Source organism: Platalea leucorodia (assembly GCF_965183815.1).
Source record: "Platalea leucorodia genome assembly, chromosome: 4".
Taxonomy (NCBI): domain Eukaryota; kingdom Metazoa; phylum Chordata; class Aves; order Pelecaniformes; family Threskiornithidae; genus Platalea; species Platalea leucorodia.
In genome coordinates, this window is record NC_138826.1 from 70,027,360 (window position 1) to 70,140,452 (window position 113,093).

The window sequence follows — 113,093 nt, forward strand, 5'->3', positions numbered from 1 at the left end:
AATCAGACTGTGGCTTGAATTTTAATCCCTTAACAGTGTGGGTTTAGTTTAAGCAGAATCCATGCTTTTAGCGCTACTATTTGGATGGAGACAGTTTTATAGAGGTCAGGCTTAGGAACAGCAATGTGTCTTTAAGACAACATTCACGATGTAAGCTAATGTTTTCTTTAATGACTGTTTGACTTTATGGCAATGAATTTTCCTTTCAGAAAACATTGCACAGAAGGAGAATGATGGTTTAAAGGACAGGTTTTGAGTACAGATCAACAGAAAAGAGAACAAGCAGCAAAGTTCAGCCTCTGTTAAGAGATGATTACATCTTATCTGCAGAAAAATTAGTTGCATTTCTTGGAAATTGTTTAAGCAAAATATAACGGTGAAAAGTACTTCCCTCTTCCTCTTAATTGTATGACATCTGGTCAGGAACCTAGCTGCTGGACCTATGCTGCAAACAGGAAGGTCTGAGAGAATAAATCAAACGTGCCTCTGCTGCTGAAGGCTATAACAGCACAACTGAAAGGGAAATAGAGCACAGGCTCATTTGAAGGGGTAGGGCTGTGGGTGTCCCACTGGCAGTTGCATTTGCACTGCCTCCACGTGAGTGATAAATGAGAAAGTCAAATACCACTTGCTGTGAAGCGCCTGCCTTGAAGACCACTCAACATTCAGGTAAGGCAAATGTGGTGTTACTGTGGGGAAGGAATTGGCAAGGAGCTCTCTCTCCTCAAACAAACAAGGACTTAAAAGCCCTGTGAATCAGGTCTTAAAGTGAAGAAATAGGAGGACTGGATCTCTTAATTCACCAGAAGTACATTTTTGTGAGTAGGAGTGGTAAGAGAGGCAAGGAAGTGTTTCTTTTTGGACAGGTTAATGATTCAATGGAACAGCAGGCTGTACTTTGTATGGATCAGATGGATGAATCAACACAGATAATTAATTCCTTCTCATAACTTAGGGGTTATTTCTTACTCCTAAGGTGAAGGAAGGAGGTGGAAAATCCTGTCAATACTTCCAAACAGCAAGTTTTGTCCTTGTCCTCTGGTGAAGAGGCAGAAAGTTTTCCCATTAATAAATTATCTCCATATGAAGCTACTCTGCAAGATCATGTCAGTGTTGATGGAAGAAGTGGTTTGGGGCCAACAGAAGACCCAAGACTCTCCCAGCTAACCACATGAATTTTGCTTTCAGCTACAACCGGTGACAAAGAAGGAAGAACAGTGGCTGTTGAGCATGCATTTGAGGAATAACAGCCAGTGATGCAAGGAGTTGTTGCCTGACATAAGATCATGCTTGTGTGCAAAGGTGTAAAGATGAGAGAGCTCATCAGTCTTTTTCTGGCTCCATGCTTGGTTTTGGGGGTTGGGACTATTAGAGGTAAGTTTAAGACTCTTTGCCTCTATTTTTTACTCCTTTCTTTTCTATTATTGTTCCTTTTCTTTTAGCCTGATATTTCTCCATCCTCCCTTTATTTTGTACTTTCATCTTGGTGACAGAAAGGAGACTCTGTGAGTGTACATGTATGTAGTCGCCAAGGCTATAGCAAACACTCCAGATGTATGTCAATGGGAGAGTTGTGAATGGTATTTAGGCAAGAGCCCAAACTTCATGGGCTAGACAATGTTCAAAGCCTGTTAGTATATTTACTTAAATTGACTAGTCATGAAGTTTCATGTCTGAGTAGGCCTGACTGTTACCAGTATGAGTTGCCTGTCCCATTGTTAGATATCGTTTTGGTTTATACCAAAAGAACAGTTTTTTTCCAGCCTGCCTTTTTTCCTCAACAACAGGTGTCTCTTCTTTATGTCTGTTGACTTGTCTTGCCTTACCTCCAAGTGGTACTCTCCTTTTCTTTCGAGTTAGAGCGAGGGCTGGCTGCTTCTTGAGAGACAGGGAACTGAGAGCTGGTTGATAACACAGCTGGCAGAGCAGAGGTACAGCACCTGTGCGAGTGAGGAACTGAGTCATTACTCATAAGTGTTGGAGGCTCTGAGGTATTGAATAAAAGGTATTGAAATGAAAGGTATTGAAAAATGTACCTGTTGCACATCTATCTTTCCAGAGATAGACACGTATCTCTGGTACTTGGGGGGGATTATGCTCCCTCGTCTAACATGTGATTCGCAGTACTGAATGCCATGGACTCTGTGGTCTCTCAAGCAATAACCCTACGATGACTGAAACAACCTTGTCTTTGCAGCATATTTCACTTTTTGGACCTGAAAGTGACTTGGTTTGGGCACAGGTGTTTCTTGCAAGATTAGGCATCAGCTGCCCTAGGCCTGCTAGGAATGGCAAAACCATTCCTCGCCATCTTTTGGCTGCTGTTTCTGAAAAAAGGACCTCTCAGCCAAGCTGACCCTTGGTAGTAGTAGTAGTTCCCATCATAGCAGAGACAACTCCAGCACCTGTTCTTGGAGTTTCAGTTCTCAGGGAAGGGCACATTCATTTTCCCAAGTTAACAGTGACCTTTCCTCAACAGACACAGCTTCTCCTTGCACAGAGCTTTTTCACAAAAGAAAAAGGAAAAGCAGGTTCTCTGCAAATCCACCTATGAGGTATGTTTGTTTACTCATAGAGTGACACAAATTTTTCAGCCACTAGATTTTTAAAATATGTTTTCCTTGTCAGGAAGCTTTCTCCTTTCTGTGACTTAAATGTCATTGTAGCTAACTGGAGTGGCTGTCTCTCACTTTTGCATATGACTTCCTAGAGGCATAACCCTTGCTAAGGCAAGTGGGCTTATTCGGTGGGCACGTGAATGTATTCACTACCGTGACAACAACCCACAAAGGCAAAGCTGAATGTCCTGCTTAATGAGGCATCTGTTTTTTTACCTTAAACAATAAATCGCTCACTCATATCTTGCACTTACTGCCTTCCTACTGAGACATTTCTTGACTGCTAGAAGAGCAGTGAACTGGTGAGACTATTTGTCTGGCTTTTTTAAAATCTACAATTATGTTCTTAGAAGTCATTTTTCTAAATGTCTCCCAGATTCTTTCTGTCATTAAGGGGTACAAAAGTTAACACTACACTGCCTAGGTTCTGGGGTTCCCCCCATTCAGCTTGGATCATTGTTTATTGCAAGGCTATGCAGAGATTTGCCAGGACTCAGATTTATGCTGATCCTAGGACACTGGTGCTGATGTGAGTGCTCAGCTAAATAAATCCCCATTCAGCATTGCCCAGCTGGTCTTGGTACTCTCATTTCCTCCTACTGGGAACATCAAAAGATCGTTTATAGGAGACAAAAGGCTTCTCATTGGGGAGAGCTGCTCTTTTAGGCTTTCTGTGTTATACTCACACTTGCTTGACCAGCTTTCCATTTGTGTAGGAGTTTCATGGAGCATCAGGCCTCTGCAGTTCAGGAAGAGAAACAGAGGTAAAATCTGAAGTCTTAGATCGTAGTTCACTGTATCAGAATGGCTGTGATTCCTGTCTGGGGGTGGGGAACAGAAAGGAGAAGATGTGTTTGAGCTTTTGGCCAGTATTATGAGGCCCTTTTGCTTCAAAGGCTTGAAGTTTAATGAGGCTTAAAAACACCAAGCTTAACCCTTTGGACTTATCTTTTGAATTAGAATATTTCTTGAAAATTAATTTTACCTATTACAAAACAATTCCAGCTTTTCTTCACAGGTTGTAGACCAGAATCTTGCTTTTCTTGCATGACCATTTTGATTTACAAGCAAGCAGAGTCAAAAAGTACAGGCTTTCTCAGTCCTAAGACTCATGATAAAATTCTGATAAATGGCAACATCATGACAGTCCAGCCTACTCTACGAGCAGCAGCTGCTTTCCTTCAGGCTTTTCCTTCTTTCCTTCTTTCCTTCTTTCCAGGCTTTTCCTTCTTTCCTTCAGGCTTTCCCATGAAGGGCCAAATTTTATTTGTGAAATCCATGCAGTATGAGCTGAACAACATAGGGGATATTCCCAGCAGATCTCATCACCCAGCTCCTCACTTCTCTGTCTCTGTCTTCTCCAGTACAGTAGCAGAACTTGTGTTCATTTTACCATTTCCCACTACCTTCTTTAGCCCCATTTGTCTTCTGATTGTTTCCTCTTTTCAGAGAGCATCCCAATGCAGACCCTACAGTGTTACAACGACTACTTATCTCTTACAACTTGCACGTGGATGGAGTGTTCAGAGGCTCATCAATTTCTGAATGTGACTCTGAACTTTAGCAACAGCAGTGAAAAGTAAGCACCTGGCTGGTGTTCTGTGAAGGATCTAAAGGGGCTTGGCTGTTGAACCTAAGAGACAGAGCTGGGCAAAAAGACAGTGGACTGGGCTTGCAGCTAGCATAGTATCCAGCTTGCAGACACCAGTGTTATGTTGAGGCTAGTGAGAAAGTTGGATCTGTACAGGGTGAGGAAGAACAGGAAGAAGAGCATGCTTATCAAGTAATTTCCATTATCTTTTCAATCACTCTCCCCTGTTTTTGCTGTGAGAGTGCATGCACAAAATATGGCAGGACATGTTAATTATTGAACCTGAGTGGAGAAGGATGCGTTACACTAGATGCAGTGGTGATAATAACTAATCAGAATGGCAAAGAAGGCTTCTTCTTCCTTATGCCAGTAAGAGCATAGCTATGTTGAAATAATTCCTGCGAAAGAAACTGTGAGAAACAGAAGTTGTACGTGTTTGTTTCACTCACTGGGTTTCCTCTCAGAGATACTAGGCTACATCTTGCACTATCTTTTTGCCACTTCTGCTTCCTTTCAAGAAAAAGACAGAACAGTCATACTGGAGAGTATGAGGGAGAGGAAGGGACAAAGAAGACGGCAGAGATAGGGGAAGGAGAAAAAAGAATAATAGTAGAAGCAGGAGATGGAGGCATAAACAGTAGAGAGATTGGAGGGTGGGAAGGAAACGTGAAATAAGAATAGGAAGAAGTTATCTCAGTTTTATTTTTGAGAAAGAGCTCTAGGATTCATTCATGAGTTGACCTGACAGCTGTTGAAGTCAACGGAGAAGGTGCTCCTTGCAGTCTCTACAGTATTGAATCACATTCCAGATGTTAGCAGTTTGCTGTGGACTGAAGCCTACAAACCACAGAAGTGTTCCTGTGGCACAAAGGACTCCACAGTCTGCATGGAAATAATTTTTTTTTTGTAGGAGGACTGCAGTTCCATAGTCCTCACAAAACTTCTGTCCCAACTGCTAGCTGCATTTCTTTGGCTTACCTTCTTTGACTTCTCTAGTGTAAGCATAGCATAACATACATATGTATACATGTAAACTGCCAACCCTACTGTTACAGAAGCAACAAGCTTTGCTTGCTAAGGGAAGGTGAGCTAGGAGCTGAGGGTGACAGCAAGGCATTGACAATGGCGTAATCCCACAGTAATAAGAAAAGCAGAACAGTGAGCGTGATGAGGATCAGCCATCAGTCCAGATCCCCGAGGAAGTCCTTATTCAGCAGCCAGGCTTAAGGTCAAGCTAGGAAGTCAATTCCATGGATTACAATCAGCAACATGTATCACCAGGGACAGATATGGCTGCATCATAGCTCAGGCAAGGACCAAAGGCAAGGGTCTGAAACTAAAAGCATCTTCTGAGTGAAGGTGAGGAGGCCCTCAGTCAGGCTGATTCCATCTTAGACAGCCTTGAGCATGGGTAGCCAAACGCCTTGCGGGGGGCTGGGCGTGAAAGAGGTTGTGTTCAGGGCCCAGACACCTACCAACCCAAGATGGTTATTGTGGTTCCTTTAAGGAAAGGAAGAGAGAATAACGCAGATGTGCTTGATATTAGAGAATTTATTCATGTCACTTAATGAACTACAGGAGTATGCCAACATAATGCAGTGATAAACATTGATTTAGAAACAGAATAAAATAGCATGTGGGAAAGGTTTCAGAAACCATGCTTTGGGCCATCTAGCAGCATCCTACTGAGACAGTCATGCTTTTTTCTGTGTAACCAGGAACAAAGAAATGACCTGCAGGTCCCACAAAGGTGAAAACCACACTGACTGCCAGAACTTCACAATGCACTGGGCGTGCGACATCCATGGATATGATGATGAAAACTACAACTTCAAATTTGACCTGACGCTACAGACAGAGCTAAATGTCTACTTGTTTCAGAATGGTAAAGATGAACCACTAAGTCTTGTCTCTATTCTAGAGTATTTAAAAGTTTCTTGAATTAATGATGTATTGAATATCTAATCCTAAAAAGATACTTAGGTCAGCCCTTAACCTGCAATGTAAGCAAGAGTGAAGTTAAATGGCTATAAGACCATACTAACACCTTCAAATTCAGTGCATTCGGGATAGACAAAAATGAGTCTTCAATGACTACAATGAAAAAAATGGGGGTAGATCTGCCAGCTAACCAGTGTCTTGATTGGGATTGGGGGAAGATATCAAAAAAGTCTTCTGTTTCAGCACCATGGTCCACATGCATTGCAGCATATTGTTTTGCTAAGTTGCTATACAGCCACAAAACAGCACTGCTCTCCCTACTTTCGTCTTCTGTTCATGAATATATTTCCCAGGTCTTGTAGAGTTTGCACTTTGTGGTGAAAAAGAATCCTGGATTATTTGTAGCAATCCAGGGAAATTGTTAAATATCCAGATTCTGTCATTCAGAGAATATCAGGTAGGCATTTTCTTCCCCTCTTCCCGTCCCTGTCCTCACTATCTCATCTCATGCATTGTGCCTTCACCTTCCAGTTCAGATCCTCCCACCTCAAAACCTCTCAGTCAGCTTGACGGAATCAGACTTCTCGCTGACCTGGGAAGCAGCTGATGGAAGCCAAGGGCTGGGCAATGCACTGGAGTATGAAGTCACTTACAAGCGGGACTGGGAGTCCTGGGAGGTAAGAGCGGAGCAGTCGGGCTGTTCTGGTTTGGGCTGCACCCTTTGGGGCAGTTGAGAGCCTGTGGTAAACGTTGTGCAAACGAATGGCCTTTCTGTTCTCAGGCACTATGAGGGTATGCAACAAATGTTGTTTCAGGTCAGGAGGAAGGGGCTTTCTTTCTGTTTGCAAGTGACTGGCACAGTGAAATACCATTTGTCCTGAACTGAATGCAAAGATCTGTTCTTCACTGAAAAAAAGCACTGCACTTGGGTTTTGACTTGGAATTGATTTTGCCATGAATGCCTCCCAAATGGAATTAAAGCACGTTCCAACAGGAGCCTGTGGGTTCATGTGGGAAAATGGCAAAATATATATGAAGCTGCTTCCCATTCCAGAAGGATGCACTTTTTTGTTTTTTTTAATTTTTTAAGCATGCATATTCCCCAACTCCCCAATTTCCTCCCTCCCCTCTCTCCCTCCTTTCCCCCAACAACAGAAAGCTGCCTCACTCTTGCTCTCCAGCACCACACAGTGCCGTCTCAGCCGCAAGGACCTTGTCCCAGAGAGCAGCTACGTTGCCCGTGTGCGAGCCAGACAGAGGCAGGCCAGTGGCTTCTCTGGGCAATACAGCGAGTGGAGCACAGAGGTGTCATGGGAGACCCCTAAAGGTAGCGTGGGACGGAGTGGGGCTGGGCAGGGGTGGAAGTGCTGGCTGAGAAGCCAGACCTTTCCTGTCACTTAGCTTGCTCTCATCTTCTCTGAAGGTGGCCTTCAGCCCAGGAACCTTCGCTGCCTCTTCAACGGTGCAGATCGTCTGACGTGCAGCTGGGAAGTGAAGAAAGCGATCACCACCTCTGTCCTCTTTGGCTTGTTCTTCAGGGCCACTCCGGCATCAGCGTACGTGCTCTGCCCACGGCAGCGTGCCTGTGCCTCTCCCATAGAGTTTCTGCTCGGTCCCATTCCCACTGATCTCAGCTCAACCTCTTTTTCTCCCCTCAGAGAAGAGGAGTGCTCTCCTGTAAACGAGAAGGCTTTGCCCCATATCCCATATGTGGTCCAGAGCTGTGAGATCCCTGTTAGCAACCCCAGCAGTCACAGCCAGTACCACGTGTCTGTCCGGCCCAAGACAGAGGAGAAACTGATTGAAGCGCACAAGAACAGTGAGTTGCTGCATTGTTTCCTGCTTCTCCTGGTTGTTTCTTGGAGAGATGCCTGTCTGGGCAAGTGGGGCTAAGGACAGCAGTGGTGAGGAAAAGCGTATGGGCAGAGGAAGAGACCGGGACTGATGAAGTAAGGAACTGGACGCTGGGTCAGGTCAGAGGTCTGGGAGAGGTGGCTTGTAGGTGTGGAGTTCCTCAGCGGCACTTGTTACGCTGAGGAAGGTGTCAGTGGTGGAAACTGCTGTGCAGAAATTCAGGCTGTGACCCAGAGCTTCGCCGTGAGTGATTGTCACCATGCTGAGTGCTCTGTGATTGACCTTCATGAGTGTCCCAGGTGACGGGAAGCTCTGGTGAGAGGTGTTTGTGAGCAATGTGTCACTATGTGATTTCTCAAGAAGCCACTGGCGCTCTTGTGGGTTTGTGCAGCGGCTCCTGGAGCACTGGATGAGGTAGGACTCCTCTGCTGAGTGAGGTGTGCCAGGTGGATCATCTCTGCCTGCATGTATCTGGAGGTACTGGTGCTGCTTTTCACAGACTAAAGCTGGGAGAGCTCCTGCAGTGGACAAAAGGATCAGGCAGTAGCTCCAACAGAGCTGAAAATCTCTGGAAATGTGGTGGACCAGCATGGGTGTTGCAAATATTGCTTTAGTGCTTTTCTGTACACAAGGAGTGCTGTCAATATTAATGGATAAGCATTTTCTGTTATTTAATGGTCGACTGGTTTACTGTATTTGACTAGGAAATGAAGATGCAGGGAACTAAGAAGTGTTAAAAAGCCGAGACTTCTTACATTGCATAAACCAACATTGTTTTCAGTCTCTGGAAACTGTTCACAGTGGTGAGAGGGAGTGCTGGACCAGTATGTTGATAAATACTCTGAGACATTCCGTGTGTTCCAGTTAAGGTGCAGCCGCCTGCAAATGTGTCGGTAACAGTGACAGAGAGCCAAGAGTATGAACTGGGGTGGATAAAACACACTTTGACATATGGCAACATAAAACAGAGATACCAAGTCAAGTACTGGAAAAACAACCAATACGAAAAGGTAAGTCTTAGAAGGTGCAGGAGTCCTGGATTTCTCTTTGCTGGGCAAATGCGAAAGACAGTTCCTCTCATCTTCATCGTTTGTGCTTCTTTCTTCTCCCCAGACTCTCCAGAAGTTAAATATCAGCAGTGATGAACCTCCCTTCATCTTCACCCCACAGATGCTGGCATCATCTACAGAATATAGGGGGAAAATGCGTGCAAGGGTGAATATGCGTGACTATTACGAGGGGCCTTGGAGTGAATGGAGTGAGGAGTTCACCTGGAAGACAGAGAATGGTACTTTTCATGCAGGCTACTTCTGTAAGATTTTGTGGATGGTTAATGGCTGAGATGCCTCTATAGAAGAATGCATTCTCTCAGCTGGGGTTGAAGTTTGGTCCAGCCATGAGCTAGCTGGGGTCGCGTAACAAGGCAGCTGTGCTGTCTGCATCCTTGCAGTAAAGCCGCAATGCTAAGGAAGGAGGTGAGCAGGGATGACCTTTTAAACTACTCTCCTACTTCCCTTCACAAGGTGAGTACAACCAACCATAAAGTTTTCCACATGGAGAATCAAGCAAAGATCCTGCCCAAAAGAAGTCCATTCTGCTACCAGTGACTGAAGAGCCCAGGACTGCAAGAAGACAGAATATAAGCCATCAGTCTTTTATATTTGCAGAGTGACTATAGGGTTGTGTAAGACCCACAGTAGAGTCCACTGGAGACAGAGAGGAACCTTTACACGTTCTTGTGGTTTCTGGACTTAGAGGCAGAATGTCTCCTGTCAGTACGGTCTTGTGGCCAAAGTAATACGATCGTATGTGATTTGTCCTGAGGAAACTTGTAGTGCAAAGACAGCTGGCAAATTCTGATGAGGGTACTCCGCAAGAAATTGGTATGTTGTTGACGATCAGTTACGGCCATTAGCAGAGGAAGCTCTTGCTTTGAAAATCTCTGAGACCCCATCTCTTCAGGACTGGTCAGAGTAAGGCAGACCTAAGGTGCCTGAAGACACGGCTATTGTTCATGGTGGAGTAAGGTACCTAACCATCTTTTTACTAGCATAAATTGTTTACTCTGATGTCAGTAAAAACCAAACAAGAATCAGTAGAGGAAACGACAAACTCCTTGGGTCAGCAAGCTGTTCGGCCCACGTTTGGTCTCTCCCACTTTGGAGGGCATCCCAACAGCGTGAAAGCCTCATGATCCTGTCCCTTGACCTGCCACCTACATTTCCCTGATCTGCTTGCATGAAGAGAGACCAGAGTGAAAAACCTGTTACGGGAAGCAGCCCCTCTGCAGGTGCATACCTGTTTCTCTTTTCTCTGTTTCAGTTCTCTCACCAGTGGTTCTCCCAGTGACGCTCCCAGCTCTCATCATCACTTTGCTAACAGTTGCTTATTGCAGCTATAAGTATTTCCTCAGGTAGGCTTGCGTTGTGACTAGGAGATTTAGCAGCGTGTGGGCCATGTGGGTGGCATAAAAACTGAGGCACTTCTTGTCCCCATGAGAGAGAGCTCTCTGTGGAGATGAGCCTCGGTGTGCAATGGGCAGTCTGGTGCATGTCTGTGCAAGGGTGAGAGTTGGGTCGGGGCATGCCAGGGCCCTGGTGGTGCCTCACTGTGCAAAGCAGCATGGTGTACGGGGTGCAGTCTTTTCTGGTTGCAGCCACGTTGAGAAGCAAAACTTGAAACCTCTGTGTTGTTGTTGCAGGAAGAAGCAAATGTGGGAGGAAAAGATTCCAAACCCCAGCAAGAGTCTTCTGATCCAGAGCTACCTGAGGGTAAGAGGGAACTGTACCTTGAAGGGTGCTCCTGGAGAAGTACAACTTGGAGTTATTCCAGGGTGAAAAGAAAGAAGGGTGGGGTGTGTTGGGATGTCTGGTTGAGGGGTAACTGCCAGCTCAGGGTCTGGACTGTCACTGAACAGACTGCTGTCCTGTCCAAGAGGATTATGGAGCCTGCTTGAGCTTCATGAAACCCTTCACTACAGATTTCGGTCTTCTGCCTATTTTCCTACCTTAGTATCCAGGACCTGAAAGTTGAAAAATAAAATCAACTCCCCCTTTTGATGCATCTGGTCAGTTTTGCCATCCCTTGTCTCCAAAATGCCTCCAAGACTCCTCATACATGAAAACTGCTGTCCCTAGATGGACTTGACTTTTCTCTGCTCCTGGTCAGGATGTTGCCTGACTCTCTTCAGTGCTACCTTCTGTAGTCTTTCCATGATTACCTCCCTGTATACTCCTCTGCAGTTGCTGGAGGTTGACTTCATACTGTGAGAGTTATATTTCCTCCTACATGCTATTCTTCCTGGACATGGACATTTTCCTCCACATAAGAAAGGAGAGGGCAAAGCAAAGGAAACGTGTAGTTTGCACAGTCATATCTTTGGAGGCATTTTTAAAAGTAAGTGGCTTTGTTTTTCTTTCATCTCTCTCCCTCACCCATTTCCTGATTTCATCTGCAAGGGCCATGCAAATCTTGTGTTCCAAAGAAATTATATCCCAGTAGGTGGATATCACCAAAAGAGGCACTGCATGGGGCATACTTGGAGCTTTATGAAAACAGTGGCTAGGTTCCTTCCTGGAGCTCTCTTGCGTGTTTCAGTTTCTCACTATCATAATTCCACAGCCTTATCTATCTGTGAGTCTACTCTGGAACCGTTGGTTTTGTATTTCATCTCACATCTCTAATGTCTGTATCTCCTTAAGGCAATGCTGCTAATCTCCATTCTACAGACAGAGAGCTCATGCTATTTTTGCCACTGTGTTTTATCTTCTGCTTAAGCTAAATGACTTCCACCTCATTTCTGGCTCCCTGCAGTGCAAGTCAGTGATGCACAACTCCAGGGAAGAGTGGTCTTTACAAAGATTAACAGTTACTTCTCCAATGGCAACACTTTTAGCTTTCCAGCCCTGTCTTCTCTATCAGCCTCACCCCCACTTTGCAAGCCCTTCTGTCCCATTTTATATTTTCACCTTACGTGGAACACCTGGTCTTAGCATTGCTCTTGAGCATGCTGCACATGGTGTGCTGTCATGGTCCTTAGCTAACTCTTCATTTGGCACCCAGTATTTCTCAGCCCCTTATTCAGTCAGCAAGCAATGTCTCTCAGCCCCTTATTCAGTCAGCAGTTGATATAGGGGAAGTGTAGTACACCAGACTGCTTCCCATGATGCATATCTGCATGTTTTGCAGGCTCTGATAAATCCCCCTTGCAGATCAGTCATTGTTTTAAAGTTCCTTTTGATTGATGAATGATGGTGACCAGGCCCAGTCAGCATGGGTTTATGAAAAGGAGGTTCTGCTTGACTAACCCGATCTCCTTCTATGACAAGGTGACCCGCTTAGTGGATGAGGGAAAGGCTGTGGATGTTGTCTGCCTAGACTTTAGTAAAGCCTTTGACACCATTTCCCACCGCATTCTCCTGGAGAAACTGGCTGCTCATGGCTTGGATGGGCATACTCTTCACTGGGTAAAAAATTGGCTGAATGGCTGGCCCCAAAGAGTTGTGGTGAATGGAGTTAAATTCACTTGGCAGCCGGTCACAAGTGGTGTTCCCCAGGGCTCAGTACTGGGGCCAGTTCTGTTCAATATCTTGATTAATGATCTGGATGAGGGGATTGACTGCACCCTCAGAAAGTTTGCAGATGACACCAAGTTGGGCGGGAGTGTTGATCTGCTTGAGGGTAGGAAGGCCCTACAGAGGGATCTGGACAGGCTGAATCAATGGGCCAAGGCCAATTGTATGAGATTCAACAAGGCTCAGTGCCAGGTCCTACACTTGGGTCACAACAACCCCATGCAACGCTACAGGCTTGGGGAGGAGTGGCTGGAGAGCTGCCGAGCGGAAAAGGGCCTGGGGGTGTTCGTTGACAGCCGGCTGAATATGAGCTGGCAGTGTGCTCATGTGGCCAAGAGGGCCAATGGCATCCTGGCTTGTATCAGAAATAGTGTGGCCAGCAGGACCAGGGAGGTGATAGTGCCCCTGTACTCAGCACTGGTGAGGCCACACCTCGAGTGCTGTGTTCACTTTTGGGCCCCTCACTACAAGAAGGACACGGAGGTGCTGGAGCATGTCCAGAGAAGGGCAACGAAGCTGGTGAAGGGTCTAGAGCACAAGTCTTATGAGGAGCGGCTGTTGGAACTGGGGTGGTTTAGCCTGGAGAAAAGGAGGCTGAGGGGAGACCTTATTGCTCTCTACAACTACCAGAAAGGAGGCTGTAGTGAGGTGGGGGTCGGTCTCTTCTCCCAAGTAACAAGTGATAGGACGAGAGGAAATGGCCTCAAGTTGCGTCAGGGGAGGTTTAGGTTGGATATTAGGAAAAATTTCTTCACCAAAAGGGTAGTCAGGCACTGGAACAGGCTGCCCAGGGAAGTGGTTGAGTCTCCATCCCTGGAGGTATTTAAAAGATGGGTAGATGTGGTGCTTAGGGACATGGTTTAGTGGTGGACTTGGCAGTGCTTGGTTAATGGTTGGACTTGATGGTCTTAAAGGTCTTTTCCAACCTAAATTATGCTATGATTCTATGATTCTAATTTGGCTGTCGACAAACTTCATCAACTTTTTTTTCTGTCCATGCACAATAATCAACACCAGTACAAGTCCATCCACCACTCTAAAAAGCATCACAGTAGCTTTCTTACCTATCTCATACTCAGCTCTCCATCCACAAGTGCTCTGTTAGTCTTGTGCTTTTGAGACTTTTCATCCCTATAGCAAATTCCCTTACCCTAAACTTTGTAAACATCCCAGCAGTTTTGTTTCTCTGGTCAGTCAGCACAGGACAGTCATTTTAGCTCTACAGGAACCTGCAGCTGCAACAGCCCCTGACTCCTACACTGCACAAAGATAGGTCAGGGATAGACGACGTGGAAGTGAAGGAATAGTCTTCTGGAGGACAGGACATACTTTGTAGCCACAGTGTTGGGATTGCTTCCACATTACCATCCATTGTGACTTGAAGATCGAAGAGAAATGGATCTCAGCGTGTTCTGGCTAGAGAATGAAGGTTGAAATGTGAAGAGGATCTGCAGATTGGAGCAAGGATGAAGGAGGGAAAGGCTAACAGAAGATGTCAGAACAAATCAAAGGGGTATGAAGGTGCCAGGAATACTTGCAGATTGGCAGTTTTTTAACCTGCATCAATCTATTAAAGATTGCCTGTAGCAACATTTCTACTGTGTTTAAGTGGGGAAACAGCATGGCCCTAAAAATAAGAACAGCGAGGTTGTTGGGAGAAAAGTTATTTAGAAAAGATTACTTCTAAAACACAGATTGATAAACTGGTAAAACTAATTATACAGTGTGAATGCCTGGAAGCTTGCTCTTGTCCTAAGTGTCCATCACAAATGTGCTACTAGCATTCTTGTGCCCATGGCTCCTGGCTCTTCCTGGCCTTAACGTGATCTCTCTTTCATCAGAAGTGTTACAATCTTCATTTTCTCTCTTCAGGAAGCTGTCAGCCAACAGCCGGCCAACCAGGTGGGCTTCAATGGGCAGAACACTTCTGAGGAGCCGGAGCAGATTAACTGCCTTAAAGTGCTGGATGGGTAAGTAAGCAGCCCACTCCCTGCTCCTTTCATGAAAGGTTCCTTACTAACCATGGATAAGAGCATGGGGTAAGAGCAGGCTGTGCATGGGTATCACCCATTGCGATGGGGAGGACAAAGGATTTTCACCTGTATGTCTGCTAAGTCTGTGTACACCTTCCAAACACTTATGAAAATTGTAATGAATTTCTGCAGCTGCAGACCTTGACTTCCCTGGCTGGAAGTCTGAGGTAGAAACCTGCTCCCTTTCTTCCTCTGCATTTCCTTTGAAAATAAGTTTGAATAAAAGTCATTGACCTAATACGGTGGAAATCTTCTTGGCTGAATTCCTCCAGCCTGCCTGAACACAACCTCCTTCTCATGAAAATACACGTATTTCCTTACCTCTTCATTCTCTAGAAATGACATACTTTCTGCTCTTTGAAGCAAAATCTGACTTTGAAAGTGGAATGTGAACAAAGAAGAGCTGCAGTGGTCCCAGCCACTGTGCGGCTGATCAGAAATAGCTCCAAATTGTCCATACAGCCTCAAATTTGTGTCAAGTCTTCAAAAACTGAGCGGGGAGGTGACCATAGTGCTCTGTTCAGGAAACTATCCTAGGTTGCAGAGCAGTTGGGGAGGCTGACACAAATTAAATTGACTCTTGGGTTTCATGACAGTTATCTGCCTCTTAAGAGAGAGGGTCAGCTCTTTTTAATATATACTTTTGTAAGTCATGTGAAGGAAAGATGGATTATGTTTGTTACTTCTTTGAAATCTTTGTCTTCTCCCTTTGTCTGGCTTCACATTCAGTGCTTGTAAGAGACAGGGGCCCTTTATTTTGAAGAAGTAGCTGCAAAGTATCACTGAAAGCTGGAGAGGTGCATAGATGCTGATACTAGCAGTCACATTGCCTCAGCCTACGCTGCTAAATAAATCAGGGCCAAGATGTAGTATCAAGCACTGCCTTGTAACTGCTTGCACTGCTTTGTTGTCAGCACTCTCCCTGCCATGGTTTGGCCTGTGCCAACTAGTGCTCTCCAAGATAACATCCTGGCATGGTTTGGGAGACAGCACAGGGTAGCAACCATTCCCAGTGGGCAACATGGACACAACTGTACCAGGCTAGGCTGTGTCCAGTGTCCTTCAACAGTATTCTAGAAGGCTTTGTACCCAGGCCATGCAAGACACATCCTGTTTCACACTATGAATACAGCTGTAATACAGCGGTCACATTATGTCGTGCACTTTGAACTGAAAAAACAGACACAAAACCTTAGCTGTGTTTTAGGCTGCAGAGACACTGTGGGAGACCCAGAAGACTACCATGGCTATACAGTGTGGACACAGTCAGTCTACGCCATTTTACCAGAGGGCCAAAGGATGGTCCCCGGTCCTGTTTTATTTACAGCAAAAACATAGCTTTTCTCAAAAGCTGATTTGTGCTTGCATATCTTGGCATTGAGAAAAGTTGGTGGTAGATGATCTCTTGCTGTGGCACAGAAAAGGCTGAGGCTTGCGTCTTCTAAGGAAGGTACAAGAGATGTGGCCAAAGGTTCCTCCTGGTTTCCTGGAAGACAGTGTACCCCCTTAGAGCATCTCCTGTTTGTATGCAGTTATCACCTTAGAGAGCTGTCAGTTAGAGAGCTGTCAATAGCAGCTAAAAGTCCTGTGTTTTTTCACTTGAACAGGATGAGTAAGAGTCCAGAAGAGTTCCATGGAGCTGAGGCAAAGACCGTGCAGCTTTCCCATGCTACACTGGCTCCACAAAACTCCTGTCAGACTTCTGGAGTGCCACATAAAACCTCACTTTCATTGTCCACACTTGTCTGCCCAATGAATCAGACTGCTGGTCCATCCTGCCTGTTTGCCAGGTTTCCAGGCAAGAGTGCTGCTCATGCAAGTACTGCTTCCCAGAATTGCTTTGCTTTCAATGGTCCGTACTTATACAGCCCAGTGATGTCCTCCCAGCCCAATATGCATCAGACCCTGGCAGTGGACACACTGGGAGTCTGTGAGAAATCAGTTTCCCTTCAGTATGTGACCCTCCCAAGCGAAGACTGTCCCCAGGCTCCACAGAGGCAAGAACAGCCAGGAGCAGGTCCTCCACAGACCTTCATGCTCCCAGATCAGAAGGAAACAATGCAGCACCTCGACAGTGAGAAAGAAGTCTCATCGGCCCCACCAGCCTGTGGGAAAGGCACGAACATGAGCACAGAAGAGCAGAAATCTCCAAAGGCTCTTAGCCGTATCACGTCTCCTCAGCAGTGCCCCTTGGAGTACATTCCCACAGAGAGCCTGTTACTGCCATCAGCCAGCGGCTCCACCCATCCGCCACTTGTCACAGCCCCGCAGCAGCCACGCTTGCCATGAGTTTTCTCCTGGTAAAACTGGTGTCATGGTCCCAGTTTCAGGTCAAGCACCAACCTCTTCTGAATTGCAACTGGATGTGTTTAGAGACCCTTCAGGTCTCCATGGACTTTCAGAACCCACAAAAATGTCCTTATGTATTTCTTGAAAAGGAGTATTATTTTTCCTGAAGAACCTGTGTTCGAGAACTACATAGTAATACTTAATCCTGGGAGCACCATAACAGTTTTCCTTCATTATAGGCAATTGCTATTCTGTCCCCAACCTAAAACCCAGAAAGAAGGTACAGATCCCTAAAAAAGATCCCTAAGTGTATTGGGTTTACATGGCAAGGGTTTGGTAACAGGGACACTACAGGGGTGGCTTCTGTGAGAAGATGCCAGAAGCTTCCCCCCGTGTCTGACAGAGCCAGTGCCAGCCGTCTCCAAGATGGACCCATTGCTGGCCAAAGCTGAGCCAATCAGTGACGTTGGTAGCACCTCTGTGATAAGACATTTAAGAACCAAGACAAAAATTTGCAAAATGACACCATTATAATCCCATTTTCTTTCCACAAATGCTACCTCTTCTCTCCAGCTTCTAGTCCAACATGGTGAAAGGTATCAAGCAACTCTACCCCATTCTTAGTTATATTAATGTATTTGGTAAAAGGGACAGGCCATAATTCCCATGTACCTGCATTTGGATAGTCTCACATTCCCCTGATAGGTGTGATTGGCAGGGGAAGAAGCCAGATTTAGCTAGGGCTCCTTTCTAAAAATAGGTAATCAATTTCAGTTCAAGGCTCTCAGGTTATAGGAAAAGAAAATGATTTTGCTTGGGCACATAATGAGCTTGGATAATCAGTTTTCCTGCTCAAGAGCAATGACTCCAAGGGTTTAAAAGAAAAGGAATTTTATTAAAAGGGGTAGACTGGCAACTCAGCATAAACAGTGGTAGGCCTGTTCACTAAAATCAGCAATACAACCTGAAAGCTTCTTGGTAATGTAACCCATTCCCCTGTTTTGCCCAGAGCTGAGAAAGCCCATTGTCCATCTGTAAGGAGATGTTGCTCTTAAACCTCTCTTACTGTTTCCAAGTGCGGTGATCCCACCTCTGATACTGGGTTGCTGCTCTTGGCAGCTTCAGCCCACGAAGCCTTGGTTCTGTCTGCAGTCCCACGCTGCCCCCTCAACGTTTCAGATCCTCAGAGAGCGGTCTGTGGCAAACAGAACCCAAAGAGAACGCCAAGGGAAATACCATTTGCGTTTTGGTTTTTTGCTTGTTTTACTTTCTTGCTCCATGGTTCCTTTGCTCTACCACTATCAAGGGGAACACCACAAGTAATTCCTAACCCTCAAAACACCATTGCCTCTTGAAGGATAATAGTGTTTTAAATACCTTCAAACTTAAGATGCAATTGTATTTCAACCCCAGTGCGCCAGAGTGAAATCCACTGAAGTCAATTCACTTGCTCCCTCTTTGTTGTGATCTCTAGCTGTTTCAAGCAGGGCTGGATTTCTCTTTTATCCCATTATAGGCAGGATCAGCAGTAAGTACTCCATTCTTTTAGGAATACTGGGCTTACCTCAGGATAGATGTAGCTCTGAATTTAAGTTTTATTTCAGTGCAAGATTTACAGCATAAAGGATTGCTTTTAATAGCAGGCTGAAGACTCTGATAAGAGTTTTTGCAGTGACTATCTCCTGTTCTTACAGTTGTTACCATTTCTTTAATAAGCCATTCAAAAATCATTTGCAGTGGAGATACCAAAGGTCGGAATCGTTCAGGGTAGCACAAGATAGGCAGAAGTCAGAGGGTTAAATGAAAAGAAAAAAAAGATTGGCTGAAGAACGGGAAATCTTTATTAAAAGTGATATCCTGCAGAATGATCTGTGCCTCAACTGCAGGGATGCATAAGCCTAAACTGGGAAATACCCATTTCTGCAAGAAATAGTAGAAGGTATGAGGAGAGTACTGCAGAAGCTCGGATGTAATTGGTCTCTTCTATTTCAAATTGCTGTAGTATGATTATCTATTTTTCAAGGGCATTGACTGTTTATAGATGACTGAAACTGTTTTTAAATAGCTATTTTGGTGAATGGTTTAGCTAAAGCAGAGAAGAACCCATTTTTTTCCAAGTTCAGCCCTGTCAGGTAAAAACATTGGCTCAGAGCTGCCACCCAATGATCAGACCTTGTAAAATCACTTAAATACAGGCTGCCCATGTTGCAAAGTGCTGAGTTCATTGAGACAACATAGCGGAGACCAACTAATTTCTCACTGCACAAAAAAAGCAGTGAAAGGCCATTTCCCTCTCCACTCCCTTTCCGCTCCTCTTCCCCAACATCTGCATACCCCATCACTCATTGCCTTGCCTGCAACAAGGTCCTTTGCTTAGAAAATTTAATTTGTTAACCGTTAACTTTGCTTTTTTCTTCTGTATTGATTTTCTGCTGGTTTATCAAGTTGAATCAGTTCAGAGTGTGGGCAGGGAAGTGTCAGCACCAGCACAAAAGAAGCAAGAATGAATGAACTGCTGAGAGCAGAGGAATGGGTAGAAGGGAGATTTCATCTGCAGTGAGCACTTATTTCAGCCCTGTTCTTGTCTAACTGCATCTGACATGCTATTTGGAGATTCCAAACCTGGCTTTAAATACGCATGTTTGGGTACCCAAAGCACTCTAGTCAACACAGAGTGCCACACAGGGTAAAGCTCCTTGCCAAGGTTCTGGCTAAATTAGCCTGTTCAGCACTCAGAGACTTCAGGTATTGATTGCTCCCAGTAGCTGCGCTGTCTCATTGAAAGCTATCTCAGTTACCTCTGCGGCTTTCTGTGTGTCATCCATCAGAAAGTGTTTGCTCCTGGCTGAGCCGTAACATTTGGCAAAGCAAAGAAGATGAAGGAGGATTGCCACATGTATGTTCCTTTGCGGTCAAACAACTGTCACCCCTTTGAGTGTGTTATACAATGCCAACTATTTTGTACTATTTAAGTGCTTATAAAAATATTTTAATTTGTAAAAAGTGTACAAAGTGACTTTACTCCACTGCAGGAGGCAAACAGCACGGTTTGTGGCAGAATGTAGTGGTGCACTAACAAGATCTTTCAGTCCGTTTCCCTTCTGATCTAGTCTCTTTGTGAGCCTTTCATGTGTAGCAAAGGGCATTTGCTCCAAGCTGTACCGTAATTCCGCAGTCTGCCTGCCCTTATGTCTATTTCTAATAGACATAAGAAATAGATCTGTAAATCTGTATGCTGATTCAGCCCACATGTTATGTTTTGTATGTGTAATAGCTAACTCTACCTGGAACTGCCTGCTTTTGGTATGCCAAACAGCGTCAGCAGATTTCTGTTCAGCTCCGTGTTTTCTGGATTAAGACTTGAACATGAGCCAGCGGTGTGCTCAGGTGGCCAAGAGGGCCAATGGCATCCTGGCTTGTATCAGAAATAGTGTGGCCAGCAGGACCAGGGAGGTGATAGTGCCCCTGTACTCGGCACTGGTGAGGCCGCACCTCGAGTGCTGTGTTCAGTTTTGGGCCCCTCACTGCAAGAAAGACATTGAGGTGCTGGAGCGTGTCCAGAGAAGGGCAACGAAGCTGGTGAAGGGTCTAGAGCACAAGTCTTATGAGGAGCGGCTGGGGGAGCTGGGGTTGTTTAGTTTGGAGAAGAGGCTGAGGGAAGACCTTATGGCTCTCTACAAGTGCCTGAAAGGAGGTTGTGGTGAGGTGGGGGTCGGTCTCTTCTCCCAAGTAACAAGCGATAGGACGAGAGGAAACGGCCTCAAGCTGCGCCAGGGGAGGTTTAGGTTGGATATTAGGAAAAACTTCTTCACCAAAAGGGTAGTCAGGCACTGGAACAGGCTGCCCAGGGAAGTGGTTGAGTCTCCATCCCTGGAGGTATTTAAAAGATGGGTAGACGTGGTGCTTAGGGACGTGGTTTAGTGGTGGACTTAGCAGTGATAGGTTAACGGTTGGACTCGATGATCTTAAGGGACTTCTCCAACCTTGACAATTCTATGATTCTGTGATTCTATGACTTGCTGCAGTCTCAGAAGACAGCATTTATTATGTACTTGGAGTCATGTTGGTCATCAGTGCTGGATGAAACACAGAGAACTGGGTGTTCCGACAGAGCTGCGCTGTTCAGCTGAAGCTGGAGTGGTGTGTGCTCAGACTGGAGCCACTTCGTATTGATGCACAAGGAAAACCCACAGAGAGGTTTCTACAAGCTGCCATTTGGCCAGGCTCCTTAATTTGAAAGACTTGGACATGTGCCTGGAAACATCTGAATTCCAAATGGTTAATTATTGCTGGTGGAAAATGATTATCACTTGATTATCATTAGTTACATTTTAAACTCCTTCACTACTTTTATGAAGTCAGCATATTGTTATCTAATCCCCAGCCGATGAAGAGCGAAGTAACAATCCTAATTCTGCCCCAAAACAGTTCATATCAGGGAGCAAAGCATCAGTCTTTTAAAATGGTGAAAGCTTGGGACCAGTCAGGAAAGATCAAGGCATTGCTATTCCCAGACATGTACTTTGTAATTGCTGCACCAAAGTGCTATGCTTTGGAGCTGGAAGGCAGGATCCTGCAATAAGGGCCATTAAATACTGAGAAAAACACACCAGGAAGCCCTAAAGACCCTGCATGTCCTGCATCATTCAAGCCCTTAGGTCATCCTTGGTCACTGTCCAGATACACTCTCTGAACTTCCGATTATGCAGACTGTATGGTGGATGTATGTGCTTCTCCCTGAGAGATGTTTACCTTTGAGTTAGAGAAAGGGCTGACAGGGGCAAGTATGGCTTATGAGAGCTTCAGTAAGGTTCCGTTCACACTGTGGGGTGATTTGCAGATTGGAGAAGTCCTGGGGCTTCTTGCAGCTTTCCTGTTCCCTTTAGATGGGATAAGCCAGGTTTTTTTGCATTGGCTTGGCCTGCAAATAGTGTGGGCTTTAGTGAATACCGATGCCTCCTCTTCTCAGGTGAGTTTCCATTTGTTTTTGTACATTGCTGCTCCCTGACAGGGTAAGATCTTTCCCTGAAATCCTCCACATGGAAGATATAACAGCAAAACTAGAGTGGTGGGCAGAGAACCCTCCTTTCCTACCCCAGGTAGGCATCTGGTGCCAATCATACGGAGTCATGCCCAGCTTATTCAGCGGACACTCTTTGGTGCCTTTCTGGCAAGAGAGCCTGAATACACCTCGGAAGCATCAATAGGGAGCTGGTTCTTTGCTTGGTGTGTGTAGCCGCTATGTACATACAGCTCTGAAGCTTCCCTGGGTGGGAGTTTCACAGCCTTCAGTGTAGGGAGAGGCAGGCAGCATTCAGGTCCTTGAGCAACCCTGGTTCATTCCCAGTGCATCCTCTGTACTTCTCTCTGGATTCCTGGGGCAGCTGTCAAAGCACCATGGATCTTCTGGCAAATATGAGTTTGCGCACACACACGCATGCACGCACGTGCATGCACCCCCCCTGACGTTGCCCTCTTACACCGCTCACAGGTCCTACTCCACCTCATGTGCCGAGCAGGTGAATTTCTATATGGCCTCCTCTCACCACCACATCTCTCTGCAAGGGTGTGCGCATCACAGGCTAATCAGGACCACCTTACCAGTTATCAACAAAAGTGATTTTTTTTGTATTCACATTCAGATTTATCTCACATTGCTCTCCCCAAAGAGACTCTAATTGAGAGGGGAAGAGAGCACCACCAACAAATCTGCTATTAACAACTAGCAAGCAATGGGTTCATGCTTATATAGAGGTTTATTAGATGGCTGAGGAAAAAGATCCCTCGCTGAATGTACTCCAATCCTCAACCTTCATCTTCTAAGGCTTGCCTTTTTTCTTCCCATATTTGTCCTCCAATGCTTTCTGCACGTTAAGATTTAGGGCATTTTTCTGATGCCATTTCCCTGTAAAGACGACAAATCATAGTTCAGTTACAGCCTCCCTTCTAATGCTATTATCCCTCAAGGATTTTTCTAGCTGTAGAGTTCCTTTCTTGTGAAAATGCCAATTTCTAGTCCCCCCTCACCTTTGCCCAAACCCACCTGTTGTCCTCAGCAGAAGCAGCACCCATCTCAGGAATTCAGCAATGTACTTTTCCTAGCAGAAGCCATACCTAGCTCATCAGTCCTCCTTCCGTGCCAATTCTTGGGATCCCTGATTGCTTTCTGAATTATATCAGGGGTGTAGGAATCTTTCATCAAGCTTCGGCTCTCCAGTGGGCCACCTGCAAGGAACAGCAAATAATAAACTGTATGCAGAAATCACCCTACTGCAGCCCTGGAGTTGAGCAGAGGAGCGACACCAGCAGTTCCAAGGGCTCAAGAAAAGGCATGTGTTGACTGCAATAGCTTTGCTCAGGTGTGCGTCTAGGTGCTGAATAATAGCTTCATCATCACCCAGGAGGGAGCTTGTGTTTGCCAATTTATCTGCTTTTCATCCTCAAGTATAAGACAGACTTAGAGGGTGCCACAAGGTATCATCTTTATTTGTAACCCAGTGCCCTTTCTTTAGTCAAGTGCCCACTTACCTCCTATTGAATCCCCTCATTCATGTCAGTAACTTCCTATTCAGCAGCACAGCTCCACAAAAGCACCATCTTACCACTCCAGGCCTTCTTGAGCTCCTTTTCTGCCATGATACTTAACAAATAGCTCCCAACTGTGACTTACCCTTTTATCCCCTCCTGAATTTTAGCCATTTGAGGGGGTTTTATTTTAATCTCTCATCCTTTCCTCTTCACCTTCCTTTTTATTGTACCCTTTCCTTGATAATAAGTATTTTGAGCTCCCTGGGGAAAGATGTCCTTCCTTTCTATGTGACTGCACAAACCCAGGACAATGCAGTCTTCAATATCCAGCAAAGTCTTGTCATGGAACATAGTGTATAAGAAAAAGGAATCTGTCTCATACTGGTACATGAGAATCTGGAGTCAGAGACAATTATTTCAGCGTTTCTTGGATATGATGGTAACAAGAATGGGATGAATGCTTAGTTCCCAATGTTTGTTTAGATGGAGGGATCCCTGGGGACCTTGGAAACAGAGGTTTGGGGAAGACATTTCAGAGCCCCACATCTCTAAAGGTCTTGAAGAGAAATAACTTTAGTATTGGAACTGCAGGTAACCTGGGACTGGAGATGACAGGGTACATGGAATTGCAAATGGTGTCCATTTGGACAGCTCTGAACACGGAGGACAGGGGTCATGATACACCTTCACTTTTCATACCTTGGGAAAAAAGGAGTGAAAGAAGAGAAAAGGATAGAATATATAGAAAGAGAGGCTCTAGCTTTCATTTCCTCAAGCACCACAGCCTGGAAAAGCAGTGACTGTGGATAGAAGGAATAACTAGGGAAAGTGAAGGTCACCTACAGTCAGATCTCTACCCAAAGCAGTGTGGCTGCCCCGAGCCCAGGCAAAGTGTAGACGGAACCAGCTTGAAGGTCAGGCATAGGTATCTGTGTCCCCTCACCTTGGAAAATATTTGACCTCAGGTTAAAACCCAGCTGGTTGCAATCAGCAAAAAATGTAGAGTTCAGGAAGTTTTGTAGCATTTCAGTACAGTTGTCGAGTCTTTTCTGTCCCATGATTAATGCTGCCTTGCACAGAGCTCGCCCTTCCTGAAAACAGGAACAAGAAGGAACGACTGTCAGTCCACATTCCCTAAGTGCAGCAGACTCCTGCCATTTCCACCCCTGCACAGGTCTTTGAGCTATGACTAATCCTTGGGACCTGGGTCTGTCCTTGAGTCTCCCTCAGCAGCTTCTGCAGGTATTGTAATTGCATAGGACAACTGAGACTGGTAAAAAAGGAAGAATTAGAAAGGGATGATGGTGTTGGGCCCTGGACTGGGTCCTGGTACCACATTGTTTTGCATTGCTGATTTGGGACTCCGCCTGGCTACAGGAACCTTATAAATGAAAGCGGGATGAAAAAACAAAATTAAAAGAGATGGGAAACGCTGTCTGTAGAATGTGTCACTGCCTCTTAGTGTGAAGCCCAAATCCATCCCTCTACATGTCTTCTAGAAACTGCTAATATCCCACCCACTCATCCCCCTGCTGCACCATAAAACCAGCCTTCAACCTGACACAAAGCAGATATGAAACGGCTTCCTCCAATACCTCTTCATCACTGGTAAGTTCATCTGCACTGGCAAATTTATATTTGCTGTTAGCATGGATCAAGCTGTTTCTCTTCTCCAGGAGCTTCCATTCTGCTTTCATATCTGGCCCTAATGATGCTAAGGACTCTTTGGCACTTAACCTGCAGCAGGCCTCCTTGGCTTCTTCATAGCTGGCTTTGATGGTCTTCTGGGAAGATCCAGGCCTTCTACACCCCAGTGTTTGGTGCTGGCCTGCTATTGGTTCTTTGGCACTTGAGACGGATTTGGTGCCCTCTGCCTCCCTCTGCCTGGATACTGCAGACAGGCGGTAAGTGCTGTTCCTCCCTCTTGGCTCATGCCCCACTGTTGGGTCTTTGGTGGCAGGAGTATCTTCTCTTTCCTCTTCAAGTCTTCTTGAATGGAGACCCTGCATAGAGGGAGTTTTGGCCTGGAGACTCTGTTTGCTCTGTCTTTTAGTCTGAACACACCTCAGAGAAGGAGATGCCTGGGATTTAATAGATGTGGCGTTCTTTGCTGTTCCGTGAGCCACTGGGCCCTTGGAGATCTCCCAGAAGGTTCCGCTGGAGCTCCTTCGGGATGTTCTCTGTCTGCTGGGACATAAGCCTTCTGGAAGACGCTCCTTTTTCCCTTCCTCAGGTTCCACTTAGAGACAAAAATAATCAGTCAATGAATTTGATACTGTTTTGATGACAGGTTGTACCGTAAATGGAGTTGGAAACAACTGGACATGTCACTGCATCATTGTCAGACAACAAAAGAAACAGTAAAGGTCTCAAAGAGGGAAAGAAAAGAGAAAAAGCCAACAACCTAGCAGTGTTATACCAATCTTCCTGCTGAACCAGGTGAAGGTTCCTGAGGAGTCTTTAACGCTCTTGAGAGATGAACATGCACAGAAGTGTGGGAGTAAAAATCTTGCGGTCAGACATGCACACAAAGGTCTGTGTTTTCTTACGTGTAGGGGCCCCTCCAACCCATGATCACTCTCACACTCGTCAACATGCACTTACAGTCCCTGTACCTCATTGGTATTTACTGACGAATTTACAGCACAGCAGTGGCTTATTGCGCTTGTGCAGGGAGGCAGTGAATCAAGTCCACCGGTGGACGAAGATATACTTGAGGAGGGGGAATTTTAACCCATCAGCCCATGGCACATGGGATCCCTGTCCGAGTAGTTTTCACTAACAGAGGTACATGCAAATCTGGACGGCAAGAAGGGAGGGAGGGAATGACACACAGCCTCACAAGCTGTACTGCAAACAAGCTCTGAAGGAGGGACATTTCTTCTAGGTGCTTCTCTGCCATCTTGCTTACCTGAAGTACCGTTGGCCAGCACAGAGTCACTTTCTACCACATCAGGTGTAGGGGAAGCTGGAACCTCTACCACACCCTTGGAAGAGAAACAAAGGCTGTGTCAGGCTCAGAGATGGGAAGGAAGGGGACAGTGGCCCTGCTCATCTTTAGATGACAGATTATTCTCACACAAATGCATTATATGCCTTCCCAGATCAAGACAGAGATGTCCCTGCCTGCCTGCGTGGTTGGTCCTACAACCCATGATCCTCTCAGATTAAAAAAGCACAGAAGTCCTGCAGGATTTCACAGTAACATCTCACATGGGACATCCTGCCAGGGACATGGCCAACCAGTGCCTCTGAGGAATAGTGAGCTGCAAGAGTTTTCACAGGCAGTGGTGCAGACACAAGCCAAAATGAAAAAAACCTCAGTGAAAATGTCTGCTTTTTTATTCTGAAGCACCTAGAGATGTCAGACCTGTCATGTGCTGTACAATTACAACATTTCCTTCCTTTGGTGCATTAAAGTAAGGCCAAAGAAATGGGGAGAGGAGGTGATAAACATAAAATGCCTGTGCAGTGCTGGCTATGCAAAGGAAGGGAGACAGGCTGGAGACAAGGCTTCTTCCCTGATTCTGGCACAGACTATCCTGTTTTGCTTTGCTAGTCCTGCTGATGTGATTGATCCAACACCCAGCCTTTGCAAACTGCCTCCTGCACTAGGAGGAAGCTCATCTCTCTAACCCTATAGGCTTAGCCCACGTGAAACCTGTGACAGGTTACAACTGAAGCCATGGCCCATGGTGGTGAATACGGTAATTGTGAGCCTGCTGGCACTAGCAGCAGTACAAACGGGATCTGGATCAGGTAGGGACATATGTTTACATTTGTCAAATTAGCTCATGACATGACATATAAGCTTACCTTCTGCTCTTGAGGCTAGTTATTGGAATGAAGACACGATTGCCAATGGGGCAGGAAGCCTACCACTTCAAAGTTAACTCACCAGGGCTGACTTGAACCAGCAGCTTGTGTTTTACACTGTGCCAGTACTTTGCAGCAGCATGTCTGATACAATATTGGGATCCTGAAGTTGAGTTACTGTATCAACCAGACTCCAGGAGTCAGTGCTGTGTGCTCTGCAAATGTAGAGACAGAACCTCTCCCACAAAAAGAAGATGGCCACAAGAGATGAAGAGAGGAAGACAGTGCTGGCTCACAGGGCAGGATCTGCTTCTTTTCTGTATTGCTTTTCATTCTTTTTAAAGAAGAGTCAAACACTTATACACGATCAAAGTGCAGTAATCTGTGTTGCTAAGTAAACTCCTGTGTTAACTCCCACCTCCTACTTAAAACAAAAACATGTCTGTTTGTTATTATTACTATATTCAGTGGAAAGAACTTTCCAGTCTGCTGATGTAGAAATTCCTCCTCTTCCATTTCTTCCAATGAAGCAGGATTTCGGTGTAATGAGGCAATGTGCTCATTTCCCAAATCCCGTTCATTGATTAACTTGCATTTCCCCAGCTCCTCCTGGACAAAATGACGCTGAAGCCTGCAACTGTTTCTACTTTCTAGTTTGTAACTGTATATGATGTTATTGTTATTGCTTATTGTTCATTTTACTTCTGAGCCTGAAGGTCCAAAGTCAAAGCTCCATCTGAGACTCCTACATCTTGATGCCAAGAAGGGCTATAAGGCCATTTGACCATCCTCCTGGATAACAGAAGCCACAGAACTATGTCTACTTATTCCTTTGCTAAGCCAATTCTGTGAGGGACAACAGACAACATACCAGAAAAGACATATGTTGATCAAAGAGCTAAAAGTGATTAAACTTGACCCTTCTTTCTGAATGAAAAAAAAAAAACAAAACAGAAAATGCATGTTTAGCACAGCCTAACACTCTTGACTTTCCCGACATGCAGCCATGGAGGGAGCTCTCTTTCCCAGGCAGAAAATTAACCTCCTCAGACAGGTGCAGGAATTGGTATGCCATTCTCACCAGCCACCAGATGTGGTCAAGAATGGTCTCATATGCCTTCTGCATCTGGCCGGACCTCCAAAATATGAGGAGATTTCAGTGACTTTCCAGACCTGAGAAGCCCCATGGGTGTCAAAATGACATTGGATCTTTTCTCTCTCTTTTTAAAAAAAAAATAAATAAAAAAAAAAATCCAGGATTTAACAAGGGGCAAAGCCTCTTCCATAACTACCTCTCTCACCTGGTCCATGATGTGATGCCACAGTGATCTGTACAAGCAGGCAGGTCCTGCTTAAGTCCAGGTATGGAGGTGGGATGAAGACTGAAGAGCAGGGACGGCTGCTAAGGAACAACCCTCCCTCTATCTATGAGCTGTGGTCTCCATGGGAACCAGAAGAAACATGGCAGAGATCAGGGTCATCCTTGCTGACTGAAAAAATGGACAAGGAGAAGAGGAAAAGGTTCACGTCTCATGAAACACCCATGCCCAGAAGTTCTCATGACATACAGAGGATTTCTTGGAGACTTCCGTAACAGAGTCACGATAATCAACAAGACTGCATTTCAGCAGAACTGGGTCTTCTAGCATCTCCAAATGCTTCACACGAGCTCACTGACCCCCCTCAGAGAGGAAGGGGAAGGTGTGCCCATTTTCCGCATTAGAAAAGGGGAGATGGTGGGCTCGCCAAAGGTCTTACATTGAGTCAATGACAGAACCACAGCTTGGCCCTCCTGTGTCCAGCACTCAGTGGTATATTTTAGCCCTAGGCTTTTCCTCCATTCTTCTGCCACCAGAATTTCTGCAAGTTGCCAGGGAAGAGTGCAACTCTCCTTCATGTGGCAAAGCCGCTTTTCCCACCCAGCACAAGCAGGTCACAGGCAACAGAGTAGAATTAGAAATATTCACAGATGCACCATCTTGGAAGTAGATTTTATTCATTGTGAGAAATCAAAAGATTGATAGAAATCTACTGATCGTTCTTTGAAAAAATGGCAAAATGTAAATCAGCATGGTTTTTTTTACTTCCACCTCCTCCCTTTCCCTGTACCCTGGGCTGGAGACAGCTGCTAGATCTCATTGCCCAAGAAACAACTCTCCCTCTAGGCCTTGTTGCGCTTCAGCTCAGAGACCTTGTAGCGAGGTGGGGCACGGTGGACCCACTCTGACCAGGAACCATCATAAACAGCCACATCACGCTTGCCACACAGGTAGGCTGCCAAGGCAATGTGACATGCCGTGACACCTTTGCGGCACGTGGCCGTCAGTGGCTTTGAGAGATCCACTTTCTTCTCACGGAATATTTGTTGGATCTCCTCAATACTCTTCTCATGGCCAGTTTCTGTTAGGAATGAGTGGAAGGGTATGTTCACAGCGCCAGGGATGTGACCAGATTCCAGCCCTGCAAGAGTGAACAAGAAAAGGAAACATGAGCAAGGAGACATCAACACAGGTGATGAAAGACACCTACAAAAGAGACATTAAAGAGACTCTGCAGATACCCTCACTCTCTTGAAGATACTAATTTGTTTCAGGTGATGCTGAAGATGCAAAGCAGTATGGGGCTAAAAAGAGAAGGACAAAGATCATTCAACTTTGCTGAAGTCAACACTTCCAGAATATTTAGCAAACTGTTTTCCCCTTGAAAGCAATGACGGGTAGGAATCTGAAGAAGCCCTAGATGTGACAAGAATCAAAGAACCAACACAGAAAAGATCCTAACAAAGGCATTAAGGGGACCAGCGTAAAGAGAAATGCAGCAGTGCATTTCTGACCTTCCCCAAGTATGCCAGCAGTGTGTAGTGACACAGCTTTCAGAAGCAGGAAGTGTGGCTTGTATGTGGAATTTGTGAAAGTAGTTACCTGTTCATAGTTTATTCCTGTGTCACCTTAAAATCATATTTCAGTAGAGTAAAGCAACCTTAAAGTCAGCCACGTTACTGCTGAGGCAGCTATCCCGGGGCACTGGGGTCAGAGAAGTGAGAATTTAGATTTTGTATCACTTTTTATCCACTCCATGGATGAAATCAGCATGGGTTCTGTTTTTCTACTGGTATAACTGACCACTTCAGGCAAGCTGAAAGTTGTATCTCAAGAGCAAGGTCTTTGGAGAGAAGCAGATATAAAAATATGATGGATAAGATTTTCATCACACCCTTGAAATTCAAAGTCTGTCACTACAGGCTTAATCAAAGTCCCTTACACTCAATGGAAGCTTTTCCACTGACTTTGAGAGGCTTTGGATCAAGCCTCATTGGAGCAGGAAACATATATATATTACGTTGAAAACGCATTTAAGGGAATGGTTCCTTGCTAGGTTTGAACTTCTAATGAGACAGCCCTGGGAAAGTCACATAAATAGCAATCTGTTTCACTGACAGCTTTCCACTTGCCTAAGTCATCAAGATAACTGATCTCAGGAGATGGGAGAGATTGGGGCAGGGAACCTTTGTCACAGTCAAATGACTAAAGTATACCTAGTCAGAGATTGACATCACACATCATAATGACACTGCAGTTTCATCGCTCATGCAGAGTGATGTCATGACACGATGAGATATGTCATAAGGGGAAAAAAGGTTTTGGCAGGGTATTGAGGATGGGATTTTTGGTCTGCTGGACAAAGAGTGAGAGCCTAAAAACAACCAAAGCTGCCCTGAGTCAGCTTCACAGGCTCTCTCCCTGTTCCAAATGGACCCTCTTTGTCTCTTGATTCATCTTCCCTGAGTGCCTTAGAAATCTGGCATTGTTGTCTACTAGTCCCCTCACACATCCTTCAGAAGTGCTTAGCATTACAGGGAGAAGTTGAGAGGAAAACTGCTGACTTCTGGAGGGACTAACATTTTTTTTTAAAATAAAAAAAGACAGTGTTTTGGACTGATGCTTTCACCACATTTTTTCCAGTTCCAGAAAACAACAGTTCATCACTTCAGTACAGAGAACTGCAAAACCCATGCTCATTAATATAGTGTCTGTATGACAGAGCAGAAATAAAAATAATATAAAAAATGAGTGTGAGAAAACCTCGTTTGTAGTTCTCAGACCGCAGAGCTTCTTACTGGAGAGAGTTACATGGCTGGGTTAGGCTACCACTTTCCCACAGAGTCAATGGTCCTGACCCTGTCCTTTGGCACGGGATTCCTGCAAGGCTCTGCTGAAGTACTAGGGATCATCCCAATACAGACAAGTCTGTGAGCTGCAGAACAGCAGTCTCACACCATCCTAGGGCACTGGGAAGTATACTGAGATCAAGAAGTCCTGAGGGCTGAACTAGAAGGGCCAGCTCTTGCTCAAAGAAGCTTGCTGGGCCATCGATTCAGTTCTTAGGTGTCCCAGGCCCCACGGTCATGATTGCTTTTCAAGACTGTTCACACATCTTAAAATAGGTAGGTTTGTATCCCTCTCTTATTGGAGACTGCCATGACATACACTCACCACCCCTAAACAAATCTTCAGTTAGGACCTGAGCAGATCTGAAAAGAACAGTCTCATTTTAGAGCATTATTTACTTTGATCTATAGGGAGACTTCCTTGCTCCAAAGATTCAAAAGTCTGTTGGAGTCAGGGACCAGTGCTTGCACTCTGCGAGTGAAAGATGGGGAATTCTGTAGAAACTGCATTTACTCATGTATGTGGGTGTTCAGCTGAAAGAGAAAGCTGACATCGCACAACCACAGTCCCTTGGACTGCCTAAGAAGCGCTCTTAAGTGGCTGAGGAAGTTTTATCAGCTCGCTCTCTGCTAGGATGAGAGCAGAGAAACACAGGACTGGAAGGCAAGGCTGGATGCAGCTGGGATCTGAACAGGGAGAGGATACATCTGCTCCTGCCTCATATGACACAGAGCACACTTCACGCCAGATTGATGCAGTCACCCTTAGAAACTCCAGGAAGGAACCCTAGGATTACAGAGCCTGGCTCCCAGCTACTACAGTGATCACTTTATAGGCTCCCTCTCATAAAAGCATCCATCTCAGAAACAGTTTGGATTCTGGCCATGAAACTTCCTGCTAAGGCACCTCCTTGCTCACGTGAGGATGAATATTAATTTCCAACACTCAATTCGTCACAGTCAGTCCATACACCATTTATCCTTGAGCTAACATTGCCCTGCATCTGAAATAGTTTTTCTCCCTTTCTGCTATTGCTCCAGCGTACTGATGGCAAGCACTCAGCACACGCAACAGCCTCATGTCTTTAGCCTAAACCCAGGAAGGGCTTGTTAGATACACTTTTCACTGCCTCGGCTACCCTAGAAACAGTTCTAGGGGACCACTAGGCTTCTGGATAAAGAAGTGACATTTCCTAACATCTCGATTGGTAGACAGGAAGTTAATAATTGCTGTTGTCAAGGCCAAATCGCACCTGAGGCTCTTGGACCCAACTAACACATCCAAGTCTTCTGCTCTTCTATTGCTTCCAAATGTGGGTCTTCCGCTTCTAAGAGAAACACAAGCAATTAAGTGTTTCGGGCTACTAAGCATCCAACCTTGCTCACTGTAGCATTATATTTCCTGTCACTTCTATCACTGCAGGTGGTACCTCACATAATACTCCCCATGTGATCATTTAAACCTTCCCAAGGCTGTGCCAGCAGCACATTTCAGTAGCAACTCCCTATTTTCAGCGCCTCAACAATTCATAAAAATATGAAATAAACAGAAGTATAATGATGGGACTGTGCTAGCAACTTCCAGCCCCACAGATCTACTTCTGCACAAGCTATTCTCTTCTCCCTTTCAGTCAGTTTCTTGGGCACCTAACAGTACCTGTGCTATTTGCCGTCTTCTCACATTGAACTACTAATTGCCCCTCTACTATTACGTCCAAAGTATTAATGAAGTCCAAATGGAACAAGTCTACCTCGTAGGTGCTTCCAATGGCTGGAAGAAAAGATCAGACATAACTTCCAGGTATGCATGTTGCCATTACCCTTATCTGGCAAACCAATTCTGTTGGCAAGGAAATACAGCCCTTAGCTGCAATGCAAGTTTACCAAGGTATTTTATTCAATTTTGCCTTCATTTCAAATAATTTTTCTTGAAGAGTTTTTTGAAAGCCTTCCAGTCTATCCATGTTATGATGATAGATCAACAGCTGCCTAGGTTGTGCTGTACCTCCTATCCTAAATACAAATACAAACTTTGCTAGTATTTCTGACCTACAGAACCATGCTCTGATTAAATTTATTAAATTCTTGCCTCATGGAGTTGCAATGCCACATGACTGATCTTTGACACATATCTGGGATGGAGATTGTCTGCCTCACAGATTTGAGCACATGGATATATCTTTTCGCTATACTCACTCTTTAGAAATGATCATTGCTGCTTCTTTCCCGTTCTTCCTACTACCCCCCCCCACCACTCTGCAGACTTATTCTCAGAAGGGAAAAAAAAAAAAAGGTAGCACAGACTCAGTATAATTGTGAGGCTGTACACAAATAATCTTTCATCTGGAACCCCTGCTAACTGCATAGCAACCCTATTTACTCTTTCTATCCTTGTTCTCTTTTTATTCACTTTGCTCCAGCAGTTTTTGTTATTCGTTTTAATTCCTTTTGCCAAGTCTCACTCAGCTTGGCTTCTGGCAATCCTCCCTCACAATTTGTAACCTGTAATATGTTATCTTCTTCACTGCTTAATCCCCCTTTCCACATCTGTTAAGATCCTCTGCTTAAATATATATTTTTTGTTGGATATTTATCTAGCTAAGACTACAGCCCCTTCTCTCTAGCCTTTCCCTTTGCGATGAAAGCTCCAGAAGGAATTTCTTAACGTCAAAAAGAAAAAAGATGTGCCTTGTCCACGTTTAACTCCCTGTGGTCTTGGGGTTGGCTGGCTGCAGATAGCTGTTCCTTTCCAAACGCCTCCTCTGTTGCCTCCTTTTTTCTCTCTCTCTTCCATTCAAACTGTATGCCTTGGAAGGGACCATTAGTGATCTCACCTAACCTACTGTGAAGTCATTAGAAGGAACACTTTAAGCTTGGTCCTAGCCAGCTCCCCGAGAGTCCTCACAGTCAGATCAATAGGCCTTTGCCACCAATGCCAAAATACTGTATGCATATACAGCCCAAAGAGTCAACTCTAAGAACCAGCAGAGCCATGGTGCTAACTCTGGCAGCTGATGTTTGTCAACCTCATCACATGAATGGACAGCTTTGGATTGTAGGTTCCTGTGGGTTGAAAGAGACTTCGATAAAGTCTCTCACTCTCCATGTTGTGCCTTGAGCATTACTGCGTGGTCAAAGTAGAGCCAGTCCACTCCCAGCTGCAGACACCACTTGGAGAAGACAGGTAAGAAGCAGCAACATCTCATTCCCACTCCCACTGAACGTTCAAGCTGAGCAAAAGCTTTTTGTTTGGGGCAGGAAGGACTGAGAGCTGGAGAAATGGGCAAAACCTTAAGAATTGTGTATGTGCAAGGGAGGCAAGGACTACCCAAGGGCTAAGAATGAGAAGAAAAATAGTCGGAAGCTCATGAAATGACTTTGGGTTTGCTTTCTTTTTTAGATGACGGATTTCTTGTCTGGCAACTTTCCCCTCTTTTCTCAGGTGTCTGCGAAAGAATTCAGAAATTCACAACTTTTCTGTATGCATTTGTTCAGCTATAATTCTTGTTCCTCAGTTTTCAGTGCCCAATACTCAGAGAGAGTCAGCACTGGTAACCATCATGTAATTATTTTTATCATGTGCCCCTGGATTGCCTGGGATTGTCTCAGTTCAGGCTGGTTCCATAGACCTGCACCCTACAGCACCTGAGGAAGCAGGCCCTTGCAGAACCTGGTTGGGCCATCGCTGAATCACAGCTAGTGAGCAGGCCTGAGTTGCTAATTCCTCCAGCAACACTGCGCTGTGCAGGGACACCTTTAATGACACAGTGCTTAGGTCAGGGCTGCACATCTGATGGGCTTATGCTGCACACCATGCATGAACATCCAAGCTTTTTCATCCAAAGCAATACCTGCATTTAAGACCTATGAGACCTGGCTTATAGAAATGCCATCCACTTTTCTCCACCCTGGCAACCTGGCTAAACCTCTCCCAGCAACTAAAAATTAGCCATGTTATCATGGCTTATCTTAAACACTACAGAGGTCTAAATCCCAGCAAGGTAGCTGCTGCATGAAAATAAAACAGGGACAACTAATTCTTACCACAAGGAACTGAAAAACTAAAGAGGCAAGAGAGTCAGCTGAAATTAGCCTCTTCTAGAGACGGAGTTCATGGAACTGGAGAGATTAATTGACTTAATTAGGAAGTCAAGAGCTGAGGCAATAATTAAACTGAAATCACCTGAGAACACAGCAAGTTCCTTAACCTCAAGACCATTCTTCTCCACTAAATTGCAGCCAATGTTTCTCCTCCCTGATTGGATGACCCCTGTAATTAATCAGCATTGATTTCAAATTGCTCTTTTAGGTGTAAGTGCTGCCTTTTACCCACTGCTGGCTGTAGTGCAGCTACTAGCTAGCCTGGTTCAGAAGGCTGTCAAGCTCCCGTGGAGTGAGCAGCTGCAGCTGGAGTGCTTATCCTGCTGGATCTGCTGTGGGAAGCAAAACTGGACCACCACAAATAAACTGTCCCATGCTGACTCGTTTAAAAGAAAAAATCTGTTTTCAAGATGATGTCAGGGGCTGCAGTATTCTCACCTGGTGACCACTCCCACTTTGGGAAAGAGAATGCAAAATCCACCAGCTCCCAGTGAGGAGCGTTTTATTCATGTCCTGAGGTTAAAATTCAACCTTTGCTTTGATGGGCTGCAATAGATGAAGAAACAGAACAAGAGATAAGCCTAACTCCCCCTCTCTCCTTGCAACGGTCTCCTCTGTCACTCCCACTACCTTTCTCACCTTCCGCATTGTCTTGCACAGGTTGAGTGTGTTTGGGGGGGCTCACTGTAGACACTTGTGCAAACCATGTGTACAAAGCTATTTACAGCCAAACGGCCCTGAGGTTCACACATGGGAATTTATTTCAGGACACAGTGTCACACCCAATGGCTGTTCAGCAGCACACGCATAAGAAAACAGCCAGAACAGAATGACGACTGACCTGCAAGGCAGCAGCACAGCACTGCCTCAGGACCACAGAAGCCTGCCACACACCCGCTCCTGCGGCATGGAGCTTGACTCAGACCCAACAACTGTTGCTGAGCTTTTCTGTGCTTTGTTTTTGAAACTCTGCATTTCTTTTTAAATTATTTCTGTGGTTCCCTTTTGGAGGAGAGGTTATTCTGGGATATACCAAGGCTTAAATTACACAGTAAGGGCCTCCTTTAACAACCAACTTGAATTTCATTCCAGGCACATCGCTGTATCAGCTGTCCGCACTGCACGGGACCTCTCCCACCCCTGCTGCTTCTCTGTCCAGTGTTTGACCGAGGTAACAAAATCAATTTTTTTTTCCTGTTACTTGGGGCATCCAAAAGAGAGAGGCTGACAGCCCATACATTTGGGAAGGGTTTGGGGGTTTTCTTACTTAAGCTCGTGATGTTTAATGGCAGAGAGAAGGACAAAGATCAGCTCAAGCAAGTTCTCTATTTGCTGGGAACCAGAACAAGAAATAAAATGTCCCTTGGGTTACTGTATTGCCTAAAACCCGGGCTTTTGCTGGCACATTCACTATGGTGAGAGATGCCTGTACGAACACTGATAGTTTGTGCGTGTCTGCTAGTGTTAGATAGGACCCTGAACAAACCCCTGGGAGCTCTCACCTCCTCCTGTGTTTGCATTCTGATTAACTTCTGCAGGGTGTGGGATGAGGGATCCTGGAGCCAACTGATTGCAGATCTTTTCTGCTATTTCCTCCTGCAGCTTTACAACCAACTACAAGAAAAGCATTTTGTGAGGGCACTGGGATCCGAATGCTCAACTGTGGATCCCTTAAGGTAAATCAACAAGTTAGGCTGAGGCATGCCCATGCATTAGGAAAATCTGTGTGCTGGCTTGGAGGAGTTGTTACGCCTGGACTAGTAACGACACTCATCCTGCTCTGGTGCAGGGGGCAGGTGCTGTTCCCACCTCCATTACCTTGGTCCAGCTCGGTTCCCCGGAACCGGCCCTCGGGGCGGGAATCCACCACCTGGAACCGCAGGGACCCCACGTTCTGCATCATCTCCTCAAAGGTCTTCAGCAGGACCGTGTTCAGCTTGGCCTTAAAGACAGCCGGGGTGGGCTGGCTGACCTCCGCCGTGACGGGGTGGCCCTCTTTCACCCAGTTCTTGAAGCCGCCATTCAGCACGGAGACCTCCTTGTGCCCGAAGGCCCGGAACATCCACCAGGCGCGGGGGGCATAGTAGGTGCCCAGCTCGTCCCCGTCGTACACCACCACATGGGTGTCATTGCTGACCCCCAGGCGCCCCACGTAGTCGGCGAAGTGGGCCTCGCTGGGCAGCATGAAGTCGTAGGGGGAGGACTGGTCCCGGCACTCCTCGATGTCGAAGAAGGACGCCCCGGGGATGTGCCTCTCCTTGAACTCCTGCCGAGCGTTTCGCTCCTGTGGCGGGTACCAGGAGGCATCCAGGACCCGCAGGCTCGTCCCCACCCGCCCGGCCCGCACGGCCTCGGAGAGCCATTTGGCGGTGACCAGCGCCCTGCCGAGCACCTTCTGCGCCATCTCGGAGAGCCGAGGCCGGGAGGGGGCGCCGCCGGCCGGGACACAGGCACACACACACACAAAATGGCGGCGGCGGGGGGACGCAGGCCGGGAGGCGCGGCCCGAGGGGGCGGTGCGGGGGCGGGCGGCACCGCCCGGGACCGGCCCGCTGGGAGGGCCCCGGCTTCTGCCCCCTGGCGGCGGCCATGGCTGGCGGGGACCGAGGGCGGGCGCTGCTCGGCTGAGGCCCAGCACGGAGGTACGGGGCGGCGCGGCGGGGTGGCCCCGCTCTTTCCCCCGCTGCTGCGCGAAGGGAACCGCGGCCCCGCCGCCGCCGGAGCTGGGGGTGCCCGGGGCGGGAGGCGTCGCAGCGGGAGGCGGCGGGCGTCCAGCCTGCGTGAGGGGCGCCAGGGCCCCGGTCAGGCCTCGGCTGGAGATGGGCTCCGGGGCGGCGAGAGCGGTGGGGCAGAGTCCTCCTCGTCGTGGGGCCGTGCCTCACCCCGGGCGCTCGGTCCCCTCGGAGGCTCAGGGTCCCTGGGGCTGCCCGGCTCCCCTCTTGCTGCCATCAGTGCTGGCTGGTGGTCGCTGGAGGTGGAGGGCCAGGTGGGCTACAGGGGGCTGGGCACAAGGCAGGACTGGGCCACGGCTGTCCTGGGCCACGGCTGTCCTGCTCGGGGCAGGGTTTGGGCTGAGCTCTGTGAAACTCTTTATTTTCAGGGCTGGAGCATTTCAGACCCCTCACTGTAGGCTTAGCCAGCACCTCAGTGCAGACACAGGTCTTTGGTCCCCAAATGCATCTTTTTCCAGTCGCTTTCTGTAAGGCTGGTCTCTCATTTGTGACTTTCTTCCTTTTGCAGTCAGGTGGATTCAGGCAGACCGCAGGAACCAGGTAATCTCAGCCAGGAGTCAGGCGCAATGTCGCAACAACTCCTCTACCGTGCTCTGGTGTCTGCAAAATGGCTTTCAGAAGCCATCAAGTCCCAGCAAGCTGGTCTGGCCTTGAGAATCGTGGATGCGTCCTGGTACTTGCCGAAGATGAAGCGTGACCCGAAGCGGGAATTTGAGGAGCGCCACATCCCTGGTGCAGTTTTCTTCGACATTGACCAGTGCAGCGATCGTACTTCACCTTACGATCACATGCTGCCCAAGGCTGATGACTTTGCTGAGTATGTGGGGAAGCTGGGTGTGGGGAATGATTCCCACGTTGTGGTGTATGATGGCAGCGACCAAGGTCTCTTCTCAGCACCCCGGGTGTGGTGGATGTTCCGGGCCTTCGGACATGAAGCTGTCTCCCTTCTGGATGGCGGCCTGAAGAACTGGCAGCGAGAGGGGAATGCGCTGAGCTCTGGGAAGAGCCAGGTAGCTCCCTCCGAGTTCCACGCCTCCTTGGACAAGTCCCTGGTGAAAACGTACGAGGATGTCTTAGATAACTTGGATTCCCACCGCTTCCAACTAGTGGATGCGCGCGCTGCAGGACGGTTCCGGGGAGTAGAGCCAGAGCCCCGAGATGGTAATGTGCCTCCTGAAACACTGGCATAATAAAAAGGGCTTCATTTAAGGTGCCCATCAGTTTGACTCCTGTAGAGGTGATGAAGGGAAATATGGTTGTCCTTTATGGGATGGGACTTGAGGTAGCGTATGCACCTGTCCTCTCCTTTTGACTAGCAAGTGCTGCTCTTTGAAAATTCAGGAGTGGGTAAGCCATGTATTTTTTTTCTCGTGAGGGGCTGGGGTGAGAAACATAGCTTTCATACACCTCAAAGATATTCACTGGTCTCTTCATGTACTGGTGCTACTCTTCCCCTCAGAAGGGCCTATGGAGGTGCTTCAGTCAGTGCCTCAGCGACCAGAGTGGGTCGCTCTGATGCAGGGAAGATGTGGAGGGAACTGGGAGGAAGGACAGAACTTGACAAGATTGTGTCCATGTGGTAACCTGAAGATTAGAGCCATCCTTCCTGAGTAATCAGTAATCTAGTAAAGCAAAGTTTAACAAAAATAAATGTATTTGTTTTAACAAAGTACACTGAACAATAAATATTCCTCCCAGTGAAACAAAGAATGGGTTTTGCAATGGATTTGTCCCAGACAGCAGAGGTTAATTCCTATCTGTATGACTTTTCCTCCAGGAATTGAGCCTGGTCATGTCCCTGGGTCGATGAACATCCCCTTCACCGATTTCCTCACAGAGTCTGGCTTAGAGAAGACCCCTGAGCAGATCCGCAGTCTGTTCCAGGAGAAGAAGGTGGACCTCTTAAAGCCGGTGGTAGCCACATGTGGCTCTGGGGTCACTGCCTGCCATGTGGCTCTGGGGGCATACCTCTGTGGGAAACCAGATGTTGCTGTGTACGATGGGGCCTGGGTGGAATGGTACATGCGGGCACAGCCTGAAAATATTATTTCTGAGGGAAAGGGGAAGACAGTGTAATAAGCTGCTTCGTCTCCCAGCTGTGCAGATAATTTGCCTTGAAACAGCATTTGGAAAAGATGGGTTTAGCATTCCTGATTAAGTGTCTTGAGGTGAAGGTGTTGGGTAACAAATACGGGCACATGGTGCTTTGGCACTTTCTCCTTACCGTACTGCTGCTGCTTAGGAACATAAAGATGACCTGGGCAGCCAGCTCTAGGTGACCTTGTATGAGCAGGTGGGATGAACCAGATGTCCTCCCAAGGTCACTTCCAACCTCATCTGTTCTGTGATTTTGTGACCTTTTTACTGTATCAGATGAAAGGGGGAGAGTGCTGGTGGCAGCATGGGGAAACACATGAGTCAAGCCAAGCTCATAATTCAGGACATTCCACCATGTTCACTCACAGGATGGTCATACTTCTATAACTGTGCCTCATGATACTGCTCTCTGCCTCTGCCCTAGAAGCTGTCCATGCACTTTATGGCCATTTTGAGTGCAAAACTAGGGAAAGACATAGCTGTTAAAGGAGCAAATATGGCTTCCAGGTTGGCACTTAGGTTAGAGACTTGGTTTTCTTGCACTTGGACTCTAACTGCAATGTGTACTTAGCCAGTTTTGTACCCCCTTGATCCAAAATCCCCCTTGGGAAAAAGAAAAAACTCTGGGATTAAAAAAGGGTAAATAAACATGTGTTTCAAGGGCTTTCTGCTGAATGGAACTTATGTGAGTGTTGCTTGGGTGGTTCCTTTTCAGAAACTATTTTTATGGGATCATTTTGTCTTGATGATTCAAATGAGATTATTTCCTTCTCTCCATAAGTAGAACTACATCTCTTACCCTCAACAACCTCTTTGGCCCAGGAAAAACAGTGGCATCCCTCTCTCTTGGGACTTTTCACCATCTTCCTTCCTTCAGTCCTTGTCCATTTGCTTTTTGGCCTAAAACTCCACATTAGTCAGTCACGGTTCTGTTCTGCAAAGATTGGATATCAGCTCACATGGTGAAAAGTGGACTGTGTGGGTGTTTCCGTTCTTTCCATGAGACTTACCATGTAACCTTAAAAATATCTAGGGGAAGTGAGACCTACAGAGGAATAGCCCACAATGGCACATATTTTTCCCCAAGACCATTGTCTTATATCTGAGAGTTGAAATCCCCCTGGATATCCCTGACATTGTTCAAGAATGTGTTCTCTCTAGGATTTTCTCTTCTTAGGGAAAAAAGAAAAAAAAAAAAAAAAAAAAAAGCCAGCACCAGTTCTGGCCTGCTGGTAACTTAGAAAGTTATTGAGACAGGTTCTGCTCTTGGGCTTGCAGGGGCAGGTACCTGTGGACATCTGAGGATGATGGGGTCGTCCTTTCTAGGGGATGCTATGCAGGTTTATGGTCACAAGAGTGTCTTCTGATACTCTCCCTCCTTTTAGCTGAGATCTGTTCTCACATTGCAGGCAAAGCACTGGGAACAGCCCTGAGGTAGGAAGAGGGTCACATTGACCTGTGGCTGACTTGAGACTGGAGCTTTTACAGCTCTGTATAAATTTGAGAAACTCAGGCCAGCAGGTAAACTCTTAATTGGTTTATTAGTATATTTTACTATCCATAATACTTTTGTCCTGAAGCAGTTTCGGACTCTGTGAACAAACAGTCTGGTCAATGGTTCTCCAACAGTAATCGCACAGTCCCTTGTTCCTCACATGTCTTCTTCATCCCCTGCCTTCCTCTTCCTTCCCTACTGCTGCCTAGCAGTCAGGTTGCTCTATTTCACACTTCATTTCCCAGCAAACCTTTTGTCCCCCTGCAAACTTTCCCCGATCAGCCCTTCGTCTGCCAGCGCTGTTGTTCCTTCCCACTAACAACCACTGCACGAGCAATGGTAATCGCCATTACCTGCAGGGGCTTTTCTTGTTCCTCCTGTCCCTCCTGGTCTCAGCTCACAACCAGGTGCTACATCACTGTTTTCTTTCCTCCTCCCAGCACTCTTCTAGCAGAGGCGCTAAGTGATACACACACATACACACACAGACTTTACACGCTATTTTGAATGCAGGTACATTGCTCACAGACCACACAAAGCACAAGAAGCTGGAGAAAGATTAGCTCACCTGTATGCCGTGGAACCTTTCTCTTCTGCCCGTGATATGCCTGGCTCACCTGGCAGTCAACTGCGCTCTGTTGGCTACAAGTGAACTGTCGTCTTCTCACCCTCAAGTCCAGTGTAGGGAGTTTTCTTTCCCCAGTTCACGGTTGGCTTAATGGCGAATGTTGGAGCATTCCTTGTCCTCCCCTCCCCGCTTCCTATAGAGAAGAGAGAGGAGGCGGTTTCTTCTCTGGTGCCTCATTCCCCAGTGTGTTCATTAACTAAACAATCACACAATTTTAATCCCAGACGTGTGTTCCTTGACTGCCAGAGTGGTGACACTGTCTGTCCCAGCACACGGTGATCCCTGCTCTCACTGACACTCCACACTGCAACAATTCCCTAGGAGCAGCTCTGCAATGTCAGTGATGCATCAAATGCCATGTACCCAGCTGACTCGTCAGGCTGCAATGTACGTACTGCAGCGTGTGTAGCTTTCTGCAGGTTTGCACTGCAGGCCTGCTGGCTGCTGAACCAAGAAACTCTCGGTTTACCCCCTGCTCTGTTTTCCTCAGCTCTTGCCATCACCCGTCTACCCCGTGGCTGTCCAGTTTTTCCTGCCCCCAGTCTATCTGTGCAGTTGTCCCTGTGATTAACTGGGTACTCAGCGGGGCTGTACGGCATTACACAATCATGCTGCCCTGCTTGCTGCTGTCTCTTTGTTTCTGTGTATGTGTTTTATGTATACTTATCATCAAAGAAGGAAGAACAGCCACTGGATTATTTAAATTTATTTCTCCTCTGTTCTATTGCTTAATTTTAATGGACCTTAACGTGGGCATGCTAGTTGCATCTCAGAACTATGTCTGGTGATGGTGTGCAAATCAGGTCTGTATTTAGCCCACACCACTGACTCATCATAGCATTTCAGTTGGTAACTCACCCCGGACTGACTTCTTCCTAAAGAGGATTTTCACGTACTATGGGGAATGCCCTGGCCTGGTGGGTTTCCAATAAATTTTATGCTGTATGTTGCAGAAAAGAAGGCTCTGGGGAGGGGAGTGGTGTAGCTTAGGACCTTTTTCCTTACTCATAGTATACCTCTTTCTTTAGATTTACCAACTAACCTTTCACACCATGGCCCTGGGGTGAGCAAGTGCTGGCCACAGTTGGAGGCTGGTGTTGGTGGAAGAAGGTGTGCTCTGAATACAGACCATCCCTGACCCATGAGCAGCATTGGCATGGGAGAGGCTGGGGAAGAAGGTGTCGAAAACAAGAGATTGGACCTAAAAAGGAGGAAGAGGCTGAGGGGCTGTGAGAGGAGGAAGGCGAGACAGGGTGAACCCTTGATAGAAGAAGGAAGAAAACTAAGGCAGGGCAGATTTCTTGGAGGGGGAGATAAGGGGGTATAGGCTGCCACCCAACTACTGCATTCATATCAGAGAGGCACAGTCCTCACCCTAATTCTTTGCTGGAGCGGCGGCCAGCACAGACAGGATCCTGCATCTCTTGTACACCAGGGTGTAGGGCAGAGCTCTCAGATTTGCCGTGGTTTAACTCAGAGCCAGAAGTAAGAGGGCAACAGTCCCACAGCCCAGAGCTGTGTTGCACTGCGTGATGCTTCAGCTCAGGTCAGTGTTAGTCCGAGCATCTTTGATGGCCACCACTGCTCAGTGGAGACTGGTCCAAGGGCTGGGCACTAATTTGGGACAAAGTCTGCTCCATACAGGTAGGCAAAAATAATTTTTCATCCTCTCCCTATTATTGGTCACTCTAGTGCTGGCCAGCTCCTGATATAAATTAAAGGAGATCCAGAGTCATTTGCATTTACAACCTGCAGCAGCTGAATTGTTCCTGTGCTTAAATTAGCTGGAGGTCAGCAATCTTGAAACCTTTTCCCTGTTATCCTTTCTTCCCCTCCTCCCCTTTGCACTCCTCCACAGAAGGAGCAAAGTACACACTTATAACGTCTTTGTGAAGGAAGTCCTGGGTGATTCGGGGGAAGGGTGATGCTGCCTTCATGCCCTGTAGTGCTAAAAGGGAGTGATTTCAAAGTAAAAGAAGAGGGAAGAACAAAAAGAAAAGCAATATAAGAGTAAAACATAATCTTTCTCTTTATCCACCCTCTTTCCCCAATAAACCCCAGCCTCAAAAGACACAAAGATCTAGGTGCAAGAACTATGAAGTGTGTGCAAGGCACCATGCTGTCTCTGCAGTGCTGCATTGCCCTGGCAAAGAAGAGCCAGAAACTTGCTTAGGGGAAGGCAGCAGGCTTTGGGCCACATTCGGGTGAAACATCAGCCTTGCCTTTCCATTCCTAATATGCTCAAGCTGCTGGCAGGCACGGCTGTTCTTAGGTAGGAGTGGGAAAAGCAGAGCTGCTGGAGACAGAGCTCATTCAGGTTGTGTCCGTGCCAAGGAGTGCATTTGAACAGAGTCCCATGGGGCATGAGTTGCTGAGCTCCAGGCTCGAGCGAGTGGCAGGAGCGAGTGTCAAGAGGCAGGGCTAGATTCGGTACGGCAGGATAGGCACATCGGCCTCAGTGGGTGATATGTGCCTGGGGCAGAGGTAAAACTCCACACAGAGCTAAGTTAAAATCTGAGCTCTCTGTTGCCCAGACACAAACAGGGATGGCAGGGGCACAGGGGACACAGAGGGTCTCTGTCTGACATGGTTTGTGCTGGTAGGACAGCACTGGGGGGGAGTTTGCTGAGTCAGGGACTCCTCCGAGCTGGCAGAGAAATTATTCCTGCCCCCCTGCCAGCACTTCATGCAGGTCCAGGGTACAGTTCCCAGAAGTGTCCCTACATATGTTAGCAAGAAGGCAACAATCTTCACATTTTGCAGCAAGAACAGCCTGGCAACTGATGCAGCACTGAGCTGTGAGCCTGGGGTAATGGATCTCCTGAGGGGAAAGCTGCGGAGCACAGCGCTGACGGGCTTAATCTGCTGACTGCCAGGGAGCAGGTTGTTTTTCCTGGCTCCGAGGCAGCTTTCAGGCAAGAACCAGGACTGGAAGCAGGCAGACTACTAGCCGCAGGGCTGGAGTCAGGTAGCATAGTGCAGCCCCCTTCATTACAGCATCCTCATTGCAGGGACAGCAGACAGGGAAAACTACAGTTCCCAGCACCCATTTGTGCATGTCCCTGGAAACTACAATTCCCAGAACCTTTTAATGAGCCAGAGAGGATGTCTATGGAAATAAATGCCGACGATTTTTGCATAACACCCTGCACCTCTGAAGTCCTGTCCGGCCCTTCCTTAGTGAAAGCGGGAACAGGGAGCATCAGTGCTGTGGAGCTGTGGTCTTGCCCACCCCTACCAGCCACAGCGATATCCTCCAGCACAGAGCATCCCTCCTCCCCTCGGGACTCCCTCGGCGGTCACAGGGAGGACCCTGGCCCCCAGAAAACACGGCTGCTGCGGAGAGAGAGGCAATAAACTACAGATCCCGGCATTCTCCGGCAGGCAGCACCTGCGGCAGTCCCTGCATGCCGGGCGGGGAGGGGGATGAGGATGAGGATGAGGATGGAGGGCGGGGAGGAGATGCAGGGCGCCGTGGGGCTACGCTGCACCTGGGACATCCCGCCACCAGCTGGCACCCAGGGCAAGTGGGTGAGGCTCAATGTGGGGGGCACCGTCTTCCTCACCACCAGGCAGACCCTGTGCCGGGAGCAGAAATCTTTCCTGTGTCGCTTGTGCCAGGGCGAGGAGCTGCAGTCGGACCGGGTAAGGCAGCTGGGTTGCCTCCCGCACCATGCCCCACCGAGCATGGGGAGGGCTGGAGGGATGCAGGGATGGAGCCAGACCCCGACAGCTGCAGGAGTAACTGAGTGAAAAATGCCTGCTCTTTTTCCCCCCCTCTCCCGGGAAGGATTTCCCCTTGCCAGATCCCACCTTGCTGTGTTGTAGCCTGGCACCTGTCTTCCTGAGCTGGGGAAAAGAGAGGCCATCTCCCCTCTGCCCCTGCTCTCCCGCCTCTCTGTCACCCCACATCCCCTGGGTCTACCTCCCAGCTGTATCTGCCTGACTCAGCCTTGTCCCCTGTAAGGAGGCTCTCTGCTCCCTCACACCAGGCCTGTATGCACAGTTGCAGAAGGAGACTGAGGCCTTTTTTTTTGGCTTTCTCAGCTGGGTTGGTCCATGCTGAGGTGGGCATGCTGAGCATACCAATACAGGAGTTAGTTAGTTAAAATCCAAGCTGGGCTGACTTGGCTAGGGACTCTCAGGGGCCCATGGTTTCCGAGGAGTCCTAGAAATAGTGGACATTTTTGCTTAGGTTTGTATTTTCTTATAGTCTGGAGCATTTGAGGGTTGGTTACAAGTTTCCCAGGGCGTTTTTCTCCTCGTGGTCTATCATCTCTGTTGCTAGGATGAGACTGGTGCATACCTAATAGACCGGGACCCCACTTACTTTGGACCCATCCTGAATTTCCTCCGTCACGGGAAGCTGGTCCTCAATAAAGATATGGCTGAAGAGGGTGAGTTTTGGAGCTCAGAAACTTCCCACTTAACAACGCTGCTGTAGCCAGGACACAGTAGGACTTGTCAACCTTGTTGTCTCTCATTCTTCTTCTGGAGGCTGATGTGGGGGGATTTGAGAGGGCTATCCCTGCAGTTCTTGGAAAGCAGATCGATGTTTTCTTTACTAAAGGGGTTCGGAGTAGGTGAGGAAGGCATCCCACAGATGTTGTGGCTTCATGACTGTTTGCTCAGCAGAGATGTCACCAAGATGGAAGTAGGCAAGATCTCTCAGCCTCAATAAACCATTTTTTACTTGTTCCTGATCCACTTTTCACCAGGCTCTGTGACTGAGTTTTCTGTTAATGACTGAGTGTTTCTAATTAGGAATGAAAACCCAAAAGACCAAACAAAACCAAGCTCATCTCTTCTACTGACTGTAATAAAGACCATCATTAATCAGCAATATGCAATATATGCTATTAGTGCTCTGATGGGTTGTGGACTGCAGCAATTCCAGTGGAGCAAGCCAGATGAACCAATCCCTCATTTGAGGTTGACAGGGGGTCCAACAGGATAACTCAGTAACATCACGGTGTTACCAGCCAGCAGTCCCCAATGCCTCGTTATTTTTTGGATGCTAGAGTCTAACAAGGAGCCAATTCCAGAGACAGGCTGTGCTGTCCAGCCCTTGCCAAGCACAGTTTCTGCATGTTCATTAGTCTTCTTGCCTCTCTCTCTTACATATTTTTACCTAATGCAAGGAAAGTTTTTTTCAGAATCATCTTATGAGTTATAATTCAAAAAATATATCTAAGCAATGGCACAGAATTGTAATAAACACAATTCTGAGGTGTTTCCTGCTTGACATTTCTTGTAATCCTGAGGTCAGAGTTCATCCACAGGTTTTAACATCAAATCTGAAGCATAAACAGGACTCCCGTTCATAGTTGCACACTGCCTTTTGTTCCTGCTGCAGACACTCAGGCTGGCATAAAACTGACCCGTTAGACAATTCACAACTGACTGAGGGACTCGGAAGAGGTCTGAGCGTGTCAGGTAGTGAAGGATCAATCTCCCCACCTGCATTGTCTGTGTACTGCCCTGGGGACATGCGAGTGTTGGCCCCTAGCAGCCTTTCCCTCACCGACCCTCTGGGAACCCACCTCCCTTTCCCCGAAGGCCTGTTAGCAGACAGGTGAGTCTCAGGAGAGGTGATGGCGGCAGACACTATAGAGAAAAAAAAAACAAAACACTTCTCTGTTTACCTGCTTTGAGGTGAAGCACAGGGGAGAGAGCCAAAGATCATCTGAAGTCATATGGGGCTGCAAGGTGTGTGCAACTCCAACTGGCCCAGGAGGAAAGTTGGGATTTTCTAGGGTCTTTTGGTGACAAGGTCAGAACAAGTTGTGGTTCTCTGCCTTAAGAAGAGGGCCTGCACATGGTGATAACTAGTGGTCATTGAGAGAGGCTGGAGCCTACATTTATGCTCCTTGGCCAGTTATCTGGGAAAGGTATTAGCAGTCCTCAGCACAAGCTTTCACTGGCAGTGCCTGTTTCTGTAGTAGCAAGCAGCGTACGGAAATTGGGGTGAGCATTAGAAACAACGCAGAGAGCCGGGGTTCAGTTCTCTGCAGTAAGAGTTTCAAGCAACAGAAACCTGTTAAAAAGTGAGGCTGCAGATTCATTTCTCCCTGTGGACCTTAGGAAGCTCAGAATTGGTCTTTTGCAAGCCAGAAAACAAAGACAGGCTGTTAACTTTCTGTCTTTATGGTCCTTCTGTCTTTCTTTCTCAGGCGTTCTAGAAGAAGCCGAGTTCTATAACATTGGTCCTTTAATCCGAATAATCAAGGATCGACTGGAGGAGAAGGACTACACAGTAACTCAGGTATGGAGAGAAATGGCAAGGAAAGGTAGAGTGGGATGGGCAAAGGAGGGAATGTGGAAAGGGAGAGGTGAGTCTAGAGGGAGAGCAGACTTGGGAGAAGCAGCAAGGAATGGAAAGAAACAACTAATTAGAGTTTATGTGCTAATGTCGACGTAGCAAAATCTTGCAGGGGACAGGCTACCACCATTTTAGTTACAGTAAACAAGTTACAGGCTTGTTTTGCATCCCCAGAAGTAGTGTGGAATGTAACCCCTGAAACCAAATCAGCTCTCTAGCTTTTGGAAGAAGGCAGCTGGTTGCTGTGGGATATGCAAGAATGTTTGTGAGGAGAGTGAAGGTGTTGTGGGGAGGAAGGCTCTGGTGTGGGGAGTCCTGGGAGTGTATTTGCAGTGAAGAGCATGGGGATACCTGTAGAGAAACCTGGAGGGAACAGGTGAAGAGATGTCTGTGGAAGAGTTAAACGCAGACAATGAGGCACAAGGAATCAATCCTGTGGCACGATCCCACCTTGTCTTGGCCAATAACCTTTTAAAATCTGTCTTCTGGGAGCGTTGTCTGATATCTCACTTTTCATCATGTCTGCCTCAGGTTGTAAGCCTCCAGCAACACAGTCACTTTGTGCTCGCAAAACCCCCTCAGCATTTGTGGTATTTGCATAAATGACTTTGTAACGACAAATGCAAACTCCCCATCGAAAGGGCCTAGTATCTTCTGGGGACAATGCAGGAAGCATTCAGCTCAGTCCCTCCTCTCCAGAAGAGATACCGTTGTTCTTGCTCCCCGTGACAGCATAGTAGAAAGTTCGGTTGTGGTTTCCACTCCCCTTTAACCTGGGACATGGGGAAGAGGACAGGTCTGTCAAGGAGGGGTACTACCACTTCATTCTGCAGGAGGGCAACAGCCTTTAGCATCTGACCGTTGTCAACATGCTCTGCAATTTTGCTGTCAGGTGCCTCCTAAGCATGTCTACCGCGTGCTACAGTGCCAGGAAGAGGAGCTCACTCAGATGGTTTCCACTATGTCGGATGGATGGCGCTTTGAGCAGGTATGGAGAAGATAGAGCAAGGTGGGAAGGAGTTGTGTTTTGGGGAAAAGATCATGGTTATCATACAGTCCCCAGGCAAGGCACCTTCCCTCTCTGAGAATATTGGGTCAGTCATTGATGATGCTATCACAGTGGCTCTTTCTTGCCCCTTCTCTAGAGGTTTAGAGGATACTGTGTGAGGTTAAGCTGTTTTGCATCCTGGCTGACTCCTCCTCTGGTTCTCTGTGCTGCCTCCTCAGCTGAGTTATGAGGCCTTTCTACTGGGGGTATGGATTGGACTCCATGCTGCATGGTGGGCTTTCCGCCTTGCTCCCCAGGTGGAATGGATGTTTGCAGTAACATGTGCTTGTGATTCTTGTTCTCGTCTTTTCTAGCTTGTGAACATTGGCTCATCCTATAACTACGGGAATGAGGATCAGACAGAGTTCCTGTGTGTGGTCTCCAAAGAGCTGTACAACTCCCCCAATGGCCTGAGCTCTGAGCCCAGCCACAAAGCCAAGGTGAGACCAACTTTGCTATGGCCCTGCGCCCATTGCCTATGAGATCCTCTGCTCTTGTTCGCTCCCTCTTTCTTTTCTCTCTCCACTGTGACTGGGGCACCTCAGTGGTGAAATACAGGGGCTTGTCCTGGTGTTCAGCACCGTGGCATTACACCCATTGCCCAAAAGGAGGAGTGCGTGTGTTGAGAGTGGTGGCGTCTGGCTGTGTGTGGCAAATGGCTTTAGCAAATGACCCTGGCACTTCTCATGCTACTCTAACATCGCTCTCATGCCTCTCAAGACCATGCTGTGTGTGTGTCACTCTGCCTCTAGGATGTGATTTCTCTGAAGGCTTTGCAGCGTTCTCTTTCCTTTTGCTGAGTCCCAGCCTAAGGGGCAGGAGATCACCTGCTCCTCTTTTGAGGGAACGACAGAAACGTGGCAGTGCATGACATCCTGTAGACACCTAGGATACAGGAAGGAGCACTAGTGACTGATGGCAGTTGTTGGGCAGTGGGATCACAGCACTTGTAAGTGGGTTAGATAGCCCTGATGGGATGCTCCAGAGGAAGACAAGTCTCTTTGCTCCGTGACCCAGAGCTGTCTTGGCCATGGGGAAAAGTGCCTTTTTATTCCAGTGTCATGACCATTGCTTTATTCCCTTGTGTGTCAGAAAGAACTGCCATGGCTCATCTTGCAAGTATCTCCACTCTTTCTTCCCTTTGTCCTGCATGCTGGGCCACAGAGCACAGAGGAGGACCTGGAGGAGGAAGAGCAGGAGATGGAGGAGGAGGCAGAGGCAGAAGCAGAAGCAGAGGAGAAAGGTGCAGCAAATCCTTGAGGAAAATGATAAAAATAACCCCCCAAGCATAGACCCGTCCACCTTTCTGGTGAGAGCTTACAGCTAGCAGCAGGGAAGGACTAGGGCAGGTGTGGGGTGTGGGGGCAGTCCTCTCCAGGAGCAGGAGTCTCTCTGGAGATAAAGCTGACAGGGGAGAGCTGTTACCGTGGCTGCTGCTTTGTATTTTAAACTGTTTGGTTTATTTATGGTCATATTTTGATTTGCAGACTGCCCATCTATTCGGGATTGCACTAAACTCTTCCTTCCTCCGGACCCTCCCTCCTGCTCCCCGCTGTGTCCATCCCAGCACTGTCGCCTACCTCCCACCCTGCCCCACTCCCCAGCCTCCAGCATCCTCCCCTCTGCTCTCTTTGCCCCCCCAGGGCTCAGAGCGGTCCCTGTCTGGGGCCCCTTCTCTCCGCTCCTCACTTTTCCTCCTCTGCAGGTACGTTACTGTCTGCACTCTCAGCTCCTGCCAGCCTGAGCTCTGCATGAGTGACTCACTTCCCTCTTGTGGGTATGGCCCTGGTTTGTAGAGCTTGGGGAGGGGAAGGAGGGAGGGGAGGTTGACTCATCCCTAAGGTGGCTTTTCCGATTCTCGCTCTGTGTGTGCCTTTACCTGCCCAGCAGGCCCTACAGCTCCGGACCAGAGGCTCTGGCAGCAGAAAGGAGACTGCAGCTAGGAGAAATGAAGAGGGGTGGAAAGGAATGCAAAGCAGGCAGGGGTGGCATGGGAAAGGGGGGGGAAGTCTGCCACGTGTCTGCCTGACACGCATGCCAGATCGCTTCTCCAGACTGCCGTCCGCAGCTCCTTTGCCTGCCAGCCCGAGAGCGGTTTGCAGAAGGCAGCCTGTGATTTTCCCCTCCCTGCTCTCGCTTCCCTGGGCTTTTCCCCCACCGCCTCTGCCAGGGTGAGAGCGCAGTGGGAGAGGGTGGCGAAGGCAGAGCGGAAGCGGCCAGTCCCCGCTCCAGATGTTCTCAGCTGTGTGCGAAACGAGCCTCTGTGCTCTGCCTCCTGCTCAGGGAGGCTGCCTGGCCGGGGTGTGTGGGGCTGAGTACAGAAGGCTTGAGAAGGAGGATTCCTCTCTCATACTGGGAAACTGGCCCTTGTTAAACCAGAAGTGCTCAGTGCTGCTCTCTGTCCTGGTGGAGGGCACTTGTTAGCTGCCTGACATTTCTCTCTCCCTCTGTTCCAGAGCCTCTTTGTCCATGGCTGTGGGACCTGTGTGTTATTCTCTTAAAAGTTGGTGTATGTTAATCACATGGACTTTTCCTTCCTTTTTCTCTGTTCTTCCACTCTCAGTCCTCATCTCTTTTCTTTTTCTTCTGTTCTCATTTCCTCTGTCATTTCCCTTTTCCTGTTTCTCACTCTCGCCTCCATGCTCAATCGCTTTTTTTCCCTGCCATTGATTTTGTTTCTCTCTCCTTTGCTAGCTGTTACAAGCCAGAGGTCTGAGGATGTGATCTCGACACTCCACTCCAGCCTTTTAATTTCTGGTTTATATCTTTATTTTTGTACTGCAGTCTACGGCAGCCCCTTGTCCCACAGTGACGCCCCCCAGCTCCCTTCACTCTTCACATGCAGCCAGTCTTTTTTACAAACTCACCTCGGAGGCGTGAGCCTCAGCCCTGGAGGAGGGCAGATGCTCCCAGGAGTCCCTGGGCTGCTGCAGGGACTGGAGCCCTCGTCCCCCTCCCATGCCTAGCAAGCTGGCTTTCCTTAATGTCACAGTGGCCCCTGCTGGGGACATCAGTGATCAGCCACTGCAGCCTGCGGTCCCTTCCTGAACACGCTGGATGCGACTGGGGCCCCGAGGTGGTGGCAGCTGCTGTGGGACCAGTCCTCGCCCTTTCACTGTTGCAGGCAGCTGTTCTGGGCTTGTGGCCGGACGGCAAATGCAGAGCCACTGCCCTTTTCTGGGCCACCTGCACTGCTCACAGGATGTCCCTGTGCTGGTATCACGCTCCTTGGTGCCTCGCTCCCTGTCCCCAAAGCAGCCCTTTGTTGACAGGCTGAGGGAGAGACAGGCCTGCTGCCCCGGTACCGGGAATGTGCTGGCACCTGATGTCGTGTCTGCTAGCACGGGGAGATCCCTGCCTCGGGGAGCGGGGTGTTTGCTTCACTGCTCTGTCTGAGGACACTAGGTTGTAACTCCTGAATAAAATTCACAGTCTGTTCCTCCTTGCCGCCTCTCATTTTAAGTGGCAGAAATTTGGCGCTGGTAGAAGGGGGTGGGAGCTGGAGAAGAGGAGTTTGGATTCACCACCTGGAGCCACTGCTTGTGCTGCGCTTGTCTTCTGGGGGCTGGAGGTACTTCCTACCGCATCTGTGCTGCATCCCCACTGCAGGCAGCTGGGCTACACAGCAGGTTTGCTTATTGGTATCTGCACCCCTAAATCACAACAATTAGCCAGGACCGCCTATCTAGCTGGCGTATTGACCCCACTGCACCTGGGACACAGTTGAGAGGAAGGGCAGGGGTGTGGAAACTTTTGCCAGTTGCCAGTGCCAGGATTGGAGTTTGGTCAAAAAGATACAAGCCCCAAGATAATTTTTAACAGAGTGAGGCAAGCTAGAGCCAAAAAACCCTCTCAAATTAATTTTATTTCTAATTCCAGAAAGCAGCCCATTGTATATATATATACACACACATATATATGTATATCTTTAGTAAAAAAACCAAATCCATAGCAGTCACTGTTTAAGCACTGTGCCCTTAAGCCTTCTCCTTCACCTCCTGGATTATCTGAGTTAGGAGATGGAAGCGGTTGAGACGCCCTCATATTAAAGGTATTTAGAAAGGCTGAGGGAAGGGCATGGGAGGCTGCTCCAATGTTTTTACTGAGGGCCCAGGGCCTTTGCTTGAGGGAGTCCAAGTGCAGCAGTGGAGGCTGGGTGCTGCTCCAGCAGGGAGGCAGGACGCGTGCTTGGGGTGTGATGCTGGACTCGTGCCTGGGAGCCAGTGAGACGTGAAGAGTTGCCTGGCTGAGCTGAACAGCACGCTGAGCAGCACACGCCAGCTAAGAAAAGAAGCAATTAGGGAGATGGAAGAGGAGGAGTGATGGGAGCGGAAGGGGGAAGAAGGATGAGCAGCAGGAAGGAAGAGGGAGGCAGATTGATTTCACAGTTACTGGAATCTCTAACTACATCAGTCACATTTTCTTTCAGCAAACGTTCCAGCATAAGATTGTGGCTGAATCACATGGTTCATGGAAAGTTCAACTCCCCTTATTCCTTTTCTCAGAAACCACCAACTTGGGGCCATTGCTGTGTGTCGTGTGTGTGTCCCCAGCCCCCCTGCCAACTCTTTTGGATGGATGGCCTAAAAACACCTTGGGATGCTCCCTGGGAAGCACTGAGGGGGAAGAGGGTCTGCCTACTTTTCTCTACAATCCCCAGCGCAGGCTTTTTTTACCCGGCTCAGAAGAGCATCCTGGGTCTGACAACATCCCACACAGAAACTCTCTCTGAGAAGCAAGCGAGCAAGATCAGGAATGAGTGCCATGTGAGTGTAGGTCTGATGGGGAGAAGGCAGAGATGCACTTTTCTCAGCTCATGGTTTGGTTCATCCAGCTCAGCACTTGAGTGATCCTGGTGTATACTCCATAGTGATTTGGACGTGCGCATCCCATTCCCCAGCTGACCAAACCAGCCAGAAACCACCTGCCACTGGGTTCCTTGCAGGCCAGTGGACCTCCAGAATCACCCTAGAGAAAGGGAAGGAAAAATGGGGTGATGGTGATCCACCAGCTTCTCCTGCTGGATGATTACACTAGCTTTGAGTCCCTCTGTATGCAGATTCCTGTATCCCCTCAACTCATGCCTGGGACATCTGCAAAATCCTTTGTACCTTAGGCAGATGTCAAAAACAGTCTCCAGTGCAGACATCCGACCCATTGTTGCATTCCTTCATCATGCAAATTCCTCCCCCTTAGCCAGCTCCTAAGAAGCTGACATCTCTATTGTTTCCTTCTGCTCCATGTGGCATTTCCAAATATATGGAGAGCAAGGAAACTGGTGGAAATTAACTGGATACCAGGAGGGATGGGAGACAGAGGAATTCCTTGAGATTGATAGTAATGAAGCAACAGACAGGTTACTGTGTGTGACAGATGCTAAGGAGGCTGAGCAGGGAAGAGACTGACGTAGACTTGGAAGTGGTAGATAAAGAGTGGAGAACGAGCTGAAATGAGAAAAGGAGAAGTTTAAGTGTATTTGGGTCCTGTCTAAGGCAAAGATGCTGGGAAGAAGTGGTCCTCAGAGCTGTTGTTGGCCACTTAGACCCAAGGAAGGTTTGGAGGAGTCGGGCATTTTATGGTCTTTTCACCCTTGTTTCAGGCTATGGAGTGCATTTGGGAGACTTGGGACACGCCCCACCTCTGGTAGTCAACCCTGATCCCACAACTTGTCATTCACCTGGCAGGCATCTTTCTTGCCCTTCTGGTACCCAGCACACAGCATCCTCGGAGAAATCATGTAGTGATAGGCCTCACTGCATATGTCCTGCTGGATGAGCTGCACGTCCACCTTCTGCAGAACATTGCTGATGTGCCCTGAGGGGTAGAGCACCAAAAACAGTGCAGGTGAGCAATGGTGGAGCTTTCCACCAGTTACCGTGATCCCCCAGCCCATGCCCATCTCACTGCATGCTGAAAGCTGTCGTCTGAATTACTGTTCTGCTCTCTGCTGGCATCGCAGTCTCTGACTTTCAGCAGAGCACTTCACTTGCATGGAAGGAGTAACATTCCCCTGCAGTCCCTTTCCCTACAGGGATATGTTGTGGGCACTTCAGCTTTTGGGACAAGGGGGATTCTGGTTTGGGGAAACCTCTGAGACCTTAGAGTTTTGGATTGGCTTCTCATTGAAATAGTTGTTAAGTTCTTCTGACTAAGTATGCAAATCAGAAGTGTCCACTTCTGGACAGACCTCTGAGTGTTTCCATTTAGGAAGCAACTGGAGCAAGCGTATGAGTGTGAGTGAAGGCACTAAGCTCACCTGGGTGATCACATCTATATTCATGTGCCATGCACTACTAGAGAACAGCCTGGACCTGTTTTTTGGCCCTATGGGGAGGGAACATTAGGGGTCATGCCCATACAGCTAAACTCTTTCTCACAAAACAGAATGGACTCATCCATACCACCCCATGGGAACAAGTCTTGGCCCATGTTGTTCCCCAGCAGTGTGTGGGCGTTATGTGGCCAAAATGGTACCAGGGCTCATGCTGACAATTACACAGTGTGATCCTCGGGGGACAGCACTCAGACCCTGCACTGCTCCCATTGAATTTACTAGTGCAGGTGTTTTTGGGGGGACCCAGGTCCTATGGTCTTTGGCATGAGGAAAATATTGCTGCAGGGGCCACAGACAGGTGTCCCCAGGAGACCTAGTCCTGGTTTGATGAAGAGCAGTTTTTCATCTCTACTCCCTCTGGTCAGGCTCTGTCCCTGGGAAATGACCCAACAGGAGCCCACATGTCTACGTAGGCATGGGGTTGGGCTTTGGGACTGGGGCTGCTCCATGCTGTGACCACGGCTGAATAGTCCCTGGTCAGACCCCTAATTCCTGAAGGGCTATTCTAGTCTTTGTATGAAGGAATACATGCTGTCCCCATATACCTTACCAGACTCTCATGCCTGCCTCTCTGAATGTGGTCTCAAGGCACTCATACAGGTAACTTTGATCAACCTGTGACCCAAAATCAAAGGGAGTGAAAGAGGCATAATGCTTTGAGGTGAACAGAAGTCTATTCTGCCTACCCCACATCTGAACCTATGTTTCCACCTTGGCTCTGCTACAGTAGGCCACCAGCAAAGACCTTGCACCTACCACCTTCCTTGAGGGCTCCCCAGCCAGTGATCCAGCAATGAAGGCCAGGCTCAAAGAGGTGAGAAGGAGCAGGCAAGCAGATGGGCTGGATTAAGGATGAGATTATCACAGGATGGTCCAGCTGGAGCAGGGCCACATCATAATCATGGCTGTCCTCCTCGTAATAAGGGTGAAGGAAGAGGCGGATCACCTTGAAGGACACCTCTGTGTGGCCGGTAGTGTTTTGGAAATATTTACCCAAGTAAACGGTCCAGATGGAGGCGGAGGCCAGTCTGTAGGATTCAGCAGAGAAGATAACTCATATCACATGAACAGAGAAGGATGGGCAGACCCCGGCTGCTTCTGTCGCAGTCTTTTGAGTAGTCTCTGATATAGATGATCATCTTCTTCAGAGGGGCCTCTTTTTGTTTTTTGGCTACTCATTTCAAGAAACTAGGTGGGACATCTCTTTGATGCCTTGACATGCCTGTACAGTGGGACCAGCTTTGGGCAGACACTCGTACACATAGCCCCAGTCCTACCAAGGCTGGTGATACCATACGAAGGATGACCAGCAGATCCTCCTCCTCCCCAATCTCACATGGCATCAGGAGGGAAGGGCAGCCAGGGAAGTCCAGAAGTAGTAGCTGGGGAGGTGGAGGATCCCCACTGGCTCACTGGTAGAGGAAGAGGGGAGTTTGGAGGAGGTGGAGACTGGGCCTGAGGGTGCACACTCCTTCCCCCACCCCGCCCTGTCACCCAGCACAGCTGTGGACCTTCGTACTCCTCACTTCTTCCCAGTTAGAAGGAACGAGTGACCCCCTCCCCGATCTGCATGTTACTGCTGCTGTTGTGGTACATACACTGGGTGGAAGGAACTGGGGGAGAGACCGTGCTTCCCCCTGAAAGGAAATGCCCTGGAGACGGGCATCATGGGACCCAAACAGCAGCCTCCACAGGTAATGCTATCCTGGCCCCATCCTAGCATGTGCTGATGACTCCATGGTTGTGACAGCATGGGGACAAGCCAGAGCCAAAGCAAAGGTGGAGCTGTGAAGTGTGTTCCACTACCATTGCCCTCTCGAAATTGCTCTGTGAATCCCAGCACTGCCCTTTTTTTCCCTGCATGCACACCCACATACTAGTGTGTGTATCCATACCCCTTTCTCCAGCTCCAAGCCACAGGGAAGCATGGCACAGGTGCCAGATGAACGGTGCAGCTGCTTTGCAACATCTTAATAAGCCAGATGATCCTCCCATCATGTGTGACATGGAAAGTGATGCAAATCCTTCTCCTTTCCAGCACCCTCCCCTCTCCATTTACCTCTCATCCTGGAAGCAGTGTGCGGCTGAGACCACCCAACGGTCAGCAATGAGTGTTCCCCCGCAAATGTGGCGTCCCCGAACTTGCAGGCTGGCCTGCCACGGCCATTCCCCTTCCACAGAATTTGCACCACCCACGATCCTGCTGAGAGGGGCTTGCAGCCCACAGTCTGAGGAGGAGGAGACACAGCAGGTACTTCAGAGGAGGAAGGGAACATGATATACTGTGCCTGCCCTTTCTTTCCTACTTAATTGACTGAAGAGTTTGACCTCTAATCCCTTGCCTTACCCAGCCAGCAGATGCTTTATGTACTGTCCAGGACAGGTCTAGCGAGCACTCCCTCCAAGTGCATGCCCCCACTGATGCCTGCACAGCCTTACCCCACCTCCAGCTGCAGCCTGGAGATGCCTTCGGGGTAGCATGCTGTCTGTGCTACCTGCTGTCCTGCTGGGGAATCCTTGCAGCCGTTCCCTTTTGTTGCCCACTGAGGCTCCAGAAACACCAAGCAGGGAAATCAAAACACGAGCTCTCTCCCTGCCAGTGACCATGCAGTCATGGGTGATTTCCCTGGCTGGAGCCTTGTAGGATGGTATTACTTCACATACATAAACCAGAACAGTGGTCCAACAGGGAGCCTGTGGGTAGGACCTGGCCTGTGAGATACGTCTATCTGGCCTGATGCCGCTGCCTGAAGGAGATGGGGAGCAGCTGTCCAAAGAGAAGACAACGCATCCTGGCAGCTCAGCACAGAGAGCTGGCTTGTTGCTGCTGCCACTGCAGGATGGAGCCGTGGCATTGCGGCCATAGGGTTGGGGTAGGGAAAAGGTGGTGGAACAAGGGAGGGTGGGTGCTTATGCTGGGGTGGCGGGGGGAAAAGGGGGCAACTTGCAGCTATGTGGCATCGTGGACCTGCCTGGCTGACATGCACCTGAGCATTTCCTCACCACAGCGCTTCTCGTCGGACAGGTCCTTGCAGTCTGCAGTGGTGTCACACAGGGGGTTGGGTTTCTTCACACAGGTCCCATCTTCACAGCGGTAGGTGAAAGGACCACAGGGGACCCCTGCGAAGAGGAAGGGGAGCCAGGGCTGAGGAAGGGTGGCAAGTTGCAACGCAGCCTGAAGTCCTTTGAGTGGGGGAAAAAAGGCAGCAGAGAGCTTGGGGGAACTCCATAAATGATGACAGGGAATTTCCTGAGCAAACTTGATCAGCTACAGAGCAAACGTTGTGAGCAGGTCAGGCATGTTAACTCCCAGGTGGTGCCCTTACCTCATAAGAGGGAAGTACGCTACCGACAGCCTTGGCTCAAGCACAGGGGAAGCATTTGTCAGCCCAGCACCATCCCCTTCCTACCTTCACTGCATTGCTCCTCATCGCTCCCATTGACACAGTCCAGCTGCTGATTGCAGACCCTGCTGAACTCGATGCAAGTGCTGTCCTCGCGGCACTGGAACTTTGCAGGGCACACTGCATGGGAAGGAAGTGCCCGGGAATGAGGCGTGCAAGACAAGGTGTCAGGTGTGAGATTAGGGCCCTAAGTGCACGAGTAGGCTCCGCAATCTCTTCCCCAACCTGATAAGGTTTTGGCAGCCTGTGCAACTGTAGTTGCACTATAGTGCAATCTTGAAACAGACTGCCATGAAGACCAGGAGCCTGGTCCCCTTTTGCTCAGGAGTTGCATTTAATCTGAGGTCCTTGCTATTGGTCTTTGCCTGATCTACGTTGTAGGCGTGCCTGCACCCTGTCTTATACCTTGCTGATGCTGACTTAACTTTCCTTGATTTCTTGGCTTGGCCTTGGACCTGCCTCATCACCACGGACTTGTCTTGCAGTCACTGGACTCTTGGTTGACCCCAGGTTACCATCACCAGACCTGGTCTGCTTCCCTTGTTCAGGTTCTGCAGGACCACATCCTGTCTGGTGAGGTCACTGTTCCTCCTGCCTTGCTGTCACCCTCAGCTCATGGGTCACCTTCCCCTACAGAGCAGCTGCTCCTCTTGCTCTCTGACAGGTAAGTCCTGAACGGTGATGGATTCCTTGATATCCATGAGCTCTGAGAGCTGCTCAGGATGGAGGTGGGCCTAAGGTGCCTACCCATCACAGAGTTTGACTTCTGATTATACATTTTCATAGCAGGAACTGTCCCCTTGTCCCGTGTGTGTGTGTATGGGACAGTACCTCCCGGGAATTTTCTTACTGCAATGACTACAATTTCTTCAGTAATTAGTGTGGGGCTTCCAGATGACTGGAGGTCTCAGGCAATGTGAACATTGATTTTAAAGACAGGGGTTTTTGCATACAGACATGGAGTGAATAAGCAAGGATGCAACAGTGGCAGGAGTGTAAAAGGAAGGAAATCACGATGTTTCTATTTTCTTTTTCAAATACAAAGAGGTGTTTGCAAACACTAAGAAACAAGTACTTTTTTTGTTCAGTCTTGGTCTGTGTTAACCTGTGGAACTGAATGATACAAGATATCCCTGGGTCCAAGAAGCTAACAGGATTCAAGAAAGGATTAGATATTCATAAGGATACATATGTATGCTTGTCTGCATGAGGGAAGCAAGCAAGCCCTGATGTCAGACAGCTGGATGACGGGAGAGAGGGCACTGTCAACAAGACTGCAGACAATACAAAACCCAACCTCGGTGATCCTGTGAGAATTCCCACACTTCCAGCACTGAATTAAAACTTCTTTGAGAAAAATTTCTTCTTCCTTTTACTTTAGACTTTTCTATACCCTCCTTTGAATCTTTCAGAACTGGCCACTGTCTCCAGTGGTTCAGGGATCTCTGTGAAAAAACAGCTGTAGGGGACAACTAATGGAAAATCAGTGCTAGCAGCAATGTAATGAGCCCCCCGCCTCACACCGGGGATGGAAGAGTAGATGAATTAGGTGTCATGCCTGAACCGGAATAGCTGTTCCTATGAGAATGGGGCTTTGCAGGACTCCTGGGATGCTGGGGACAGTGTCTGCATCAGCACTAATTGCTGTTGGCATGAAGAGCTGATGGCTGATTGAGGACTTAGATGCTTCCAAACTGGGGCACAATATATGGGTGAGGATCTGTACAGATCAAGTGTCATGAACAGCCTGGGGGGAGAGGGGAGAGAGCAGGGCAGCAGGTGGGCTTGGGGAGGTGTGGGCAAGGTGGGAGGGCGGGGAGGGGGATGCTGAGTGATATGACAGCAGAAGGGGCTGTAGGCCAGGGCTGAGCTTGATCATTGGGACTGGGTGGGGGGAAAGCAGGACACGGTAGGGGACAGCTTGGGCAGGGGCCTTCCTTCAGGCTGCCTAGAGCTCTTGGTGCATGGGTATCAGGGGTTTCTCCCGGGAAGACTGTGTGATCCACAGGAGTAAGAAGTGTTGTTGCTCCTTCCCAAGCAGGCTGAAGCCACCTGGCAGTGGGATGAGGCTTTTCTGGATGCAGAGATTTAAGGTCCTGGAGGGGAGGTACAAGGCTGCACCCAGGCCAGCTGAATCCTCCCCATCTCTCCCTACCTTTGGAGGAGCAAGGGGCTGTGTCCTGCTGAGACCAGGGACCAACGCAGAGAAGATATCACTCACCACAATTTCTCTCATCTAGCCCATTGGGGCAATCTTTGATCCCATCACAGGCTGGGACGCACAAGCCATTCACCGAACACAGGAACTCCCCGGGACAGGCTGTGAAACCACCAGAGAGTAGTTAGTCCCCAGTGACTGGAAACCTCCTTGCAGCAGAACACCGTGGCTTGAAAGTGGAGTGTGGAGCTGCACACTTTCCTGACCACACGTGTGCTGCAGCAGCATGCCGGCGGCACTCGCTGCACTCCCCCAAACCTGCCATGTCATCCGCTCTGAACAAGGGCAAATGGAGACAGGTTATGCACCAGGGGAAGGAGGTCTCTTTCCCTGCTTCCCATTGTATCAATGAGCAAGAGCCAAGACAGCCACCTGCCTGGTGTGCTATGCCTCTGGTTTAGTACTGTTTCATGACTCCTGAATGCTGTGGAAAAGCTGCAATGGGTTCTTTGGAGTCGTTATTAAAACTTAGTCAGGGCCTTGAAGGGGTTGGTGTTACACACGTGTTGGCAGGTGCACGTATTGGGGACTGGTATACGTTACAGGCACTCTTTAGGAGGGAGATGGAGAAACCTTGGAAAGACAACTGTGGGCGTGCATTTGCATATGTGTGTATGCATATTTGTGTGCGGTTTTATTTGTCTCGCACTTGCACAGATTCCAAGGTGAGCAGGAAACAGCTCTCTCTAAGAGCCCTTATAATTGAAATAAAAGTCGCTTCAAGTCAGAGATGGTCTCTCATTGAATTCCCAAGGCCAGTCCATGATGTGGGCACAGGGGTGAGCCTGCAGGCAACTCTCTGAAGCTGGGCTGCAGCGCATGGATGCTCTGACAACATGAGGCAGGGCCACATGTGCAGAAGCAGCTTTGCATGTAAATGCCTCTTCTTTTTGGCAGATCAAGGGTTTGTGCATCACCACATTTGTGAACATGTGCCTGAAGGGCAAACGGCACTTAAGGCTCACGGGATGTGTCTTGTGTTTTTCCTAACAGAAGCCAAGAGCACAAGGGCTGCTGGTAGCCAGCTGGGACCCCACCACCCCAACAAGGAGCAAGAAGTAGCCTGAACTTACGGTCAGATAGGTTGTACAGGCTGTAAGCTGCCTGTACACCAGGGCCTGTTAAGGAGATCTGTGAGGTGAAGGCGATGGTGATGTCAGCCGAGGATGTGACTGGGATCCGCTCGGCGTAGGCTTGCAGGGTCCGCAGGCCACACAACCTGAGGGGCAGACACAGGCGCGATGTCCCGGGCAGGGAGGGAGGATAATACAGCAAATGGGGCAAGGAGGTTCAGTGGGGCTGGGGTGAGAAGGGGCCACACAGAGTGGGTGTGTGTGGGAAGCCAGGAAGGCAAAATGCCTTCAATATGTCACGAGATTATGAAGGATCAATGGGAAAAGGCTGTGATTTAAACTCATACCCTGCCAACACACGGGAGAGTTGACACTGGATCTTGCTTTGCCTGGTCACATCTTGGTGACTGAGCAAGGCCAGGATGAGGAGGGAGTAACCTTGGTGAATCAAGGGGTCCTCTCTGTGTGCAAGGCAGCATAACTAACCTAGGGACTCCCCCAAAATGGCTGAAGAAGTGAGGTGAGGAAGCCCCAGAGATAAATAGGGATGAAAACACCACCACACATGAATGCTGTGGTGGGAACTGATGCAGAGAGAGAGGAAACAACTGGAATGGCCTTGATATTCAGCACTGAATAACTAGAGGGAACAGGGCAAAATTAGGCCCGACAAACAGGACGAAAAGAGTCTGTGCATGTAGTGACCCAGTTCTGCCTTTAGGCCACGTGCAAGTCCAGACTGACCCTACTATGTTTGGACATTTCCCACTTTCTGGACAGGTGCTGAATTCAGGCCACACAAAGCAATTCAGTTGTTACGTTTATCTTCCTGAAGAAGCCATGTTGTAGAAACTGTGGTGCTGACAGTTTAAGAGAGGAGAACAGGGAGAGAAAAAGTGAAAATCCTAAGCCAGGGGAATGTAGCCTCTGGATTAGACCCTTCAGAAGAAAAAAAGTTACCCTTGCAGGAACAGTGGAGAGGAAGTTAATGAGATGGGCTGGGGAAGGTTTTGGAGGGAAAGGGGCAATTTTGCACTAAGTGGGAGGAAAAACAAAAGCCATCCAGCTCAGAGTCTGCTTTGAGGAGATGGGAGCACAGCAGCTCTTGGTCCTTTGCACCTGGGCAGTGGTGGGCAGCAGCCCCAGCTGCGTATGGGTGATGATTTTGGGAAGTCCCGCAGGGGGAAGTGGCTGTAGTCAAAGCAGGAGGATATGGAGCTAGGCGGAAGATCTGTACGGAGGTGGATGCGGGGCAATGGCACACGCAGATAATATCGCAGAGGTGGTGACAGGCAGATTTGCAAACACAGGAGACGTGGGAGGACACCAAGGTTACACACACAGGAGAAAACTAGGAAGCCTGATGCAAACAGCAAGACAGAAAAGGCAGGCTGGTAGCTTGAAGCAAATCTGTAAGAAATGTGCTCACTGGGGAGCCTGCGAACAAGAGGGGCTGAAAGAGAAGTAGGCAAGCAAGAGGCACCAGCGCAAACAGTGGCCGCTGCGTGTGGTGATGGGCTCTCCTTCCTCAGACCTGATGGCTGAAGTGAGCAGGGAACCTGCAGAGGTTTAACACCAGTTTAATCCCAGGTGGGAAGTGAGAGACAGAAACCAGGACCCCAGCACACACCTTCTGTTCTGAATTATCCACTGGCCTTGGGTACAGGGCAGGTCGTGCTTCTGTCTGCTGAGTGCGTAGGCATCGAACCACAGGGTGATCCCATAGCTGAGGGATGGGACCTGCAGGCAAGAGGGTCCAGAGCAGAATGGAGATGGCTCCTATGAGTGCTGCACCCCACTCCATGAGACAGAAACAAGCAGGGTAGATGTGAAGAGGAGAGCTGCTAATTAACACATTGCAAGACAGAAGGAAGCACCATCTAAACTGGGGCCATGCCGCAGCCCAGGATGGCTCTGCTGCTTGGCTCAAAGCATGGTAATTCCTAACAATTTCTAGCAATCTGGTTCTGCCTTGAAGAACTCCTCTGGAAACAAGATTTCAGATTCCTCCTCGGCTATGGCATCTCTGCTCTGGCATGCAATATTAGACTCCTTCCCCTTCAGAAACACACGTTATGTGGAGGCTAGGCTTGCTTCTCTGATGATCTGACTGAGACCGCTGTCTGTAGTCCCCCTAATGTGCGGAGTGCCATGTGGGTTTCAGGCATGGGGTGGATGCTCTTGTGGGAGCTGGCTCTTACCGTCATGTGCCAGGTGCACTGCGTGTTGGGTGAGTAGTAACTGGGGTAGTGTGGGGTGCCGATCTTCCCCTGCTGCTCCAGGCCTTCCCGCAGAGTTATATTCACTTCGCAGGCTGTAAATACAGACATTCAAAGCTCTGCTACCCGTCAGCTCAACCTCAGCCTGGGGATGCTACGTACTCATCCTGTTGTAGGAAGGGAGAAAAGGGGCTCTAAGATCTGATGCTAAAGGTGACTGGGATGTTCCACCATCCCCCCTCAAGGGGCCATTTCTAGCTGGCAAGACTTTTAGCTTCCTCCTCTTGTTCAGAGAAGGGTAATGGTAATGTATATTGTTGCTTTAGAGTCTTATATTGAATTGAGATTTATCTGCGAGTGCATCCGGGCATGATGTCCAGGCCACATCTGGTCTGTCCACGCATGAGACCTTGGGCTTGCTCCTAAAGTATCGCAACCACTCTGGCAGGCAGAGCCTGAGCTGTAAAGACTCAAGCCAGATGCTAATGTATCCAGGTGAGGGAGCAACATCTAACCTGCTTTTTACTGACCACCTCTACCCTTGCAATCCGGAATGAATTCTGCGCCTAATGGGAATGGAGCACCTCTGAGATAACCTGTCTCCTTCCTGTATCTATGCCCCTCCTCCTCCACCCTTCCTCACCTTTGAGGGGCACCACCTGCGCCGAGAGGATGAAGGGGTCATAGTAGCTGTACATGGCTTTCTTCCACACAATGGACATGACAGGGCCTGATGAAAGGACTTCCACAACGGGCTCCTGCCGGCTGCAGCCATAGATCCTGAGTGGAAAGAGATAAAAGGATGGGAGTGAAACACGCAACAAACAAATGAAAGAGAAGAACAAGAAAGAGACAATGGAGGTCTATGTTATCCCCTGCACACGCCTGCTGTGAGGAACTAACTGAATCAAATAAAGGGCCAGCAGAGAGACAGCTTGTGCTGCTGTAATCTCCCAGACTGCACGCCTGGTTGTGTGATATCCCACATCAGTGACTTCAGCTGATCAGCAAGACGCAGGTTCTGCATCAAAGAGAATTTCCTCTGATGTAGTCTAACACCTTCCCCTGCTGTGGTGTGTCGTGCCATCCTGCCTGGCTTCCCCACCGTGCTCGCCCTGCTCAGGAGCTACCTACGAGGTGATGAGGTGTTTCTCCAGGGGCCCGGCTGCATCGTACATAGCCAGGCGGTCCCTGCAGTCCGGCAGAGTCCACTCCAGGCGTAGCTTGATCATGTAGCCCTCAAGGCCATGGAGGTGCCAAAGACAACTGGAGGCCAGGTAGTCAGGGCCCTCCAGCCTTAGCACGTCATCCTCCTGGACATAGCTGTACCTGTAGCAACCTGAATCCAGGGAAAAGATACAGGCATTTAAACCTCAGGGTGATGTAAACGGAGGCAAGGGGGGCTTAGGAGTGGTTGTAAGGGAAATTAAGATATAGGATTGTCACTTGGGATATCAGCATGAGCCCTATTCAGGATAAGGCTGACTCATCCCAGTGATCTCAGTTTACTTCTACATATGTTGCAGTAGCACCGGTCCCCTTGTATCAGTGCCCCAGTTTCTCTCTATAAGAACTGTCCCCTCTCCCTTGGTTAAGCCAATACTGCCTCAGGCTTTAAATATCAGCACAACACAGTTATCTTCCACTGGCTTGATTTTCTTTTTCACCTCTTTCTCCTCTTGCCCCCATATTCTTACCAGCTTTATATCCCTTCATCTGATTTCCAGGTTTCAGCAGGCTTCCAGACTAGGATTTTTGAGTAAAGGTCAGCTTAAAGGTGAGTTTCTAATATCATATTTAATGCAGGCTGCCAGCCACAGCACTTACAACACTGCCTGAAACAACTAAAAGCACCTTCAAACATCGCTAAGACAATGGACTCCTAAATGACTGACACCACATCCAGTGTAGAGCCATGCAGGAAACCCCCACCCCAGGTTTTTATGGGGCCTGGAATCAGCACCATTGTACCAGTATACCAAGCTATTTGGCAGGACTCATCAGAGCAGGAACAAGATGTTACTAAGGTGGCTGCACTGCCCCTGGGAGCTGGTATCTCTGCACAGCGGTGTGCTACTGGGGCAGAGGTGTCAGGATGCTCAGAGCAGTCCAGCACGTAGCTGTGTCATGTAGTTTGGATCTGTCCAAGCAGCGGCACTGGTACTCCCTTGCTAGTGTTCTCATCTCCCCTTCCCAGGATTTACAACTCCAGGAAGCCAACAAGTTTTCTGTCCCCTGTAAAAATCCCTCCCATAAAGTCACGAACTCAAAAGGAAAGGAAAAGATAGCCTACCCAGAGTGGATTTCAGCACTACTATGTCTTTCACACTGGATTCTGTTAGAAAGGAAATATATAAAGGAAGATAAACAAAAAGATAAACTGGTAGTATCTGAATGATAGCATGGCAAGCGATGACTCCCTTCCTGCCTCTGTAAATGGCTCACTTACAACTTCGGCATGGGGCATCCTCCAGGTACTTCTCTGTCTGCTCTCAGGGACCTGTTTCGGTCATGCCTTCCCCACTCCATCTCTCTGGGAAATTTCTCTGGCCTCTGCTCCAAATCCAACAGCCCCAGTTCATACTTTCCAGCCCACCATGGGCTTCTCTGCCTTTTTTCCTTTCCCATTCTCATGTGCTATTCCAGGACCTCTTCCCCTTCCCAGGCAGGCTGAGCATTGCTTCAGGCAGCCATCCTCCTCCCCTGCCAGCCACACCACAGGGCACAATCTCACTTCACAGAACCTTCACCGTCTGCTCACCCCTCCCCTGCTCTCCCAGTTTAACTGACCCTCCCTCAAAAGCATGGGAGTTACTGAAGGTAGGGAAGGAGGTCTCTTTTGATGACCACTGGTTGATGAGCTACTCAACATCCTCATAGACTCCACCTCTAGAGAAGGGAGATGCAGAGAAAGCCGCCAGCACGGACTACAAATCTGTGCAAAACAGAGTCACAGGGTGGACGACACTTTTAGGAGAGCTGGGCTTTGCTCCAGCCTCCCAGCTGAACTGGGAGTGGACAGAGATCAGGTGCTACTGGGAATAATTGCCAAAATAAAAGGCACTCTGAGGTCAATTGGGTGTGAGAATTGCTGTTGGGGGCTTGCCTAGGTCAGGGCTTTGGTCTTTTGTAGCTCCTAAGCAGAGCTTGCAATTCTGTGGGGAGAGCTGAGCAGTTTTGTCATGCCAAAACCAGATGTTGTGGAAAGGATGATCCTGTAGGCATAAGGCAGGCTCCTAAAGAAGCTCATGTGCTGTAGGAAAGGACATGTGCTGAGCTGATATTAAGTACTCTTTCATCTGAAGGAAATAAAATTGAGTTCCTGTAAGGAGAAGGAAGTCCTGAAACTCTTTGGGGGAAAGGGGAGGCTAGTGTCCTGGGGTGAGTGTAGCTGTTAGTAAAAATAAAACATTGGAGAGGTTCCTGCACTAGTCAATGGTTTGCAGCTCTGTGTCTTAAGGCAGGCTGCAGAGAGACTTAATGTTCAGAGCTAAGCAGGTCAGCAAAGGAGTCTGTCGGAAAGCAATGAGGTGTTAATGACTTACTTGCTATTAGCTAGCTATTTTTTCACTCTCATTTTACAGAGCGATTGAAGCCAGAGGTTAAGTCACTGGCTTGAGGTCACCCTGGCCCAGCAGTATAAGAGGTTTCTGGCTTTTGCCTTAGTTGCTAGACTGTGCTTCTGACTGGAGAGAGAGGCGGAGAGGACTAGGGAAAGCAGAAGGTGCTGGAGAAACTACAACTGGTGTGTTAATTCCAAAACAGAAAGAAGTGTGGTCTGCTGAAATGAATAAAACAGTGAAACAGATGGAAAGGGAATAAGAGGGAACTGGGAACCACTAAAAGAATGGCACCATCATTTTTATTTGTTTATGAGTTACATTATGAAGTGAATAAATAAAGGGAAAACATTAGATGGGCTGACTTGGAAGCATTTAGCATATTATCTTATGACATCTTTCTTAAGAAAGTTAATTTCAATTGGCTGAGCATAAGGTCTGGTATGCTGGAAACAAATCATAAGTAGAAGTAAGTGACTAATGGTAACTGCGGGAGGAGATGTCTTCATGAGATGCTAATGCAGCTTCAGAATAAGATCTTAACATGATGGTCTGGATGAGGGAGTGACAATAATTTTGACAAAATCATATTTTCTTTGGGGACAGAAAAAAAATGCCCTCAAAACAAAACAATTGAAACATGGAGGGAAAAGTTAAAGATAATATGTGTGGGATATATTAAAATAAGATTCACCTTAGAAAAATGCAAAGTAACAGGTCTGAGGAAAAAAAACTTGGAGATGTAGCATTTCATGGGAAGAAGAAACTTGGAAATAAGAGTCCCAAGGGGAGAGAAGAAACACGATGTATTTTAAAACCTGTGTAATTTGGGATTCTGTAAGAGGGATCAGATCAGGCTGAAAAGTTAAGTCTTGCTATAAAGACCAAATACAAATTCCACTGGACTTGAATGCATTGAATACAGACACATCCCTAGTCCTAACCTATTTTAGAGCAGTTCTGTAGGGGTGGCTTTTTAAACAGGCTGTGATCTTCACTGTGGGCAACAATAAATAATCCTTAAAATCATATGTCAAGAACTAAAGTGGCAACAATGCTTTGTCTCAGAGGAAGACCAGTGGTGACTCAGGTATGTTGCCTTTGTTCTTCTCTCAATCAAGTAGCCTGGAATAATCTCCCAAAGGAAAGTAGGAAACCTAATTGCTTGCTATTTTTGAGCTGAGCTGATCAAAGTCATGACCTGTGTAAGATCTTACTCCACAGAAGCCAAAGCTGATGGGAGGAGAAGGAAAAAAAAAAAGTTACCTAGCTGGTCATGGTCAGCTGTATCTCCAATAATCTTTAATCCTTCAAAGGAAGGATGCTTTTTAAATCAAACTTCAGTTCTCCTTTATCAGGAAGAAATACATGTAATTGTGTCTCCTGATCCTCACTTTTTCCCTATCCTCTTCAGGTTTCCCCTGTCCCCTTCAGTAGTGACTTCTGGCCTTTTCTCCTAACCTCCCTTCAGCACCTTATAAATCTTGGACTATTTCTGGCTGCTCAGGCCACAGCTGAGCAGCTGGTACTTACCCAGCAGAACCAGTGAGTCTGGGTTGACCCTGTACTCCGTCTGGTAGGACAGGCTGCCAGAGCGGTTGAAGCTGGTGGAGAGCTCTTGGTGGAGCACTGTGTTTACCCTCTCAGCAGTCACCTCCTTCTGCTGACTCTCAGGGATTTGGAGGGCAAACCAGAAGAAGAAGGTCAGAGCCCCCTCCCTAACAGAGAAATGGCATGTTAAATATCCTCTCTCTTCCTCTCCAGAATCACTGGAGAGACAAACTCCAGAGATTAACACCGCACTGTTTTTCCACAAATCAGACATATCTGTGTGGGCTTTCCAGCTCACTGCTGTGACCCAGAGGAACCACTCTGAGTGGGGCAGGAGAGCTGCTATGTCCATGGTGATAGTTAATGCTCAGTCCTTTGGGGGAGGAAGCCATTTTATGCCATCTGGCTTTAGTGATGACCATATGTGGTCAAATTAATGTGATAATTAATCAAGACTGGTCTATTGAGTAGTCTCATTTCGGGTAGAAATGACCTTTGGTTACTACTGACCAGGGGTTGAAAAAAACTACTCAGGACTTCATTGTCTCACCTCCCAGTGGCAACAAGTGGATGATTTATGACTCAGTACCTTACCACAGGCCATTAATGCTGGGCAGGCTCAAGCTGGAAAAGGCTGTGACTGGGAAAGCTCTGTTCAACCAGGTGGCAGGGAAAATTGTCTGGGGGAGGGGGAAGAGGTGCTGAAACAAACCTTTGTTCAGTAAAAGGCTAGAGGAAGAATTGCAAGTGAAACTTTTCCTTCCCCAGTTGAAAAAGGAGTTGCCTCAAAATTGGAATTTTCTTTAGCTGAAGGACAAATTGAGGGGTGTAGTTTTCCATGGAAAAAAAATCAGAAGCAAATGTGTACGTCAGTTCGGAAGTTATTCCTGCTTTCTTGATCTACTGTGATGACCTGCCAAGCTGTAGTCCCACATCTGTCCCATTCCACTGTTACCCTATTCCCACGTGGACCATGCTTCTTGGCTGGAATACCTTTTCCATGGTGCATTCTGGCCTCTCCCTTCTGGTGCCTAGAATCAGGCCATAAAATGACTTTCTTGAATTAGAGAAATTAATTTCCAGCTGCTTAGTTTCTACTGAGAAAGCAAAGCCCAGATTTTTTTTCAGTTCTTTCCAGTCAATTTTTTTTCTCTCTTGAACTTTTGCCTTTCTGAAAAATTTCTCAGTTTTGGCTTTTCATTGTGACCTCGGATGAAGGCGAACATCAAAATATCCCCAGCTCTGTCATGCTGGAACCATTCTGGATCTGGACTGCCCAGCCTAGCCTAGAGCCCACGATGGGGACTGCAGCAATTTATCATGGCCAGCTTTCAGTGGAACCAGAGTAAAATTGACTGGAAACTTTCACACACGAACAAGCAAAAATGCTCTGGGTGCTACTCACCCAAAGGCATACACTGTGCTCGAGTTGTAATATCGACCCAGCTCTGTGGCACGAATCAGTTCCTTCAGCTGCAACGAGAATGTCATCTGATAACTACAGCACAATGTTACAGTGGAAAAAGGACCTATGGCCACCCCTATATTTCATCCCTCTTGCTGTACAGACCCACCACGTCTGTCACTTGGATGGGAGTACCTGACCTCTTCCTCTTTCTACTCATTGAACTGCCTCAGGGCCAGCTCTGGTCATGAAATTTCCCTTACCATCTCCTGGAGCTTAGCTGACTCCAACCAGAAGGCTCTGGACTCCACCTGCCCAAGGTCCGGGGAGTATTGGCGATTGAGGACCTGGAGGCTGCCAGAGTAAAACTGCAGAACGGCTGGTTCTAGGTGCCATGGTCTGTAGTCTGCCAAGAGAAGATGCTACTGGATTACCTTGCTGATATGTAGGACAGAGGGGTTTACCCCTATGTATGAGTCTGTAAAGATCACCCAGAGTCACTAACGCGCTGGGCATTGCCTTGACTACACCCCACTCACCTCCTGTGTGGGGACAAAACATGTTGAATTTTTACCTAGGAAATACCAGGTTGCTGCAGCAGCTCCAGCCAGCAAAAGAAAGGCTATCCCGAGGGGCGCATAGCGGAGGCAGTCACGTGGGTTAGTCTCCGATTCATCCTTTGAGAAGGAGTTGGCATCTTCCTCCTGTTCCTCCGCCTCCATCAGGGGCATCTAGTGACACAGCACACCATGGTCAGGCTGGGTTTTCTGTATCCCTTTACATCTGTCTCTGGAGGTGCTCTGCCATCTCTGTGCTCCTCTCCCAAGATCTATAGCCCAAAGAGATCTGTATGCTAACCATCAAAGACTTTGCTCACTGCAAATTTGAGTAAAACTCCTAATGCAGTGGGAGACAGACTTCCAGGACACTGTCCTGTCTACGCCTCCTGGGTAATCCCTCAATTTTCAAAGGCATTTCCTGGGTTTTGCTTCTGCCAAAACTACAAATGAGTACAATAATGAATTTCTCCAGAGACAAAAGCGTTGTCCTCCTAGGCTGGGAACGGTTTTTAAACTGGTATTTTATTGACCTAGAAATCAATGCAAAAGAAAATCTGTGACCTCAAATGCACACAGAAGTTGCACGCAACAACCCAGCCTGGGAACCTGAAATTGCAATTCGCCTGCTGTGCCATTTTGCTCTCGGTCCCTAAAAGTAAGCAAACCTTGCCATTCCCACCAGACCATGTGTCCCAGGGCTAAGCCCATACTGACTCACTAGCTGAGCTAGTGAGGAGAGAGCACCTGAACAACGTTCAGCCCTCCACCACCCTCTGCTTGTGCCAGGGGACACCTTCTGGCTCCCTTTGCCTCTCATCTACACCAGGCTGCTTCTTTTGCTTCGTCCTGACCAGCGCCTCCTCTGTCAGCCCCAGGCTCTGAGGGTAAGAAATGCCATTGCCCAAGAGAGCCACAATAATCTTGGTTCTCTATCTCACCCGCCTTCCTTCTCCTTTCTTCTGCTATCACCCAGTGCACAGCTGCCCCCAAAGGCTTTCTGTGTTTCTACGGCTGGAGAGGAAAGGGATGCGAAGGCATCTGTGTGGGAGGGCACAGAGGTCTTGGGGAATGCCTGTGCCATGTCTACGTGTCTGTGAGTCACCTTCACACCCAGTGGTGAGTGTGACTGTGCGGGCATGGATGCACAGGAGGGACTTGTTGCCAATGTGGGAAGAGATGGTTGGCCTCGCACCCATTTTGGCCCGCATGGGTACCCTGGAGTGTTCACACAATAGGGGTGAGTGGTCTTCTCAGTCTCCTTGCTTTCCCCCAGTTACTGAGCCCTGAGGCCTCCAGGCTACTTTGCAACACAGAAACATGCTTGCAGGAACGTAAGCACCAGGTAACTCACTCTGAAACATTAAACCCAGCTTGGTGAACATCAGCACTCGGACAAATCAGCCACACATCTGCTTGCTGTAATGCACCCTCCCAGAGCGGCACATGGTACAAACAGGCCCAGCACAAACTGCCTTCCCTTGCTTCCCATGAGCCACCTTTCTGTGCAACCCTTGGGGAGGATCTCCTCCCCAATGAACCAGGTTGGGTGGTCCAGGAGAGCAAGGGCACTTCTCCATTATCACAGCATCCCTTCAGAAACAGCAGGCAGAAGCAAAGAACCGCAGACGGAGTGGTAGGGGGAGGAGGGCAGGAAGCAGCAGTAAAAGAGCCTCTTTGTTAGAAGATTTGATGGCAGGCACCGGGGTTTCCCCCAGAGCTGCAGACCTACCTTTGAAACCTGCTGCTGCCTGTGAGGCCTGGCCCACACCCCCCAGGCAAGCCAGCTCACACATGCACGGAGGAGGGGAGAGAGGAGGACATCTGTTTACCCAAGCTCAAGGTCTCCTCAGCGATCAATAACCTGATGCCATGTCCCTTCAGCTTGGCCTTTGTCCTGCACCGTCCTGCCGCAACGGGTCAGCACACCCCGTGCAATGGCTTTTTTCTTTTCTGAAATGGAGGTTTCGGAGGCTTGCAGGGGGAGAAGATCCACAAGGGGAGCCTGGGAAAAGACAGGGCAGGAACACCTCCAGCTGTGCAGAGAACAAAACAGGAGGCTGGTGCAGATAGCTTACGTTGTCCTCCTCGAGGGACAAGAAGTTGCTGAGCAACTGATGTATTTCTTAGCTACCCTCCTTGGTCCCATTGGAGGGAGAGGCAAAACGCAGGGTGTGTGCTCCCCAGCACAGAGATGGAGCAGACGCTGGCTGGCAGGTGTAGATCACTTGAAGGAGGGGAGATGGCAGTAGACAGCGGGTCCAGTTACCACAGTGGTCATGCAGATGAAAGCAAAGCACAGCGTCTCTCAGTCCCCACCCGCAAGACTCCCTCTGGTCTTCTTGTGCTTCTTGCTGCCCAGTCTCCTGATGCTGGGCTCCCTGCACTCCGTTGCACCACAACTCACTCCTCCCTGCAGCATCTGTTTTTCTTCTAGCCCCAGGTCCTCCTCACCTACCTTTCCTGCACCACCTTCTGCTTACAGCCCCGCAGCTCTGTACGTGCCTCTTTTTGTTTTTCACAAAAAGCAACCACGCTCCAGCTAGAGCAGAGTAAATAGAGTTATTCTGTCAATAAAGGGGGGGGGGGGGGGTGCACACACACGGGACGGGGGGACATGGATGACTCTTGACCGGGGGCTGAGCTCCAGCCAGTGGCATTGACCTGGGACTGAGCTCATGTGGGCCAGGGCTCATTTGGGCTCATTTTTGCAGCTGGGCAGGGATAGCTGTTTTCAGCTCTGCTGCTGATTCATGTTTAGTCTGGAACTGCATGAAGACCAAAAGCCATTGCTGTAGTTGCCTCATGGTGGATTCTAGTAGATAAATGTTATATGTGGATGAAAAGCTGCAGTGTTTGACTGGGAATGTGTCAGTGTGGTTATCCCAACTGACTCATTGCTGTACATATGGGAAACTGAGGCATGCAATGACAACAAGAAATGCCTTCAGAACTGCTTGAGAGATTGAAGAGACCAGATTTCATTTTTAAAAGTTACTTTCAGCCAAAATTTCCCCAGATAACCGGGGTATAGCTGCATCTTTAGACATACATGTATACGCATATGGCTTTCCCAAGCTTACGCTATGAGGTCTTGCCACAATGGGTCAGAACCCAGCTGAGGGTATTTTCCCATGCTGGAGACCTTATTTTTTGTATCCATCTTTCCTGGAAAGAAGCATCCTCCTTCTCTGGTGTTTTCAGCAGAACAAAAAATATAGCATCTCAATCTGATCTATCTAAGCAAGCATACCACATCTATCACCACAGGCTTTTGAATCAACCAAGGACCCAAAACCTTGATCAGATTTGACTTCAGAGGAATTCCTTTGCTGCAAGTACCCTTTACTTTCCACTTCTCCACAGTAAAAAAAAAAAGGAAGGGATGTGGGAGGAGGCTGACAGTGATATTGCCTATTTACAAACAAGGTATCTTGGAAAGAGGGAGATCAGAGATGTGACAGCTATCTTTGCTGTCTCCGGGCTTAAGAAAAAGAGAGGACTTGTGTCTGTGGCTGTTAGCTCAATATTTTCCACACAGTGCTAGCGTTCAGCTTTGGTTTGCCTCTAGTACTGATGGACACCGTTGCAGCATCTTTCTGTGGTTTTGCGAATCACACGCTGTGCGTTCGCATCAGCTTGCAAGGGGACTGCTCCCCATGTGACATTTCCAAAGAGGTCTTGGGGACCCAGTGGAGAAAGGGCCCCGCATCACTGAAAGTGTTATGCCTTTGGTATTCACAACCTGGGTTACTCACATATGAGACCACATGATCTTGTCTTCCTGGAAGAAAAGTCCGGTTATCACCAGATCTGATGTTGAGCACTTCCTGCCGCAGTGTGTCACACATTCACACCCAGCGAGGCTGTGAATGCAGCGCTAACAGCTTGCCAGCTCGAAAGCTGTCAGCATTTTCACATGGGGGGGGGGGGGGGGGAATTACTGAGCCAGCAGGATGGTCCTCAGGGGCTTGCAGCAGGATCACCTCCAACTCCACTTTCTGTTTTAGGTGGCTGAGTCCCTTGGGGAAGGGAGTAGAAAGGAGGGCTAAAGGTATATTGGTCTGAGCAAAGCTTTGCCTAGTCCGCTCTTTAGAAAAGATGTTAATCCTTTCCCCCCACCCCGAAGGACAGAAAACCACTGTAGATTTCTTAATATTTCTTTTATTTAAAAAGAGGCAAAGTTTGTCTTTTGTACTTATCTTAGCAGCAAGAATAATTGAGAAGCTTATGAAGATCTACACTGGGACAGGATTACCATCAGTACAACTAGGATCCTTGGCCCATGTAAGATAGCAAACTGCCCAGCAGGTGCAAGAGATTCAGTGTCTCTTTTTGAAGTCCATCTGGGAAGATTCTCGAAGTACACCAAACAGCTGGGCAAGCCTTGTGCTTCCTTTTCTGGGAAGCTGTGGGGTCGTCTTCACCTGCTGTCTCGTGGAGACAAGGGAGCAGTCAGCGTCTCGATGCAGGTGGTGAAGAAGCTGATGAGAGGAGAGATATAGCTCCCTCAGCTTCTCAGCTGCAGGCAGGCTCAACTCCTTTGAGCAGCTCTTTTGAGGTGAAATCCAAGCCAGTGGGTGACCCCGTGGCTGGGACTCATAATGACATTCAGGCTGCACAATGCAAGGTCAGGTAACAGTGTGGGACCGGGACAAAGGGGAAGCTCGACGCTTGTACAGACAGACGTAGGGAAGAATTCGTACTGCGTGATACTCACAGGGGTGACAGAAGTACCAAGTTTGATATCCTTGTCATTTTTGATATAAAAACTCTTAGAAGAAAGATCTTTAGCACAGGGACGGTATTTTCCCACTGCTGAATAGTCCAGAAATATGGCAAGAAATTGAACGGACAGTACAGATTTTGAATGCAGGGACGGATGTAACCAGAACAGCTTGTCTTCCTTTGCCTTTGCTATCTCCATTCTTTGTGAGTGGATTGAGGTTTTCTTTTCAGCAAAGGTGCTGATTCGTGGGTTAGTTTTCTGGGCTCATTCACCACATCTTTGCCGATAATTAGGCAATGGTTTCCCTTGAGCAATGGAAGGAATGGGCAGCACCGTTGAGATGTTTTCCACTAATACAGGATGTGGGATGAACTATTCTGCAATCAGCTTATCATAGTCAAATAACTGTATTTTGCCAGCAGGGCAGAGACGCTTTCGATTTCATGAAAAATATTGCAGCAAGAATGGGAAATTGTGTGCGTTCTTTTTACTGCCATCATCAGACCCGGGGGAAAGAAGGGGGGGGGAGGGGATTTCCCCAGTATTTTTAATCCAGTAATGGGGATTTCTTTTGCACTGCACTGCTTAGACAGCTAACACAGTTGTGCTCTGAGCTGACCTTAGATACTCGAGTCTAAAGCTGGACCAAGTAGATCAGAATATAATCTGATTAAAACCTGAAGTGGGGACATCACATTAAAAATTACACCCTTGGTCAGTCAGGAGGAGTTGTCTTCATCCATTTCATCATCGGCCCCAGCACTGACTGGCAACGCTACTGTCCATTGTACAAAATCTCATATCCGCCTCTTCAGGCATTTCTCCCTCCCGTTAGAGGTTTTTAGGCTGGGATAAGGCAAATGGATCATGTGCCCACTCAGCCTCAAAGCTGAGTGCTATTTTACACCAAGATGCAGAGCATGGAAGTGCTGGCACAGCCTCCTACTGGAAGCTAGGAAGGAAGAAACAAGCTGGTGAGGTTCGGGATGGCACTTGATCAGTGGGACAAGGGGTTTCTATGCCATCAGATCCAGTAACAGCAGAGAAACAGGCTCAGTTATGAAGATGTGTCCTTGTTGGCCTGTATGCCTAAAAATCAGGCTTCTATGTCTCCATTAGCTGTGTAGCCACTGTACAGCTTTAATGTGCCTTTATCATTCTCCATGTGCTGCTTTGCTGTCCACTAGCCCACTTCTCCATGCAAAATGTCCTCTCATTTTCAGTGGTCTGTTTCAGAAACGCTTTACCTTGGGAACTAGTGCTACCCATGTAGCCATCCATGAATTTATACCTTGTCCATCCTATCCCTTTTCTGGTTTTGCAGCCCTCTAGAATAACTCTGTTCTCCAGCCTCATTAAAGAACAGTCCTAATGGGTCTGATGCTGAAGTCATGTTCATGTCCTGAATAGAAAAACTGTCCATCTAGCCTTCCCTGCAGAGAAGGCCTTTCCCACCTGTAGGTTTCCTCCAGGCAGATCCTAGAAAGAGCAATGGCTGTACTGGCTTTGGAGGTCCCTCAGAGAAAGGTAGGCACCAGTGTTTGGGACCTGACTGGAGAAGGCCGTTCTGCACGGATCTTCATCCTGGGTTTGCCTTAGAGGTGGAGTCTGAGAGAAAGAAGAGGTAGCATGTGCTGCTGGTGTACAAGGGTCAATCGGAGGGCCTGCCTTCCCACTCCCCTCCGTTACATCAGTAGTATCGCTGTCATGCAGGTCCGGTGGGTCAGGAAAGTCAGTGTCCAGCTGGCACAGGGCCTCAGCAGGTTGTAAAGCTGCTTTGTCCATCACCGTCTCATCCTGTTTCAGAACAGGTGTTGGTGAGGTGCCTTCACTTGACCGGAGAGCCCCAGAAATAGCCATGGCTGGCTGGGCTTCACCTTCTGTCTCTTCCACAAAGGAGCTGTTTTGGAAGCCCCGGGTCACTTTGATACAGTGAAGGAAGTTGTGGGACAACATGGGCATGTCCTCTGTCAGTGTGCAGAGGCCTGGGGAGGGGAGAGCATGGTAAGACTCGCCATCCTCGCTGCCACTGCCTTCCTGGGTGAAAGGCTCATAGGTGAAGTAGACCTGACAGGGCTCAATCTCAAAGGAGTTGGAAAGGTGGAAGAAGAAGTAGCCTTGGTTGGTGAAGCAGCTGGATACAGAGTTCCCGCTGGTTTCTAAGGGAGGATCAGGAGTCAGGGTTCCCTTGGAAAGTAGAAACTGGGATTCCTGGTCATTCTTCTGCATCACCTCGAGCATAGAGATCTCCGGGGTTGTGCTGTTCACACAGTAGGAAGATGTGGAGAATGGGGAGGAGAGCCATTTCTGATGGGGAAGAAACACAGGAGAGAGACTGTTATGCCCGAATATAACACTCAGTGAGGAACCAAAGGTTTCTTCTCCAGAGTGCCCTCAGCAATCAAATGACCTTTTCTCTATCCAAGCAAGAGTTGCCAGAGGTGGTGGGGAGGGAAATTTACATTCTCATCTGCAGGATTTTCAGAGAGAGTATATTTTTCTGTCACTTTGAAATCAAGAGCAGATCTTTCAAGCCTATGTTTTGAGATTTCTGGAGCGGGGGAATGGAGGATGGAGGATTGAAATGAAAGGAAGAAAAAAAATTACAAGACTATAAGATGAAGTGAAGGTGGAAACATGAAAAGCAGTACTGGGATGCATCTCATGCAATCTATTCCTAGGTGCTGAACCAGTTTCTGATAAATCTACATGGCCCTATGCAGATTTCTTGTCTAAAGCACTCTTCCAGGCCTCTTATGCCTAGATTTCCACACTCACTATGAGTGACATCCTGCACTGCATCATTATCCTTAAGAATAAACCAGTTTTGATAAAATCCAACTTCATTGTGTTTATGGCCAGTAAAGCCAATTTTTCTGGTTCTTTCTGCACTGAGAAAGTGCACTTTCAGTGCCTGCTGCACACCCCCGCCCCTCGACTCCACACTCTTCCCCTGTAGTTTAAGCTTTCTAAAGCTTTTTGCACTTAGGCTTTTCCAAAGCTTTGCTGTCCTCTGGACCCTCTGCAGTTTGTTTCCACCCTTCTTAAAGCGAGATGCCCCTTGGGATCACCTCCCACGTCTTGCATCTGACATTCCCTGTAATACTGTACAGGATGGTAATTGCCTCCTTGCAGCTGCCCATACTCACAGAAAGATTAGGGGAAGGAAGAAAGTGGGGGTGGAGAAAGAAGGGAAAGAGACAACAAGAATGCAGAAGACAGCTAAGTGCCATCCAGCGAGATGGCTATTCACATTAAGAGCAGAGGAAAGGCTCACAGCCAGGAGGAGGGGATCACAGCAGGAAATCTGGGGAAGAGCTAGGCAGCCTAGGGCAGGCAGGGAGGGACCAAAGTAGGGTGCAAGGTGATCTGAGAGCCAAGTTCCCCCCCGCAGGTCCCTTGTTTTCTCTCAGGCTCCCCTGAGCAGGCTGCTGAGGTTTGCGTGGTTTGCCGTTTCTCGGTTCTGTAATTAGACATGCCTCAGCCAAGTGTCAGGTTTTAGAAAGTCAGAAAATAAAACTCGAGGGGAGAACCCAGCAGCTGGTGCTACAGGCCCATATGTCATGTGTGCACATGTAGATCCAATAACCGGGTGTCTGTCCTGGGCATGTGCAGCTGGACCCTCCTTTCCCTCATTTCTCCCTCATAACCACTTGGTTCCATCCCCAATCCCATACCTGAATGTCACCTCCATGAACTGAAACGAGTGGGGGAAAGAACTTCTCGGGGTCGGGGATGTGAATCTTCAGGATCTTCTTAAACCTTGAGAAAAGAAAATGAGAAGGAATGAAGCAGGGCCTGATCCTGACCAATCTGGCACTGTGGTGGAGGTAGGAGGGAGCATGGCAGCTCATGGGTACTACCCTGGTGTGGGGGAGAGGTGAAGTAAGAACAAGCCTAAGGGCTCGCTGGAGTGCTCTGGAGTGGCCTGGAATGCAGTAGCTGAAGGATGAGAGAGATTGAGATGAGGCAGCTAAACCTGGCATTGGAAAATACACTCCCCTCAGCCTTTTCCTGGGGAAGCACAACAAACAAACAGTTCACTGGTTTCTTTGGTTTCTTTCACTGGTGGCCTTGGCTGGTCACCTTAACCTCTCCATCTGCCCTGATGACAAGCTATGAAGGTCTCCCTTGCTTCCAAGGTCTTGCTGCTGTAAGTTGCGCCCTCTTTGCTTTGCTGTCACCACAATGACTCAGAGGACCGCATGGTCTGAACCGGACCACCGCTAGCAAAGCCGTACTGCAACTGTCCGTCTTGTTAGCAGAACACTGCATGGTATAGCTAGGACACACTGGCTGTGCAAGCCATCTGAGCATGCCTTGTGTCCACTCAGTGGCCTCCACTTTACTGGAACCAGTGTGTTGTCACCCTGAAGCAGCATGAAATGATGTAATCTGCTCCTCAGTCCCTCAGAGATGTCGGCTAATCCTGTCAGCTCTTTGCTGAAGCTTTGCTGTGGGATGCTCTGAGGAAAGACCATCCTGACCTCTGGAGGCAATCAGTGTACTCTCTGAAGCATCAGAATTTGCTAGTTCTTGCATATAAACTACCTTACATCACTGCAGATGCTATTTTTATTCATGCGTGTCTAATCCTTCCTTGGATCTTACCTCAGCATTATCCTCTATCCAATTCTCCCAGGTTAATTATACTCTGTGGAGAAAGGAGGCCTTTTTATCTCTCTCTGTGCCATATAGCTAACACTTCCTCACCTTTGTGTTATGACTCAAGGTAAAACACAGTGACCAGTGACTTTCTCAGTATCCATCTTCCTTCAATATGCTTCTCCTTCTTTCCTTACAGAGAAGACAACCCAGCCTCTGCTACCTCATCCTTGAGAACATTTCTCCCTGCTCCCTGCCATGAACATCAGCACCCTGATTCTCTGTCCCTGTCCTGAGATGAGAAAATGTGAGGCCATTTCTAACCTCACCATGTTGACAGGTCACTCTCTGTATTATTGCACGGGGTAACCTTGTGAGAGACTTTCAGTCCTGAATAAAAGCAGTGTCTGGGTAGAAATGCTGGCAAAGAGATCTTTGAAGCACCATGTAGATGTTTACCAGCATGTGATGAGACACTTCAGGACCAGGGAGAGGAAGAATTGTACTCCTTACTCAGAAGTTTTGCCTACAGACCAAATGTCATTACATCCTGCCTGAGCTCTTGCTGACGTGTTTAAGTGAGAAGGTAGCAGTACCTCGGCTTGCTTGGTCCTCTGTACTGAGGGAGTGCTCAACCCACTGACCTGCTTTTTAAGAGGCAATTCTGGTCCGTACCTGCCAGGGAACAGCACTCTAACCCATGGGCAACAGAAGCGCTGAGGCAGCTGCTTTTGATTCAGCTAGGGCATGGTACCAGGTCACAGAAGCATGGCACAATATGATGATGGTGGTGAAACCACATCATCTTGGGTGGTGATATAGCTCCCCAGACAAATGTTAGCCTCAAAAGGCTGGGCTATAAACCATATTTTTAAGTCACTCTCTATACTGAGTAATGCCAAGGGAAAAATAACTCTGGTTTTGAGAAGACACACAAGATATAGGAGAGGAACAGGAGAGGAATATAGAGAGAGAGGAAAACTTGATTCTCATTTACCATTTCAAGGTCCGTAAGTTAATAAGGAAGGCAGTCCCAATGATGACGAAGATGCAAGTGCTCACTATAAGAGCTGGCAAGACCGGCCGGGATGTTTCTGCAAGATGAGAGAGAATGAGGGAGTTGCTGTGAAAATTTAACCAGGATTCTGGAGGTAGGAGCTGCATCCTTTCCATGTCTGTTCAAGCTGATCAAAATGGGCCTTTATTATAATTTTATATAGTATTATATATTATTTTATATAATATTACATAAAATTATAATACACAGGTCAGATAAATGAGTTCTGCTGTGTTGTGTAGGATGCCTTTCAGCTGAGATGGGTTTCAGAGTCTACTTGGCACAGCTTAATAGATAATTTGTGCTGAACAGCTTGAACTCCCTGTTCGTAACAGCACCAGAGCTAGGGGTTGCCACAGACGAGGTGCCACAGCCTACTGGTTGAAGTGTCCATCAACCTGTCTGTTTTGTTGCAAAGGAAAGCAGGGAGTCCTAAAATCAACATAAGTGGGGTTGGGCACTTGAAACACCATTACAAGTCAGTGGGGGAGATGATAGAGTCATGGGGTTCAGGGGGTCTTTGAGAAGGCAGGAGGACCAAGGATGGAGAAGGTTAGAGGTCAAGGCCTCTTTGGAGAGGTGTAGGAAAGCCTTAGGAGGCTAGGAAGGTTACAGCTTTCCACCACATGATGATTTTGGTACTTAGATTGTAGGGTTAGGAGAAAGAGACTGAGTTCCCACATTGCCAGTGCTGCCAGCACTCCTCAGGCTTGTCTGGCATTATCTCAAACTTTTCTTAATCTGTCTCTTTCACACACATCTCCCCAGTGTACTTTCGCTTGGTCTTGCTATTCTGGTGCCTGTCTTCTCTGCCTGCCACCCACATATCCCTCCATTCCTACGACCCCTTGGTCTGGGCCTGCAGAGCTCCTCTGGAGCAGTTGTGAGGGACCAGAGAAAAATAAAAAAAGGAGGAGACATTTTTAGGACATTCTTTCTTTGCCTGTCCTTGAGATGCTACTCAGATCACTTTGTCTCCTCTGCCTCTGGTACCCTGGTTATCTTTGGGTCTTGGTTGCTATGACAACTGGTTGCGGCTGTATCCTATTCATTGACATCACACACTGTCAAAATTTGATCGCCACAGCAACACAGTGCCCTTTCTAAACATAGCTCCTCTGTTTATACCAGCACCAGGCACAACAGGGAGGGGCTGAGCAGGGGCAGAGTGGGGGCGACATGAGAAGGAATAACCTCTATCTGCTTATTTTTCAGAAAAGAAATTACAGAGGCCACAGCCAATGACATCGAAGAGACTTGCTCAGGGCACTATCTTTCAAGGCTGGAGGTGTCCTCCGTGCTGTGGTTCATGGTAATGATGACTGACGCAAGTCTCAGCAGACCTTTTTGGAAGGGACTTACATGCATGTAAGTCTCATTCTCCACGAGACTTTGCTTCTTAGGCTCAGGTCTCCTTTGGTTCAAGAGCTGAGGGCTCTGTTTCACTGCACTTCACTGATCAATGGCTCCAACTGGGCCATTTTAGAAAGCTGGATTTATGTTCCTAGGTCACAGGAGCACCGGGGAAAATGCCAGTCCTGGCTACTGCTTCTGCAGGTCAGACATCTGGCCTTACTGTTCTGGGGAAACAGTCCATGATTTACATCTTGTGGATTTTGCCTGGCTTCTGGAAGTCAGAGGGGCTCTTTTGGGATCAGGGGGTCTTTGACCTTAAGCCTTGTTGAGCCAGCCTGACCTAACAAATTAGGAGAGACAGATTGTTTCTGACCTTTCTATTGCTCTTTGATTAACACAATCCTTCCTATCCATCTTCCTCCAGCTTCTCAGCCTTCTTGGCCCTTCTAATTTGTTTTCCCTGAATTCCCTTTTTCCCCTCCAAGTCAGACTGCCTGACTGATCCTTACGGTCAGCATGTGTCCTCCACAGTATCGTCTCGCTCCAGTCGCTCCACACGCCTTTGTAGGTACTTGAAGCCCTTGGCCTTGCACGTACAGCTGCCTCATATTTCAAGTCGGGGGAGAGGCTCTCAAACACCAACCACATCTGGTCCTGCACAATGGTGAAGTTCCTGGCCTCCTGGGAGTAGGGCAAAATTAGAGCATCATCAACACCCTGGCTTACAGCCTCACATACCCATCTCTTCCAAGGCCCTCAGAGAGGACCTGTCTCAGATCCCTACACCTTGTGCACTGCTTGTTCACCCTAGAAGACAAGTCTTCTTTGCTTTGCCTTTTTCATCCCTTTCAGGTCTGTCCTGCAGCTACGTGGATTTCTTTGTGACAGCACTAAGTAAAATAGGATTTCCATCTGCCTCCATGTCATCACCAAACACTGGCAGCAGGTGGCACAGATAAAAGGGTGGGAGTTGTCATCCACTCTCCATCTTCACCAAAACTGGTTTTGTCCTGAGGGGAGGCCTAGGAACAAGTCCTGGGTGATGTAAAGAAGACCAGGATTCTTATGGTGACAGGTCCCAGTGCCCCACTCCGTACTCACCTCCCAGGACTGACTCGTGGTTCGGTACCGCACTTGATATTCCCGCTCCCCATCCAAATAGTGAGAGGAAATATTCAGGCTCCACGTTAAGTTGTAGGTGTTTTCAGTTTTGCTAACTAGCTGAAGATTTCCCGGAGGCCTCAGCTTTACTGGAAAGAGAGAAGGAGCAGGGATGATACCTCCGCACTGTCTGTCCACAACAGGGCTCCACCGCAAACCCCATTGCAGCAGGGTTGGTGTCTTGGCTGTGCTCACAGACTCCGGCCAGCCACGGCCATGCGAGATGGTTAGTGAGTTCCCCCTCTCTGTTCCTCCTTCTTCCCCACTGTCACTGAAGGCAAAAGGCCTGTTGTCTCTGGACTACATTAAAGGCAGCTCCTCCCATGAGCCTGTGAGAGTGGCCCCTCTAGTCAGTGCAATCAATCCCACATGGCCATGCATCCTATCTTGTAGGGGTGATCCACAAGCAATTGTACAGGCAGGAACGGAGCATGGTTGGAGTGACAGCTGCTTCCCAGCTGCTCTTTCAGAGAGCTACAGCCACAGAGGATGGAGTTACACAGATGGTCTGCGCTGATCCTTCCCAACCCCTGACTCCAGCCATGCCTTCCTATGCCTTACCTTGCAGCAGCTCTATTGGACCTCTCCTTGAGTCAGGTACACTCACACATCCAGCAAAAAAATGACCCAAGCAGATGTTTTTCTGCTGGATTAGTGAGTTGAATCCTTTCAGCAAAGACTGATGCATGCCAAAGCTGGCTTAAAGGAGGGTGGAAGCACATATCTGGTAAGAGGGGCAGGGGAAGAGCAGCAAGACTTTCCCTCCTTTTTTCAGCATGCATTTCTCAGGAGGTCAGCTGAGCTGTCATTGCCTGTTTGAAGCCAGAACTCCTAGCGCAAAGCACTCTCATTCAACAGTGTCCCAGATACAGGACAGGACAGGCAGTGTCTGGCATGACATTTCACGTTAGAGGTGCAAATGGCAGGAGTCAACCTGGTTCATCTGTGCTAGTTGTAGTAGGGGACCAGGAAAAGAGACAAGTCTAAAATCAGCTATTGGTGTTTCATAGGGGTGGATGGGGAAGAGAAATTAGCTGTCATTTCGTGGGGAAGCTTCAGAGACTTCAAGACAGATGAATACTCACTATTTGCAAGTGGACTGAAATCTTCTATTCGCACAGGTATAGACCTATTCTCTCCAATCTGGCAATGTACAGACATGGTGAGACGATCTGCCGTGGTGAAGCATTGAGTCTACAAGAAAAATTTACCATTAGTGACACTGAAGCCTCATCAATAAGCATTCATATTTCTAAGCATTGCCTATGTATAAGAGGATTAGAAATACTTGACAATAAATATGGATGATATTTGTGGCTGAAAGGCATAAGCCTCAGTGGTCAGTGAGGAACCAAAGATTTATACTTGATGTAGTGGGATTTTTTTTTATCATTGGCGAGTAGGTCACAAAATATTGTGATATGCTGGTTTTCTAGGATTGCTGTATGTGCTGACGAAGCAGGGAAAAAGTTACTTTCTATGTAAGTGACATTTATTGAGAAAATATTTTTACTAAAACATTTTGTGTTCATTGGGAAGATTGAGATGACATCGGTATGAAATACTACTCTTGAAATGCAATGATACTAAAGGGCCACATACATCATACAGTATTAAATAAGCAATAGGGAAATTAGCTTGATTAGAAAGAAAAAATTTTGGAACTGTTTACCAACCCTGCAATTTGTCTTTGCACGTGATGTGCAAATGTAAGAAAGCTTGTCTGCCGTTAGACTTGGTTGTGACTTTATCAATAAGGAGAATTAGCTCATATTTGGGTGGGTTATTTTCTGAAAACACAAGGACTACGGTAATTCTGGATATGACTGAAGGAAGTACGTAGTGAGTCTAAAAAAGACTGATTTAAATAAAGAATAATAGCTAGAGGATTTGCATTACCATTAGCTCCAGTGATGTGTTGCTGTTGCATCTTGCATTTGACACATCTAACCAGGCTTCATACTAGTTAATGATCTGGAAAATGGTACTGACCTCTTCAAGGCAAATGCGGTCAAGAGGTCACCTCAGAGCTGGTGATGATGTCCAGCCCTCCTCAGAGGAAGGGGTTAGGGCCAAACCCAGGTAACTGAGACATGGGACACTGCATGTGATCTGTCTGCCCTGCATGTGTCAGGACAGCATGGCCCAGCTCACGATGAAGCCAGTTCTCCCAGCAAGGGAACCCACAAGGGCGATGCATTATCAACAACACACAACTTCAAGCCCAACCCCAGAACTGGAGTCAGGGATTAGGTTTGGGCTTTTTATACCGCTCCTGTGTGTCACGCTGTTTATACACCCAAAATCTACCTACAAATCCTTTCCACCTTGTCATTAGCCAGGACAACCCAGATGAATTACTCACATTACTGTTTTTGCTGAACGTCTTGATGCATCTCCTCAGTCCCGTCGTATGTTCTGCCTTGGGTAATTCACAGTGCTCCTTGAATTTTTCAGGTAAGGGAAATAACCTGGGTTTTAAGCACGAGAACGTCAGTGACCTGAGGAGGCTGTTTTGTACTTAGTCAAACTTTATATAACACTAAAGGCCTTTCAGAGCATTTTGCATCCTACCATATTTGCTGAACAGGTTACAGCAAGGATGCAATCCCACTTTTTCTCCCCACTGCATCACTCAGACAAATTTTATGTGCTGGCACATGGAGAGTCAATGCATCCCAGTTATTTCAAGCCAAAGATAACAGTAGGTTTCCAGTTTCCAAGTCTTCACAAACCCCTCTTGCTACCTCCTATGCTTCCTATTGATATCAGAGGGCATGCAGAGCCCAAACACACCAGCTGCCCACAACTGCGCCAATGTGGCCCTGGAAGACAGGTGCCTGTTTCAGCCCCTCTAGGGTTTACAGGCCTCCTTCAAGCCACTGACAGTCCTGTAGGATCTCAGATGCTGAGATGTATATCTTCTGAACCAGGCTACATCCCAGTCAGCCAGGACTGTACGTCACACTTGGCAGCACTACGCCATGACCTCTCTTCTGCTCTGACAAGCGTGGCTGGACAACCTAGGCACAGGGGGTGACAGGGTGGGAGAGCATCTGTGGGGTTGCAGCTGAGGGGGTATCAGACTGAGCTGCCTGCTCCAGCTGTAAGGTCAGATCAAGCCTGGGACTTGCTGATGGTGGGGAGAGGTGGTGTCCTAGAGCCCTTGTCAAGCACAGTTCCAAATCCAGCCCAAATTCCAGCCTCAGTCTCTATGATTCACACCCATGGAGCAACATAAATGTTTTGGCTTTCTAAGTCCACGCACCAGGCCCCAGAATGTATTTGCCCATCTCACACCATTGGAGGTGTCTCAATGACAGTCATGAGCAACCCACCCACTGCCAGAATCACACTGAGCCTCTCTCATGACAGGCACCCAGAGAAGCCCTGGGGTAGGCTGATAAGTTGGTAAGTCTCTTGGATGAAGACGTCACACTTGGAGATGATAGAGACCAAGCCAGCCCCCACTGCGGTACTGGCCACACACCTACCCCTCTGCTGGGAGACATGTGGGAGAGGAAAACATCATGAACTGAGAGAGATTAAAGGGTCAGGGGAAACCAGGGGAGCAATATTTTCCTTCATTTGTTGTTACTCAGGGTGCAACATCCCAGCTCATCCTGGCAATGGGCAAACGACCCCTGTATAACTTTAATTCCACCCTCCTCCACCCCCATCTCTGTACATCCTCCTTTTCCATTGAAAATGCCTTTCTAGTCCAGAGGGTGGCTACCAAGGAAGAGGGATTTTTTGGAAAATGAAGCACAGACAGAGCTATGGAGCTGGAAGATGGGCTGTGCTAGACAGTTTGGGACCGTCAGATGACAAACACTGAGCAGTGGCCAGCATCTCAGCCCACATGGGGTTAGAGACAGAGTTCAAGACAAAGCCCCTCAGCTCTGTGACTCCACTACATGTGCCCTGGGGAGGGGGAACCTACATTTTTGTTAAGCGGTAAACTTTTCAGGACACTTTTCATTCAAAGCATTGGCTTTCCTCAGCCTCTCCAGTCACCCACCTGTCACAAAAAGCTAACTTCGATAAAATCTCCAGCTGGCATGGTGCTTCAACCAGATCCCTGCTTGGGTTCCAGTCACAGAAGAGAGCTGCCCGCGAGTCATACCAGCAAGTTAGGCTGGAGGTGCCTGCCAGCAGAGAAGAGACGGACAGCAACGTGACTGAATTATCAATGATGTTTCACATTAACCATCACCCCGGACAATTCTGCCCCATCCCAAACTACAGACTGACTCCTCTGCTGGATAACTGTAAGTAAGAAAGGCAGAGCCACTCACTTCTCTATGTCCTTGGAGGCTGATGTGCTCATAAGAGACCTGTAACTATTGCAGCCTCCTCTGGCTGTATGTTGCAACATGAGCGTGTCACAGCAACACACCATGGCACACACACTCCTCTGGCTGACCCCCCTCCCTGCTCGCCCAGCTGGCAGGGGTGAAGGGAATAATTTCTTACCTTGTGCCGAGTCTGATACCAGCAAGAGAGTCGTGAGGCTGAACAGCCACAGGTGACACAGAAGCAGCAAAGAGGGCTTCATCTGTACTGGTGACACACTGAAAGAGAGAAGACGCCCCCCCAACATAGCTCAGCAATGCAAATTAAGAAGATGCCATCTCACAGGAGGCAATCACCATCCTAGGGCAGGGCTCAAAGTCAGTGCCAATATTCCGGGCACAAAAGCTCATACTCCTTCTACACCAGAGTCTGTGCTTTTACCTCAGCACCTCATTGTTTTCCTGCCTTGGGTGCTTTGCTCAGCACCGAAACCATTCACAGTGCAGCACAGATAGGCTGTTTGCAGGAGTAATGCCTTCTGGAAATGTGTGTGTGAGTGCACAGCAGTCCGTGTGTGTTGTTTCAGGCTGCTTGCTGACTCAGGTAGAGAATGCTGTCTTGGTTGCACACGGCTTGTGCTTTGAAGAGCTTTTTTTGGTAAGCCGTAGGGCTGAAATAACTAGGTGCTTGCTGAGTAAGAGGGGTCTCTGGCTGCAACTGACAAAAGTTAATTGCAGAGCTCATGGCTTAGGAAGTAGATTTTGACTGGCTTGTTTGGGACAGGAGGGCAAATCAGGGAGAAGAAGGAGTTTACCAGGTTCTGGGAAGTCAAGGCTTTACTATATCACAAAATATTACATAGTCACGCAGAGACCATGCACCATCCTCGCCAAGCAGACCTTGCACTGCCCTGGAAGGAGCCATGCTTTTAGGTGTAGCAGAAAATTTGGGCTTTGTAGTTAGGAAACTCTGCAGCACCCCTCATCCACCCATGGCACTCAGGGAGACTTCTTGTCTTAGAAAGTCTGCACAGCTGTGCTCCATATTAGACAGAATGGGCTTACGGGCTTCTCATCCAAGCCTCCCCCTCTCCCCATCCACCTGGACACCCACTCATGGTCTGCTTCTGCCCGCAGGAGAAGGGACTCACCCTCACCTCTCAGCAAGCCTGGAGCACAGCACAGCTGAGCAAAACAAGACAGAGTCCTGCTGGACCCTGCTGGGACTGCCAGGGGAGTGGGAAGAGAGGGTTTATAAAGGGTTGGCATGAGGCACAATATCAATCCCCGTTGTGATAAAAGATTAGGTTCAGAGGAAGAAAAATATGACGACAATGCATAAACAGACAAAGGGGAGAGAAAGAGAGAGAAAGAAAGCAGGCGGCGTGGTTATGAGATATGGGTACGATTTGAGAGGACTGTGGAGAGACAGAGAGATAAATACGTGCTCAGCCCTCCCCAACGGCGAGATTCAGTTTGTCAGACCGAAACTCCTTCCAAGACGCTTTTCAGATCAGCCACCCCCATGTGGGAGAGCCGGTATCGCCCCCTTTACCTTCCAGCGCCAGGCACCCAGTGGTCCAGACGAAGTGAGTCCTCGGGGACCAGGTCGCGGGGTTGGATGGAAGCAGGTGCTGGATGTCAAACAGCGAGGGGAATGGGGAGGGGGGAAATGGAGAGGGATGGAGAGGGATGTCCTAGTTCAGTGCATGTCTGGTCATCAGCCAATGCTGCTGGAGTGAGAGAGGTGCCCTTCTTCTTGTATGTGCGTGGTCTCTCTCAGTCTTCTCCCTCTCACCTTTGCACAGGAAGCTGCCGCTTGCTTGCCTTGTCAGACTGAGACGAGGCCCTGAAGTATCGAAAAGGCTAGCAAGGCCGAGAATAAAAAGCCCCAAACCACGTCCTACTTCCTGCTGGTAAAGCAATAGGTGCAGAAACAAGGGTGGAGGGATCAGGTGTTAGCTTGCAGTGCTCAGATATACTGGGACCAGTTTGTAACTATTGCTGGGAAGCAAAAAAGAGAGAGAGAAGGACCTGTCATCTTGGGATACCAGCAAGAGACCCATAGCTTCCTCTTTCAGACACTCAGACAGACCACTCATATCGTTCTCAGGATCTGCACACGTGTACAGATCACTTTGAAACCAGGGATAGGAGTCATTCTGCAGTAGAAATACCATGGACCACTTCGTGAAAAATAACTCGAATCATTGACCTAAGCAACACCAGAAAAACCAACCTCCCCACCAGTGCCCCAGTTTCAGAGGATCCATCCTGGGTCAGAGCAGGAGTGGAACGAGGGCAGTGCTGAGTGTGAGCAAGCTTGAGGCACAACCCTCATGCTTGCAGATGGTGTGACACCACAGGAACACACATCCCACGGCCTCCCTACCCAGCCAAGCACCGCACTCGCTCCACAGAAGGAAGAATCAGCCCCTCCGAGCTGAGCCTTGCAGCCAGTCCAGACAGGCAACACTGCCCTGCAGTAGCTGCACTGCCTGTTTGGCGCAGCTTGTTCATTCAACAGGCCAGAACAGATTCAAAAAGTATGTCCACCTTCTTCCAAAGCTTAACGTGCCCTCACCTTTGCGAATGGATAACCCCTCTCAGGCCTTGCTGAGCACATTTAGTTTCAGAAAATCCTTTTGCCTCCGGCAAATGTCTTCCCCAGCACACACTGCCCTCACCTCCCAAGTCAAGAGAGATGCCCAAATGCAAATCCACAGCCCAGTGGTTGCCTGGTTCACAGATAGACATGCACATGCATACGTGTCCCTGCACACCTCTCTTTTTTCCATACACAAATACAATTCTCTGAAGTGCAGCACATCACATTTCTGTCTGGTCTGGGCTGCACGAAGATGGCTGCTGGTATGGGGCCAGATGATGAGAATCTCCTTTCATACACACAGTGGTCACCACACTTTGTGCTCCTCACCTTTCTCTTCTAGAGCAGCTCAAGGCCCAAGCTCAGGATTGGCAAGCAGGTTTTGCTGACCAAAACTTGCCAGAGGCTAATCTCAAGGCTCCAGGCAGTTCCTTTTTTAGGGCTCTATAAACCTGGAGGATGGGGCCTCCTTGTACAACAAAGGGATCTTGGTTTCAGGTAGTTCAAAAAGGGTGTGGGAGGAGGATGAGTTTTTAGTCACAGGCAGTCCAGCCCAGAGACTGGATCTCAGAAGATATCAGACCTCAAAAAAAACCCAGTGTTGAAGCAAAACAGTGATTTGAAGTCATGGGCAGAGCCATTTTGAAGGAGGCTGCAGTAGCGGATCCTCACGGCCATTTCTGGGAGAGCACTGCAGTTAATCCAGCATCAAGCACTCACTTAGCCAGCAGTGCAGCACCTCATTCTCACCACACATGACAAGGACCAGCAGTCTGAGAGGTGCCATTTGGATGCTCTTGCTAGTCATCTGAAGACTCCTGTTATGGCCATCCTTTGTGAGGGCAGCTGGGGAATCTGACCAGCCAGCCTCTGTTGAAGAGGAGCAGGGGAGAGGATGGGCTGCATGCTCTCCTGCTCTGGTAATCACTGACTGTGGTAGTTGCACCTGAGAGGCTCCCACCAGGGTGGAGCTGTCATCAGGGCACAGCCCGGCCTTTCCCAGGAGCTTTTAAAATGAATGCAGCTTACTCTGGAGGAGAAGACCTCGGCTGAAGCAATGAAGTGCTCTGAGTAATTTCTTGGTATCACCAGCTCTGCAGCCACAATGGAGTATTCACGTGAACCATCATTTTCCCCATCTGTCCTTCAGACTGAGAAATCTGCGCCTTCCTTCAGACCAGAGATCACTTTGGGAAAGCAAGAGCACGAAGCCCCCATTTTTTATTGTTCAGCTTATCAAGGACCCCCCCCGCCCCGATTCCCTTTTTTTTTTTCATTTTTTCATTTTTTTTAATGTGTAAGAATTGGATGAGGTTGTTTGTGCACTGTGGTATCTGAAACAGTGGAAGAGGCAAACTTAACATGTAGTTAGTCCCTAGAGAAGATGAGCGGCTGCCACAGCAGTTCCACAAGGATTTATCTGGTCAGCGAATTCACCAGAGACTGTTTTTTCGAGATCTGGGTCTCTACAATAGATTCTCATGAAGATTTTTTGATATCTAGTAAGGACTGATGTCACATTGAAGACTTTCCCAATGAGGGTCCTAACGGAGAGCCAGCTTTCCTCTATCCGCCACCTTTGCTTAACAGTAGTAAGGGATATACATCTTTGTCAAGTGTGACTGGAATTGACTGACTTTTCCAAACTTGTGGAGAGAAGAGGAATGGTCCAACAGATCAGCTAACAGACAGCCAAACACCAATGCATGGAGACACAGACTGCCTCAGCATATTTAATTTCCATTAGAAACACAGTTTAAAATGTACTAAAGCAACGACTGTGTGGTGTAAGTAAGAAAGGGTTTCCTACACAGGCATGATACCATGATTGTGTCCAGACCTCATCTGATATGGATAAATACACTTGCTGTCAACACAATTTTCAAACTGGATTGCCCAGGATGTTGTGCTACTGAGAATTTGGCACTTTTTATCTCCTTTATACCGACATTGTTAGGAATGGTGCCATTTGTAATGTGAGAAGCCAAACAAAACCACATTGTCAGCAACACATGCGAGGTGTTCTTGTGATTACCTTCCTGTCCCCATAATGGTGACTGAGACGGGTGAACTCATCAGCGTTGTTGTTCAGTGTTAAAGCAGCAGGTAAAAGTGTGGTGTTGGGGGTTTGTTTAAAGGCGTCGTTTGGGCCAGATCGGTGTTTCAGGGGCAATGTAAGTTTTAAAAATCCTCAAGGCTTACGCACAGGCCCATCTTTTTCCTCTCGCTCTGTTTTCATTAGAAAAGAGCAGTGCTGCTGAAACTTCTCATTTTCAGTTGCGTGTCCACTGACAGTCTCCGCAGAATGGCAGAGGTGAACAGGAGAACAGAGAGCACGAAGAAGTGTGAAGCGCAAAAGTATTGCATGGTGTCAAATTATCCCACAATTCATCAGGTCATTAGCTGTTATTAGGCTAGGCACATCCCTTCCCTTTGCTGGCTTTCAGCTGTGTCTGAAGTCCCAGGCTAACTGGGATGCCTTGCCTGTGGTTTACAAACCACCCAGCTCAGCAGGGGTGAGCTCAGTGGAGGGCTCAGTAGATCCATCTTGATGTCCTGTACCCATGGTGCTCTGGAATGGAGCAGTGGGAAGTGTGCAGAGCCAGCAGGAGGTAAGGGGATGAGGGCAGAGATGCCCCGATGGCCACCAAAGTTCGCTTCCTGACAGGATACACCGTGAATATCTCTAGATGCTCTGTAGGTTATTTTTGGTACTTTCCAAATAATGTTGTTTTAACTATAACCTTTACATTGAATTTCCTGCCATTCGTATACGTGCGCTTCTCAAAATGTTGTTCTACATCTGCCGTTATTTTCCCCTTAAATTGTGGTTCTACTCCGAAAAAAGTCTGCAAAAATGGCCCCACGGGGAACCACTGTTTAGTGTATCAGTGAGCTCTTTATTGAATTTGTTCACATTACCAGCATAAAAGAGGCTTTTCTTTGTATCAAAATGGCAACCTTGGGCCGACATTAAAGATTCAATCTGGGTTTTTTCCTCCTTCTCCATCGTCCCTAGGGATATTGCCATTATAGGCTAAATGCTGCCCTCAGGTTAATCTCCATCACCGTGTTTAAGTGGAGGGGCATTTAAGCAATGGAGTTTAAGTTCTGGGATCAGGTACCACAACGGGGTAACGATGCTGCGCAGCAAGCATTAAGCTCACCTATACAGCAGATGATATTCCTGCGTTTCTTCCCTTTCAACTTCTGTTTCACAGAGAGTGTCCTGATAGATCAGCCTGATAAAAGCAAAAGACATCAAATATACACAGAAATACACAAAATGTTCAGAAGTAGGGATTCCCTAGCCCTGCAGGCTGTGGCAGAACAGGGATAAAAGTGGTAGGAAGCTGAGGCATTTGCAGGCACTCTCTCCCGCGGCAAGTCTGGGGCCACAGGTGGGAGGGGATGGAGGAGGTGTTCGCTTTCACTCCCTGGCAGTGATGGTCACAGGCCCAGAGAAGTGGGGAAACAAGGGTGGGAGGGGAAGCATGCTACTTTCGAGCAGTTTCACTCTTAGCCTGCCTGGCTGTGAACACAGCTATGAACTCATGAGCACGGGACAGTCACGAGATGCCCCCACTCAGGACCTGAGCCCTGGCTCCTTGTTATGTTTGGGTAGAAATAGACAGTGTCAGGACTTTGGTCTGAAGTGCTGGAGCCCATGCAGCAGACTCAAGGCTTAAGAGAGCTCCTAGGTGTGGATGCCTGCCTCCCCGATGGGTGTTTGTGCTGCCACAAGGGCTGCTCAGACCCGGAGTCCATCCCTAGAGAAGATCTGGTCTCTCACCCTGGGCCAGGCATTCTGTGTTCCTCAGTACCCTTGGGCTCACAAACATGAAGGAAGGCCAGTACCTATGCCTTTGTCTGAGCCTGTGGACATAGTGTGTGAGGCACAGTATGCATCTGAGCCAAAGCAGTGTGGCAAGCGATCTCTGTCAGCTGAATTGTGGCGTCTGTGTATGCAGATGGTCTTAGCCTGGCACACCTGCGATGGAAAACTCACCACTGTGAACTGGAAGGAAGGTGGTGTACCCGTGGGACTATTGACGTATTTGTACAGCTCTCACATCCTCTCTGCGTCTCTATTTCCACAGCAGATAAAGGGTCATAAAGGACATCTTCCCATCTTCTTAAAGAACTGAGATTCACAGACCAAGCACCAGATCCTGCATCGCATGCCAGTGCCCACTGCCCAGGTCTGTAAGGACATTATTGACTTCTAGTATTAAAACGTGCCTATGCAAGACCCTGAGGGTTCCCCTGGTATTGAATGCTGAAGATGCATGGCCAGAGTGCCTATTGAACTTGCTCACAGACCTATATTGAAGAGGGAGTGCCTGTGCAAGTTATATGATCTACAGGAGGGCAGCACTGGATTCAGAGACCAGCCTTACACCAAATCTGTGCCTGAGCAAGACAGTGAGCTGAACGCTGGCCAATTTGCTATTCAGCACCAGTGACTGCTCTTGTCCTTGAGGGAAATAATTATTACCTTGTTACCTGGGCAGTCTTAGAAAGATAAAGCCCCACTCTGTTTTGCAGCCTGCCAATGTGTTACATCTCTCTCTATTTAAAGTCAGAGGGGCTTGTGTGCAAACGCTTGACAAGCTTAATATGAAGCAATGATGGCTTCCAGACCTAATAAATTGAGAAGAATTTGGAGATTTATTGTACATTCAAAATTGCTTGAAGCCAAGACATGATACTGCAAGGAGATTCTTGGGAATAAACCCTCAGGTGCTTTGATTAGCGAGGCTTGCTCCCAATTTAATCACATTTCCCTTCCTTCTCTAGAGGAAAAAATCATTACAACAACCACCCCCATTCTGCTCAGAGCTCTCCTTGCTCCTTTTCCATTTTCTTCATCTCTGTGTCTGAGCAGTTTCTAGAAAGGGAGTTAATTAGATTGTTGATTTTGTTTTAAAATATGCTTGATGATGTCATGCTTATCCAAAGGCCAACCCCCTGCTCCTCCTTAAGCCCTTCCGGGGGTTACTGATTTGTGACTATGGCAATTATTATCTTTCATGTCATTAAAATGCCTGAATAGAAATGACTTACTTGGATGCAGCTGCCTGTCTCCCCACAGCTTGGTGCTCAGGAATTGTGCTGCTGTCTCTCCCCTGGGCTCAGTCAGGAGAGCCATTTTTTCCCCTCCTCTGTAGTTCCTCACGTTCAGCTTCCCCACCCCCCCCCCCCCGCCCCCCGCCTTTGCCCCTCTAACATCACTGTTTGTGAGCACTTTATTCTTTCTTCCCCATGTTGGGAGGCAGAAGACATGATGAGAAAGGCAAACAGTGTGCCTGGATGGAAGGAATGGAAGGGAAGGGTGAAGTCCACATCCATGACCTGACCCAAGGACTTGAGAGCACTTCACTCCCCCAAGTGATGTACCAGCTTGTGAAACAGGTCAGCCCAAAGGGCTCCTCATCCCTCTTGAGAGCCCACCTCTGTCAGGGTTTCAGCTCTGGGTTTGCTCCTCTGAGGACTTTTCCTCCTAGGAAGCCCTCCTCTGAGGTGAACTGCCTGTAGCAGAATGGCTCTGCAGCTTGGCAAGGATTTTGGGTATGATTGCACCCAATTGAAGAGCCTGTTTTCTGGATGGCAGGACTGGAGTAGGAAAGGCTGCTTGTTATTGGAGACTACTAACTAGATCTGGTGGACACTGCAAGACCACCACTTGGAGAAAAAACACCCAGTGTGGGAATGACTGTTTTCCAACTGTGGCCTCTGAGGAGCCTGAGGGTGCTCCTTGACAGATGCGACACAGAGCACTTTCTATGTGAGACATTTCAGGTTCGTTGCTATAAACACAAAGCCTAAGCCACATCTCACCACATCTGCCCCATTGACTGCGCCTGTATTTGGGAAATGGAATGACGATGTCTCAGGGGAAATGGGACTTTGTTCCTTGAGAGAAAGACAAGGCCAGGGTGTCACTTTCCTCCTCTTCTGTTCCTAAGAGCGGCATGCATGGACAGGAGGGGAATGCCCTTTTGAATATTACCATTCCCTGTTGCTCCAGCACCTCCTGCATAAATAGCAAGAAAGGGCACAGAGCGTTGAAGCAGTTCATAGTTTCATCTTCCGTCTCCCTGCAGCTCAAAAGAGCAATTGCAGCCCTTGCAACCAGCACGGGGCTAGAAGGGCTATTTTAGGCAGGGTGCCATGCCCCACAGTTGGGAGAAGGCTGTGGAGACCTCTCAGGGGGGAATGCCCTCTGCCTGCACCTGTGCACACATCCGTGCACATAAACACACACACATGCACGCACACACAGCGGCAGCCAAGTGGGGCAGCACGGAGAGGATCAAGCGCTTGGCTCCACTCAAATGCTTACCCTGGAAACAGGCCAAGGACAACATGTGTCCACAGGCACCAGGGTCCCTTCCCTTGGCCATGGTCTACCCAGGTGAGACCCTAATTCTAAGGAGAAACTTGCACTATTGCTTTTATGTTTCAAGGATGAGGGTGTCAGTACTGTTCCCCAGTGCTGACCTTCCCTGCACCCCAGGAGAAAGGATCCCCCCTTTCCTCCTATTCTCCCCACCTCCCTTGCAGGCAGCAGATTCCTTCTTCAGAGATGCTCAGTGCCCGGAGGGAAGGCGGCTGTTGAAAAGGACTGTTTGGGTTTTTTTTTCCCTTTGGTCTTGGATATTATGCTGGCAGCCTGGTGCAGTATCTCTCCCTCCTTCTCCCCTCCCCTGCCTCAGCCCCCGTGAGGGGGGAGGAAGAACGTGGGCGGTGGAAGGAGTTGTGGTCCCCAGATGTGTGAATTGTCGCCAAGCAGAAATAGCGCACCACGGACAAACAGCAGAGCAGCGCAGCTGAGAGCCATCGCTTTGGGCTTGCGTCACTGACCTTTTCCTCTCGCCCTTCTCAGTCCTCACCTGACCCTCCCACCGCTTCCCCTGCACTTTGCACTCAGACAGCTCTCTGCAGTGCTTCGCACTGCTGAGGAGGGCTGGCACAGGAGTTTAAAGGAGGGGGGGAGTGGAAAAAAAAAGCCCTGCAGCAAAGACAAGGCAATGCAGTGATCCTCTCTCCATTTCCTCAGAGCTCAGGTTGCCACCCTGCAGGACAAGAGAGTCAGGGGCTGACCCAACACACCAGTCCCTGTCTGGTCTAGTCATTGCAATGAAGGCATAGCTGTTCTGCCTCCACAGCTGGCAGGGTTGGGGATGGGGGAGGAGAAGCAAGCCTGTCCTAGGGTCAGGGGAGTGCTTCAGACTCTGACATACCATGAACAAATGGAATTTTAAAAAAAAACATTTCAAAGCCTTGCAGGACCAAGCTTAAAACATGGTACAATTGTAAAAACCTGAGTAAGTAAGTCTTCTAAAGAGTCAAACAATGCCACCAGCATACCACACGGAGAGAAGTGGGAGTCAGGCAAAGCAAGGGCTTGGGAGGCGTTTTGAACTGCGGTAATGATAATTCTCTGGGCCCTTGGCCCAGAAGATCTGCTGAATTGCTGCCTGTGGCTGCAGAGGACAGGGCTTGGTTGCCTGGAAAGTCCTTTCTAGTGCTCTGCTCCATTCCACTACTTCAGGGGAAGAATTGAGGACACATGGGCGAAAAAAAAGCGTGTGTAGGGGCAAATGGGAGAATGCCATGAGCCCAGAAAAGCATGTGTGGGGCAAGCAGGAGAATGCAGTGAGCCTCAAGCAACCCATGGAAGATGTTTGCCCAAGCCTTGCACTAGGACATTGTTATGTCAAACACCTGGAAAGTGGTCAGGACTTTAGAGCAGGGGACCAGAACAGTGAAAATGATGCCTACAGGACGGGTGTCAGTTAGACAGGAGACCTGTTGTCCTCCTTCCTCTCCCTGGGTGTTTCCTTCCCCTGGCTACTTTAAAGCATTGCAATTGTCCACAGTAGCAACCAGTGAGGCTTGGACACATCTCCCACCTCAGAGGTGCATTGCAGTTTGCACTGTCTGGGGTCCCTGGCAGTCGAGGCACCTCAGCAGCTTTGAGGTCGATGCAGGTCAGCCTCACTTCTCGAAGGCATGGACGCAAGTAGGTTAAAGTGAATCAAGAAACAGCCCAGTTCCCCACCTCCCACTCACCCGAGGCTGGATTTCCAACCTTCCCAGGTGGATGGGGAGCTCCCTACTCCTTAGCTTCTCCAACCCAAGAGCTCTCCATCCTGCTCCCTCCCATTTTAGTCATTGCAAACAGAGACTGGGAAAGGTGTGAGATTTTGCAATAATTCCCTGGTCATTTGTGAGGTAAGTGACACAAGTGACACAAGTGACTCAAGAAATGGGACTGGTCTGTGGGTTGAGAAACTGTCAGAAGCCTTTGATTTAAACCTTCTGCCCTGGCACTCGCCATGGTATAACTGTGGGGAGAGAGATCACAGAGGGACTGTGGGAGAAGGGGGGAGGCATGTCATGAGGTGAGGGAGCTGTGCTTGTACCGAAGAGGCCTGGAGCCTCAGCCCCCCTCTACCCACCTTCTGATAGCATCTTCAGAGCAAGCCAGGCCCGCAAAGTGCAACAGTTTCCGTTGGCAGGAAGGTGAGAGATGTCCATACGGGGCTGGTACGTGTGTGTGCATACATGTGTGGGTGTCATAGCAGAGCGCGGCACTCAGCTGGCCTCTGAAGCCCAGCATGGCTCGGCAAATGCCTGTTTTCCCACTGTGGTCAGAGGGGGGCCATGCCACGCGAGGTGGTGGAACGATGGCCCTCGGCAATGCAGCTGTGCCCCATCACCCACACAGCCACGGGCAGGGTCTGCATCCAGCCCTTTGGGCCCAACGGCAGCTCCCAGCCAGTAATGGGAAAGGGAAGGTGAGAAATAGAGGATCTGGGGCAGGTTCCACGCATTGATGTCATCCAGCTGCGATGTGCATGATGAAGGGAGGACTCTGCTGGCATCTGCTGGGCCCACCCATGACAAAAGGTCAGGGGAGATGCAGAGCCAGGTCCTGCCGTACTGCACCCCTGCCCTCCCTGGTGCTTTGGGTGCAGGCACGTGCACCTGTGTCCATCTGAGTGCCCGCAGCAGGGTCAAAGGTCTCTTTTTATACCCCTTTTCTTGCCCTGCTTCTCTCTTCCCCTTTTCCACAGCTGTCACAGGGCAAGGAGCTATTGCAGGGCCTTCAGCTTCTCCTGAGCTGGCCCCAATGTGCGTTTTCTTCCCCAGAGACAGCACCATATCCTGCCCTTTACCTCCTCTCCCACTCCTCCCCCTTTCATACCTGCAAGACCACAAAGCCGCAGGAAGCCAGTTTAAAAGGCCATCCCCTTGCCACATATCTTAAACAAGCTTGAGACGTGGCCGCAGAGCCCTTTGCAGCAGAGCTTGGACCTGTCTTTCAGGGGAAAAGAGAGGCATGGCCCCAGAGGTAGTGGTGTAGCTCCCCACTCCAGGGCATGCTTTTTGCTTTGCCCAGGAGAGAGATGCTGGCTGTCACTAACCCCAGGCTCACATACCACAGGGCAGCCCCATTGCATGGAAAAGGACCCAGCCCTGGGGTGAATGAAGTGACTGGAGGTCTTGTGGCCGTCAGGGCATGGCTGCACCCACTGGCAGGGCAGCAGGACTGGTCTGACCCAGTCTAGCCCTCGTTCCTTCAACAGCATTGCAGGGTTCACCTTGCCTGAGCTAAGCCTAACCTATGGCAACTCCCCAGACGGGCATCCACGGTGTGATGGGTGGCACTGGCTACAGACTCCATTTGTCACACATGCATCTTAGCCCCAAGGGATTTGGCTGAAGAGACTCTTCAGGTGGCACTTTCCTCTCCAAGTGGGCAGGCTGAAGGACTGAATTATAGAAAACTTTTCTAGAAGGTCTGGCTACACATTTCCGCTCCTCCCTCACTCCTCACCTTTTGTAAGTGTGACAAAGGCACCTCCAATCTACCAGCATCTCACTTCAAGGGGCCAAGAACATGCAGAAGCGCAACCCCTGCACTTCCTGAGGACATGTTTCTATCTGCTTCCTCAGAAGTAAATAAAAAATGCAAAGACGACTGGGATCGCGATCTGAGGGTACCTCATTTACTAGGATATATATAGCCCTAGCTCTGGGCCTGACACAGGACCAAAGAGGTCTGTGAGGATGCGTATGATTATGTTTTCCATCCTTTGCCAAACAAAGCATCTGGTACATGTCAAATCACAGCAGAAACTATGTGAAGATGAATTAAACTCAAAACAGAAGGTCCTATATGGGCATCTCCTCTTGTTTTCTTGTCCATTCCTCCACTTCAGTGGAAGTCCACTCAGTCCAAATCCCAAAGATGTTAAAAAACCCACTTACCTCTTCAACCTGCAGTGAGACCGTGATAGGCATCTCCTTGTCCTTAGGACTCTACCACTCCTAGATTTTGCACTCAAGCCTCCAAGTCTCCACTCCCCCCTCATGTCTCCCTGTTTTCCGCAACTTTATAGGCAATCACCACTTGTCTTTCCACCTCTGACCTGAACCTCAAGCCTTTCCCATCACACACAGGTCTTCCAAAAATGTGTGTCCAGCTTAACTCTGGAACTGCCACCCACCCCATTGTAGCAAGCACAAGTGTCTCGTCAACAGTTTAATGTCCCTCTTACGTCTGTACTTCCTGGCTTTTACCTCTTGGCAGAGAAAAGAGAAACACCACAGGGAAAAGAGAAAACACACATGCTTACTAAGTACCTGACAGAAGGATGTGCTAAAAACTTCACAAGGCAAAGGGTCTGATCCCCCTTAAGAGAAGTCCAGCATTAGCCTAGCCTTCCTCAAAAGAATTAGTTAAGTACTTGAAGCCTAATCCTACAACCCATTGTGTTGTCCTGGTTTTTTGGTAATTTCCAAAGAATCCTTCCTTGAATTTGCTTAAAGCTTTCCCAGCAGAGAGGAGAGGGTTGTCATAATTACAAGTGTCAAAGTAGTAAATAGCTTTAAGGTTATGGTTCACCACAAAGGAAACAGACAGAAGATTGCCAAGGATTGCCCAGGGAAGTTTCAGACCTGAGTTAGATTTTTCACCTGTCTCTTTCAGCTCAGTGTCTTTTCTATTGCACTATTTGGTGATAACCGGAGCTAGAAGGAATAGGTTGGGAGGGAAAAGCAGATCGTAGTGCAAAACAACCAGGGAAAAAAGTTTAATACCACTGAAAAAAAAAAATATATATACAAAAGTTCTTGGAGTTTGTTTGGTTTTGTAACATAAAGCACCATTAATTCCACAGTACATTACAGCTCAGCCTACTACACCTTCCAGAAAGCACCCAATACTCCTGAAATCTGATTTAGCACCAAGGGATTGCCATCTTGTTTAGCACCAAGAAACCTGTTAAACATACTCTTTGGTTCCCCTGCCCTCCTCTCTCATGTGCATCAGGCACCATGTGGCTGCTCATGGGTAGCACATGAGACCTATCACTGGCATTCAAACAACAAACAGAAAAGAAGGAAGAAGGAAGCTCGTTTCTGGAGATATTCAGTGTTAGAGAGGCTTGCTTCTCCTCAGGGAGACACAGGGGCACTATACACTGTAAATAGGCAATATCTGGGTTTGCAGCCTGTTGAGGAAGAGAGAAAGGGATTCAGTCCTGAGCATCACCTCCAGCATGCTGCTTTCTCTCTACTGCCTGAAATCCTGTCTCTGAGCAATTCCACACACTTGACCTGCTAAGGAAGGGGAAGAAACTCACAGTCTCCTTTCGCTCCCATGATCCCATCATCACGTGTTTCCCTGGGAAAAACCCAGCTTTGCTTCAGTGAAGCCTTGTTTTTATACCCATTGCCTCAGTGACAGTGGTGGGGAGGATCCAGGACAGAAAGTGCCTGAAACTCATTCCAGTCTGTACAGCTTCCTTAGCAAAGCAGGGAGAATAGTAAACAGGGCAAGAGAGAAAATGTCCTGCAATTCTCTCAAGTTCATTTTTAATATTTAGCCTGGGTCCCTGTGCCTTTGCCATCCCGGGCTGAGTGTACCGGACCTACTCCTGTATAATGATGCGTATCTCAGATAGAAGAGCTCTGGTAGTCCCAGGTGCTATAGGCAGACACCATGGCTAGCCATGAGACTGCAGAAGCTAGATAAGTCAGGAGACTTCATTATCAGTGATGGGCAGAGGAGAAATATAGTTTCTCCTGCTTGTCCTGTCCTGAGACTCAAAAAAGAGACAGCTCTTGGCACTGCTGTTTACGGGAGTATCACAACATGTGGAAGTAGGTTTCCCAAAGTGCTGAGTCAGCCTCACCTGCTCCCCCCAGGACCATAGCAATCCCAGAGAGATGTGAGTGAGAGCAGTGTGAGACCAGTACAAATGGTACTAGAAAACCCTACCGCTGGCATTCCTTTCCCACTGTGACCTCTCCAACCTGACAAGAAGAGCGAGGGTTTGTTTTAGCCACATGCTTTTCTCAGTTGCTCTGATGAGATTGCCAGAAAAGGGCACAGAGCATGTGGCAGGGAAGCTTTTAACCCTGGGGCGAGGTGCTGTAGTCTCACCTCTATCTGTTTTCCATCACAGAGGCAAAGAGGTGCCAACCTGCCCAGGTTTGGAACTGATTTAACTGCAATTCCTCTTACAGCCTCCAGCTCAGGTCCTGAAACAGCAGTCCCTCAATACCGATGTGGGAGAACCACCTTCAGGAGGACAATGTAATGGCATGCAGGAGCCAGGGCCTGACTCTCCCCTCACATCAGCAAGTGTTAGGGATGACTGCTGATACCAATGAAAGGGCATGGGTGCACCTCTGCCAAAGAAGAGAGCACATTTGGGTTCACTGTCTGGACTAGCTTCCCACAGCTGGGGAACCGAGACCAAGTAGCACCCCAGTGGAGATTTGGGAGGGAGGTTTGGTAGGGTTGTCTCTCTCTCTCTCATCCTGTACTTATGATCCCTAGTAGGAATAGAGTGGTGGGCTCTACTGATTCAACAGCAGATGCCTCTGAAGGGTCTGGCTGAGTGTCTGGCCCTTCATCTCTTCGAAGAGCTAGAGCTGGCACAGAGGAGGACAATCCCACCAGGTCTAGATTTTACAGCCAACGTGGACTCTGTGACCCAGAAGGGTGCCTAAGAAAAGCCAATGGCATACTTCAGAAGGCCAACAGTTCCCTTTTTGGAAAGACAGTATCATCTCTCACCGCTCCTACATCTTCCTCGTGCTACAGGAGGCCATCAGACCCCAGTCCAGTCTTCAGACTACATGTGTGAGAGATGACATTAAGGCCATGTTGCAGGCTGCAAAACTGGCAGGTCTAGTTGGGACGGAGAGCAGCCAGGATGCACCTGGACAGTGCGCACTTTCTAACCCTTTCTACAGAAGTCCTTTGTGTATGAAGCCCCAAGAAGGGACACATCCTCAGGAGCAGCATTTTCGCTTTCCTCCTGCTCTAGGACCCTAAAGGCCAGACACAGTTCATTGGCCGATTTAGAAGAAGCCAATAACCTAAGTTGGGGTCATGAGGTGAGGGGGTGAGAGATGGTAGTGTCACACTGTAAGTGGACAAATACAGGCCTGGCTACAAGAGAGCATGAGGTGGGAGCCAGTGCGGCAAGTTTCACACTCAGTGCCTGAGACCTGACAGGCCCATTTCCAAGTGATTTGCAGTGGTTGCGGGCAGTAAAGAGAGAGAGAGAGGATGAAGGAAAAGGCCAAAGAGGCCCCAAGGAGGAGGAGAAGCAGTTAGTCAAGGCTGGGCTTGACCAGGTACCCATTAAAGGTGATGTACACATCAACATCATCACTGTAAATGGCATTCTCCCGCTCCCGCTTGTAGAGCCTCACCCAGATCTCATCATTTTCCTGAAGCTCCAGCATGAGGCTCTGGCTCTGCATGATGCTGCGGTCACTGGGTTGGGCATACAAGATGACTGCCTCTTCTTCATTGTGCATGATGTGCATGTAGGTCTCCTTGAAGTTCCAGGTGTGGACGTTGAGGCTGAAATAGTAAAGTCCACCTACATAGCAGTAGAATTTGCCATTGAACATGTCGAAGTGGCTGTAGAGGTTGACGAAGACGGTGTCGAAGATCAAGACCTGGAAGCCCTCGCTGCTGTGCAGCGCTTTCTTGCGACCGACAGAGAATGCAGCATATTGATGCTTGCAGGGGTCTCCTGCTGTGCCCATCTGTCCTTTACTGCCTTTCTGGCCCGGGGCACCCCGCTCACCTCGTGGTCCTTCTTTGCCCCATTTCCCTGGCATCCCAGGTTCTCCCCGGTCTCCTTTGTCTCCTACAAGAGGAAGCAGAGGACACAACTCCTGTGTGATACCAGAGGGAAAGGTGGAAGTGGCGGTGAGAAAGCCTAATGAAGAGGCAGAGGATTGCTCAAGGATGGGGCAATGCCAGAAGAAGGAACGCTCTGGAGCGTCACAATATCATTGTGTTTAATGGGAAAGGAGCTAGCAGAGCTCTAGGTGCAACCGGGGTCTCTTCTCTTATGAATGCCCTGCTTACCACAAGATACGGCCTTGCTGGATGCAGTAGGACCTGTCCTTAGGAGACTTCAGCCTGAGAGGGAGCCCAGCAGTGCAAAGTACCACTGGGGCTCTTGACCTCTTCTTCCTCCTCCACACTCCTTTACCTCCACCACAGCCCCTGCCCTCCTACACACCTCTCCTATGACCCCATTATCCATGTAGTATGCACACTGTTCTTGCTGTAGGCTGGAGAAGGGGAAGAAGTCCTAAAGCCTGTGGGAGAATATGACTAGAGAGGGACAATGAGGTGGGTCAGAGGGAAAAGATCCAAGCTGAACTTGGCAGACGGTGGAGTGCAAGTCAGAGGGCTGGTACTTTGACAATACCGGTATCCTTTGGGCATTCTGTATAATTAATACCGCAGTTCTACCCTGGGGTTTGTGCGTTGCCTGTCACACACCTGGGCAGGCGTCAGTACAGACAGAGAGCAGCACCAGAACGTACTTTGTGTACAGAGAGAAGAGATGGGGGTCCGAGCAGCCTCCAGAACAAATGACAGCATCCCAAATTTGTGCCTTTTTCTTTTCCTCCTCTCCATTCCCTGCACGGTATTGCAGGTTCCCCTGCAATACCCCTCTCTAGTCCAGGCCTCGATCTGCCCCAGACACACTTCTGAGCTTTGATGGATTGCAGCTATTTCCAGGCTGGGCAGGGAAGAGGGAACAACTGCCCAGCTAGCCCAGAGGAACCACAGAGCAACAATAAGTGAGTGGAGCAGGATCCAGCTGGGAACAGGCTTTTGCCTGCAGCAAAGGCTAAAAGGGGAGCCCTGAAGGGAGGAGCTGAGCTAAAATAGGAGCCTTTTCCAGTTAGCTGAGACAGCCACAGCAGGGTGGAATGAGCTGGGGGTCACTGCCAGTTAGCCTGGAGGAGCTTGCTGCCTCCCCTTGCCCTCCTCCTGCTCCAAAATGCATGTGACCCATGGAGCTGGAGAAAGTTTCCCCGCAGCATTCCCGGGTGCCAATGCCTACCCTCCGAACCTGTTTATTTTGCAGCTGGATAGAGACGGCTCCTTCCCTCAGGCAGTACAGGACTCTGGAAGTCTGAGGCAAGGAAAGTGTCCTCCCAGCTTGGCAAGAGGCTGCCACTGCCACTCCTGTGCTAGCATGGAGGAAGAGCTGATAGCGGGCAGCGTCCTGAGACACAGAGGTCACGGCATGGATATGCACTGACTTCCCTTCCCCCAGGCTACTCTTGATCACAGCACAAAACATCTAAACCTTGGGCACAGTGTGTGTGGGCACACTTCAGGATAGCATCTGGCAGTCTGTTAGCATAACCAGCATGCCAGCAACCCAGCTGTCACTTCCACCGCAGTGCCATCGGTCCCTGAGCAGGCCTTGGCATACCGGGGCCAAGATGGGCACTTACCCTTCAGTATGGTGATGTTGATATAGGGACGGACCTCTGGCATTGGGTAGGGCAAGTGGTGGTGACTGGGAGGGAGCGGTGGGGCACCTGTGGAAGAGTCCAGTGAGTCACAACAGCGCTTGCAAGCACCAGGGGCTTGTTCTGTGAGGTTGGGTTCATCAGTGGGTGCCCCAAGCACAAGAGGGAGAAGAAGGAAGGCCAGGGGTGTGCGCAGGTAAATTATGTCCATGGTGACCTGGGAAGACATGAGGAAGGGCCAGAGTGAGGTATAAGAAGGGGAGGACACAGAGAATGGAGGAGAGATCACCACAAAACATCTTTCTGTGGCTGGAGCCAGGGGTGGGACAAAATAGCATTATCCTGTGGAGGGAGTTTACATGCTTGAAGTCCCTGGAGGTTCAAGGCTGCAATCTGAGTAGCAACCGCATGACCCAAGAGGATGCCCCACGCCCTTCTGCCCAGACCAATGGAGACTGGGTGCTAACCCTGGAAGAAGGCTTGACCCTCACTAGGCAAACCACTGGAGCCACTAGAAGATTCAGTCCCCAGGCTGGGATAGAGGAAGGAGACATGGCAACCTACACAGCCCCTTTAGCAAAAGCCTGCTCCGGTAGGCTGCTGAATCTGTGGGGAGGGCTGTAAAAATCTTCTCCAATCCTCCAGTCACTAGGTATTGACTCTTTACAGGAGTCTAACCCAACAACCCCCCTGTCCCAGCTGGAGTCTGACCCATCTCTCTGCAGAGAGGCTCCTTCTCCTGTGGGCTGGGAACTTAACTTCAGCCCTCTTCTTCCCCCCACCAAGTCCCACCCCTCTCTGTGCCTCAGCCCCCTCCCACCAATGCTCAGTTGTGTTCTCAGCCAAACCCCAGCACCTTCCCAAAGGGATGGCCGGCTCCTCCGAGAGCAGCAGGCAGTGCCAGGCCTTTGCAGATAGACCAGAGGGGAGCTGCTCCGCTGCAGAGGGTGAAGGAAGCAAAGCTCGGAGCAGGCAGCCTGCAGAGAAGTATGCTTACGAAAGACAAACACGCAAACAAGCTGAGAAAGTCCCGCTCCCAGCCTCTGCCCCCCTTCCCACTGCCTGCACCCCAGCGCAGTGTGGCGGCTCACCCCGGAGGCTGAGGGCTCCCCAGTGTGCTTCCCAGCCCCTGCTCCAGGGCTCCCCTCCGCCTGCAAAGCTGGCCCCGAGGCCCATGGCTTTAAGAAAGCTGGCTCTTGGCACAGGCACTGCTGAGTGCTGACTGGGTGTGCAAGCTGGGCTTGGACCTGCTCCCTCCCCTCTCCTCTCCCTCCCTTTCCCTCCCTGGCTTTGGTCGCTCTCCATTGCAAACCGGCTTGGGTTTCGGTGCCTTTTAACTCTTTCCTAGGTAGTGCCTTTTCCTTATTTATGTTTTTTTTTTTTTCTCTGCCTTTTCGCTTCCAAACAGCATAGCACTGGTCAGCAAAATGCAGGCAGCACAGATTGCGCCCTGTGCAAAGGGTGGGTAGGCAGCAGGGCAGTGCTCCCCCCCCCAAGCAAGAGACAGACTTTCCTTCAGGTGGGATGGTGCAGGACTCTGCCCTCACTTTCTTGCGTTAGTCCCTTGTCCCATGCATTAGCCCCTAAGCTGACTGGCCCTGCTCTCTCCCCAGCTGTGCCAGTCCCACTCTTACTCTCCAAACTTTTTCATCTTCCATTCTCTCCTGCATTGTTTCTTCTCCACATCACTGGAGCCTCTCACCCCACACATGATATTTCTAGCAGGCTCATCTGCCAACTGGGAGAGGCACCAATTTTTTCCCTCTCTGGTCATCCCCTCTCCCTGGGCAGAGCCCCAAGCCTTGCACTCCAACGTGTCATCCCTCGGTCACGTTCCCCGGTCAGGTCCAGGGCTGAGCAGTTCACACGGGAGGGGTGTGCCTGGCCTGAAGCACAGTCCCGCTGCGGGGAGCTGCCTGCCAGCAACGCTGAGCATCTGGAGCAAACCCTGGCTGTGCTCTTTGCCCCCAGCCTGGTGCCGAGCTGTTGGGGTGAACGCTACACAGCTGCACCAGAATCTGGGAATAAGGGCAGCAAGCCGGATTTGGGAACTTATACCTGGTGGGGATGCACATATGTATCTGGGAGGCCAAAAGAAGGATGGGCAATAGCTCTCTTCTGCAGGGGCCAGAAGTGCCAAGTCAGTACTGTGTCTCCTGCAGTTTCTGAGAGAAGCTGGAGAAGGCTCCAAGGTTTCTAAGGGGGAAAGGGTTTTGTGTGTGCCTACGTGTGCTTGGATTTTTTTTTTTTATTTTCCTTCTCCCATTTGTTTGGTTTGGGAATGGGAGGCCCCACTTCCCAGAGAGTGGCTGGCGTTTGGCAGGACCCCAGCACCACTGGAGAAGCAAGCGGAAAACGCTGGGAAAATATGTGCTGCAAGCTGGGGGGAAGGGAGGAAGGGGGGCTGGGAGGCTTGGAGATATTCTCAGGCTGCCTTTCAGCCTGGAGCTCAATGAACATGGAGCGAACATGCCGCCCAGCCGGGGTGGGAATAGCACCAAGAAATTTGCTGCTGTGCTCATGTGTTCCTAGGCAGGCTCCAGCACTGACATGCAATGAGACCCATTGCAAGTCTGCCACGTCTGCCTGTGCCTCAGTTTCCCCTTTTGGAAAATGAGCAGGGGAAGGCTTAGGACAACACTTCTTGCTAATGGAGCCTTGCCAGCTGACAGAAGCGGGTTTTTGTGATCCGTTGTGTTGTCTACTCCTGCCTGCTGCTGGTGGGGATTTCGGCAGCTGACAGTTCTATTGTTGAAAGCCAACAACTTTTCTAGAGTGCATGAAAACTCAGAGACTGACAGCAAAGGCAAAGTTCCTCTCTGTCCCATCAAAGTTATTGCAGTGGCTCACTCCCTCAGGTTTTCTTGCCTGGCTTATTTCCAAGCATGACATTACCCCCTTTTGCAGCTCTCTGCCTTATGTCTGTCCTCCTCTACCTTTCCAAGGGGAACAGGTAGCAGGGAAGGCCATTGCCCTCGTTTCCATCCTGCCCTTCCATCTGCACTCCTGAGTTGCTCACAACGAAGCAAACGTTCTTTGTGGAGGACCTCATCAGCTGGGGCCTTTGCCTTTTTCTCATCTGACTGCAAGAACAGCCCACAGTGGGCAGCAAGCAGGACTTTGTATTTAACGCCGTATCTGAACTGAATCGGGACCTCTGGGGAGCCAGCAGACAAAGCCTTGCACTGGTGGCATTGCCCAGCTGGGCAGCAGTTTATGCCAGTAAAGACTCTTTTGCCAGGGTAATATCTCCCTGCTCCCTGAGGGGAACTGGCTGTACCAGCAACATTTTGCCAGGGCAGCCACATTTGCAGGAGGTTTTGGCTTGTATGGCCAAGTGCCCAAAGATAGGAATTTTGAGAATGCTATCCAATAACCCTGTGCCAGCCATGCTTTTAAGTGTAAGCCAAGCCTGAAGGCACCTTGTCTGCTCAACAGTCTTCCCCCTCCCTCATCACACACTGCCTTGGAGGCAGCCCAGGGAAGTTCTGGCCAGATTGGACTGCAATGATCCCTGCAGCTGCTTCATCCTCCTTCTACATTTCCTCCCTTTTCCTGCAACCCCCCACAGGGCAAAGTAGGGGGATAAAGCCTGGCTGTCCCCCAGTGACTGCCTCCATCCTATTAACCCTCTCTACCACAGGGACAGAAGGAAGGAAATGACTTTGATGTTTCCTCCCCTTTCCACCCCCCGTGTACAGCTCAGCACATGTGGACCCCCCTTCTGCACATGTGGACCCCCTGCCCTGCTATGCATGCACACATACTCGCATCCACCCACAAGCACCCACACACTCACCCTTCACAGCTCCTCCCTCACCAAAACCTCAGGAGCAAAGGTATCATCCACACCAAGAGGCAGAGAAACGACCCCTTCTCTTCCCCTTCCCGGCTGCTTCTCCTCCACCACAGCCGCTTTTCCTTTCCCTACCCCTCTGCCCGCACTCTCCAAGAGCATCACAAGCCAGGAGCGAAGCGGAGGACCTCTTACCTCCGCTCCCCTCCGGGGGGGTCCGGCACTGGGTTATCCGTATCCTCAGCTGCTCCTGGTTAGCAGCGCGGGGAGGGAGGGCTGGCGGGGCCCAGCTGACTCCAGCCAGATGCTCGCCAAGTGCTCTTATGTAATTACTGTCTTTTCCATCCTGCCTCCAAGGCCTTTGTGAGTGCCTCCCCCCTGCTCTGGCCCGTGTCAGGCTTGGCTCTCCCTCCCTCCTTCCCTCCCTCCTTCCACCCACCCCACACAGCATCACCATTTGCTCAGCTCAACAGCTGATTCCTTCTGGAAGCAAAGTTCAGGCTTTTGGCTACTGCCGTTGCTACCCTTGGAAAGAGAGCTCACACGTGTTTCAAGATGTGGGAAGTGATGGGCAGCACTGCTCTGCGCTCACCTCCTCTCCATCACTGCCCGACCGCGGCTGGGTCCCTTCAGCTTGCCCTTCCTGCCTGCAAACGGGGAGGAGGACACCTGAGACACGGAAAGGTGGCAGTGAGTTTTTATGCTTTGGTACTTTGGGGTGCCCCCAGGTTACCCTGTAACCTCTGCCCTATGGGGATCGCTGATCATCTCCGGCCAGGCTGCAGAGGGGGTTGGGAAGACGAATCTTTTCCAGTCTGTGGACTCCACGGCTGTGCACGGGGCTTGTGTAACAGCCAGCCCTTGTTACCCAAGAGCACCAACGCAGTATGAAATTACTGGCTTAGAATATCCTGTACGTCTCTGAGGATGGGCAGGCCTGTTGGACGTCAGCTGCGTGGCTACATTTCTCTCATAACTTCTATCCATGTGGGGCCTGGACCAACCAGGAACGACACGTTCCCTGGCTTTACACAGGCTGCCGCCGAGTTTGAGGGCACTTCTGCCAGCAGGGATTTCTGCTGCAGGCTGCTTGGCGGCCCAGACCATCTCACGCAGAGATCAAGGCCTGGCAAAGCTGCTACATTTTTTTGCTGTGTATTGCTGAAACGCCACGTGGCTGAGGAGCAGCTGGAAGAGCCGTTCACCTGTACTTATCGCTAGAGCAAAGCTGTTGCTAGACCTGGCAGTCTCCGACACTGAGCATGAAAGTGTGAGCTTGTCTCCCACCTCCCACTGCCCCCACAGCTCGTCCGAGACACCGCATGTCTGCCAGACACAGCTCTGGTGTACCGGAGACCGGCTGACAAGCCGCATCAGTTGGAGATGCCTTGCAGCTAAGGGCGCATCACCCAGGCCACCCCTCTCCCCACAGGTAGCTTTTCCAGCTCAAGCGTCCCATCTCTTACCCCCACCTTGTGACCCTTCCTGCGAGACCACTGAGA

The 113,093-nt window shown here is 48.8% G+C and overlaps 8 protein-coding genes across 12 annotated transcripts; 3 read left to right on the top strand and 5 right to left on the bottom strand.

The window, feature by feature from the left end:
• The first annotated feature begins 519 nt into the window (after positions 1-519).
• On the top strand, positions 520-17,015 carry LOC309589225 (cytokine receptor common subunit beta-like). The gene is made up of 14 exons (XM_082309180.1): positions 520-669; positions 1,189-1,374; positions 4,068-4,197; positions 5,928-6,094; positions 6,682-6,827; positions 7,306-7,477; positions 7,574-7,706; positions 7,809-7,969; positions 8,869-9,014; positions 9,118-9,292; positions 10,327-10,417; positions 10,706-10,775; positions 14,451-14,548; positions 16,219-17,015. The coding sequence occupies exons 2-14, from the start codon at positions 1,287-1,289 to the stop codon at positions 16,898-16,900; spliced, it is 2,259 nt and encodes a 752-aa protein (XP_082165306.1). The 5' UTR covers positions 520-669; positions 1,189-1,286; the 3' UTR covers positions 16,901-17,015.
• A 5,352-nt stretch (positions 17,016-22,367) lies between these two features.
• Positions 22,368-37,123, bottom strand: CIMIP4 (ciliary microtubule inner protein 4). Of its 2 annotated transcripts, none has more exons than XM_082310095.1 (6): positions 37,016-37,123; positions 26,340-26,415; positions 25,024-25,667; positions 24,372-24,519; positions 23,015-23,125; positions 22,368-22,805 (listed from the first exon to the last, which is right to left on the bottom strand). In XM_082310095.1, exons 1-6 carry the CDS (start codon positions 37,031-37,033, stop codon positions 22,720-22,722), a joined length of 1,083 nt encoding a protein of 360 aa, XP_082166221.1. In that variant the 5' UTR covers positions 37,034-37,123; the 3' UTR covers positions 22,368-22,719. The 2 variants fall into 2 exon arrangements, with proteins under 2 accessions (XP_082166221.1, XP_082166222.1); XM_082310096.1 differs by lacking the exon at positions 37,016-37,123 and adding an exon at positions 28,546-28,632.
• TST (thiosulfate sulfurtransferase) lies at positions 28,196-37,980 on the bottom strand. The gene is made up of 2 exons (XM_082310097.1): positions 37,332-37,980; positions 28,196-29,704 (listed from the first exon to the last, which is right to left on the bottom strand). The coding sequence occupies exons 1-2, from the start codon at positions 37,915-37,917 to the stop codon at positions 29,406-29,408; spliced, it is 885 nt and encodes a 294-aa protein (XP_082166223.1). The 5' UTR covers positions 37,918-37,980; the 3' UTR covers positions 28,196-29,405.
• Positions 36,521-48,722, top strand: LOC309589666 (3-mercaptopyruvate sulfurtransferase-like). 3 transcript variants are annotated; one of them, XM_082310094.1, is made up of 4 exons: positions 36,521-36,684; positions 37,116-37,189; positions 38,754-39,406; positions 40,023-41,001. In XM_082310094.1, exons 3-4 carry the CDS (start codon positions 38,812-38,814, stop codon positions 40,319-40,321), a joined length of 894 nt encoding a protein of 297 aa, XP_082166220.1. In that variant the 5' UTR covers positions 36,521-36,684; positions 37,116-37,189; positions 38,754-38,811; the 3' UTR covers positions 40,322-41,001. The 3 variants fall into 3 exon arrangements, with proteins under 3 accessions (XP_082166220.1, XP_082166219.1, XP_082166218.1); XM_082310093.1 differs by lacking the exons at positions 36,521-36,684; positions 37,116-37,189 and adding exons at positions 38,209-38,499; positions 48,639-48,722 and having other exon boundaries at positions 40,023-40,138; XM_082310092.1 differs by lacking the exons at positions 36,521-36,684; positions 37,116-37,189 and adding an exon at positions 38,209-38,499.
• KCTD17 (potassium channel tetramerization domain containing 17) lies at positions 41,176-53,141 on the top strand. Of its 2 annotated transcripts, none has more exons than XM_082310099.1 (6): positions 41,176-46,110; positions 46,754-46,862; positions 48,639-48,730; positions 49,680-49,775; positions 50,150-50,275; positions 52,530-53,141. In XM_082310099.1, the coding sequence occupies exons 1-6, from the start codon at positions 45,892-45,894 to the stop codon at positions 52,557-52,559; spliced, it is 672 nt and encodes a 223-aa protein (XP_082166225.1). In that variant the 5' UTR covers positions 41,176-45,891; the 3' UTR covers positions 52,560-53,141. The 2 variants fall into 2 exon arrangements, with proteins under 2 accessions (XP_082166225.1, XP_082166224.1); XM_082310098.1 differs by lacking the exon at positions 52,530-53,141 and adding an exon at positions 50,928-51,166.
• Positions 53,142-54,644: 1,503 nt separating this feature from the next.
• TMPRSS6 (transmembrane serine protease 6) lies at positions 54,645-72,330 on the bottom strand (the record flags this gene model as incomplete). Its single annotated transcript, XM_082310091.1, has 17 exons — positions 54,645-54,803; positions 55,513-55,649; positions 56,926-57,197; positions 58,229-58,397; positions 59,173-59,289; positions 59,580-59,693; positions 61,795-61,893; positions 62,865-63,010; positions 64,495-64,604; positions 65,066-65,178; positions 65,727-65,863; positions 66,218-66,422; positions 67,377-67,418; positions 70,177-70,361; positions 71,600-71,667; positions 71,863-72,005; positions 72,174-72,330. 17 exons carry the CDS (start codon positions 72,328-72,330, stop codon positions 54,645-54,647), a joined length of 2,373 nt encoding a protein of 790 aa, XP_082166217.1.
• Positions 72,331-78,313: 5,983 nt separating this feature from the next.
• IL2RB (interleukin 2 receptor subunit beta) lies at positions 78,314-89,667 on the bottom strand (the record flags this gene model as incomplete). Its single annotated transcript, XM_082309596.1, has 9 exons — positions 78,314-79,192; positions 80,563-80,647; positions 82,488-82,584; positions 84,413-84,584; positions 85,005-85,153; positions 86,150-86,258; positions 87,430-87,535; positions 89,086-89,212; positions 89,541-89,667. 9 exons carry the CDS (start codon positions 89,665-89,667, stop codon positions 78,365-78,367), a joined length of 1,800 nt encoding a protein of 599 aa, XP_082165722.1. The 3' UTR covers positions 78,314-78,364.
• A 15,944-nt stretch (positions 89,668-105,611) lies between these two features.
• On the bottom strand, positions 105,612-109,100 carry C1QTNF6 (C1q and TNF related 6; the record flags this gene model as incomplete). Its single annotated transcript, XM_082308922.1, is given in 4 exon segments — positions 105,612-106,159; positions 107,778-108,012; positions 108,887-109,015; positions 109,017-109,100. Coding segments are annotated over 4 exon segments (996 nt in total).
• Positions 109,101-113,093: the final 3,993 nt, after the last annotated feature.

What these genes read in the sequence shown, in the direction of transcription:
- LOC309589225 (XM_082309180.1), top strand. Translation starts at nt 1,287, where the DNA reads ATGCTTGTGTGCAAAGGTGTAAAGATGAGAGAGCTCATCAGTCTTTTT. An exon ending in GGGACTGGGAGTCCTGGGAG is followed by an intron (nt 6,828 to 7,305) that starts GTAAGAGCGGAG and finishes CCCCAACAACAG; the next exon opens with AAAGCTGCCTCACTCTTGCT. An exon ending in AAAACAACCAATACGAAAAG is followed by an intron (nt 9,015 to 9,117) that starts GTAAGTCTTAGA and finishes TCTTCTCCCCAG; the next exon opens with ACTCTCCAGAAGTTAAATAT.
- CIMIP4 (XM_082310095.1), bottom strand. An exon ending in GCTGGCCAACGGTACTTCAG is followed by an intron (nt 25,668 to 26,339) that starts GTAAGCAAGATG and finishes TTTGTCTCTAAG; the next exon opens with TGGAACCTGAGGAAGGGAAA. An exon ending in GAGGTCAAATATTTTCCAAG is followed by an intron (nt 23,126 to 24,371) that starts GTGAGGGGACAC and finishes TGTTCCTTGCAG; the next exon opens with GTGGCCCACTGGAGAGCCGA.
- TST (XM_082310097.1), bottom strand. Translation starts at nt 37,917, where the DNA reads ATGGCGCAGAAGGTGCTCGGCAGGGCGCTGGTCACCGCCAAATGGCTC. An exon ending in GGGAACCGAGCTGGACCAAG is followed by an intron (nt 29,705 to 37,331) that starts GTAATGGAGGTG and finishes TCACTCTTGCAG; the next exon opens with GGCTGGAATCTGGTCACATC.
- LOC309589666 (XM_082310092.1), top strand. Translation starts at nt 38,333, where the DNA reads ATGGGCTCCGGGGCGGCGAGAGCGGTGGGGCAGAGTCCTCCTCGTCGT. An exon ending in CGCTGGAGGTGGAGGGCCAG is followed by an intron (nt 38,500 to 38,753) that starts GTGGGCTACAGG and finishes TTCCTTTTGCAG; the next exon opens with TCAGGTGGATTCAGGCAGAC. An exon ending in AGAGCCAGAGCCCCGAGATG is followed by an intron (nt 39,407 to 40,022) that starts GTAATGTGCCTC and finishes CTTTTCCTCCAG; the next exon opens with GAATTGAGCCTGGTCATGTC.
- KCTD17 (XM_082310098.1), top strand. Translation starts at nt 45,892, where the DNA reads ATGAGGATGAGGATGAGGATGGAGGGCGGGGAGGAGATGCAGGGCGCC. An exon ending in AGGAGCTGCAGTCGGACCGG is followed by an intron (nt 46,111 to 46,753) that starts GTAAGGCAGCTG and finishes CTCTGTTGCTAG; the next exon opens with GATGAGACTGGTGCATACCT. An exon ending in ATGGATGGCGCTTTGAGCAG is followed by an intron (nt 49,776 to 50,149) that starts GTATGGAGAAGA and finishes CGTCTTTTCTAG; the next exon opens with CTTGTGAACATTGGCTCATC.